Raw genomic sequence first — 137,957 nt, 5'->3', positions numbered from 1 at the left:
GGGAAACCCGGCACCGCTGACCCCGCTGTGCAGGGAGCGGGAAAGCCACGCCTGGGGGCCTCCCGGCTCCTGCAGGAGCCTCTGGACGGCGGTGGGCCCCTCGCCCCCTGCTGGCAGGGCCCTGCGGTGCCGGCTGACGTGCAGCAGACACTACAGTGAGAGCACATCACCCTCAAAAGTTAGAAGACTGGGTTTTTTAAAATACATTTTATTGATTTTTTACAGAGAGAAAGGGAGAGAGAGAGAGAGAGCTAGAAACATCAATGAGAGAGAAACACCGCCTCTTGCACACCCCCTACTGGGAATGTGCCCGCAACCACTGTACATGCCCCTGATTGGAATCGAACCTGGGACCCTTCAGCCCGCAGACCGACGCTCTATCCACTGAGCCACACCGGTTTCGGCAGAAGACTGAATTTTCATTGTAAAGGTTCCAAATTAGTACCTAATCCATTATTTTTTAAAAACATTTTATTGACTTTTTACAGAGAGGAAGAAAGAGGGATAGAGAGCTAGAAGCATCGATGAGAGAGAAACATCGATCAGCTCCCTCCTGCACACCCCCCACCGGGAATGTGTCTGCAACCAAGGTACATGCCCTTGCCCGGAATTGAACCGGGGACCTTTCAGTCCGCAGGCCGATGCTCTACCCACTGAGCCGGACCCGTTTCGGCAACGGGTAACATTTTTTAAAAAAATATATATTTTATTGATTTTTTACAGAGAGGAGGAAGGGAGAGAGACAGAGAGCCAGAAACGTCGATGAGAGAGAAACATCAACCACCCGCCTCCTACACACCCCACCGGGGATGTGCCCGCAACCAATGTACATGCCTTGACCGAAATCGAACCTGGGACCTTTCAGTCCACAGACCGACGCTCTACCACTGAGCCAAACCGGTTTCGGCTGGCAACGGGTAACATTTTAAAGAGCCACGGGTTACGGCCCTGCCTCTGCTTGCACAGAGGACTCTGGGGCCAGCCCCGAGGAGGAGGAGGAGGTCGGGGGGAGGACTGTGGGCCTTAGCAGATGGGTGTCTTCCTGCCCCCAGGGCCGGTGCGCTCCTGGCAAAAACCGGCCCTGCCTGGGGACTTTCCGCTTTGGCTTGGCTTCCCAGGGACACGAGGGGCCCTAAGCCCTGGGCAGAAGTAAGGAGGATTCTGGCAGAGGCGCGGGTCTGCGGGAGGGCAGTCGCTGCGCGGGCCGTGGTGCCGGCTCTGAGTGCTGGGCCGGTGCCCGTGCGGCAGCGGGTGCGAGCGTCAGCAAAGGCTGCAGGGGGCCCACAGTGCCCGGAGCAAGGATGTCTGTTCTGGGGCTGAGTTTGGAGAAGCCTGTGAGTCTGGAGCCGCCGCCTCCCGCCTGCACGGTCTCCCAGCCTGGGCCGCTCCGCCCCCCGGGTCCCAGGCCACCTGTCTCGTGTCTCACGGCGGCGGTTTTGCTGTCGAAGGCATGTTTGCCGCCTCCGAGGTGGTACATCTTCGGCTGCATTTTACAGTTTTATCGTTTTAGGTTTTACATTCGGGTCTTGGCCCATCTTGAGTTAATTCTGCATCTGGTGCAAAGTTCAGGCTGAGAGTGGCTTTGTATGACGGTGGCGGGTACGGCGCCGGTGAACTGTTTGTGCCGTGTTGCTCCGATATATTTCCCGTCGTCCTTTCCAAGGGGGACACAAGGGCCGTCACCCCCCGGGGCTGTTCAGTTACAACCCTGCAGACGCGCTGAGTCCCGTGTGAAAGTAACCCTGCGTTTTGTTCCAGGCCTCGAGGTTCTGCCCTCCCAGGAAATCGGGCCACGACTGGATCGGGCCCCCAGACAAGCTCTCAAACCTCCGGCCCGTTCACTTCCACGTCCCCGAGGATGAGTCCCCGGCGGAGCAGAAGCTCCGAGAACTCCGGCAGGAGACGCAGGACTGGAACCAGCGGTTCTGGGCCAGCCAGAACCTGGCTTTCCGCAAGGTCAGTCCGCAGCCGCCACTGGGGGCGCCGTGTCCTCACTGTCCGCTCTGCCTCCCGGGACAGCGGCTCTCGGCCCTCAGAGCGCCGTTGGGTCAGGGTGCCCCCCCCCCCCCCCCAGCAGATGCCCAGGGAACCCGCTCTGGTTTATAGCACTTAACCCTGTGGCGGAATTGGGCCTGTTATGTGTGTGCGCCATTTCCAGGAACCTGTGGACCGTGTGGATTTGTGGGTTTTTTGTTTTTGTTTTTGTCAATCTTCACCCGGAGGATCTTTGTCCGTTGGTTTTAGGGAGAGTGGGAGAGAGGGAAGACAGAAATACCGATGTGAGGAAACACGTCCAGCGGGTACCTCCTATAGGAGCCCCGACAGGGCCAGGACCGGGGAGGAGCCTGCAGCCGAGGTACATGCCCTTGACCAGAGTCAGCGCTCACAGCCGATGGTCACAGGCTGACGCTCTATCCACTGGGCCAAACGGCCAGGGCCCATGGGTATTTGGTAGTGTCCCAGCTCCTCCCTCCCTCTCGCTCAGGTACTAGCACACGTATATGCGTGTATATGTGCATATAAATATTTATTGTTATTGCTTTAAAATATATTATTGACTTCAGAGAGGAAGGGAGAGAGAGAGAAACATCAATGATGAGAGAGAATCATTGATTGGCTGCTTCCTGCATGCTCCCTACTGGGGGTCAAGCCTTCAACCCGGGCATGTGCCCTTGACTGGAATCGAACCCGGGACCCTTCAGCCTGTAGGCCAACGCTCTGTCCACTGAGCTAAACCAGCTATATGCATATACTTTTTTTCCTTATTGATTAAGGTATTACATGTGTCCTTATCCCCCCATTGCCCCCCCTACCCCTCCACTCATGCCCTCACCCCCCTGTTGTCTGACCATGGGTTAGGCTCATATGCATGCACACAAGTCCTTTGGTTGATCACTCCCCCCTTACTCCACCCTCCCCTACCTTCCCTCTGAGGTTTGACAGTCTGATCGATGCTTCTCTGTTTCTGGATCTGTTTTTGTTCATCAGTTTATGTTCATTATATTTCACAAATGAGTGACATCATGTGATATTTATCTGTCTCCGGCTGGCTTATTTTGTTAGCATAATGCTCTCCAGGCCCATCCATGCTGTTGCAAATGTAAAAGTTCCTTCTCTTTTACAGCAGCGTAGTATTCCATTGTGTAGATGGACCATAGTTTTCTGATCCACTCATCTGCTGATGGGTACCTAGGCTGTTTCCAAATCTCAGCTATGGTGAATTGTGCTGCTGTGAACATAGGGGTGCAAACATCCTTTCTGATTGGTGTTTCTAGTTTCTTGGGATATATTCCTAGAAGTGCAATCACTGGGTCAGATGGGAGTTCCAGTTTTAGTTTTTGAGGAACTCCGTACTGTTCTCCACAGTGGCTGCACCAGTTTGATTCCCAGTCAAGAGCATGCACCTGAGTTGCAGGTTCGATCCCTGGCCCCAGTTGGGGCCCATGTGGGAGGCAACCAGTTGATGTGTCTCTCTCACATCGATGTTTCTCTCTGTCTTCTCCCCCTCCCTTCCACTCTCTCTCTAAAAAAAAAAAAGAAAGAAAAAGTATCCTCCAGTGAGGATTAAAGGCATAAATAAGTAAATAAACAAGCACAACACTAACGGAATTGTGGTGGTTGAAAGCTGGCTTTGTGAGGCTGATTCTCAGGACCACACCCAGGCTCCTCCTCGCGCTGGGCTGTGTCCTGCCGGGGACACACACACACACACACACACACACACACACCGAGGGAGGGCAGGGGTCTGATAGGTGTCGGGCTGCGTCCGGCCCGGGAGACATGGGAGGCAGAGGGGTCTGATGTTTGTCTTTTTTTAGGAAAAAGAAGAATTTATTCACTCAAGACTGAAAGCGAAGGGCCTGGGCCTGAGAACTGAATCGGGTGAGTTCGTTTGTTCTTTTTCTTGCTTAAGTAGCAGCAGGAGGAGCTCGGAAGGAGAGCGAGTTCAGGGGGCGAGTGGGCGCCCCAGGGCCTCAGCGGACAGCCAGCGTCTGCCTCCCTGCCCCCCCCCCCCCCGCAAAGGTCCCCTCTGCTCCCTCTGCTGATCCGGGTCATTTCCAGCTGGGGGCCCCTCCGCCCTCGGCACCGGCTCCTGCTCCGGGCGTGGTCCCGGCTCCCGTGAGCGGAGGCGGAGGCCCCGGTGTCCCGCCTTGGCCTCCGCGCCTGGCGACCTCAGCGGGTGCCGCTTCCAGCTCGCGCAGTGCCGCCTGCGTGTTCTCTGCCCGCGGCGGTGCCGGCCTCGTTGGTTGTGGCCGGGCCTGTCAGTGGGTGGGCAGCTTTTCTGTAAGGGCTGCAGGGTAAGGAGGGAGTCCTGGGGCCCGGGTCAGCCCCCCCCAGCTGTGCTGTGAGCGGGGCCGTGTGTCCAGCAGGCACTGCTGACGTCCGGCCGCAGTCTGCCACGCCCCCCGAGACCCTCTGGCAGCTCAGCCAGGCTGTCCCACCCACAGCCAGCCCGACAGTGCGCCCAGCGGCAGCTAGACGCCCCCTGGCTGCAGGGGGACAGCCCGCCTCCCTGCCCGTTCCCCATGCCCGGTGCTCCGACCCTGGCAGCAAAAGGGACCCAGGACACCGGGTCCTCCCGTCTCAGGTCCGCTGGCCCACCCGCACTCCTCTGCTCTCTCCGCCTGCTTGTGGCTCCCAGAGTGAGGCGGCAGCAGCCTAGGCCGCCAGGGGGTCAGGCCGTGGGCGGGCCCTGGACGCAGAGGGCCAGGCTGGGCTGTTGAAGGAGCGTGGCTGCTGCCATGGAGACGGGCCGGGCGCAGTGCACGGACGGCGGCTGACAAACCGGCTGCGTCCAGGAGACCAGGTCAGCGAGAGCAGCAGCCTGGGCGCCGGCTCCAGTCAGCGTGGGATCGGTTCGTGGTCTGCCCGTCTTTTCTTTTTTAATTTATCGATTGATTTGAGAGAGAGAGAGACATCAGTTAGTCATTCCCCTCCTGTGAGCCCTGGCCAGGGACTGAGCCCAGCCTTGGTGCACCAGGCGGAGCTCTAACCCACCCAGCTTCCTGGCCAGGGCTCTTTTATTCATTTTTATTTATTTTTTAAATATATTTTATTGTTTTTTTACAGAGAGGAAGGGAGAGAGATAGAGAGCTAGAAACGTCGATGAGAGAGAAACATCGGCCAGCTGCCTCTTGCACACCCCCCACCGGGGATGTGCCCGCAACCAACGTACATGCCCCTGACCGGAATCGAACCCGGGACCCTTCAGTCCACAGACCAATGCTCTACCACTGAGCCAAACCGGTTTCGGCTATTTTTATTTTTTTAAGAGAATTTTTATGGGCTAATTTGAGCCAAACTGACCACATTGGCAGGAATTAAGTTCTCAGATGCTCTTCTGCCTCTTACATTTATCCTCCGTCTTTTATTCTTTCTGATGCTGTTGTAAATGGCATTGTTTTCCTAGCTCCATTTTCAGATTGTTTATTGCTGTCACAGAAATCAGCTGACATTTATTTATTTATTTATTATTTTTTTAAAATATATTTTATTGATTTTTTTCCAGAGAGGAGGAGAGAGGGATAGAGAGTTAGAAACATCGATGAGAGAGAATCATTGACCAGCTGCCTCTTGCACACCCCCTACTGGGGATGTGCCCGCAACTAAGGTACATGCCCTTGACCGGAATCGAACCTGGGACCTTTCATTCCACAGGCCGACACTCTATCTACTGAGCCAAACCGGCCTCGGCTGACATTTATATTTTGATCTTGTGTCATGCAACCTTGCTGGACTGGTTTTTTAGGTCAGTAGTTGTTTGTGGTGCCTTTCCCTGAAGTATTGGTGTGTAAGTTGACATTTATTTCCAGGTCAAAAGGCAACACTGAATGCAGAAGAAATGGCTGACTTTTATAAGGAATTTCTAAGTAAAAATTTTCAGAAGCACATGCATTATAACAGGTAGGTGTTCCTTTTTTCTTATTGCTCACCTGAGGACATTTTTCTATTGATTTTTAGAGAGAGCAAGGGAGGGGAGAGACAGAAAGAGAGAAACATTGATGTGAGAGAGAGAAAGACATCGATCAGTTGCCTCCCACACATGCCCCGACTGGAACCAGAGATTGAGCCTGCAACCAAGGTGCATGCCCTTGACCAGAATTGAACCCGTGACCCCTTCAGTCCATGGGCTGGTGCTCTATCCACTGAGCAACACCAACTAGGGCTATTAGGTCCTATTGATAAGTCATTCCTTCTATCAGATGCAGTGACGGTATTGTGGAGATGTGCTTTTAGAGAAGGCTTAACGGTGCATAATGGTGTGTGTTTCCAGGTGAAATGATAGGATGTGATGCTTGAGATTTGCTTTATTATTATTTATTTGTTTATTTATTTCAATATACATACTAGAGGCCTGAGGGGTCCCTCAGCCTGGCCTGCGCCCTCTTGCAGTTCAGGACGTGGGGAACGGGCTCCTGCCACCACCGCTGCAGTCACCAGCCGTGAGCCGGCTTCTGGCTGAGCCGCACTCCCCTTGTGGGAGTGCACTGACCACCAGGGGTCGGCTCCTGTGTTGAGCGTCTGCCCCCTGGTGGTCAGTGCATGTCATGGTCACCCGTTGTTTTGTCAATTTGTATGTTAGCCTTTTATGATATAGGATTTTTTATTTCAGAGAGGAAGGGAAAGAGAGAGAGAGAGAGAAACATCAATGATAAGTCCTGGCTGGTTTGCATCAGTGGATAGAGCATCAACTTGCGGACTGAAGGGTCCCAGGTTCCATTCTGGTCAAGGGCATGTGCCCAATAGAAGGTGTGCAGGAGGCGGCTGATGGGTGTTTCCCTCTCATTGATGTTTCTAATTCTCTATCCCTCTCCTTTCTTCTCTATAAAAAATTAATAAAATATATATTTTTTTAAAAAAAAAGAAAGAAACATCAAGGATGAGAGAGAATCATGGATCGGCTGCCGCCTGCACCCAGGCCTGTGCCCTGACTGGGAATCGAACCAGTGACCTCCTGGTTCCTGGGTTGGGCAGAGATTTGGAGGGAGGGAAGGCGTTCAGGGACAGTTTGGCTTCCTGAGGGTGGAGAAGAGGGGGTGGTGGGGGAGGGGGGTCAGTCCTCAGTGCCCGGCCGGGGTCAGTGACCGCTGTCCTGTTCCTCTGCAGGGACTGGTACAGGCGGAACTTTGCCATCACCTACCTCATGGGCAGAGTGGCCCTGGAGCGGGCGTGGGACAGGCTGCGGCCGAAGCCGAAGACCCGCAGCTAGGCCCCGGCCGCCCTCCTGCCCGCCCGCACCAGGCTTCGTGGGAGCGTGTTCTGGGACCTTCCGCCTGTCCGTGCCGGCCTCACCTTCTCCCCGGGCCCGGCTGTGTCAGCTGGGCGGCAGGGAGGGGGGCTGGGAGCCCTGGGGCCGCATGGCTCTGACCCCCGGGCTGCCCTGGCTCTGGTCACAGAGTGACGTTAATAAAACTCGCGCTGTGTGCCTGTGTTGCATTTCGAATCACACCGACTTGGAATGGAGAACACGAAAGGAGCGGAGGCTCCGCCTGCGCCCTCGGACGGACGGCTGGCAGCGGCTCTGCCCGGCCCTCAGGGACGGACTGCGGGGCAGACTCGGAAGCAGGGGCGCTGCTCCGGCAGGGGCCCTGGGAGAGCTCCCGGTGTGCCCCCGGAGGTGCCGGCTCCTGGTAAAACCCCTGAAAGCCGCGATGTCTGAGCTCGCCTGAGGGCAGTCACACCTGCAGGCCGGACACCGCCTCAGCTGCCAGGCCCATCAGTAAGCGAGCCACTTGGCAAACAGATGGCTTCTGTTGTTTTTAATGTTTTTACTGATGTCAGAGAGAGGAAGGGAGAGGGAGAGGGAAACATCGATCGGCTGCCTCCTGCACGCCCCCTAGTGGTGATGGAGCCCGAAACCCGGGCATGTGCCCTGACAGGGACTCTAACTGGTGACCTCTTGGCGAATGGGAAGGCGCCCAACCACTGAGCCACACTGCCCTGGGCTGTGCTCCTTTCTTGGAGTCCAAACATTTAAGGTGAAATGACTGGAAAATGTCACTTTAAGTCACAAATAAAAGGAGAACACTAACTAACTAGCGTTCTTTTAACCCTGAAATGTGTGTGCTCAGTCCCGCAAGGCCAGGCGTGTGGGTGGTTCCTGCCCAGCCATGGGGTGAGGTATTTCTGGGGGCTGCCTGGGGGGGGGGGGCGGTTACCGCCTTTCCCAGGAACCCCTGATACAGTTAACGTTCTGTGGCTGTTAGAGAAGTCCCCGGACACCGAAATGACACTCAGTGGGTGAAGTCTGTATGTGGATCACAGCTCAACAAAGCTGCTTAGCAAACGAGTGTGTTTGTGTGTGCATAAAAACTCATCTTTTTAACCTTAAGAAATAAAATAGGCTTAATTTCTTATGTGCAAGAGAAAAGCTAACGCTTCTGTTTCTGAATAAAAAGTTCAAGTTGAGTCTCTTTGCTCTGTGTGTTGGGCGAGTGTGGGCCCGGGGTTTCAGCTGTCCTCATTCGCCTGCAGGGGGCACTGGGGGCAGGAGGGCAGTGGGACCGGGGCCACCCACACGGCCCTCACACTGCTCTTCCCCTGTGGTGGTTTTTTAAAATACATTTTAATTGATTTGGGAGGGCAGGGGGAGAGGAAGGGAGAGAAACATCAGTGATGAGAGAGAATCATGAATCGGCTGCCTCCTGCACGCCCGCACTGAGGATGGAGCCCGCAACCTGGCCTGACCAGGAGCTGCAGGAGCGGCCAGGCTGCAGGCCAGCACTCACCTTCCCTGGGCGGGCTCAGCCCGGGTGCCCGCAGGCCCCGCCCGCTGGGAAGGAGGCCTCGCTGGGAGGCACCTCTCAGGAGCCTGCCCCTGTGCAGGGCAGCCCCTCACCAGGAGTGAGGTCAGCTCAGCAGACACGCCAAGGCCCAGGGCCCAAATGGACAGAAGACGTGTGTGTGTGTGTGTGTGTGTGTGTGTGTGTGAGAGAGAGAGAGAGAGAGAGAGAGAGAATACATGTGAAGTCTACCGTTCCTGCATTCACACTTCAGCCGTCACCACCACAGCGCTTGTCTTCCCTGAGCCCTTACACATGGGCCCCTCCCCTCCCCGGCCCGGCCGCCATCTCTTCCTCTGTCTCTGAGTCTCCCTGCTCCAGAGACCTCGGAGCAGCGGAGCCACCGTGTCTGGCTTTCGTGCCTGGCGCCTCTCCCTGAGCTCGGTGCCCTCGGCCCTCCATGCCCGGGCCGGGTCACGTCAGCCGGGGACCTACGCCCTCCACGGCCTCCTACCAGGTGAGCCTCGCCCTGCTGCCAGCACTGCTGCTGGGGCTGCTGCCTCGCTCCCGAGCAATGCTCACCCCCCCCCGCCCCCGTTCTAGGCCCCCCCGCTGCCCGTGCCCCCGCCTCTGGGCCCCCCCGCTGCTCGTGTCCCCGCCTCTGGGCCCCCCCGCTGCCCGTGCCCCCGCCTCTGGGCCCCCCCGCTGCCCGTGCCCCCGCCTCTGGGCCCCCCCGCTGCCCGTGCCCCCTCCTCTGGGCCCCCCCGCTGCCCGTGCCCCCGCCTCTGGGCCACCCTGCTGTCTTGTCCCCCCCCCCGTAGGGCAGCCTTGCTGGGCAGAGTCCCAGCCCAGAGGCTCTGCTCACCCGTCTTCCAGGAAAGCCTCTCTTTCCCGCCACAGATCATGACCCACCATGTTCCGAACGCCCCACTGCTCCCGCCGCCCCATAAATGCCGGCAGGGACCTGCACTGCGTCCTCGGCGACTCCCCTCTGGGCGCGCCCGGCCGGTGGAGGGCGAGGCCGGCCGTCCAGGGTGGTTTCTGTCCAGGTATTTGGGGTTATAACCTTCCCCCAGCACACCCCCAAAGACCAGTTCCCAGCACAGCACCCAGTTTGGCGCAGGCGGCAGGTGGCGGGACTCACAGGCAGAGCCCAGGCAGGGAGCCTCGGGCTGCTGGGCTGCTCCTTTATCACTGCCTCTCCCGCCCCCAGCGCCCACCAGCCACGCCGGGCAGACGGGCCAACAGCTGGCGCTGGCTGTGAAAGGGAGGTCCATCTGCCAGGAATCCAGTCCCAGGAGCAGTCGCCCTGCCCGTCCTGGGTGCTGGCGGGACCGGCAGGACGCCTGGCAGGACGCCTGGCAGGGCCGCACAGTCCAGCTCCTCGCCAGCACAGGTCCTGCCCCTCTGGGTGCAAATTAGATAAGATCTGCCCTGGGGCCGAAGCCGGTTTGGCTCAGTGGAAGAGCGTCGGCCTGGGGACTGAGGGGACCCGGGTTCGATTCCGGTCAGGGGCATGTACATTGGTTGCGGGCGCATCCCCAGTGGGGGGTGTGCAGGAGGCAACTGGTCGATGTTTCTCTCTCATCGATGTTTCTAACTCTCTATCCCTCTCAATTCCTCTCTGTGTAAAATCAATAAAATATATTTAAAAAAAAAAAAAAAAGATCTGCCCTGGCCAGTGTGGCTCAGTGGATAGTGGCGGCCTTCAGACTAAAGGGTCCCGGGTCCCATTCTGGTTAAGGGCATGTGCCCGGGTTGTGGGCTCCATCCCTAGTGGTGGGTGTGCGGGAGCAGTCGATCAACGGTTCTCTCTCATCACCGATGTTTCTGTCTCTCCCCCCCTCCCTTCCGCTCTGAAATCATACAAAAAAGCGTATTTTTAAAAAGATGGGCTCGACCAGCTGGTGGTGGGGACGCAGGGCTCAGGCCACCGGGCCAGAGCTGCCCAGCCCAGAGGACTGAGTGGGCAGAGCCGAGTCTGTCTGCACCCCCACCCTCTCCCTGCCTGGCGCCTCTCGCTGCCTGGCCCCGGGAGTGGGGGGCGGGCTTGCAGGACTAAGCGTGTGAGTGAGCATGGCTGTGGCTCCCGGACCGGGACCAGGTAACAGGAGCCCAGCACGGGGCGAGGGGCTGCCCCAGTGCCCTCACGGGGGTGGGCCATCTCCATCCCGGCACCAGCTGCTGTTGGCAGTGCTGGCCTGCAGGTGCGGTAGGTGGTCTGCTTCCGTGGTCCGGGCGGGTCCCCCCGAATGTGAGCGTGGGCCGGGGGGTCCCCCGGGTGTGTGAGCGCGGGCCGGGGGGTCCCCCCGAACGTGTGTGAGCGTGGGCCGGGCGGGTGGGTGTGGGGCCCAGGACAGGGCAGGCAGTTAGCAGGGGATTTGCGAGGCTGTGCCTAAAAGGCAATGTAAACTCTTAGACTTTTTAAAAATACATTTTTATTGATTCCAGAGAGGAAGGGAGAAGGAGGGAGAGAGAAAATCAATGACAGGGAACCAGTGATTGGCTGACTCCCGAGTGACGCTCTCTCCCTCTCCCTTCCTCTCTGAAATCAATAAAAATGAATTTTAAAAAGACTCCGGCTCTGCAGAGGCCGTCCTCAGGGCATCAGGAGAGCAGCCTGGATTCAGGGTGGATCCAGAGACCCTGGAGGGAGGCCCCGGGGAGGGGGACCGAGACTGGAGTCAGTCACATCTCCAAGCCCAGGCCTACCTGGTGGAGCCCTGGAGGCAGGAGGGCGGGGCCCAGGCTCTCGGAGCCCCGAGGGGACTGCCGCCCGGGCCTCGGTCTCGGACTCCAGCCTCAGGCTGTAGGAGGGTCCCTTCTGTGACGGAGCCCGGGTTACAGCCAGGAGCCCCTCGGAGCGTGAGAAAGCAGGTGGAGGGGAGGGCACCTGGGGACTGACTCGGTCAGTTGATGAGTGCTCCAGGAAATGAACAAGATTTATGTCTGATGGGTCAGCAGCTTCTCGAATGCATCGATCGAAGGAAATTTCCAGAGGCCCCGCTAAAAGCCTCTTCCCGAGCCTGCTCCCCGGCCGAGAGCAGGGCAAAGCCTTAGTCTCCTTCCTGTGGCACAGTGGGCACTGGGGTGGGGCCCAGTGGCCACATCAGAGCCGAGGCCTAGCGGTCCGTTTCCCCTCTCGCTGCCTCAGTTTCTCCATCTGTAAAATGGGCGGGGCGGGGGAAATGGGTGTGAGGTGCTTTGTGTCAGCGCCAGGGACCAGGGCGGCTCCTGGCCACCGAGTTGAGCTTCGGGCGCTGACAGCGGGGAAAGGCCGAGGGCGCGCGAGGCTCGGCTGGACCTGCCCAGCCGAGCGGGCGTGGGGGGCTGACCCGGGCACCCCGAGGCTGGGCTTCTCCCGTCCCAGCCCCCTGCGGTGGCACCGGCCTCTGTGCGTTTCCCTGGCCGGGCTGCCGCCGATTGAGAAGTTCTCTGTGAAGAACTGAGCGAGGGGCGGGTCTGTGGGGGAGGCCGGGGGAGAGAGACCGCAGGAACGAGGGTGGGTCTGTGCCCAAGACTCACTGTGACGAGGGGAGGTCTCTCTGGAGAGGGCGGGAGGCTGTGCTCTGTGGCGGGAGCCGGGCCGTGTGGTCCCCGTTCCCAGAGCGGGCACAGCCGTGGCCAGGAGCGGCCGGTGCTGACTCCGCAGGCCTGCACCTGCGTGGCTATTTTCGCCTAAAAGCTGGAAAAAGCTATCCATCTGCTGGTCTGCAGCGGCCCAGGCCTGTGCCCTTGAACAAGTCCACGCCCTTCCTAATGGCAGCCGTCCTGGGTGAAAACGGGGGGGTGAGGGGGGCACAGTGCCCTGGCCCTGGGCCGCCAGCTCCTTGGGGTGTCGGTCACGCAGGCGGGAGCATTTTTGGAGCCCATTAGTGGGAGCCAGACGATGTGTGGGTTTCGTGGTGTGTGAATTTTCCCTAAAAACAAAGACCTAACTCTGGTGATGAGATGCTTGCTAAGGTGTTTGGGGTGAAGAGTACTGACATTTGCAACTTGCTCTGAAATGCATTAAAAAACAAAACAAACAAACACAACAACAGCCCTGACTGATTTGGCTCAGTGGATAGAGCATCGGCCTGCAGATTGAAGGGTCCCAGGTTCGATTCCGGTCAAGGGCGTGTGCCTTGGTTGCGGGCACATCCCCAGTAGGGGGTGTGCAGGAGGCAGCTGATCAATGTCTCTCTCTGTCGCCATTAGAGTGTGTATCAACCAGCGACAGCATCTCTTTTTAAAAAATATATATTTTTATTGATCTCAGAGAGGGAGAGGGAGAGAGAGAGAAACATCCACGAGGAGAGAGGATTACTGATCAGCCGCTCCCCACATGCCCCTTACTGGGGACCGAGGCCATCACCTGGGCCTGTGCTCTGACCAGGAATCGAACCGTGACCTCCTGGTCCGTAGGTCAATGCTCAGCCGCTGAGCCGCGCCGGCCGGGCCCGAGGTATCATTGCAGTAAGTTTCCCCCACTCGGACCCCCTCCCAGCTCCTGGCCGGCCAGGTAGGTGACCAGAGAAACCCCGAGGGGTCTCTGTGCCGCCGGTGGGAAGTCCAGCACGTGTCCTAAGACATCCCCTGAGCCCCTGAGAGGATGTGACCCTCTTTCCTCCCTGCCCCAGCGTGGGCCTCGTCTTCATCGGGGCATCCCGGCCGCTGATGGCGCTGGGATAGCATCCCGCACAGTGCGGTGCTCCCAGGGGGCGCTGGACGGCGGCTCCGGGGCCAGGATGGCTGGGCCTCCCCAGCAGGGAGCTGTACTTCCTACGTGACAGCTCAGGGTCCCCAAAGCACAGACGTGAAAGCTTCTGGGACTGGACTGTGCACCCCACGCCAGCGGACGGCAGGAGTCAGGCTGGCCCGGCGGGCCCTGTCAGTGATGCTGGGACCCTTTGCCGAGCAGGACCCAGCCTCTCTCTGCACCTGGACAACGGGAAACAGGGCGTGGGCCGGCTTCCCTGGGACTCCCACTTCCTCACTCACCTCTGCACCCCAAGGGCTGCTGCTGCCCCCCGCCCGAGGGGGCGGTCAGTGGGCGAACTCAGGCAGCCGGAGCTCCTTAAAGGAAAAACAGCCTGGCCCTGGCCGCCAGCAATCTGGAGGCAAGCGTGCCCGGCTGGTGGCTCAGTTGTCTGAACCATCGTCCAGTACACCAGAAGGTTGTGGGTTTGATTCCCAGCCACGGCACCTGCCTAGGTTGTGGGCTGGGGTGCGTGTGGAAGGCAACCAATAGGTGTTTCTCTCTCTTTTTTATTTATTTATTTATTTATTTATTTATTTATTTATCTTTTTATTTTTAAAATAAACCTTTATTGTTCATATTATTACCAAAGTTCCTCATTTTCCCCCCCTCCATCAGGTTCCCACACCACCCTCTGCCTTTTCCCGCACCCCCCACACCTCTTTTCCCTGAGAATCATCAGTTCACTCCCCTTCCATACCTCTGATTCTATTATATTCAACAGTTAATATTGTTCATCAGGTTTTTTAATTCCCTTGGTTTTTAGCTTCACTTGTTGATAGTTACATATTTGTTGTTCATAATGTTTCTCTCTCTTTCTCTCTAAAAAGGCAATAAAGCCCTAGGAGTGGCTCAGTGGGTAGAGCGTCGGCCTGCAGACTGAAGAGTCCCGGGTTTGATTCTGGTCAAGGGCACAGGCCTGGGTAGCTCGATGGGGGGTGTGCAGGAAGCAGCTGATCCATGATTCTTTCTCATCATGATGTTTCACTCTCTCCCTCTCCCTTCCTCTGTGAAATCAATAAATATATTTAAAAAAATAAATAAAAATCAATAAAAAATGAAACAAAAAACACCTTGGACACCTGATAGACACAGTTTTCAGAGCTGAAGCCAGAGACCCACGGGGTGTGACCCATGGCAAGGAGCAGAGCGGAGGCACCAGATTGGCCCTGACCCTGGTCCTGATTCCATGAACGCTCCAGGGCCCTCTGCTCCTGCTCAGCGGCAGAGGCTTCTGCGCAGGCCTCACGCGGCCTGTGGTGCCTGTGCCAGGGCGGGGCCGGCCGGAGGGGCACTGCACTGCCAGCCACAGCCCTGGCTTCTCTCCTCTGCCTCCCTCCACTCCCTCCCTCCCAGCGCTTTCCTGGGGGCAGGGCGGGGAGGGGGGGGTGCCCACTGGCCTGCAGGCCCTCAGCACGCAGGGGAGTCCCGGCCCCTCTCACAGAGCTGCCCCGGGCACAGCCGTGGACATCGTGGTGAGCCGGTGACTCCACTCTCCAGGGGGACAGGACAGTGTGGGGTGCTCCGCGCTGGGCACTGTACTTCCTGCCCTGGGGCCCCTGCCCTGGGGCCTCCATGTGTGGGCTTCCCTGCCCGCTGTGAATGCCCTGGGGACACAGAGCCCCCACAACCCAACCGACCGTGCCTCGCTCTCCCGCTGCCCAGCCTGGCGCGCCCTCGGAGAGCTCCAAAATGCTGGGTGAATCACTGGGAGCCTGTGTGCCCGCTCATCCGAATGCCGGGGGCCCGGCAGGCTGCAGGAGGCCGGAGAGCGGGGTTCCACCGCCCGGAGCAGGGCCTCAGCCTGGGCTTGGCTCCTGGGCTGGGGCTGCCTCACCTCTCCTCCTGCCGCCGAGCTCTCCCAGCTCGGAACTGGGGTTGGAATACCGCCCCCGAGTGGCCCTGCTGAGGCCTCCCCACCGCCCAGGCTTCAGCCTCAGCTCTGCTCCCTCTGCGTGAGGGCCGGCGCCATCCCCTCCTCCAGCCCCGCCGGCTCTGCCAGGAAGCAAATGGCAGGGCCCCAAGGCAGCACCTGCCACTGCAGCCACTGGAGGGTCCGAGGGCTGGTGGGGAGGGAGGAGGGCGCTCAGAGCAGCTCAGCCGCAGGGCGCTGGCTGGCTGAGCCTCTGGGGGAGGGTCTCAGCCGCCGCCCTGAGTGAGGGCCTGCAGCTGTGCCAGCTCCAGAGGCCGGGCCGGGGGTGAGTGCTCCCGGCTCCTCCCTGCCCGAGGACGTCTGCCTGCAGGCCTCACCCTCAGCGTTGCTCCTGCCTTGTCTTTTTATGTAAAATATATATTGATCTCAGAGAGGAAGGGAGAGCGAGAGAGAGCTAGAAACATCAGTGATGACAGAGTCATTATATGCTGCCTCCTGCACACTCCTTACAGGGGATGGAGCCCGCAACCCAGGCACGTGTCCGTGACTGGAACTGAACTGGGGACCCCGTAGTCCGCGGGCCGACACTCTATCCACTGGGCCAAACCAACGAGGGCTCCTTCCTAGTCTGAGTCTCCTCTGACTTGCCCGCCTCACTGTGCACCTGTGCCCCTGGCCGCTGCCTGTGGGCCAGCTCAGCTCCGCTCTGCGTGGCACTGCGTGAGCAGGGGTCTGGCTGTCCTGCTCGCCACCGCCTGCAGGCTCAGTGAGGGGACCACGCCAGCGCATGGCAGCTGCTGAGAGAATGGAAGGGCCGGGCACTGAGGTCTAAGGGAGTGGTGGTGGGGGTGGGGACGGGATGGGCTGATGTGAAGGGGTAAGACTCCTGACCACCCCGGGAAGGGGCATCTTAGGTTCTTGCGTGGGGACCGTTCCTGAGCCCAGTCACAGCAGAGGAGGGCGGCCAGGCAGCTGCCACCTCCCCTCTCCGGCGCCCTGCGGTCGCAGCTGCCATGCCCAGCCCCTGGGTGGCTGTGAGGGGCAGTGGCTGAGTCACGGCTGGGCGCGGAGGGGCTGTCTGACGGAGCCACTGCCTCGCCCTGGGCCAGGAGTGCTGTGTCACTGCAGATCCTCTCCAGCGGCCTCTGCATGTTTACAGGGAAGCAGTCACCGGGCCTCCCTGGGCATGCAGGAGCACTGGCTTCCTGGAGGCTGCGAGCCGGAGGGGTGGACACGCCGCGGGGGATGGGCAGCCTGGTCCGAGCCAGCAGGGACCCCCCTGGCGGATCGTGCCCCCGGCCCTGCACTGGGAATTTGCGGCCGCTGGGCGGGGGGTGTCCACGCTGGTGGCGGACAAAGCAGGCTGCGCCCTGCCCACTGAGTCAGCGCCGCCGCCGGGCTGCTGAGTCAGGCCTGCGGGGCGGGGGCAGCGGGGAGGCCCCGGGGCTCGGTGATCCGGCCGCCCTTCTCCGGCCGGAGGTCGCGGCCCTGCACCCAGGGGCGTGCAGCGGCGAGGGCTGCAGTGGGTGCAGCTCCCGTGGGGATGGGGGTGGGGTGAGGGTCGGGGGGCGGCATCTCCGCTCCGCCCGGCACCGGCGGCTGAGCATCCATCCCTCCGGCTCCCGGCAGGAGGCGCCCTGGCGCTGAGCGGGGCCGCCGGCCTCGGAGCGGGGGAGGCCGGTGAGCCAGGCCCGCGGGGCCCTCCTCGGGGGCGGGCAGGCTTCCCCGCGGGTCCCGGAGGGCTGGAGGGGGCACGCGGCCCCGGAGACGGACCGGCCCGCGGGGCCCTCGCTCCCGGCCCCGCGCGCGCGGACCACGCCCCCCGCCCGCGGTGACGTCACGCGGCGCGCGGCATTGTGGGGCGGGGCCAGCCGGGGGAGGGGCGCGGACGCCATTTTCGGCAGCGGCGGCGGCAGAGCCTGCGGGGCGCGGGCGGCGGCTGCGAGGGAGCCGGGCAGCGCGTTCGGCCGGGGATGCTGCGCGGAGCCCGCGCCGGCGCCCCTCGCCCGTGACCGCGGCGTCGCTCCCGAGCGGCCGAGGCGGCGGCCGCGTCCCGCGCGCCGGGCCCGGGGCTGACAGCGCGAGCGCGCCCGCGAGCAGCACGGTGAGTGCGGCGCCGCCGGCCTCCCCTCCGCCCCGCGCCCGCGGCCTCCGTGCGGGCTCCGGCCTCGCTTCCCCGCGTCGCGGCCCCCTCCCCGCAGCCCCGCCCGGCCCTGCAGCCGCACGTTCCCACTCCGCTCGCAGCCCGTCCCGCTCCTCCCTCATCCCATCTGTCACCGCCCGCGCTCCTGCGCCGCCCTGCATCCTGTCCCGGCCTTCTCCCCGCATCCACCCCGCATCCCTCATCCCCGGCCCCGCATCGCCTCATCTCATCCCCGGCCTCACATTTTCGCCAGCCCCGCATCCCCACATCCATCCCCGCATCCCCACATCCATCCCTCATCCCCGCATCCCCTCATCCCCGCCGGCTCCGCCCCGCATCCCCACATCCATCCCCGCATCCCCGCATCCCCGCATCCCCTCATCCCCGCCGGCTCCGCCCCGCATCCCCACATCCATCCCCGCATCCCCTCATCCCCGGCCCCACATTCTCGCCGCCCCGCATCCCCACTGCGCGCGGGGGCGGCGCCCGGGAACAGCTGCGCCGGGAGGGAGCCGGGAGGGAGGCGCGCGGGGAGGGGCGCGCGGGGCGGGGGACGCGGGGAGGGCGCGGGCCGCGGTGCTTTGTCCGAATCCTCCTCTTCCTTCCGGCCGCGCCCTCCCGCCGCCCCGCCCTGCCCGGCGCCGGTCACGCTCCGGGGCGACGCGGCCCGGCCGGTGGGGAGCGCGGGGCCCTCCGAGCGGCCGGCCGGTCCCCCGCGGCCACCCCCGGCTGTCAGACTGAAAACCGTAAAATAAAGCGTTAGACAGTGAGATTGTGCGCGGCGACCGGACAAGCAGTTCGGGGCCCGGTTGCTGCTTTGTTATTTAAGCCTCTCCGTGAGCCGGCGCAGTACCTGTCACAGGGGATGCTGTAAAGTGGTGTTTTTATACAAAAGGTGCGGGAGCAGCGACCCCAGGCCCCATCTGAAGCCCGCGAGGGGCAGTCTTGCTTCCCCGGCGGTAGGTGCCAGGCTTTGAGGGCAGCTGGCCACGCCATTGCGCGGTCCCTGCCCCAACACATGGCCCGGAGCAGGCCAGGGCAGACCGTTAGGGCTGACGGCCGCCTTCCAGTTCTGGGTTTCCCCTGCGGGGCTGGCACAGGCCTGCGCGGCACTGGGTCCCGTGCCGTCTCCTGCTGTCCGTGGTTGAGCAGCGGCACCAGATATTAAAGATTCTTCTGCTGGTGTGTTGTGGGGAGCGCTGTGAGCCCATTTCTCCCTGGCCTCGGAGAGTGCAGCATCATGGTGCAGCGAGCCTGGCGCCCTGGTGTCCCCGAGGGGCGTGGAGGCCGTGACCTCACTGGCCTGGCTCCTGGCAGTGTCTTGCAGGAGCACCGGACACTCCGTGGTGAAGGTGGGGAGATTGCACCGGACACTCCGTGGTGAAGGTGGACTGAACGGCATAGGAAGCTGCCTCTGTGCCGGGAAGGCGTGCGGCCCTCCCGGGAGCTGCCTCGGCACAGTGTGCAACAGGGAAACTGGAAAGAGAAGGCACATAAAGTGTAGGGTTTGTATCGTCTGAAAACAAGTGGAATCTGATAAGAAACCAGAACTTGAACAAAGTGATGAGTAATATCCTAAGTAGAACAGGGACATTTTAAGGGTCAGATTTTGGGACACAAAATAGAAATGATGGGCATATCAAGATGGTGAACCGTGGTCTTGCTGTCTGTTGAGAACCACCGGATGGCAGGTGGGTGCTAATAGGCAGTGGGTGATGGCCAGTGGTTGTCCTGGGAGCTGCAGCCTGCAGGTGACAGGAGGACTGCCCTGAGGAGGGGATTCCACAGCGAGCTTGGAGTACAAATTGGCCACTGAGGCGGGGCTGGAGGAAGTGGTGCTGCATAGGGAAAGCTGGGGTGGGAGCTGGCTGGGAGCTGGGGTGGGAGCTGGGGTGGGAGCTGGGTGAGTGAGGTCGGCACCAGCTTGGACAGCATGCCAGGGGGTGCTCTCTTCCTGCGTGTGGGAAGGAGGCTGGAGGATCCCAGGAGTGAGGTGACATTCAGAAGGAGCTTAGGCAGCGTCAGGTGCTTAGAACTGAGATGAGACTAGTTAGTGAGGGCTCCGCAGAGTGAGGCAGTGCCGGTGGGAGCAGAGGAGCAGGTGGGTTGCAGTAGCCTTGGTTTGCGGCTGGGTAGGCGGGGGTGGGGGGAGGAGAAGGGGGTAAGGGTGGGGCTGCAGGCAGACAGGAGGGGTGGGCAGCATGGGCAGCCAGAGCAAACCACTGAAACAGTGGGTCCCCTCACTGCTGAATGTTCCCAACATCCTGTGAGCCCCCCCTGCCCTGCTGCCCCTGCCTCCCTGAGGCGCCTCTCTGGGTGTGGTCCTCACCCCCTCCTGAGCCTGCACCCCTACTGCGCTGTCCTCACCCCTCCTGAGCCCGCACCCCTACTGCGCTGTCCTCACCCCTCCTGAGCCCGCACCCCTACTGCGCTGCCCCTGTCCTTCATTATTTTCTTCCGGGGCTTCTTGCCGGCCCCTCCCCCACCTCACGCTCCCACCAGGTGGGGTTTGTACCTGTCGGATGCTTTGTCAGTGCCGGGCAGGGACCGGCTTACTAAACACGTATCGAAGGACAGCATCTAGTCAGAGGGACTTGTGGTCTCTGCGGTGACCGGGCTGGTGAGGCGGAGGGCCTTCGCACTTGGCTCTGGTCAGATCTGAAGTGTTTGGGCGGCCGGGGTGCTGGTGGCAGCTGGGGGCGTAGGGCTGGAGCTCAGGACAGATTGAAGCTGGAGACAAAGGTGTGAGAGGCGCATCATATTGGCTAAAGCCAGTGCGGGTCCTTCGCCACCTCTTCTGGAGGCCCCTCACCCTCACCGGGGGCGTGGGTGCGCCCTGGGGAACAGGAGGGCGGGGCGTGGTCACTCACATTGGTTCAGAGGTCACGTTGGACAGAAAAGCCTCTAGGACGTTATTAATGACCGTCTAATTAGTTCCGGGAATATTCTTTCCTGCGGAAGGAGGCTAATTCAGACAGTGACAGGCCCACAGAGGACCGGCCTTCCTCCCGCGGCACCTGCGCCCGTCTGCCTGCAGCCCCTGGCCGATCGCTCTCAGATGAGAGAGGAACATGGTTTATTTTGTTTTAGCTTTGGAGGCAGATGGAAGCAGCGTGGATCTCTGCCCCTGAAGTTCACTGTGCTGCTGCTAATGCAGTAAAACTGGTAACGGCGAGGCCAGCACCGCACCAGGTAAACTGGTGCTGTAACCACCTCCTTTTTTTTAAGTTAAAAATTGGTTTTAAAGAGAGAAGGGGGAGAGAGAGAAACACTGATCTGTTGTCCTTCCCGTCCATGCCATCATCGGTTGCTTCATGTGTGGGCCCTGAGGGCATCACCAGAAACCTGGTGTATCAGGGAGACTCCGGCAGAAACGCTGGGTAAGAGAGGGCAAGCTACTTAACCAGCAGGACCCGGCTGTGGGCCCGGCTTCAGACCCAAGTCTTTCACTTGCAACAGCCTTGCTATCACTAATCAGGATAATAAGGCTAAGCTTGTCCTGGCCAGGTGTCTCCGATGGCTGGCGAGTCATCCTGTATTCCAAAAAAGATTGTGGATGTTTATCTCCTCCGCCTCCTCCTCCCCCTCCCCCTCCTCTCTCTCCTCCTCCATCATCATCATCATCATGCAATTCGCACCCAGTGTCTGTGGGGGAGCGTCTGGCATGGCTTATCTGGACCCTCCTGAGCTCAGGGCTCGGGGCTGCTGGGGTGGGGGGTGTGGATCTTGAGCGGCCTTTCTCCTCTGGAGCTCAGAGCGGCCGGCCGAACTCAGAGCTTCTGGTGGAGGGGCTGGTGTCCCCGTTTCCTTGCTGGCTGGCTCTCAGCCGGGGCGCGGGGTGTGTGTGTGTGTGTGTGTGTGTGTGTCTCAGGTCCTAGCCGGGGCCCCTCCCTCTTCACAGCCACTTGTGGGGACCCTCCTGCAGCCCGGCTTCCTCTCACAGAGTGTGACTTCCAGGCCCGGATGGACAGGGCTCATGTGATTGGGTCAGGGCCGCGGCTGACCTCCCTGTCTAAGGCCAGCTGACCTGGGACTTAATTACATCTGCAGGATCCCTGCACTGCAGTCTGAGATTAGTGCTTGATTGAATGACTGGGAGAAGGTGAGGGTACACCAGGGCTAAGAATCTTGGGGGGAGGCATCTTAATCTGCCTATCCATCTCATCTTCATTGTGTTCTCAGAACCAAACCATTCACGGCCATCTTTCAGCCAACATCACAGCATTAATACACAGGAAATTCTGCTTTAAAAACTGAAATATAATTTCTATGCGGTGAAATACTAAGATTTTGAATATACTTTTCATTCAGTTTTGATTAATACATACCAAAATAGCCCAGCCCTAACTGGTTTGGATCGGTGGATAGAGTGTCGGCCTGTGAACTGAAGGGTCCCAGGTTCGATTCTAGTCAGGGGCACAGGCCTGGGTTGTGGGCTTGATCCGCAGTAGGGGGCGTGCAGGCGGCAGCCGTCAATGATGATTTCTGTATCTCTCCCTCTTCCTTTCTCTCTTAAATTAATAAAAATATATTTAAAAAAAAGGTTGTGCCAAGACCGGTTTGGCTCAATGGATAGAGCGTCGGCTTGGGGACTGAAGGGTCCTGGGTTTGATTCCGGTCAAGGGCATGTACCTTGGTTGCGGGCATATCCCCAGTAGGGGGTGTGCAAGAGGCAGCTGATCGATGACTCTCATTGATGTTTCTAACTCTCTATCTCTCTTCCTTCCTCTCTGTACAAAATCAATAAAATACATTAAAAAAAAAAAGGTTGTGAAGTGGTAGTTTTGTGTGTTTTTTTAATTAGCAATAATCGTGTCTCGGATAAACCTCATTGGCTGCGATACTGCCACTAGCAAAGCTGAGGTGTTAGTTTTTACTGCAGTGACAACACACGTGAGTTCACTTTATAAACAAGTTTACGCATGTAGGCGAAAACCAGTCAGTATGTCTCTCTCACATCGCTGTTTCTCTGTCTCTCTCCTTCCTTTCCACTCTAAAAAATAATGGAAAAAATATATCCTCAGGGGAGGATTAACAACAACAAAAAACAGGCCAGAAAGTTCCCTAAGCCCCTTGCCAGCCAGCATCATCCCCGAAAGCAACACCGTCCTGATGTCTGAGCAGTCAGTCTGTCCGCTCTCGTTTCAGACAGAGGATGAGAGGCAGTGCTTTGTGTTTTGTATTGCTTTGCATCCAGCTTCTGTCGCTCGACATAACATTGAACATCATCCCTGCTGTCGCATGAGCCTCTGCAGTCCGCTCCCTCATTCCGAGTGGGGCTGCCCGTGGACCTGCCGCAGGGGCCCGTCTTCTCTGGATGCCCCCCTGGGGCGCGTTCTGTATCGGCTGGACGCGTCCTGGGGGGGGGGGGCGGGGGGCTCGGCTCGCTGCATGGCTGACCTTTCACCAACTGCCGGTTTTGCAAAGCGGCAGTGCCTTTGGCTCCACTAGCCATGCGTTCCTGTGGCTCCGCCCTCCCCTCCCCTCCTGTTAACATCGCTGCGGCTCCGCAGGCCGCTGGCTGAGCAGTGCCTCCTCACGAGTCAGTGAGAGTCAGTGAGCGAGTCCTTGGATCAGGTGCTGGGCGCTTCCGCTCTGCCTGCTGGCCTTTGGGCACCTGCTTTTGTGCAGTGTCTGTCCTAAGGGTTTTGCCCATTTAAAAAATTGGGTTCTTTGTCTTTTTATTGTTGAATGTTGGATTTTTAAAAATCCTCACCTGCAGGTATTTTTTCCAATTGATTTCTAGTGTGGAAAGCAGGCAGGGAGAGAGAAATATGTCAGTGTGCGGGAGACATTCATTGGTTGCCTCCCACACATGCCCCTACCGGGGTGGGGGAACTTACAACCAAGGAACGTGCCCTTGACTGGGCATCGAACCACAGACCCTTCGGCCCACTGGCCAGGGCGAGTGTAGGGCTTTTTTATATTTGGGTAAAGTCTGTGTCAGATACAGATGTTGCAAATATCTTTCCCAATCTGTGGCTTAACTAATTTTTTTGACTGCCTTTTACATTTTAAGGAAAGTAGAGGCTTTATTCATTTAGTCAAAGCTTGTCCCATTTTTTTTTTATTTTACATTTTTCTGCTTTCTCTCACCCAGTGCTGTTAAAATATGGTGAAGTCCAGTGTATCAGTTTTTTCTCTTACGGTTCCTGTTATGGTCTCTGTTCATGTTTTAAATAATGAGGAAATGTATGCTGCCTTGGGATGTGAATGTGTGAGGAGAGCTGCCCCCCGGGAGGCTGGGCTCACAGCCGGTCTGACGGCCTCTCCGGAAGGAGGAAAGCACTCCACGCCGACGGGCCGCTGGGTGCCCCTTGCGACCAGCTTCGCTTCGGTGGGAAGCCGGCTGCTGGCATTTCTTTGGGAATAAACAGTCTGCCCACATCGGAGCTTGCCTCTCCACCCGCACACCTGTGTTCTGCAGGCCCACGGCCCGCGGGGCTGTTTCCTCCGCTGGTCGGCCTCGCTCGGCCCACTCACCCTGGTTTTAGGAAAAAGGGTGCTCCCGGTTTCAGGGAGCACCTGCCGTAGCGTCTCCTGCTTCCAGTTTGCACCTGCGAAGAGGGCCCGTGTCTTCGGCAAATAAACGGCCGCAGTGGCCTGCTTTTTTAAATCCTCACCGGAGGGCACCGTCCCAATAGAATTTTCTTGTTTTGAGGCAAACCATTCAGAGATCCCATTGTCCACGTCTTCGTACGTGTTGAAGAACATGTGGTCATCTGAAGGAGCGAGGGCTGGTGAACACAGCGGGAGGGTTCATACTTCCCAGGCAAGATCTTTAACTGTTTTTAACTGTTTTATTTTTTTTTTATTTTTTTTTTTTTAATATACTTCATTGACTTTTTAATTAAGAGAGGAAGAGAGAGGGATAGTTAGAAACATCAATGAGAGAGAAACATTGATCAGCTGCCTCCTGCACACCCCTCACTGGGGATGTGGCCTCAACCAAGGTACATGCCCTTGCCTGGAATCAAACCTGGGACCTTTCAGTCCACAGGCCGACGCTCTATCCACTGAGCCAAACCGGTTTCAGCTTTAACTGGTTTTGAAGGGTGTGAGGGTGCGTCATCATGAAGCAGAATTACTTTGCTGTGCCTTCTGGCCCATTCTGGTCGTTTTCAGGATCAAAGCTGGTTCACATTGGTTATTTGTTGTCGGTAGCGATCAGCATTAACAGTTTCACCTGGTTTTAGAAGCTCCCACCTTCCCAAACCCACCAAACGCAGAGCACTGCCTTCTTTCCGGAGCAGTTTGGCCTGGCAGTCAGTGTTGATGGTTGACCTGGATCAACCCATGATTCTATGCTTTTGGGATTCTCAAAATAAATCCACTTTTCATTGCCAGTCACAGTTCGATGCAAAAAAAAAAAAAAAAGACTTTCTTTTGTGCTGTTGAAGCAACATTTTACTGATGACTTTCTGGAAGGTTTCCGGGTTCGATTCTAGTTCAGGGCACATACGCAGGTTGTGGGCTGGGCCCCTAGAGGGGGGCCTATAGGAGGTAGGCAACCGATGGTTCTCTTTCATGATTGATGTTCCTGTGTCTTCCTCTCTCTTCCTCTCCAATATCAATTAAAAAAAAAAATATATATATATATATATATATAAAGACCACTAATCCCATTCCTGAGGGCTCCTCTCGAGACCACCCAAAGGCCCACCTACCCCCCCCCCCCCCATCACCTTTGGCGTCAGGTGCCATTCAGACGGTGGACTGGGTGCTGGCTCCCCGGAATAAACGGGTTGTTTTCTGCAGACACGTGAGGGCCTGTGCTTTCCCATGCCCCCTCCGGGCCGTGGCGTGTGCTCCCAGGGCCGTGGCGTGTGCTCCCAGGGCCGTGGCGTGTGCAGAGGCGGCCGGCCCGCTGGCTGCAGGCCTCCCACTGTGCAGGCAGCTGATCAGTATCTCTCTCTCACATCGATGAGAGAGCATCTCCGACGCCATGGCCCATCCTGCTTTCTCCCCGCTCCCCTCGGCTGTGTCTGCAAGAAGTACACTTCCCTCAAGAGCGGTCAGCAGAGCCGGTTCCTCCTCGTCTGTGCCCCCTGTGCAGCCATGCTCCTTTCTGAAAAGTCGATACATAAGGCCCGGCCAAGCTGCCCAGTGGTTAGAGCGTCGTCCCGATGCGCCAAGAATGCAGGTTTGACTCTGACCAGGCACACCCAAGCAGCCAGTGAAGGCACACACAAGCAGAGCTTCCCATCGATGCCCTCCCCCCTCCCCTTCTCTCTCTTTAAAAATCAGTAAAATGAAAACATGGATACGTAAGCCACACAGCATGGTAAAGTGGCTCGGGAGGCTCTCTCCTTCCTGGCCTTGCTCTCTGTTAACGTTTGAGAGAGGAGGACGGTTGTGTAAGTAAAATTGGCCCGGCGGTTGAAGATTGTGGCGCCTGCTCATGGGTAGTGTTTGAGTGTGTGAGGGGCGGTTACGAGGGACCGGGTGGAGGAGATGGGACTGAGGTCCTCCCTGCGGTGACCCGGTCACTGACAGAAATGCAGCCTCTGTGACCCAGGGCATCGCCAAGGCGGGCGGGAGGCCTGACATTGTGCTTTAAGCGTTCCCTGTCTGCTCAGCGGGTCAGCGTTTCTGTCCCCGCCCGGTGTTCGGTTGGTCGGTCTGCATGTGGCAGAGGCGTCACCTCATCCTGTGTGTGAGGTGGAGGGTTCCTTTGCCTGCCCTCCAGACAGCCGGCCAGTCAGGTTTCTCTGTTCTCGTGGTGAGTGTGAGAGGCACAGGCGTGTGTGCCCCGTGCACACGCGCACTCGTGTGGCCAGACGCACCAGCAGGACGGCAGAGCGCAGATTCTGTTCCTCTTCTGCCCCAGGGGCCCCCCCCGGAGGTCTGTGGCTGTGCCTTTGGCTCTCGGAGTGCGTGGTATCAGGCCGCCCCGCGCCTGCGTGTCCCTGAGCCAGCCTGGTCGGGCCTCCCCGAGGAGGCAGCCCGCTCTGCGAGCGGGGAGGGCTGAGGCTGCGCCGCTGGGAACTGCTGCGAAGGCGCTGCCGGCGGCGGGAGGCGCCTGGCTTCACTTCCTCCCCCGGGGACTTGGCAGTGGCCGCGTGACCGGCGAGAGGGTCGTGCAGGACAGGACACACGGGCCCTCCCCCTGCGGCTGGCAGTGCCCTCGAGAGCCGTGAGCTCTAAAGGGCTTCCCCGACAGCCCTGCCTTTTAAAGACTTACTGATTCTAGAGAGAGACAGGGAGCGGGGGCAGAGAGAGGAGGAGGAGGAAAGGAGAGAAGCATGGACTCATTCCCCCGGTCCGCGCAGTCACTGGTGACTTGTGTGTGCCCTGGTGTGCGCCGGCGGCCTGGGCCTGCCAGGGTGACTAGCCAGCGGCGCCGGCGGCCGGCAGCGCCTTCAGGAGCGCTGTGTCTCGGAGGTGAGGCTGGGCAGGAGCCTGCGGTTCAGGAAGCCACGCCACAGGCCTCCCGCCTCAGCTCATCCCCTCCTCCTCGCAGCTGCCTGCCACTGCGGCTGGCAGTTCCCTTCCGTGCAGCAGGGCGGGGAGAGCATGCTCAGGCTCAGCAGGCATTGCTGCCACTGGGTCAGTGCCTCCCCTCCTTTCTTCTCTCACTGCGGGGTTTCACACCTGCCCGGGCTGCCCTACCCCGGCTGCCCCCACTCCTGAGGGTTTTTTTAAAATTGATTTTTAGGGAGAGAGAGGAAGGAAGAGAGAGAGAAATACCAATGTGAGAGAGAAACATTGATTGTCTCCCCTGCACGCACCCTGATCGGGGACTGAACCCGCAACTTGGGCGGGTGCCCTGACCGGGAGTTGCACCAGCGAGCTTCCGGTGCATGGGCTGACACCCAGCAGAGTGAGCCACGCGCAGGGCCTCCTGGGTCAGCAGCACAGCTCACCTCATGTCCTCCACCCGCCTGGGCTCCGCTGCTCGGTCCTTCCCCTCCTCCTGCTCCGTGCTCCTCTGCTGGCGCCTTCCTCCACCTGACCGCCTCCGGGCACCTGGTCAGCACGCCAGGGAACTCCCCTCCTGCCCTTCCGTCAGGAAAACAAGACTTACGGGCACTCCGAGAACATTGTGTTCACGGAGCTGTGTGTCTGGGAAATGCCATTTGGATGTTTCGTTGCTTGTAATCTTTGGCATTAGTTTCTGTTGCTGCCATTCTTTCCATTAAAGAATTCAGTCATAAGCCAGAAAAGTCATTAAACTGGTCTGCCAACGAAAAGCAGAACCAGTACAGAATATTAAATCAAATACACGGACTTGGTATTTGCCTACAGAAATATTAATCTACAGCCTTTGCACAGTATCTTCTTAGAGGTGCGATGCACGTTGGACCTCGGCGAGGGGCCTGACTTTTGTCTCTCCGTTCCAGAATGTACGACAACATGTCCACGATGGTGTACGGGAAGGAGGACAGGCTGGAGAAGCTCACGCAGGACGAGATCATTTCCAAGACCAAGCAGGTGATCCAGGGGCTGGAGGCGCTGAAGAACGAGCACAACTCCATCCTGCAGAGCCTGCTCGAGACGCTGCAGTGCCTGAAGAAGGATGACGAGAGCAACCTGGTGGAGGAGAAGTCCAACATGATCCGCAAGTCCCTGGAGATGCTGGAGCTGGGGCTGAGCGAGGCGCAGGTAGACGCTGGGCCGCGGCGGGCGGGCGGGGCGGGCTCACGGCGCGCGCTACCAGAATGAGGCTCCTTCTAGCGCCACAGAGGGCTATGCGTGTTACATTCATGACGGCTGGTTTGGGCATGTCTGAATTTAAAAAAGCAGGGCCATCGTGTGCTTTGGGACTGGATTTGGCTGCACACACCAGAAAACAGAAATAGTGGCTTACGTGGCATAGACTGCAAAGCCAGCCCCAGGTACTATCCCAGCCAGGTCTGCGGCTGCCGGTCACCAGGGACCCCAGGCTCTGCCTGTCTCCCGACCAGTACAGCTCCACGGCAGCCCAGGGCCCACTCTAGCACCCCCTGGAGGGCAGGAAGGCGCGCAGGGCGCTCCGCTCCACTCGCTGCAGGACGCTCCGTGGCCACGCGACTGGGGGAGCCTGGGAGTGCCAGGATGCCCCTTACAGGGCCTGCTCTAGCAGGAGGGAGGGGGCCTGGCTGTCGGCCGCAGCTGCTGGCCTCTGCGGCCCCAGGCAGGGCTGTGTAGATCTGACCGGCCTTGGTTCTGTCGTACCTGCACAGTCACGCGACGGGAGTGTGCGGTGGCCCTCGCCCCAACTGGGCTTGGCCAACACACTTTAGGTACAACTAGGCACTGCCTGGCTTCCTTCCTGCTGGTGGGCCTGGAGCAGCTGCTGCCAGCTGCCAGCTCCATACCGTGCCGCCCTCGCCCTCGCCCTCGCCCTCGCCCTCGCGGGTCTTCCTCCTGAGCCTGCTCAGCGCCAGGGACAGAACGGGAGCTTGTTCAGTGGCCAAGAAGCTATTGTGCTGCCAGTCTGTGTGGAAAGTGATGTGAACCTGAGCTGCTTCTCTAGTCTGGCAGATGTGGGTTAGGAAGGAAGGAAACTCGCCTCTGGAGTCTCAGCTCTCACAACGAGGAGGGTCAGGAAGCGGGCAGGCAGGTGGCAAGTCTGAAGAGCACAGCCCGAGGCCAGCGTCCCCGCTTCCTCTGGGGCTCCATCCCTGATGCTGCTCAGGGCCCGCAGGCACTGTCCTGGGCAGCCCCTCGCTGGGGCTGACTGTGCTCATGGAGCACCAGCGCCCTGAGCCGTGATGCCAGCGGCAGAGATGCCTTCCCCGCCCGCAGCACCTGGAGGATCTGCTGCCTCCCTCCCCCGCCACCCAGCCCCTCCCAGAGGGACCACTCTGCACACTGCTGCAGGCAGGCACACACAGTGTCACGTGGGGCATGGTCACGAGAAATTGAGTTGGAGCTGTCTGGATGGAAAGTAAAAATGCATTTTTATCAGAAGAGTAGCTTTTCTCTTTTTTCTCAAAGAGTGTGTCCATTGCTAGTCCACTTGAGATGCTCTCAAACAAAGCACACGTCTATTTTCTGTACATGTCTGCCACTTGCTACTCCTGCGTGTCCCGTGTGTGGCCGTGACCGAGGTGGACACGGAGTCCTGACACGGTGCATGTGGTGCTTGGGAAACGGCCGGGTGGGGAGGCGGGCGGGGACCGCTGCCGCAGCCTGCGCCGTCTGCAGGTCATGATGGCGCTGTCCAACCACCTGAACGCCGTGGAGTCGGAGAAGCAGAAGCTGCGTGCGCAGGTGCGCCGCCTGTGCCAGGAGAACCAGTGGCTGCGGGACGAGCTGGCCAACACGCAGCAGAAGCTGCAGAAGAGCGAGCAGTCCGTGGCCCAGCTGGAGGAGGAGAAGAAGCATCTAGAATTCATGAATCAGCTAAAAAAATACGACGACGACATCTCTCCGTCGGTGAGTGGTTCTGGAGGGCGCGGTGCTGGTTGTCCCTGGGATGTGGGAGGGGCTTCAGCACAGGGCCAGGGGCTCCCCTCAGGGAAGCACTGAGCAAGATCGTGGGTTGCGGTCCTGGGACTGAGTCCCTGGGCAAGTCATAGACATTCTCTTTTTAAAAGTTTTAATTTTGTTTTTGAACTTCATTTTAGTTTTTTTTTTTTTTTTTTTTTTTTCTCTTGAGAGAGGAAGGGAGAGGGAGAGAGAGAGAAACATTGACGTGAGAGCAAAACATTGATCTGCCACCTCCCACACGTCCCTCACCAGGGATCCAGCCTGCAACCTGGGCATGCACCCTGACCAGGAATTGAACCAGCAACCCTTGGGTACACAGGACGACACCTAGCCAACAGCCACACTGGCCAGGGCCTTTTTCTGTTAATTCTCACCCAAGGATATGTTTTCATTGATTCTGGGGCAGGGGGAGAAGGGAGGGTGAGAAAGAGAAACATTGATCTTTTGCCTTACATGTGCACCCTGGCGGGATTGAACCCACACCCTGGGTATGTGCCTTAACCAGGGATCAAGCCCACAACCCTGATCCTTCGGTGCGAGGGATGAGGCTCCAGCCACTGGACCACCCAGCCAGGGCCAGAGAAGTTCTCTTTGCCGTATTCTTCCCACGTGTGCTTTTAGAGGAAGGGTCAGAAAATGTAAAAATATTGTAACTGTCAGGCCCACGGCAGAGAGGCAGCCTTGCCTGTGACGGGTCTGCCCGCTGCAGTCTGGCGCCCTGACCCACTGCGGTCTGGCGTCCGTGCCCCTCAGAGTCAGGCTGACTGGCGGATGGTGCTGTGGGCCTGACTCTCTGCGGAGCCGGCCTGCCCGGACACCGGGCTCTCCTGCTGCCTTCTGCTCCCTGAGGCCTGCCCGCTCACCTCGCGGTGTCAGAATGTGCGGTTTTCCAAGAGCTCAGCTTCCTCCTTTTTCTGACTGTGGGTGTTGATCCAGTCTTGATTATTTTTCATCCAGTATTGTTTCTGATTCGGGTAACTTAAGACACACACACCTTTTAAGTGTTAGATCACAGAGGAGTTGATAAGATGGAAAGAGAATCCCACCTGCCCTTTACCCAGTGTCCCTCGCGTCACGCCTCACACGCCTGTGGTACGTGTCGCAGTGAGCACAGCTGCCGTTTCAGCAAAGAAGCAGGCACTTGTCCTGTGGGTGTGAGGCCGCTCTGAGCCTCGGCCGCAGTCGGGGTAAGCTGAGACAGGCTGCTGCAGTTCTTGTTCCCCGTCCCAGCCCGTCCTTCCTGCCCAGGCCCGTCCTGAGTCTGCCCTGCATTTGAGCGCCTGCTTTTATTTTATTTCATTATTGTTTTTTGAGCTCCCATTTTTCTTTTCTTTTCTTTTTTTTTATAATAATATATTTTATTGATTTTTTTGCAGAGAGGAAGAGAGAGGGATAGAGAGAGAGAAACATCGATGAGAGAGAATCATTGATCAGCTGCCTCCTGCACACCCCCCACTGGGGATGTGCCCAAAACCAATGTACATGCCCTTGACTGGAATCGAACCCAGGACCCTTCAGTCCACAGGCCAACGCTCTATCCACTGAGCCAAACCGGTTTCAGCTGAGCTCCCATTTTTCTTGTCTTTCTTTCTTTCTTTTTTTTTTTTTTTTTTAATATATTTTTATTGATTTTTTACAGAGAGGAAGGGAGAGAGAGATAGAGAGCTAGAAATGTCGATGAGAGAGAAACATTGACCAGCTGCCTCTTGCACACCCCCTACCGGGGATGTGCCCGCAACCAATGTACATGCCCTTGACCGGAATCGAACCCAGGACCTTTCAGTCCACAGACCGACGCTCTATCCACTGAGCCAAACCGGTTTCGGCTGAGCTCCCATTTTTCATTGCCCACTGGTACTGGGCCTGTTCACTACATAATCTGTGACCAATGCGTCCCACACGTGTGTCTTCAGTCTGAACCCTCATCCTAAGCAAACAGACAGTACCCTGTGTCAGCTCGGGCTGCCACACAAAATACCGCCAGCGGGGTGGCTCAGACCACAGACACTTCTCCTGTCCTGGAGGTTGGAGCCCGAAACGGCACCCGCAGGACTAATGTCTGGTGAGGACTCTCTTCCTGGCTTGCAGACGGCGACCTCGCTGGGTCCTCACGGGGTGGGTGGAGGCGAGAGAGAACACACTCTGGTGTTCCTCACACCGAGTCACACTCCGCAGCTGGAGGCGGCCCAGCGCTCCCGGCCTGTGGGGACATCCCGCAGGTCTGCGGCTGCAGCCACGTGGGCTTCACGTGTTCACGCGTGTGGTTTTCAAGGAGGACTTATTTCAAGGGAGAGTTTCCCTGCTCTGTTTGATCTTCCTCCGAACCCAGACTGTGGATAATCCTGTTCTTGGTCTTAAGAATGAACCATCTTTTCATAGCTTTTTAAAAACATATTTTTATTGATTTAAGAGAAGAACGGAGAAGGAGAGATAGACATCAATGACGAGAATCGTGGATCGGCTGCCTCCTGCATGCCCCACACTAGGGGATCGGCTGCACCCCGGTTCTGTGCCCTGACCAGGAATCCACTGAGTCCTGGTGGCCGGGCTCAGGTTTTTATTAATTTTTTAAATATCTTTTATTGTTTTTTTATAGAGAGGAAGGGAGAGAGATAGAGAGTTAGAAACATCGATGAGAGAGAATCATCGATCAGCTGCCTCTTGCACACCCTCTACTGGGGATATGCCCGCAACCAAGGTACATGCCCTTGACCGGAATCGAACCTGGGACCCTTCAGTCCCCAAGCCGACGCTCTATCCACTGAGCCAAACTGGTTTCAGTGGGGCTCAGGTTTTTAATAAAAAGGCTGTAGCACAGGTCTTAGCCCTTTAAGTGAGGTCGTTCTGGGTTGGCTTCCAGGAGGACAAAGACACCGATTCCACCAAAGAGCCTCTGGACGACCTCTTCCCCAACGACGACGACGACCCCGGCCAAGGAAGTACGTGGGCGGGTGCTGTGCGCGGAGGGGGGTGCCGCACGCAGGGGGGGGCTCCGCGCGCGGAGGGGGGCGTCTGCGTGGCTGTGACTGCACTGCCCCTCGCAGGGGCACGTGCACGCTGGGATCGCCGGTTTCCCCAGAGCCTCAGAGCGTGCTTGTTGGGATGTAGTGAGGGTAGACCAGCCCCTCGGCATGGGCCAGGCACAGTGCTCAGCGGGGTCCCGGTTATTGGAGGGAAAGCCAGGGAGGGCAGCCTGCCTGGGCCGAGGGCATCTTGTTGCGGGGTGTGTGTGTGTGTGTTGGGGGTTGTGGCACCCGTGAGGGTGCTGCTGTTACAGCTTGCCTAGGGAGTGCCGGACAGGTTTCGGGGTGGGGGGGTGGAGGGGGCGGGGCGAGGGGGCATGTGCCGACCGGGCCAAGGCTGAGGGGAGTGTAACCAGGAGCCGGGGACCCCGTGCGCCGCTGACGCGGCCCCTCTCTGCAGTCCAGCAGCAGCACAGCAGCGCGGCGGCGGCCGCGCAGCAGGGCGGCTATGAGATCCCGGCGCGCCTGCGCACCCTGCACAACCTGGTCATCCAGTACGCCTCGCAGGGGCGCTACGAGGTGGCCGTGCCCCTGTGCAAGCAGGCGCTGGAGGACCTGGAGAAGACCTCGGGCCACGACCACCCCGACGTGGCCACCATGCTCAACATCCTGGCGCTGGTGTACAGGCGAGTCCGCCCTCCCGCGTGGTTGGCCTCCCTGTTACCGATGTCAGAGGGATAGAAACATCCACGATGAGAGAACTACTGATTGGCTGTCTCTTGCATGCCCCCTACTGGGAATCGAGCCCGAAAACTGGGCATGTGCCCCTGACCTGGAACCGAACCAGAGACCTCTTGGTTCCTGGGTCGAAGCTCAACCACTGAGCCACACAGGCCGGGCTCAACACACAGTTTTGAGACCCACGTGTACGTAAGACTTGGGGTGGTTTCTGTGTGGCCCTCGGGATGACACGGAGCTCCTGTTCTCAGGGGGAGCTCAGCTTCTCTCTGCTCAATGGCCCTGGACAGAGGCTGCTGTCCAGAGCCTGGCTGCTCTGCGCCTCCGCTGCTCTTCTGGCAAACGGAGCCGTGAAGGCCCCGCGCGCAGTGCCAAGGGGAGGGCTGGGGGTGAGGCCGGGTCTGCCTGGCAGACAACACCCCCGTGCCTCGTTGCAGAGACCAGAACAAGTACAAGGATGCCGCCAACCTGCTGAACGACGCCCTGGCCATCCGCGAGAAGACGCTGGGCAAAGACCACCCCGCGGTGAGTGGCTCCTCCCGCTCCTCTGGGCTCTGGTTTCCCTGGTGTCTCCGCCGACTCACGTCCCCTTGAACCCACAGGCGGTGAGCTGCCTTTCCACTAGATGGCACAGGTAGGCCTCCGCCTCCGCCCGGCGCCGCGGGACTGGCACGGCAGGCCAGGCACGCACACTCCCTCCAATGGAGCACGCGCTGTAGCTCTTGATCCGGAATCGCATGCACTTGTGTAAATTCTCCCGAGGAATCGGCGTCCTTCGCTAAAGTCCCCCATTGGCACACAGGCTGTGGCGCTGTGTTCCCGGGAGATTCGTCACAAATCAGACCCGCCGATGCTGATTGGTGCTGAGGCACCGGGTGTGCCTGTGATCTCTGTCCGGGGAATCGCGCTCTTGCTTTTGATCGACCTCGCTGTCTGTGCCTCACCTATGCATCCTCACCTCACTCACCCTCTCACCACCCCCCCGTTGCAGGTGGCAGCAACTCTGAACAACCTCGCGGTGCTTTACGGCAAAAGAGGCAAGTACAAGGAGGCGGAGCCGCTGTGCAAAAGAGCCCTGGAGATCCGGGAGAAGGTGGGGCTCGCGTTGCGTGTCATTCCGTATTTACCCGCTTTTACTTACTGTGAGCTCACTGTGCTGGGGGCCGTGGCTAGGAGGGGCACGCAGGTTTCAGCTGTGAGTTTGGGGCTTTTAGGGGACTTCCATTTCACCATTTGACAGAGGACCACTGACGGGGGCAATGAGAGGAACTCGTTCCACAAGAGGGTCACCCTCAGGGAAGCAGCCGCCCTGCAGTTCGGTGTGCAGGGGCGGGGCGGGGCGGGGTCCCTCGCCGCTGCGGGGCCAGGAGTGGCTGCTGAGGGCGGGCTTCTCGGGACTGGACGTTCATTTGACAGCAGGCATGTGCCTGCCCGGAAGAGAATAGCCACCAAACAGGCTTCTGCAGCTTTAAAAAGGGAACATTCTTTCCAGACCAGAGGAGGGACTCAGCTGTCCAGGAGGCCAGTGGCCGTCTCCCGCGGCGGCGGCTGCGGTGCCGATGGTGCTGAAGGGTGGCGTGTGCTTTCAGCGGCTCCGCGGGCGCGCTCCGGGTTAGAGACGCAGCGCCCGCCGAGCAGGGATGGCTGGACGCTTCGCGGTGTTTCCGGGGAGGGGAGACCAGCTGCCCGTCCTCAGGCCCTGCTTTTCGGACGGTTGGGCGGGAGGCACAGGACGGGATGCGGCGTTGCAGGCTTGGTCGGCGCCTCGCCCGCTCCCGCACACGAGCTTGACCTCTCAGTCACGCACGGAAATGCTGGTGGAGGGCCGGCCGCTGCTGGGTGGGAGTGGGTGACCTAACAGACCAGGAACACAGCCCCTTCCCCAGAGCACAGGCCGCGAGACAGAACCTGGGAACGTAGGGTCCTGTTGGCTGGCTTCTGGTTAGAGCCAGAGCGAGAGGGGGCTCCTCCAGGGCCTGGGCATTGTGGACGCTGCCCCCAGCTGGAGGTGTGCGTGGAGCCGGCAGGAGCTGCGTGCAGAGGCCCGGCAGGGAGAGGAAGGGGTGTGGGCAGGGAAGGGGAGGCGCGTGCCTCCTGGGACGCATAGGTGAGGCACAGACGGAGAGAAGGGATCGAATGGAATCGCTTGCTCGGGTGAGTCCTCCAGCAGGGCGGCATTGGGAGGAACTGGTGGCTGGGAGTTGTGATGAAAGATGAGCTGATTCATAAGGGAGCTTAGGTAGTGATACTTGCAAAGAAAGAAAACGGGGTGGTGTGCTTCTGAGCTAACTGGTGGGCCGGGCTGAGATCTCCTTAAATTGGAGGGAGGGAGTCCCACCCGCGGGTCTGGGATAGGGGAAGGGGCGGAGGGGGGCTGCTGATGGCGCTGGAGACGTGAGGGAAGTGTTGGGGTGATTGCAGGGGACCTGGGTCTGCACGGAGGGCGGGCTGGAGGGCTGGCTGGGCGGGAGCCCGGCAGTTCCTGGGAGGTTGGTTGCACAGGAAGGCGTCAGACAGGAGTGGCTGTTTGGGCTGTTCCAGGACTTGGCAGTCATAGTAGCAGTGGCTTTAGAAAAACCATTTCCTCCTCAAGATGCATGACGTTCCCACCACGCAGGGTCTGTGTTATGAGGATGAAGGAAGCTGAAGCACGTAAAGGAACCAGCCTCTCCCGCCCCCAGAGAGCCCCCACGTTCGGGCTGCGTCACTGTTATCACGGCCCGGGAGCTGCTCGGCAGCGCAGCCTGGAAAGGAGGCCTCGTGTGGCCACGAGGGGAGCGTCTGGCTGGTGAGCCGGGCGGGGTGTGACGCCACGTTCTGTCCTCAGGTGCTGGGGAAGGACCACCCGGACGTGGCCAAGCAGCTCAATAACCTGGCCTTGCTGTGCCAGAACCAGGGCAAGTACGAGGAGGTGGAGTACTACTACCAGCGGGCCCTCGAGATCTACCAGACCAAGCTGGGCCCCGACGACCCCAACGTGGCCAAGACCAAGAACAACCTGGTAGGTGGGCGGCCGCGCGGGGACGCCTCCGGGCCGGGACGCTTCCCGCCGAGCTTCCCGAGGGCCGCGTGCCGTCCGCGGGGAGGCTGCTGAGCTCGCCCTCTCTCCAGGCCTCCTGCTACCTGAAGCAAGGGAAGTTCAAGCAGGCAGAGACCCTGTACAAGGAGATCCTCACGCGTGCGCACGAGCGGGAGTTCGGCTCTGTGGACGGTAAGGACGCCCCCGTTTCTGAGCGGGAGCCGCTGCCTGCTGCCTGGCAGTCCTGATGCCAGCCTGCAGCTGGTGCACCCACGGCGGCACAGCAGCTTCAAGATGCGGCTGACCTGAGCGTTAGAGATGCCTCTCCAGACGGCGCTCGGAGGAGGGGCGCCGCTGTGCTCGCGGCACGCTGGTTCGTCTCCCCGTGACTGCGGACACGCCGCTCACCGGCATCTCAGCTCCGGGGCGAGGGCCACCTGCCCAGCTTTGCACGCTGTCCTCCCAGAGTCCACGCCTGTGTCCGGCACAGCCTAGGTGCACCAACTCTAGAAAACCTCCCTGGAGTCATTCATGCTTTCTAGAATGTTCTCACGGGGCTGGCGTTCTCAAAGCGCACATTCTCCACCGGCCAGGCCTGCCGGCTCCACCACACCCTCAGCATCTGGGCGCCTGGGCTGTGCTGGAGCGAGTGCCGTCAGGGTCCCAGGGGCTCCGGAAACCACGGGGATGTGAGGCACTTGCCTCCCTTCGCCGGGCGCGCAGGGGCGTCCGGAGAGGGCGATGCTGTGGTTGTTAGGCTTGTTTGCTGCGAGGTCGCTCAGATTTTAAAGCTCCCGAATGCTCATGACGGCCCTCGCTGGTGTGGCTCAGTGGATAGAGCAGACTGAAGGGTCCGGGGTTCAACCCCTGTCACTGGGGTGTGGGCTCGATCCCCAGTGTGGGGCGTGCAGGAGGCTGCTGATCAATGATTGTCTCTTCACTGATGTTTCTCCCTCGCTCCCTCCCCCTTCCTCTCTGAAGCCAATAAAAACATTAAAAAAAAGAAAGTTTCCTGGTGGGAACCCTCACGATGTCCGGTTTGCTGACGCCTCCCAGGCCTGGTGCATTTCCCCCCACACCTTCTGTCCCCGCGCCGCCGACCGGCCACCTCCGCGCTCGTGGTGTCCTGTCCCCCAGTGTCCCCCGTGGGCATGGCACCCGTGCGCGCGGGAGAAGTCTCCCCTGAGGAGGTCACGGAGCGACCGGAGCCTTGCAGCCCTGGAGCGTGACGGCTTCTCGCGGGCTGCCCGCTCCAGCTGACAGTGTTGTCTCTCCTCAGACGAGAACAAGCCCATCTGGATGCACGCAGAGGAGCGGGAGGAGTGCAAAGTGAGTTCCGTCCCGGGGGGCTCCGTCCCGGGGCTCCCCAGGTTCGGGGCTCCGCGGGCTCGGGGCTCCCCAGGTTCGGGGCTCCGCGGGCTCGGGGCTCCCCAGGTTCGGGGCTCCGCGGGCTCGGGGCTCCCCAGGTTCGGGGCTCCGCGGGCTCGGGGCTCCCCAGGTTCGGGGCTCCGCGGGCTCAGGGCTCCGCGGGCTCGGGGCTCCGCGGGCTCGGGGCTCCGCGGGCTCGGGGCTCCGCGGGCTCGGGGCTCCGCGGGCTCGGGGCTCCCCGGGTTCGGGGCTGCCGGCTCGCTCACACCTCCTCTCCTCTAGGGGAAGCAGAAGGACGGGCCGTCGTTCGGGGAGTATGGCGGCTGGTACAAGGCCTGCAAGGTGGACAGGTGTGTGTTTCCCTGCACACAAGCTGGCCGGGGCCGGGGTGGGCAGCGCCCTCCGGTGTGGCTCCTCCTCTCCAGGGGCCCACCGTAGATGGGGTGGAGGTGATGGGCATGTACAGAGCTTGCCTTCTGGGTAGAACACGCTGCTGTGCATTCACATGGCGGCGTCCAAGGCTGAGGTCCACATGTCAGAGGGAGCGGGCCGCGTGGGGACACAGGAAGCGGCCGTAGAGCCCAGGCCTGCAGCCCTGCGGGAGCCAGCACATCACCAGCACCTGAGGGATGCCTCAGAGACCCGGAGCCGTAGCCCCCTCCTCGCTGCCCTTGGCCTCCATGTCTGCTGAGGACAGTGAGCACCCAGCGGTGCCCGTGCCTCCCTCACCAGGCTGCCGGTCTGCTTCCTCCCAATGGAACCCGCCCGCTTCCTGTCTGTCCGCTAACTCCTCCTCTAAGCGCCGTTCCCAGGCACCAGTTCAGGAGTCTGGCCCCTGGCCTGGGTCCCCGCGGCGCTTGCAGGGTGCTAGAGGGGCCTCCGACTCGGTGCAGCTGCTGTGTTCCGTGCCCCCGAGCCTGTCCTCAGGAAGGGCGTCTGATGGGTGACAGGCTGTCTGCACCAAATGACGGCCCCTGGCAGGCTGCTGGCACAGTGCTGAGCACAGGTCCCTGCGGCTCTGTCCTCCATCGCATGCTAGTGGTCACCTGTGTGTGTGTGTGTGTGTGTGTGTGTGTGTGTGTGTGTGAGGGGGGGGTGTGTGGCTCCCTCTGTCTCCCTCCGCGCCCTCTCTGCCTGACACGGGCTCGCTGCAGGAAGCGTGGTGGTCCCCAGACAGCCCGCGCAGCCTTGGTGGCAGTGGCTGAGGTCCGAGCGGCCGGGCATCTCTGGAAGGGGAGCTGGGGTGGGGGAGCTGCTGTCCCCTTACTGGGAAAAGGGCCGTGGAGCCTGAGAGCTGTTCTCACCAAGCACGAGTCCTCGGGTCCCGCGCTGCTGGCCGCGGCCCTCTGAGGCATTAACAGTCTGCCGTGTCTGCTCTCTCCTAGCCCGACCGTCACCACGACGCTGAAGAACCTCGGGGCGCTCTACCGGCGTCAGGGCAAGTTCGAGGCTGCGGAGACCCTGGAGGAAGCCGCCATGCGGTCACGCAAGCAGGTCGGTCAGACCCTTCTCTTTCTAACACGGCTCCCTGAACCTTGAACTCAGAGGTAGGCAGTCCTCCTTCAGCGTGTACAGAGGCGGTGGTGCTGTGTAAGTGCTGTCCGTCTGGCCAAGGACACAGCAGCAGCAGAGCCTCGGTCTGTGCAGTCTCCAGGGTTAGGGACGGGCGCCCAGAGCGGGGACAGCGTGTGCACACGTGTTGGGGGGCTAGTGTCCAGGCGTGTGAAGACAGAAGGCCCTCGGGCACGGGGTGCGGAGCCCCTGCTGGGCGCCTCAAGGGCGGGGCAGGGCCCGTGCAGTGAAAGGTGCACAGCTGTAGGCGGTTGGGAACGCGGTTTAAAGCCACACGCACACCTTCACACCGCGGCTGGCTGCGGTAAGAACAGGACGGGAAGACAGTAACTGGCACCGTGCGTGCTGCGGGCCGTGACCGGGCCGCCACACAGAAAGCACCCTGTGAGCCAGAGCCAGCTGTGGGTCCGCTCTGGAGAGGCGCTGTGGGCGCGGAACAGCAGGGCCTCCGGGGAGGACGCGCTGGCAGCCGCTGACCCACCGTAGCCGTGTCCCAGGTGCTCTGTCCACGGACACCTGCTGGGTGGGTGCTGATGCGTTAGCACCCGTTCAGGGCCGCAGCAGCAGCTCAGGCCGAGGGAGGTCCCTGCACAGGCGTTGCTCCATCCGTGAGGCACCTCCAGCCTCGTGCGCCGCAGCACGGGCTGGGCTGGAGCGAGCGCTCCAACAAGCGGACAGAACGTGGAGAGCGTGGACTCAGAGCAGGCGGAGCAGGACACTGTTCCCGGCGCGGGCCGTGCACACTGGGTGCGGGGACTGCGAGGCCTGGCGTGTGGGTTTGGGATGAGTGGGTGACGCACAGCACGGCCTCTGGCGCCACTGGACTGACTGTCCCCGTGGTCCAGGCCTGGAAACCCCACGGCAGCAGGTGTCTGCACGAGGGTTCTTGGCAGTAAGAGGAGGAGCGACAGGCGTGTCCTTCCCCGCTGAGAGCAGTGGTGCCTGACAGTTGAGAGGTGGATAGAGCAGATAGCCAGACCTTCCTGTCTCGGGACCGTTTCCTGGCTGAGGAGCACGTGGTCGGGCCGGGCTCCCGAGGGGAGGGCCATCGCCCTGCGAGCACAGGAAGCGCTGCTGCATGTCAGCGGTCACAGCTAGTGCAAGCACGTGTGCAGGGCCTCAAGGAGCAGGGTGCCTGGTGCTCAGCGCTTCTTACGGAGCGTCCGCTCTGGACGGGCCCTTGTCTTTCCCGCTGGTCTTCGGTGTCGCGCTGGGAGCGCAGTGACCCACGTGTCTCCAGCCTGGGCGGCGTGAGCGTTAGACACGGCATTCCCATCTCCCACGAAACCTCCACATAGGAGCACCGGGGGCTCACAGCCGGGACCTGCCGGCCTGTTGCCGGCACCACCTGGTCCCGGGCGTGTGTCCCGCCGCCATCGGGTCTTTGTGGCGCCTTCCCAGTGAGCACGCCCAGGCCCTTCCTGCTGGGCACCCCGCGCGCCGCTCCCAGCTCGGCTGTGAATGAGGGAGGTGCACGGGCTCCGGGAGGCAGCCCTCAGGCACGTCCCCGGACACGGGTCACTCCTGTGGGGAGCTGTGTTCTGGTGACGGTTGTTTGGAAACCCCATCAGCTGTGTGCTAACAGGCGAACCCTCCCGCTGACTCGCAGGGTCTTGACAATGTTCACAAACAGAGAGTGGCCGAGGTGCTGGGCGACCCCGAGGGCTCGGAGAAGCGCCGGAGCCGGGAGAGCCTGACCGTGGACACGGTCAAGTACGAGAGTGGCCCTGACGGAGGGGAGGAAGTGAGTATGGGCGTAGAGTGGAGCGGGGTAAGTACCGCGCGGCCTGGCGCCCACAGTCCTCTCCCTAGACTGCTTCCCTCCGCTCCGCTGCAGCTCCGCTCTGAGTCCGTCTGCGCTAACCCGAGCCGCCTCCGAGGGGTCCTCTCCCCCCGACTCCGCTCCTGTGCTGACTGAGTGTCCTGGTTGCCTAAGGCACAGCCTCCTCTGGTTTACTTCAGTCACAGGAAGCGTGCAGGGACTAACCCGCTTGTTAACTCCCTCTTCCCTCGCTAACCCCAGCACCCGTCCCACGGCCCGGCCGCCCTCGGCCTGCTTGGGACTCCTCTACCGGCCGGAGGCTGATGCTTCCGGCAGCACCGTCTAGGGAGGGAGCGGGCAGGGCAGGCAGGCTCGGTGGCCGCGCTTTGTATCCACCGTGGTCCTGAGCGCCACGGGTTTTCGGGTCCAGAAGCCGGGCCTGTGGCTCTGCTGCGGCCTCCCTCGTGGCGGCCGTGGGGGCTGGTGCAGGGGGCGGCAGGGAGCAGTGCAGAGCTGGCAGCTGCGGGCTGTCTGGGGCGGGTGGCTGCAGGGAGGCTTTGCCGCCCAGGTGCGCTTTGGTTTTTGCACCCTCCGCTGTCAGGCGGTGTTTGCCCAGTAGCTGGGCTCTCCCGTCTGAGTTTAACCCCGTGTCAGCCTCTGGGTAGCAGTGAGCCTTTGAGATGTTCGTACAGGTTGTTATTGGCTGCAGCAGCAGGGGAACCCCTGGGCCTCGGTCCGCCTTGTTTCCAGTGCCAGGACAGCCAATCAGCATCGCTGTGATCACTCCCGCCCTGGGGCGCAGCCCCGCTCGCCCTCAGGCCTGCTGTGCCGCCTGGTGCTCTCTGCTGTCCTCCGCATGGCCTGCGGGCGGCCCTCAGCTGGCCGGCGCCGCACTGTGCAGGCGCCTCCTGAGACAGTATTTCTAGGTCCGCTGTGTGAAGTCGTGGTGACAGCTATTGCTGACTCCTCAAGGCCGAGCCTTGGGGAGGCTGCCTGCCCCGTGCATGCCCCTGCTCCACGTCCCCTCCTCCGCATGCACTGGCCCTCAGCGCTCACACGGGGCTCGCACACCTTCACGGCGGACTCTGCGGCCCTGGCGCTCTGCGTCTGACAGCCCGTCCCGGGCGCGTGCAGAGAGGCCGGCCGGACCGAGGAGCCTGGGTCTCAGCGCCCGGGCAGTGGTGCCCGCACGCGCTGCAGCGGCAGGAGCCTTTCCCCGTCACCGAGGGCTCACCGCTGGCCACCGAGGCCATCCCTTAGACTCGGCCTGTCGCCTCTGGGACGGCCTCGGTCCCAGGCTGGCTTCCTCGGAGCTCTACGGTTCCAAGGAGGGAATGCTGAGCTCTCCCAAAATCTGACAAGTTTCTTTCTTTATTTTTTAAAATACATTTTATTGATTTTTTTTTTTTTTTTACAGAGAGGAAGGGAGAGGGATAGTGAGTTAAAAACATCAATCAGCTGCCTCCTGCACACCCCCTATTGGGGATGGAGCTTGACACCAAGGTACATGCCCTTGACCGGAATCGAACCTGGGACCCTTCAATCCTCAGCCCGAGGCTCTATCCACTGAGCCACACCAGTTAGCAAGCATGCGGCCTGCTGGCCACGAGCTTGACACCCAGAGTGAGGGCAACATGCTACTTTTAAAGCATCTTCTATTTGAGAGGAGGCGGTGAGGCGGCAGGCACACGGGAGGTGGAGATCAGCTGTGTGGAGCCTCCGAGGTCATGTGGGATGCGATGGTGACCTGCAGCCACGCGCCATCCTCCTGCAGGGAGGACGGCGGCTCAGGTGTCCTCCTTGATGGTCCCGCTAGGGCTGCAGAGGAGCCTTTCGGGGTGAAACTGGACTCCCTTTGCCTGTCTCCCCTTCTCCCCACACGGCTCCCCGCGCGGAGTACCGAGAGCCTCACACACTGCCCTTACCCAGGCTCCTGGGGAATTGGACACACTGTCAGCCAGGAGTAGATTAGTCCTGGGGATAGCTCAGTTGGTTAGAACATTGTCTCCATATGCCCAGATTGTAGGTTCGATTCCCAGCCAGGGCACATACAAAAAGTAACCAAGGAATGCATAAACAAGTGGAACAACAGATTGATGTTTTTTTTCTCTCTCTCTCTGTCTTATTCCTCTCTCTAAAATCAACCAATCAATATATTTTGAAAAGAGATTAATATTTATTTTAAAACTAGAGGCCTGGTGTGTGAAATTCGTGCGGGGGGGGGTGGTTCCCTCAGCTCGGTCTGTGCCCTCTCCCAGTCTGGGGGCCCTCAGGGGATGTCCAACTGATGGCTTAGGCCTGCTCCTGCTACTGGCCGAGTGGGCTCCCCCTGTGGGAGCGCACTGACCACCAGGGGGCAGCTCCTGCATTGAGCAACCGGTTGTCCCGCCATTCAGTTGATTTGCATGTTAGCCTTTTATTATATAGGATTTGTGTTAGGAAACAAGTAGAATGTTCTTAAAAGTTGGAAAGCACTAAGCCACCTGAGACCCTGACAGTCGTCCCTGCTGAGCCGGCCAGTGCGGTGGAGCTCCCCATTAGCGCTCCCACTGCGGGTGCTGGGCCTGCACGGGGCAGGGACCCGCCAGCCCAGCCCTTTTTTAGAACGTGTCTTCATTGTTGGAAGTATTACAGATGCCCCTCTCTCCCCCTATTGGCCCTCCCCCGCCCCCCTCCTCTCCCTTCCCTTCCCGCCCCATTGTCTGCCCATGAGCCGTGTGCGCATATATGTTCATGGGCTCATCTCTTCACACACGTCCGTCTGCATGCTCCTGAAGCCCATTTTGAGTAGGAACTGTCCCCTCGCTGGTTCTCGGGGTCTGGCGGGGAGCGCATTTGTGGGCAGACCACGGCCCCAGCCCCAGGCACCATGCTGCCCCGGCCCAGTGCCAGCCTGCGGCCAGGACGGCGGCGCGGGGAGGGGCAGGGAGGGGAGGGCAGAGAGTCCCAGGAAGTCTCCCCTCCTCTGGTGTCTAGCGCGGAGCTTTGATGTGAACGGGATGTGCTCTTTGTGGATTTTGTTACATTTTAACACCCTTTTCTGAAGAGAAGCAAGAACTCATGTTTTCTTGTCCTCCCGACACTCAGGGGAGTTGGTAACAAGTGTTATTTTTCCGTTTAAAGATGAGAAAAATGAAGCTCGGGCTGGTTAAATGACTTGCTCAGCGTCCCATGGTGAGTCAGAACGGCTGGGGCTTCGGTGCCAGGCGGCCGGGTCTCTCCGCAGGCCGGGATGGCTGTCGCCATGGGAACCGATTCTAGAATGTGCTTTCCTGGGGCTGTCAGTGCATGTTCGGAAGGTGCCGCAGACCTCGTCTCTGGAGGTCCGGTTCTTAGTGAAGGGCCCCCCCCCCCCCCCCCCCATCGGAGAGAGCTCAGCTCAGGGCAGGGTCTCAGGGCATCAGGGCGGGCAGCCTTCCCTGGCCTCTCGGCGTTGCCCCCGCGGAGTCTCCTTCCTGACCGTTCGGCGGCGCCTTTTATTTTTATAGCAAGTGCCAGGGAGGCCCCGGCCAGGCTGCACCAGGCCCACCCGGCTCACCCGGCCCGGCCGGCTGCAGGGAGTCCGAGCCCCAGTGCAGCCCGCGACCTAGAAATACTGTGGCGGCGGCCGCGCTCCTCGGGCTCACCTCTCTCTCTTCTGTCTGACAGGCCTAGCTGCCTCCTCTGTCTCCTGCATGACGGGCGGCCTCCAGCTCCGCTGCCGCTGTTAGCGACCTAGGATTCTTGTCCGAGCTCCACCCGCGACGGGCGTTCCTCTCGGTGCTGCTGTCCTCTGGGTCCTCTCTCATACGCGTAGCTTTGCCGGATATGTACTTAGTAATACAAACTGTACCAATAAAACTCGTTCTGTGTAACACATGAGCTTAAACGTAGAGCTAGCACTGTCCCTGGAAGGTAGTTAGAGGCGTCCGCGGCGACTGCCGTGGCCTCGGCTGTGGTAGGCATGTCTCCAGGTCCTTGCCGGCCCCGCCCGGCGCCCCGGCTCCCGCTCCAGTAGCATCGCTGTGTAGTCTGTGTGGGAATTGGGCAGTTCTGCTTCTCTCTACTAATCTGTGTTGGTGACTGTGTACCTGTCTTTCTAACTTCTAATAAACTCACTCCAACTGACTGTCTCCGTGTGTCTGCTCCGTGTGCCCCTCTCCCGGGACCGGCCTCGCGTTGCTCTCGGTGCGGCTGCTGCCCTCCCGCTGCGGGTCCCCCGGGAATACAGCTGTGCCTCGCCCTCCGGCCCTGCGTGCCCCGCGCTCCGCGGGCCTGGCAGTGTCTGTGTGGACGGAACGCGGGCCTTCCTGCTCCCGCGCGTGTCCCAGGCCCAGCCGTCCTGTGGAATGAGCATTCTGTTGACTTTCCAACACGCTCACACTCAGCGCTGATAAAGCTGTTAAACTGCCAGGCGCAGTGCTGCTGAGCGTCACATGTGACGGCGCTGGGCGGGGGCTGCCTCGGCTGGCGTCCGCCTGCGTGCTCACGGGGGTCGGAGTTGGTGGGGGTCACCGGGACTGGTCACCTTCGGTTTCTGAGCGGCCACACGCTGCACCCTGTGGGAAGGTCTTTCTGTTGGAGCTTCTTTACGCTCAGAAGTCCTCACGGCCATTAGATTCTCTTTGGTCACATTTGGAACGGGAGCTTCTGTGTGAAGTCCACTTACACGCATGGCGCGTGGTGACTTCTGTGGGGTGGGGACGCCCTCCCGTGACAGGCCATGGCCTCTGGCTCTTGTCAGGTGGCTATCCCCAGGCGGGTCGGGGTCGGGGACGGGGTCGGGGTCGGGGACGACGGGGACGGGGACGGGGACGGGGTCAATGACGGGGACGGGGTCGGGGTCGGGGACGGGGACCGGCCTCACCTGTGCTCCCGTCTCTTTCAGGATGGCACCGGCTCCCTGAGGCGCAGCGGCTCCTTCAGCAAGCTGCGCGCCTCCATTAGACGCAGCAGCGAGAAGCTGGTGAGGAAGCTGAAGGGAGGAAGTGCCCGGGACAGTGAGCCGAGGAACCCCGGGTAACTATCTCCCGCCGCCAGGCCTGGTCAGCGCCGCTGTGCCCGCGCCGGCCACGCCGGGCCTTGCCTGGACGGAGGTGCAGGAGCCCGGCCCTCCCAGCGAGGCGCCTCCTGCCCAGAGGCTGAGGCCGTGGCTGTGGCTCCCCGGAGCGTGGCCTTCCGTGTTTGTGGTCAGCCTCCCGGCCACCAGGAGCCTGGCTGACGCGTGCACTGGCTTGTCTGCGTAGATGGCCGCTTTCTAAAGAGCGGCGGGGCAGTCCGCACAGCGTCTCCGTCTGAGAAGTCCTAGCAGAGCCACCGCGGGAGGAGGGTGCTTTCGGCAGACGGACCGCCGCTGCAGGCTTTGGAACGTGAGGCTCGTGTGATTAAGAGGCGGCCACGGTCCTGGAACCTTTGAGCAGTGACTTCCGTGGCCGCAGGCATTGGTGCGAAGGAGCCTGTCTGAGCTGGTTCAGTTGTAGGCGGTTTGGGTGTTCCATTAAGGAGTGTAAGGTGTTGAGGGGAGAAAACTATTTGTGTGAATTGCTTCCTTTAAACATAAAGTCATGAAATGTGTTATACATTTTGGTTTATGAGCAGAGAAATAGCATTAGACGTATTTTGCTAACGAAAAAATAGTCTTTAATGTAAAAACACCACGTACAGAGAGTTCTTCACTTGCTCTCACCAGTGAGCTTTGAGCGTGTCTCTTGAACATGGTCACTGTGGTTCCTTCCTGATGTGGTTCAGTCTGAGGGGCCTGGGGACCCACGGGAGCTGGCCGCTGCCCATGAGCGCCTCCGCTCAGCATGAGCACGTGTTTTTTTAAAAAAATATATTTTATTGATTTTTTACAGAGAGGAAGAGAGAGGGATAGAGAGAGTTAGAAACATCGATGAGATAGTCGTCGATCAGCTGCCTCTTGCACACCCCTACTGGGGATATGCCCGCAACCAAGGTACATGCCCTTGACCGGAATCGAACCCGGGACCTTTCAGTCCGCAGACCCACACTCTACCACTGAGCCAAACCGGTTTTGGCACGTTTTAAATGTGTAACTACAGCGACACAGGGTGATGTGTGGCACTGTTGTCGTGTAACTAGTGATACCGGAGTTGACGTGTGGTATTGTAAGAACTGTGTTTGCTGAAAAGACAGAGAAACCCGTTCTCAGCACTGAGTACAGTGAGCCGGGACGTTTGTGGGAAGACGGGGCGGCACCCCTGTCCCCCTGAAGCCCAGGCCGTGGAGGGTGGCTTGCCGTGTCTTGCTCCTGGCTGACCCGTGTGTGACGTTTGTCCTGGTTGCAGCATGAAGCGTGCCCGCTCCCTGAATGTCCTAAACGTGGGTGACCAGGCAGCCGAATACCATTTCCCAGTAAGGAGCCCGCCCCCTGCCCGACGCCGACCAGGGGCAGGCGGCCACAGGCCTCACGAGCGCTCGCTCTGGTCGGACAGACGGACGGACAGGTGCCACCTGATGTCGCCCGAGCATCGCCTGGGCCGACTTATGGGAACGTCACTCGTCAGCATTCTCGGCACGTTAATCAGTGGCCGGAGACGTGGTCTGATGGGCCTGATTAAAATGAAATATCTGATAGTCATGCCAGCACTTGGCCTGCCCTCACTCTAGGCGGACTGCTAACTGGCAGGAGCTTAACCTGTGGACCTCGTGGTCCCATTGGCTGCTCCTGGTGTGAGGATCCGACACGCTGCCCCGGCATTGACCCTGGGCTCTCGTCAGCTGTCCAGTCTCCAGGAGTGTCACCCTCACATTGAACCCTTTCACACTCGGTCCTCAGTGGGCTGTAAGCGGAGTGTCTGGAACCAAAGTCCGTCCTTGGAGAATAAGCATCTAATGACCTGCGAGGTCTGGAGCGCTGGATGTGGTGGGGACCAGGGGAGAAGTCCCTTGGGTGCCGGGTCCCAGCTCCTGGGCAGGGGCCCTGTACCCCCCTCCCACCCACCCACCCTGCAGAGTCCTGGCTGCACACCAGGCACCCATGTTTCCTGTTAGAAAAGCTTTTTGGTTCCATAACAGGGTGGGGTGTGGCAGGGACACCTTCCGATCAGCCGGAGGCAGTTCCCCAAGGGGCTGAGCCAGCAGTAGGGAGAGAGGGCCAGGCAGGTGGGGCTCCAGGTGACAACACCGGGCACAAAGGCACGCCCACGCCGGCCTGGAGCACGGGCGGCCGCCAGCCCGAGGACCACGGGGTGCCCAGCGGGCCCGGCTCCGATACTCCCTCTGGCCTTTCCCGCACGGACAGGGCTGGGCCGGCTCCGAGCTGCCTGGCCCGGTGTCAGCCCAAGCGTGGACTTGGCTGGAGGCAGCTGCACCGGGACTGTCACGGCGGCTGACGCTACCTGCCTCAGTCCCCGGTAGCCAGAGGCTGTGTTGGTGACTGTGCCCTGTCCCCTGGCGGGCTGTCCTCGTTCCCGGTGTCCCAGCAGCCACCTCCCGCGGCCACGCTGCCTGTGGCTCCATTGCGGTCTGCAGGTCCCTTTCCAAATGCACACGCCACGGGCTGAGGACCCTGGAGAGGGCTCCGCCCGGCTCTGCGAGGGTACCGTCCCCCCTTCTCTGCTCCACGTGGTTGGCTTCTCCCCGCGAGCGGTCTGGCACCCGGGACCCAGCGCCCTGGCTCAGACCCCTCAGCGTGGCTCCCAGGAGAATGGACCGGGACTCCGCTGCCGGGCCGTCCGCCAGGGGACAGTGCACCGGTGCCCTCGCAGGTTGGGAGGGTTAGGGGTGACGACTCCATGCCCAGGGCCCAGGCCCTGCCCGTCTCCCCTTCTCAGAGCAAGCGGTGTGCCCTGGGCCATGCGTTCCTGGGGGCCACCCTGAGGGCACACAGGCCCCACCCCTCAAGCGCCTGAACCAGAGCCCGAGGGCAGGGGGCGGGAGCAGGCTGCTGACCCAGTGGCCTTGTGGGGAGGGGTGCAGGCAGCTCGGTCCTGGGGTTCAAAAGCTGGGGGGTGTCATGTGACGGGACTCAGCGCTCACGGAGAATTGCGGACACGAAGGACCTGCACGTAGGGCAGGACCGGTCTCGCCATGTAGCGTGTTCTTGGAGTGGACGGTGCAGGCTTCGTGGGACGCGCTCATGTGCACACTTGGCAGCTGGTCACAGGCAGACCAGCCGGTCCCAAAGGAGCCGCCCCAGGGGGAATGTGGTCCCCAGCGGGGCTGACCCAGGGGGCGGGGTGGGTGCAGGTCTGACATGGGGGTGCTGAGGCCCGGGGGGCAGGCTGGTGCTCCTTAGGGACTGGGCTCCTGGCCTGTGTGCTGCGTGGGCAGCCCTGGGTGGGGAGGGGGAGCAGAGGACTGGGTCGTTAGAAACGTTGGTTCTGGGGCTGTAGTTGTTTCCATTGTGACTTGACTAGAAAATCGTTTGCAATTGTTCGTATTTTGTTACAAAAATAAAGCTTCACTTCCCACTGCCTGTGAGGCCCCCACCTCTCCTGCCGCTGCCAGCCCTGCAGGCGCCTCCTCCTCCACACCGGCCCCACCTCACAGGCCGGCAGGGGATGTGATGGCATTTAAATGGGCCACCTTGCCACAGGAAGGTGTCCAAACAGCGGTCCCATCCCAGGGGTGGCTGTCCCCTCGTGGTGAGGGTGGCAGGCCCTTGGCTGTTTGGTGCCGTTTCAGGCGCCGCCTCTGGGGACGGGAGCAGGAGCGAGGGTCACTCAGAACCTGCCTGGTCAGGAGGGTCGCAGGGACAGGCCCTGGGGCACAGCAGAGGGGTGGAGACAGACTCGGCTCTGCCCACATGGAGGCCATGTCCTCTGGCTGGGCAGCCGCAGCCCCTGGGCCCTGTGTCCACCAGCAGCTGGTCAGAGTCGCCTGGGGGCACCCAGAGGGGCAGGACCTGTGCTAGGGGGCCTGTTCTCCCGGGAAGCAACCCCCCCCTCACCATGGAGAGGAGCTGGGCTGTGCGGCCCTGCCAGGCGTCCAGCCGGGTCCCGCCAGCACCTAGGACGGGCAGGGCCCGCCACTAAGGGAGTCCTGTGCTCGGGATGGGTTTTCCTAGCAGATGGGCCGGCTTCTCACAAGACACCTGGAGGCCGACCCAGCAGGGGGGTGGCAGAGACCACACAAAGTGGAACCACCCGGACCCGCTTCGGAACGGGCAGCTGTGGGGCCGCGCTGACGGGAGAGCTGGCCGGAGGCACACCTGGGAGGCCGGGCGGGCGGCTGACCCGGTCAGCAGTGGGCCGGCTCCCGGGCCGAGCTGACGGGAGAGCTGGCCGGAGGCGCACCTGGGGGGCGGGCGGCTGACCCGGTCAGCAGGACTGGGTCCCGGGCGTCCCTCGCACGCCCTCGGCGCGGACGGTGTAGGAACAGGAGGAGGGGGGCAGGTGGGGGGCGAAGGCCACCCTCAGCGTGCGGCTGGGGCGGCCCCCCGGGGCTTCCTCGGGGCGCTGCCGGTCGGCCACCAGCCTCATGAGCAGCTGGTTGGACCAGGCGATACCGAGGGCTGGAGCCAGGCGCTCCCCTGGGGCCCTGAGGCAGAGACGGCGGGGGTCACTCACAGAGCCAGGGGGCCCGCCCCAGCCCCGCCCCCCTGCCCACGGCCACTCACCCGGGCGCCGAGTCCTGTTCCTCCACGGCCTCCGTCACCTGGGAGGTGGGGGCGGGTCAGTGGCAGAGCACCCCTGGGGCGGGGGGCAGGGGGGCGGGGGGGGGCCCACCTGGTTGACACAGAGCACTGGGCTCCGGAAGGTGCAGCTCAGCCGGCGCAGCGCGGCCCCCAGCGCCTGCAGAGCCCGGGCCCTGCGCGCCGCGGCCGGCCCCGCGAACTCGCAGCGGAACGGGGCCGCCACCGAGTCGATGACCACCAGGCGCACCAGCCCCCGCGCCAGCAGCAGCGGCACCTTCCTCCGCACGCACTCCAGCAGCGCGTCCTGGAACGGGAGGGGCTGTCACCGCCTGCCCCCCCCACCTCCCCGTCCTCCTTCCCAGGTCCTCGTGGGCGTGACCCGCCCTCAGCGGCCGGGCGCCTGGTGCTGGCCCCGGGCCCGTCCCCCGGCAGCTGGCACCATGCCCGGTGCCTCAGGCCGGGCGCCCTGAGCCTGGCGGAGGTGGAGGGGGCAGCAGGCCGGGTTGGGTCTCCTCACTCAGCCCTGCCTGGGATGAGGGGACCCCGGGCCACGCCCAGGCTGCACACTGGGGCCGTGCATGGCCAGGGTGGGGCTGCCAGTGATGTGAGCCAGCCCAGCCACCCGCAGACTGTGCTCCCAGCAGCCGGCCCGGTGGGTGCGGGCCAAGCCCGCTGGGCTCCTCAGGCTGCCCCCTGGGTCGCTTGGCCTGCCGGCGGGACTCGCCCAGCTCTGGGCAGCCAAGCCCTGCCCCTCAGACTCTTCGGAGCGCCCGGGGTCCTCGCCCTGACTTCGGCCTGGCTGTCTGCTTGTTTGCAGGGTCCCCCCGGAAAATGACAGCGGCGGCAGCGGGGTCGAGGACGCCAGTGTGAACGTGAGTCAGGGGGCGGGCGGGGCCCGGGCACCCGGAGGCCTCCAGGCAGACACCGGGCAGAGGGTGGGCCGGGCCCTGACCGCAGCTTCCCTCGCAGTGACCCACCGCGGAGGGCCAGGCACGCCGCTGGCCAGGCACCGCCCTGTGACAGCGGCACCTCCGCGGCCGGAGGGCCCCGGAGCGGGAGCTGCAGCGTGGACCTCCTGGCCGCACCCTGCCCGGCCATCACTAACCACCTGCTCGACGGCGCGGGGCCGCGGCCACACTGGGCCGCGGGACGGCAGCCACCCACCCCCCCTCACTGTGTGATACTGTACTTTATTGTAAATTTTCTAAGATTAAAAAGTTTATATGTCTGCCGTGGATGTGAAGTTCTTTGTGTGACAGCTCTCACAGCAGGAAGCCAGGCGAGGGAGAGCCCCCACCCCCCGTCCTGCCCCTGTCCTCCGCCCACCGCCGCCTCCGCCAAACCGTGGCCGGCCGCTGGCCCTGGGGCGGTCCAGGCCGGCGCCTCCCTCAGCCGGGCTGGCGCTGGCAGACACTCACCACGTCCGCCACGTGCTCGATGAAGATGTGGTCGCCGAAGCGGATCTCCTCCAGCGGGTGGCCCGGAGCGTCTGTCCGCAGACGCCGCTGCTGCTGCGCCATGAGCTGCTGCAGGCGCCGGTCGGGGAACGCGTCCTCCGTGCACACGTACACGGCCCCTGTGGAGCCCGGCGCCGTGAGCCACGGGCTGGTGTGCGGCCCGCCAGGGCCAGGCGCCGCAGCCCAGGGACCCCCGTGGGGCAGGGCTGGCCACTCTTCCTGGAGGCATCGCACAGCCACGGGGAGAGAAAGACAGACCGCAGGAGCCAGCCCTGTCCCAGCCACGACGGGCAGTGGCCACACACACACACACACACACACCCGCTCTGGGGCGGCACTCACCGGCCTCCAGGCCTCCCAGCCGCCGCGGGAGCTGCACGGCCAGGCAGAGCTGCAGCGCCAGCTGGGTCTTCCCCACCGAGCTGCGGCCGGCCAGCTCGGTGATGCCGCCCAGGGGTAGGCCGCCGCGGAGCAGCCCGTCCAGCACCGGGCAGCCCAGGCTCAGGCGCTGGTGCTGCTCGGGGAAGCACCCCTTCTGCTGCTGCAGGTCCAGTGCTGGGGGGAACGCGGCGTCAGGAGGGGCGGGGGCCGGAGGGCCGGGTGTGGCAGCCAGGAGGCCCTCCCGGCAGCGGGGCTCTGCCGAGGGCCAGCGTGTCCCGCTCCGGCACCCTCGGCCTCGCCCCTCCCGTCTGGCCCCAGCACTGCCCCTGCCTGCGGTCTCTTCTCACCGAGTCCCTGCCCGTGGCCCAGCCTGGAGCTGGGCGCAGACGGGAGGAGCCCGGGGCCTGGCAGAGCACGCCTGCCGCCCACCTGTGCAGAGGCTGCCTCCCCGCAGGTGCGAGCAGACCGTCCCGAGCAGGTGCTGCACGTCGGGGCCCGAGAGGCCCGTCAGCCGCTGCAGGTCTGGTCCAGAGAAGTGCAACACCTCCTTCACGGATGTCAGTTTGGCTGGAATTAAACAAAATAAGCCACAGGTCAAGGTCAGACAATACCAAGACAGCAGGGACTCGGGGAGCACTGTTTCAACTCGGGGGGCTCCGCGGGCAAGGGCCAGACCATCTGCTCCCAGAGGTGGCAGCCCTGGGCAGAGTGAGGACACAGGACAAGGAGGGAGGGGTCTGGAGCAACCCTCTCAGCGGCAGCAGCGAAGCCAGGTGGGTGGGGGTGCAGGGCCTCTCCCACGTCCTTCCTGCCAGCCAGCAGGGGCTGGGGCTGGGCACCCAGGAAGCAGGTGGGCAGCTGGGCGCCCTATGGGCACCTGGAAAGGAACTGCAGGCGCCTGGCGGACTGGGAGAAGGTGGGAGACTCGGAGGAATGCAGGGAATGGGAAAGGAGGCAACAACCAACCACTAACATGGGGGAATGAGACGGTCACCCCACCCCAGTCCCTCACACCCCCGAGCGGGCGTGGCCAGTGTGGTCCATCTGGGGGCCGTGGGCGCCACGGGCACAGGCACAGCAGTGCGCCCAGCGTTCAGAACCCGGGGTACGGACAGAGCTCTGTGGCGAGTGGCTAGTCACTGCTGACCACCTGTACGTGCTACGTGGGTGAAAATGAACTTAAAAGGGTGCTTTCAGCCACATGCCCAACTGAAAGGCCTGCCGCATGCACCCCAGCATCCTCGCAGGACCCAGAGCAGCCGCGGGGCGGGGCCGTGGGAGGAGGGGGTGCGGGAAGGCCTTTACAGAATGTACACAGTGTCTGCGTGTGCGTATGCTGCGCACCAACGCCAGGAAGTCTACCTCTCTTCACTGCGGCGATGATTCTGGGGTTCAGGTCCAGCTGATCCCAGTCCATTTCTTCAGGGCGGGGACCGCAGAGACAAAGTTTCCGGGGACACAGGTTCTGGGCGCCAGCGTCAGCCCGATGGCCCAGCGGCCCCTGAGCAGGGCAGGGCTAAGGCAACACCTGTCGGAGCCGCCATCTGGTAACAGAAACCTTGGCACGGAAGAAACCCCCAATTCCTGTCACAGCACCCCGCTGTCCTGTCCCCGGCTCCCTTCAGCCGGCCCCGCCCTCCCTCCCCGGGGGAGGACAACCTGCAGACCCTGGGCTCATGCACAGAAAGAGTCTTTTGTATCCTCTGTTTTAATTTCCCTCGAATGCGTTTCCCTGGGGAATCTGGAAAGAGCGGGAAAGCGTTAGGGATCTTGCAGGGTGCTGGGGAAGGTGGGTGTTGGAGCGTGACCACCGGTCTGTCGCTCCGGGCTCGTTCTCAGCCCTTGCTGGGAAGGTATGCACTCACACGGTGCTGCTGCCCTCTCCGTGCGCCCACGGGAAACGGACCCACAGTGGTCCCGCGACACCTAGGGCCACACAGCCAGCCCGGGACTCAGCTCCAGGCGGCATGCCTTCAGCCCTTGACCGGTATTAGCCTCCTGTTCCTCCGGCGGGCACTGCTCCCTCCGCCCACTCTGAACCCTAGGCACTCAGAGGCCCACCTGCTCAGGGCCAGCCCACCCTCTGGACTGGGCATCTTTCCTACCCGCCAGCGAGGACCTGCGGGGTCCGCGGTGGCCACCCCTCCTCCCACGCTTGGACCCTGGGTCTCCTCCCCTGGGAACCCCCTCTCTTTTCAGCCCCAAAGCCGCGAGCACTCCCCACCCCCAGGGACCCCCTGACCCGGGCGTCCGCGTGGCCCTCCCGATGGCCCCACCTCCCCACCACGCACCTGTTCTCCCCACCGCACACCCCTGCTCCGTGGTGTCCACCCACCACCCTGGACCCCACTCTGTCTCTACCTCGAAAACACCCCAACTTCACGCGGTCCGGGCTCACCTCTCCCCCCACGAGCCCCGGGCTGCTGCCATCACCCTAACCGGGGCTGGGCTGCGCCGCCTCCTCCAGACCTGCGTGTGGCAGCCCCAGCATCAGCCTTCTCCCCGCGCACCGGCCCCAGGCCGCCTCCCACCGCCGGGACTGTGCCCCGACTGCCCCTCCGCCGCCGCCAGGCCCGCACCCCCAGCGCCCGGCCCGCAGGACAGCAGCTCCCACCTCGCGCGCGCGCTCCACCATTAGCGTCGTCCCGCCCCTCGCGGCCTCCTCTTCCAATGAACGCCAGGCGCCCCGCGCGGGATACGCCAATCAGAGAGGAAGCAGCGTTACGTCACAGGATAACTGACCAATCCAAAGTCTCAATCTCCCCGAGAGGGGCGGAGCGTACCTGGGCTGGCCCTCACTGCCGATTGGTGACTGACCGCAGGGTGGCAGGGGCGGTGCCCTCGCGCAGATTGGAGAGCGCAGCGATGAGGCGGTGCCCGAGCTCCGATTGGCCCGAGTCCCGGGCCGAGCGTGACGATTGGGCGTGGGCGCTGTCAGCGGCACGGACGGGGCGGGGCTTTGGTCGGGGCGAACGAGGGCCGTGTGAGGGCGGTGGGCTCGCGCGGCGGCGTCATGTCCTCCGAGGTGGCCGCCCGCTGCGACGCCAAGAAGTTGGTGCGCTCGCCCAGCGGCCTGCGCATGGTGCCCGAGCACCGCGCCTTCGGCAGCCCGTTCGACCTGGAGGAGCCGCAGTGGGTCCCCGACAAGGAGGTAGGTCTCGGCCGCCCGCCCGCCCGCCTCCCGTCGGCGCCCCGGACCCGCGTCCGGCTCCAGGATCCCCCTCCGAACCCCGAAAACCCGCGTCTTCTCCAGGGCCCCCTCCGAACCCCGAAAACCCGCGTCCTCTCCAGGGCCCCCTCCGAACCCCGAAAACCCGCGTCCTCTCCAGGGCCCCCTCCGAACCCCGAAAACCCGCGTCCGCCTCCAGGGCCCCCTCCGAACCCTGAAAACCCGCGTCCTCTCCAGGGCCCCCTCCGAACCCCGAAAACCCGCGTCCGCCTCCAGGGCCCCCTCCGAACCCCGAAAACCCGCGTCCTCTCCAGGGCCCCCTCCGAACCCCGAAAACCCGCGTCCGCCTCCAGGGCCCCCTCCGAACCCCGAAAACCCGCGTCCGCCTCCAGGATCCCCCTCCGAACCCCGAAAACCCGCGTCCGCCTCCAGGGCCCCCTCCGAACCCCGAAAACCCGCGTCCTCTCCAGGGCCCCCTCCGAACCCCCAGAGCCCGGTCCGCGCCTGGACCCCGGTCTGCGCCCAGGATCCCCGTCCCCACCCCCCAGGCGCGCCCGGACCCGCCCCGCCCCGAGGCCCTCCCCAGCCGGGCGGGCTCTTGGCGCCCCGCGCCCCGCGCCCCTCCGGACCCCGCACGGCCGCCCCGCACCTGCTCTGGCCCCTGGGTGGTCCCAGGCTCCCGGACCCCTGGGTGCTGCCAGTTCCCGCTCTCGGGGCGCCCGGAGTCCCCATCCCACCCACCCGAGTCTGTGTGTCCCTTGCACGGGGCTCCCCTCCAGCCCAGTCCCTCCTCCGTGGAGCCCCCTCTCCCCCTGGCGGGCTCCGGGCGTCTGAGTGCCCGCCTGTGGGTGACACCCCCGCCCCTCCCTCCCGGAGGAGTGAAGTCGGGGTTTCAAAGCAGCCGGGTGAGGGGGGCAGCTGGGGGCAGGGCCACTGGAGGAGGGCACCCTCTGTGGGCCCGAGCCCTGGTGTAGGTGCTGAGGGCACCCCTCTGAGAGCTGAGGCCTGCACGGGGACGGGAGTGCTGGGGCGGTGGAGGGAGATGGTGGGGGTCATGGTGGGGCGGTGGTGGGGGTCATGGTGGGAGATGGTGGGGGTCATGGTGGGGCGGTGGTGGGGAGGCGGCCTCTGAGCGCCGGCTGCCCTGTCTCCTCGCCCTGTTGCGCCCTTTCTTGTCGGCGTTCTGCCGGCGGCGGGTGCCCTGAGCGGCGGGTGCCCTGAGCGGGGTGCCCTGAGCGGCGGGTGCCCTGAGCGGGGTGCCCTGAGCGGAGGGTGCCCTGAGCGGCGGGTGCTCTGAGCGGCGGGTGCCCCCTCCAGCCCCGCAGGGAAAGGCCGTCAGAGGCCGCCCAGGACGTCAGGAGCAGGGAGGCACAGTGCCGGGAGGAGGCCAGCGCGTCCCCTCCGAGGCGGGGAGCGGAGCCACACCCTTAGGAACTGCCGGCGTCACTGCCGTGCCCTGTGCCATCGCCTGTGCCGTCCCCTGTGCCATGCCCCGGGCGTCTCCCTGCTCTGCCTCCAGACACCCTTCCTCTCACTGCCCCGTGGAGCCCGTGCTGCTGGGCAGAGGGGCCGCGGCCGGGCGCCCCTGGTTTCCCCGGAGGCAGTTCCCCAGCCCATGGCGGGTCCCAGCGCCCCAGCTCCCCGCTCCAACGGCTCGCCCGGCTCCCAGCCCCGCTCCCAGCCCGTGGCCCCGCTCTGGCCGCCCCGCCCTGCAGGCCTGCAGGAGAATTCAGCCAGGGGGGTGGGGGGGTGCCTGGAGGCCTGCCCGGGGCGGCCAGGGAGCCTGCTCAGCCCGCAGGCTCTTGCGAAATTCCGAGCGAGCTGGGTGAAGACTCCGCTCTGTGGGCGCCCCTCCCCCCGGCTTCCTCCCCAGCTGGCGGGAGGGCGGGCCTCCGAAAGGAGGTGTGGCGCCATGTGTGTCCTCCCTGGCCCGGGCAGTGCCAGCTGTCACGCTGGGTGCACTCCGCCGCAGGGTTCGGGGCTTGCCCCTCCTGGAGGCCGCGGAGGGAGAGGTTCCTTGGGGTGGTGTGCCGGGTGTTAGGTAGCCGGAGGCCGGAGGGGCGGGCGACCCAGGCCCGTGGGGGCCTTTCTGGGCTTTTCCTGCCTGTGGCCCGCTTCCTGCGTGGGCCTGGGCCTCACGGGGAGGGCGGGGGGGGGCGGGGAGCTGTGTGTGGCGCCCAGGGGACCCCAGGCCTCAGCCCTTTGGTGGTGAGCCCGGGACGGCTGTGGGCCCGCAGCCTGGTGCCCGGCAGGAGCTGAGCAGCTGGATCTGACATTGCAGTGCAGGGCGGGGGGTCGCAGTGGGCCCTAAGCTTGAGCACACTCTGTCCCCCCAGGTAGCAGCTCTGGGCGCCGCCTTCCATGCTGCTGTCAGACACGGGCTCACTCCCTTCCTCTCGGATCTCCACCTGCTGCTTCATTTCCTTCTCTCGTTCTCTTTTCGGATTAAATGGCCCTGTTGGTAATTTCACGTTTCTCTCTCACACGGTCACCGGGAAATCACCTGGCCTAAGGTCTGTCGGTTTTCTGAATAACCTCATTGGTTATTTAGCGGGATAAAATACTTCTGTATCACTTCGGTGTTTTGCTCTTTTGTTAATCCTCACCGCCCGGCATTTTTTTCCATCGATCCTTTTCAGAGAGAGTGGAAGGGAGGGGGGCGAGAAACAGCAAAGTGAGAGAAGCACATTGATTGGCTGCCTCCCCACCGCCCTGCCCAGGGCCAGGGGTGGAGCCTGCAGTGAAGCTGCATGCCTTTGACCAGACTCAACTCGGGACCCTTCAGTCCACGGGCCAACGTTCTAACCACTGAGCCAAACCAGCTAGGGATTCGCTTTGGTTTTTAAGGGAGCAGCTTGTAAGTTCAGAGGTTGGTCTTTGGACTTGCCCAGACACGTGTGCCCTGCAGTGACCGGCGGGGAGGACACAGGCTCGCCCGGAGCGGGCACACCGGTGGGACCCGCTCCCGCCTGCGCCCCTCCCGTCCGCCAGCCTCCTGGTTACAGCCCGTGGGCTCTCCCCGTGGGGCCCGTGCTGGGGGCGTCGTCCCGGAGGGAGAGGCCCTGTGCAGTGGCCGGGGCACGGGAGCCGCCAGCCCACGCGGAGGCTGTGGGGACGCTGTGTGGGAGCCGGGAGGGCCAGGCCGTGTCCACGCCCAGGAAGTAGCCCAGAGGAAGGAGGGCCACAGGGTGACTCAGTGGCTGCAGCATCGTCCTGGACACCAGACAGGTTGCGGGGTCAGTCCCTGGTCAAGGCGCATACACGAGGCAACCGACCGACGTTCCACTCTTTCTCCCTTCCTCTCCCAAACCAACAGGACAGGGCCTCGGGTGGGGCTTTTAAAAGCAGCGGAAACAGGATGGTCACGGGGTCTCGCCCTCCGCTGCCGGGCTGTGGGCTGCGGGGCACAACTGGCCTCCGCCGCCCCCTCCAGGAGGCCTGCCTCTCTGCCTCCCGGACGCTGACAGCCGGCAGGCCCTCGGAGTGGCTGACAGCTGCCCTCTCTCCTAGTGCCCGCGGTGCATGCAGTGTGACGCCAAGTTTGACTTTCTCACCAGAAAGGTGAGCTGAGGCCCGGGCGGGAGGGGCGTCCGGACATCCGCTCTCCCCGGGGCGCCCTGCTCTGAGCAGTGGGGCGCAGCGCAGCGGTGGGTGTCCCGCCGTGGCAGCAGGGCCGTGGGCCCGGGTGGGGCTCTGTGGTCCCGCTGACCGCCCGCCCCCCCAACCCCCCCAGCACCACTGCCGCCGCTGCGGGAAGTGCTTCTGCGACAAGTGCTGCGGCCAGAAGGTGGCGCTGCCGCGCATGTGCTTCGTGGACCCCGTGCGCCAGTGTGCGGCCTGCGCGCTCGTGTCCCGCAAGGAGGCCGAGTTCTTCGACAAGCAGCTCCGCGTGCTGCTCAGCGGTAGGTGGCCGCGCCTGGTGGTCCTGGTGGTGCCAGCAGAGGGCGGTGCCAACGGAGGGGGCGGTGCCTGCGGAGGGGCAGTGCCTGCGGAGGGGCGGTGCCTGAGGAGGGGCGGTGCCTGAGGGGCGGTGCCTGAGGGGCGGTGCCTGAGGGGCGGTGCCTGGGGTGAGGGGGCGGTGCCTGAGGGGCGGTACCTGCGGAGGGGGCAGTGCCTGAGGGGGGTGTGCCTGAGGGGGTGGTGCCTGAGGAGGGGCGGTGCCTGCGGAGGGGCGGTGCCTGAGGGGGCGGTGCCTGAGGGGGGTGTGCCTGAGGGGGTGGTGCCTGAGGAGGGGCGGTGCTGCGGAGGGGCGGTGCCTGAGGGGGCGGTGCCTGAGGGGCGGTGCCTGAGGAGGGGGCGTGCCTGAGGAGGGGCGGTGCCTGGGGTGAGGGGGCGGTGCCCGAGGAGGGGCGGTGCCTGAGGGGGCGGTGCCTGCGGAGGGCGGTGCCTGCGGAGGGCGGTGCCGGAGGGGGCGGTGCCTGTAGCTGTCCCCTAGGGTAGGAGCCAGCTCTCCCGTAGATGTGCAGGCCTGAACCACTGTCTCCCTGTGTGGGGTTCGGGCCTCTAGCTGGTATGCTCTGCGGTGGGGCCCAGGCCCGAGCAGCTCAGTTCTTACTCGAGTGCCAGGACCGGGTCCCCAGACCACAGGGCCAGCAGCATGCGGGACCTTGGCCTGGCCATTTTGGGAGATGGTGAGGCAGGAGGACTGAGGGTCTGCCGCCCGCACCCCACCCCTCCACCTCCGCCCGCCTGGTCCTCGCCCTGGCCAGCTCTCCTGCAGGCCTGTGCGGGCCCTGCGGCCTGGCCTGGTGGCTCCTGCGGGGGTGGAGGTCTGGGCGGGGGCCGGGCCTGCCTGTGAAGGGCGTGGTGATTGGTGCTTCCACGGCCAGCGGAGCTAACGCAGTGCCAGTGCCGTCCTGCCCAGCGAGGGCTCTGGCAGCGCCCGCGGTCTGGCTCCTCTCCTCCCTCTGTGGCGCACTGTGCCCTCCAGGGGCTCCTGCGGCTCCAGCTCTCCTGCCCCAAAGGGCGGGGTCGTCTCCGTGGAGCCTGAGGCAGGGTGGAGGGCGGGCTGGCAGGGTGACACTGCCTGGTTCTTATGCTTGTTTTTGTGCCTCAAGGAGCCACCTTCCTCGTAAGTTTTGGAAACTCCGAGAACTCAGAAACGATGGTTTGTCGTCTCTCCGGCAACCAGAGGTAAGAGGCAGAGCCCGTGGGCACCGACAGCTGCCCAGAGCCTTGGTGACGGGACGCCCTCCGTTTGACAGATACCTGCTGCTGGACGGGGCCAGCCACCACGAGATCCAAGTCACACACATCGCCGCGGTGCAGGTCTTCACGGAGGGCTTCCCCGCTGGAGGTAATGCGCCTGCCCCTCACGGAACAGAGGCCGGGCCTGCTCGGGCGGCGGGGACACAGCCGGGGCTCCCTGTGGGCAGGTCGGGGTCCCTGTGGTCGGGGCTCCCTGTGGTCAGAGCTCCCTGTGGTCGGGCTCCCTGGGGGCAGGTCGGGGCTCCCTGTGGTCGGGGTCCCTGTGGTCGGGGTCCCTGTGGGCAGGTCAGAGCTCTCCTGTGGTCGGGGTCCCTGTGGTCGGGGTCCCTGTGGGCAGGTCAGAGCTCTCCTGTGGTCGGGGCTCCCTGTGGTCGGGGTCCCTGTGGGCAGGTCGGGGCTCCCTGTGGTCGGGGCTCCCTGTGGTCGGGGCTCCCTGTGGTCAGAGCTCCCTGTGGTCGGGCTCCCTGGGGGCAGTCGGGGCTCCCTGTGGTCGGGGTCCCTGTGGGCAGGTCAGAGCTCTCCTGTGGTCGGGGTCCCTGTGGTCGGGGTCCCTGTGGGCAGGTCAGAGCTCTCCTGTGGTCGGGGCTCCCTGTGGGGAGGTCGGGGCTCCCTGTGGTCGGGGCTCCCTGTGGGGAGGTCGGGGCTCCCTGTGGTCGGGGTCCCTGTGGGGAGGTTGGAGCTCCCTGTGGTCGGGGCTCCCTGTGGTCGGGGCTCCCTGTGGTCGGGGTCCCTGGGGGCAGGTCGGGGCTCCCTGTGGTCGGGGTCCCTGTGGGGAGGTCGGGGCTCCCTGTGGTCGGGGTCCCTGTGGGGAGGTCGGGGCTCCCTGTGGTCGGGGTCCCTGTGGGGAGGTCGGAGCTCTCCTGTGGTCGGGGCTCCCTGTGGTCGGGGCTCCCTGTGGTCGGGGTCCCTGTGGGCAGGTCAGAGCTCTCCTGTGGTCGGGGTCCCTGTGGGGAGGTTGGAGCTCCCTGTGGTCGGGGCTCCCTGTGGTCGGGGCTCCCTGTGGTCGGGGTCCCTGGGGGCAGGTCGGGGCTCCCTGTGGTCGGGGTCCCTGTGGTCGGGGTCCCTGGGGGCAGGTCGGGGCTCCCTGTGGTCGGGGTCCCTGGGGGCAGGTCGGGGCTCCCTGTGGTCGGGGCTCCCTGTGGTCGGGGTCCCTGTGGGGAGGTCGGGGCTCCCTGTGGTCGGGGTCCCTGTGGGGAGGTCGGAGCTCTCCTGTGGTCGGGGCTCCCTGTGGTCGGGGCTCCCTGTGGTCGGGGTCCCTGTGGGCAGGTCAGAGCTCTCCTGTGGTCGGGGTCCCTGTGGGGAGGTTGGAGCTCCCTGTGGTCGGGGCTCCCTGTGGTCGGGGCTCCCTGTGGTCGGGGTCCCTGGGGGCAGGTCGGGGCTCCCTGTGGTCGGGGTCCCTGTGGTCGGGGTCCCTGGGGGCAGGTCGGGGCTCCCTGTGGTCGGGGTCCCTGGGGGCAGGTCGGGGCTCCCTGTGGTCGGGGCTCCCTGTGGTCGGGGTCCCTGGGGGCAGGTCGGGGCTCCCTGTGGCTCTAGGAACTCTGCAGGCGAAGGGGGACGGGGCGCAGCGAGTGCAGGAGGAAGGGGCGCCTGTGCGGGTTGCCCAGAAGCCCCCTGTAGCGCCCCGGCCACGGGTGCAGGCACGTGCGGCCGGCCGCCCCGGATCCCAGGGGCTGGAGCGTGTCGGCGAGGGCCAGGCCTCCGCTTCCCTCCGCGAGCTCCCCAGGTCCAGCCTGCTCAGCCCGGCGGACCTTCCCACTGAGTCCTGGGCCCGGGCTGCCTCTCTGCGGAGCCGCCCACTTACTCCGTCTTGCTTTCTGTTTCTATGGCTCTGGCTGCTCTCCTCTCCCGCCTGCCTACCTTCCTGCCTAGACAAAGACACGCACACTTACACCAGCCTCCTGGGGAGCCTGCCCGCCTCCGAAGGTCAGCCTCGCGCTCCCAGCATGCCGTGGGCCCGGCCCGCCTCTGCTTCTGCCGGGGTGGGGGTCACAAGAGGGCCTCTGAGGAACGCTCATTCACTCTCCCGGTCACTTTGAAAGAGGGTTGGGTCAGAGATGTGGGCATCTAAGCACCAATGAGACTGCCTGGGAAAGACGTGGCTTTGCTGTTTTCCTAACCCAAGGGGGTGTGTCACCCCTCTTTCCAACCTCCTGGGAACTGCTGTCCCTGAGCAGCTGGGGTGCAGGGTGTCGGAGTGGGGCAGGGGTGGTGCTGCCGGCACCTTTCTGCCCGTCACAGCAGTGCACTGTGCTCCTCCAAGGGCCCCCTGAGGCCTCTGGGCCTGCCTGTCCTGACGAGGCAGCCGGGCAGTGTCACCACCTAGTCCCTGGCTGGCTTGGCAGTGGGCGGTCCGATCTGCTCCGGGGCCAAGGGCAGGATCTGGAGAAGCCGGGTCAGGTCAGCCCAGGGGCCCTCTCCCCGCCTCCTTGGAGCCTGAGGCCAGGGAGGTCAAGGCCGCCCCTAGTAGTAACTATTCAGGTTTGCCAGCTGGAGGAGACGGGCCCACGGCCATGGCTGTGCCAGTGAAACTCCTTAGAGGCAGGAGGTGGGCGGAGCCCAGACTGACCGGAGCACAGGAGTGACCTCGGGACAGGTCATAGGAGGTCTTCGGGCCTCTCAACCGGGGCTCCTCCCGCCGGCCTGGTGCAGAGAGGGCTGGAGGGGGCGGCCTCCTGCAGCCGCCAGGGAGTGTAGGTGACTCCTGGGGACCTGCTGTCCACGTGGCCATCCTCACTGTTGGGTACGGAAGGGCCCCTGATCCCGAGTGGCCGGTTCGGAGGTTTTGACAGGAGTGGTCCAGGGAGCAGCTGGCCCCACAGAAATGGCACCATCTCAGCGCCCATCCCCCACGTGGCATCATGGCGGGAGCTCAGTATCTGGGTAGAGGCGTCCCTGGGCTGCTGACCGGGTGCTGGTGCCTCCTGGTGCTAAGCCCTGCGCAGCCCCCTTTGCTGTGACCCTGGTCCTCAGGGAGGGCAGCACCGACTGCCTGGCCTCTGCCCTGGTGCAGGAGGTGTGACTGAGCAAGGCCCAGCCACCTCCTAGACCTGCACCAGGGCAGGAGGCACCCTGGCCACACCTGGTCTCAGTCTGCCACCTCCCTCCCCCAGGGGGCGCCGCTCGGGCCACAGGCATGTCCCTGCAGTTCTCGGCACCAGGGGCGGAGAGCGTGGCCCAGCTGAAGCTGACTGCAGGGGAGGATGCACATGGCAGCAGGAAGCAGGCGATGGCATGGCTGGCAGCCATGCACAAGGTACAGGGCTGTGGTGGTTGGCACAGGGGCAGGCGGGAGACTGGCTCCTGTGAGAAGGCCCAGCTTCCCCAGGGCAGGACTGCCCCCGCCCATCTCCAGCCGGCCCGGCCCCGTCACATTGCCGTTTCTGGTTGCCATGCAGGCCGCCAAACTCCTCTACGAATCTCGGGACCAGTAACTGCACAGGCCAGCGGTCTGCGTGGACATGGAGCCCGCTCGCTGCCTCGCCCTGACCCCACGCGTGGTGGGAAGGCAACGCGAGACTGGAGGACAGACGAGTCCCCTACCCAGTGGGATTCGCCCGCCGTTTATTAACATGCCAGCTTCCGGCTTCCGGCCTGTTTTCCTGTTGAAGCCTCAGTGGGTGGAGGCCCAGCTACACTACCGCTAACTGTCTGTAGCATAATCTTTGCCACGTGTTTATGAGTCCAGGTTTACTAGGAGGTTCTGGACCCTCCTCTTCGTGACTTCTCTCCCGGCGCCCCGGGCCCTGCAGCGGCCTGAGCGCCTGCGGGGGTCACTGACACTAACGCGGCTCTCAAGCCTGACACTTCACTGCGGGAAGGAGCGGCTGTGCCGTACTTTTCACTCCCCGTCTCACTTTATTAGAACAATGTACAACCGTTTGTATGTAAAGCTTGATTAAACCTATTTTAACAATACGGCCTGGCCTGGCTCACCGTGGGGCCCGCCGGGCGTCCCTGCGGCGGCTCCGCTCACTCAGACAGACGTGCAGCCGCGGGGAGCAGTTTATTGTGCACGTCACGCGGCATCAGGGGCCGGTGCCCGGCAGAGGCTGCCGGGTCTTCACCCCACCAGTGCCGTGCACGCTCAGTGCTTACAGGGGACCATACAGCATGGGTCTATACACATGTCTATACATAGTTATACATGGACTCGTACGTGGAAATAAAGCCTGGGGCCTGGGACCGAAGGAGACACAGCGCACTCCAGTGCCATCTGCAGTGAACACTCTAGTCAAACACTTTTGGTGTAAAGGTCCGTGCGCAGCTCCCTCCAGTGATGGGTCTCCTCTGCGTGACGTCTGGACCTGCCAAGGTCACGGCACCACGCCTGGCCCAACGGGGAGGCCCACCCTCATGCCCACAGCTGCCCCTCCCGACAACCGTGCCACCCAGTGACCGACCTCAGGTCTCAGCCTGCACTACACTCGGGGTCCCACCCAGCCCCAACCAGGCAGAGCCGACCGCATTTCTGTTTCCGGTTCCCGTGAATGAGAATGAATGGAAAGCCGAGGGCTGAGGGGGTAAGAACCGCACCTGGGCAGCAAGAGGCAGTGGGCAGAGGAGGGGGGGGGCTCCTGGCCACTCCCTTGGTCTGAGGTCCCTGCCTGGGGCCTGAAGCCCCGCCCCATGGGCGGGGACAGGAAGTGGAGCCCCGCAGGCTCCTCTGTCATGAAGGAAGAACCTCGTGCTGAGGGGCCCAGCGGAGACGGCAGGGCTCGGGGAGCACGCACAGCAGCGGGCATGTCACTGCTGGTGAGGGACATGGAGCATGAGGGCGGCCTTGGGGCCACTGTCCGGGGTTCACTCTAGGGCTTCCACTGGCCACAGGCGTAGGAAGCTGGGCATTTATTGGGGTGACAGTCACTGGAAAGCTCAGTCCTCTGGAGGCGGCGGCCTCCGGAGCCTGCAGTTCACATTGTGGGTTCTGCTGCGTGAGCACCGTAGACTTCAGCCTCCGCGGCAGGGACGGCAGGGGCCTCAGCGCTCCTCGGCGGCTCAGGCCAGCGTTCGCTGCCGGGGCTTGATCCGAGGACACAGCTGGAAAGACAAGCATCTGGGTCAGCTTCCATCAGCCACCGGGAGGCCCTGCCCGACACCCTGAGCGCCAGCACCCAGCCCCGCTCCACCCGGCCCGAGACCCCTCTCCCTGAGGCTGCAGGCTGCTCCCCTCCTCCCACCTCCCAGTAAGCTAGTTTCTGGGCTGCAGAGCTCTGATTGGGGTGAGACGGGGTGCCGCACCGAGTGGCTGGGCTGGGGCTGGGCCTCCCACAGGGCGGAGGGCTGAGCGCGGGGAGGGCAGTGCCTGCCCGATCCCCAGCTGCCTCCGGCACGAGCTCGGCGCGGTTGCGCACTCACCCCCAGCAGGTTTCTGGGCACGTAGCCCTCCCGGTCCCCCAGGCGGGCCCACCACCACTCGGTCTCGTGCTCGTCCTTGCGCCTCAGGATGGTGATGGCGTCGCCTTCGCGGAAGGACAGCTCGTCGCTGTTCTGGGCCTCGTAGCCCCACAGCGCGTACACCACGCCCTTGTTCATCACGCCCAGCTTCTCCTGCACCCCTGCAGCAAGACGGCACCCGGTCAGCGAGAGCCCCACTGCGGGACCAGACCGACCACTGCTGCTCTCGGGCGGCCCAGCGAGGCCGAGGTGCGACTGCGGCCCGAAGCCAGGCCCAGTTGCTGCCCGCGGCTGTGCCCCAGCAGGTAGGCACTGCCCTGGAGGTTCTGAGTCAGAGGCATTTCTTAGGGCGAAACGTACACCTCACATCCAGCACACATTCTAAAGTCAGGGACCACAGAGGTGGGGTGACTGCTCGGAGAGTAGCCAGCACTCACATGTGGCAAAGAGGGGCCGGTCCATGCCCAGGAGAGCCTAGCAGGCTAGTGACCCGAGTGCCTCCCTCCTCCTGCCCACGTCACTGTCCACCACGGCCTCCCAGGCTGTGCTTGGCCCCCTGCACAGCACCACATGGACTTCCGGCACGTCTCAGGAGGGAGCGGAGGGATGGGGCTTTGTCTGCTGAGCTAAGCGGCCAGCCCTGGAGTCAGGGCCCGGTCTGCCGGCCCAGCGCAGCCCCCTGCAGCTCGGGAGGACCCGCGTACCATACAGAAACTGGGAGCACTGGATGTAGCCCTCCTCCATCTCCTCGCACTTGTCTGCCGCAGTTTCAATGTCGCTGATGGTCGAGGCAAAAATGGCGGCGCCACTCTCCACCAGCTGTTTGCAGAGGTGCACGCTGTTGCAGGAGGCAGCGCAGTGCAGCGGCGTCCTGCAGGGCGGGAGGGGAAGGCGTGTGTGACCCCTGGAGTGGCAGGGCCCAGGGCTGCGGAGCCTCAGTGCCCGCACGTTCCTACTAACCACCTGTCCCCGCTTCACTCTTCTGAGGGGGGTGGGCTGAGGAACGCCTGAGACCGCGGCAGACAGCTGCCTGAAGCTGACAGACACCCAGGAGGCCGGGCCTCCACAGCAGCACGGGGCCCTGCAGCCACGACCCAGACACTAAACACAGAGTCCTGACTGCTGAACGCGTGGCTGGGCTCCCGTGTCAATGATCAGGTGGACAGACTGCACCACAGCCCGGCCCGTGTGGCTCGGCTGATTGGGCTTCATCCTGTGCAGAGAGGTTGTGGGTTCGATTTCCAGTAAGGGGCATGCAGGAGGCAGTTGATCAATGTTTCTCTCACTGATGTTTCTCTCTCTCCTCCCTCTCTCTAACAAAATCAGTGAACCCATGTAAGAAAAGGGAAGCACCACTGTGCCTTTTACAGCACCCTCCAGAAAGCAAAGCTGGGGTGTGCTGAGCAGCCCAGGACAAAGGTGGGCCCCCGTCCCCTCACCCACACTCCCTGTGCTTCAGGCCCTCGCCGCCCTGCCCCCGGGGCTCACCAGCCATCGCTGTCGGCGGCATTCACGTTGACGCCAAAGTCCAGCAGGAAGCGCACGATGTGGTGGTGGCCGGCGCAGACGGCGTTGTGCAGCGGGGTGATCCCTTCGTCGTTGGGCTTGCTGGGGTCTTCCACCTGGGACACAGGGGGGGTGAGCCCGGCCTGCGCGCGCGTGGGGGACACCCGGGCAGGGGCTCTGCTCACTCACCTCGTAGATGATCCTCTGCACCAGGTCGAACTCTCCCTCCAGCGACGCGTCCAGGAGCAGCGCCAGGGGGTTGAAGCGGACACGCAGCCCGCGGCCCGTGCGCTCGGAGTTGGGCTTCTTCAGGTTGGTCCGTTTGCTCTGTGGAGAGGAAGCAGGCTTGGATTTAAAGGGGACCCCCCACGAGCCAGGGGGTGACACCCAGCTTCACTGCTCCTTCCTCCCAGTGGTGAGGGCCTCCCAGCCGCTCTGCTCCCTCAGCACCATCTTCTCGGGCCTCCCAGCTGAGCCTCCAGTACCCCTGGGCCGACTCCCTATGGGAGGGACCCCTCTGCCATGCCCCCGCACCCAGCACAGTGCTGGGCCCTCCCCAGCACGGGGCCCTGCGGAGGCCGGCACCCACCGTAGAGGCTGCGAGCAGGGGTGCGACGGGGGTGTGTGACGGGGACACTTGCTCGTCCCCGGGAGAGGGGGCCTCGGCCCCGGGGCTCGGGACCTGCTCCGGGGACAGGGCCGTGGCCACGTTGTTGTTGTCGTCCTCGGCGGGCGCCCCGGCCAGGGGGGTCTGGAGACGGAGGAGCCCCTCGGGCTCAGGGGAAGGGAGCTCGTTGTCGTTGGCGTCGGAGGCGGGGGCAGGCTCGGCGGGCAGCGGCGCCGTGGGCTGCGGGCTGGCCTCCCCCAGGTTCCCGTTGGCGTTGGTGTTCCCATTGTCCACGTCGGCCAGGGTGCCCGTGAGGTCCTGCGAGGGGCCGGGCTGGTAGAAGGGGGCGCCCTCCATGCCGCCGGCCAGGGTGTTGAAGCGCTGGTAGAGCAGCTTCTGGATGTTGGGCCCGCCGGGGCCCTCGGGCTCCGTGATGGAGCTGCGCTTCTTGAGTGGCCGCGGCGCGTTGGCCAGCTTCCTGCGCAGCGCCTCCAGGTCCGCGTCGCTCTGGTAGCGCAGCGGCGAGTGCACGATGGGCGTGAGCTTGGTGGGGCTGAGCGGCCGCGGCAGGCTCTCCATGGCGCCCGTGGCCTCCCCGGGCGGGGCCGGGCTGTCCTGCTCGGCCTCCTTCTCGGTGCTTTCTGCGGGGGGCGCGGGCTGCGAGGTGCTGGCGGCCGGCGGCCCGTGAAGGAACGGCAGCGGTGACGGGGACGTGGAGCCCGACGGCAGGACGGGCTTGCCGTACACTGCGGAGACAGGACAGGGACCCTCAGCCCCTCTGGTCACACCGAGTCAGGCCGGCTGTTGAACCCTCATTTTTAAATACATTTGTTATTTTTTTGATCCTCACCAGAAAACATGTTTCTTATTGATTTTAGAGAGAAAGGAAAGGAGATGGAGAGAAAATGGTCGATGTAAGAGAAACACTGACTGACTGTGTCCTACATGCCCCCTGACCGGGGTCTGAACCTACAACCCGGGTACACACCCCGACCCGGAATCAAACCCACACCCTCAGTGCCTGAGCCGCACCGGCCACGGCGGTGAGCCGCAATCTAAACCCCGTGTGTGCCGACACTTTGGCCACGTGGAGAATCTAACTTCCGTGTTTGCCTCTGGGGCTCCGGGATGGGGCTTTCCCAAACGAACATTTAAATGGCCGCGGACCGGGCTCCCCACCACGGAGCTGCGCCTCGGACTGGGAGCGGCAGGAAGGACCCTGGGCCTGACGGGAAGGTCGCCTGGAGCTCTAGGAAGGGTCTCGGCCGCTCCAAGCCCCTGGTCAGTGCAGTCTCTCCTCAGAGGTCGCTGGGCACGGGGAAAGGCACCCAGGAAGCTTGCGCTCACGCCCAAGAATGCCTAAGGAAGCCCAGCCCAGACTCGATGGCAGGACCCTGCCATGCAGGTCAGACAGAACCCACTGACCATGGGAGGTGAGGCGCCAAGCCCCATTCTCCAACCTGTTCCCCCCAACACCTCGCCCCAGGGCCACGTCCCCTCGCCCAATCTGCTGTTCTCCCCTGCGGCTCTGGGGGGACACACCCCAAGCAACAGACACCCCTCACCCCTGCTGATGCCCCAGGGCCGGGCTTGGCAACGGCAGGAGGTGGAGATGAGCTGGGCAGAGCCCACACCGGCTCCCGGGAGAGCTGCTCAGGGTACGGGACACAGGAGAGGGAGGACACTGCGCAATCGCTCCCAGGAGTGGGTGCTCGACAGGAAGTCAGCTGTGACCACCCACCTCACGCGAACCAAAGGTGTGTGAGAGGTAAGGCTGGTTTACCCCGAAGTAGCCAGCACGTGAGGCTACGGGTTGGCGTGTTCCTAGGGGAAAGCCCCGCCCCCTGGCCCAGGAGGACACACCCACATACCTGCTTTGACGGACTTATTGGAGGCGCCATGCGCTGCGGGCTGGTAGTTCTTGGGGGGCGTGGCTTGCTGGAGGTACACGGAGTATATGGAACTTGAATTCACCGTCTGGGGTCCTTTCCTGGGGGACTGTGGCCTGGACCCTTTATCTGCCAGGAAGGGCCTGATGGCCACAGTCAGTGGGAGCTCGGGCTTGCCGTCTCCAGCGGGAAATGCGGGCGGCCCTGCGGGTGGGTACGTGGGGCTCGGCGGCACAGAAATCCGCTGCTGGATCTGCTGGGAGGAGCCTGGCGGGTGGGTGCTGCCCACGGAGGGCAGAGGGCCGGGCTTCTGCCGAGTGGCCAGGCCTGTGCTGGGCCTGGGCAAACTGCCCTCCTTCCTCCTCTCCAGGGAGTCTGTGGGCCCTGGGCCCGCGGGCGCAGGACTCGGGTGTGCGCCGCAGCTCGGCGGCAGCTGCTTGCCGCCACCAGGGATGGGGGGTGGCATTTTACCCCTCTCGATGCCCTAAATTTAAACGTGAAGAAAACACAGTCACCTCTGGGAGGTTAAGCAGATTCCCACCCACAGTCACAGGAGAAGACCAGGGGGGACTTGCAATCCCTCACGTCGGCTGTGGCTGGCACAGGGCCCGGGGATTGGGCACGGCGGGTGGTCACCTGCCTGTGACAGGACCGCCCTGACTAAAGCCTGATGTGGCCCCCTGCCCGGTGCGTAGGGCCGCAGACTCCTTCAGGCGGGGTGTCGTCTGGACACAGTGAGAATAATTTGCCTCATGACACCCTGTACCCTCGCAGATGAGGGCCGAACGTGACAGGGTCCGGAGCTCATTGTGTCCCAGGGATGCTGACAAGAGGCCTACCAGCTTCTCCGGGGCTCCCAGCGCGGACAAGGGCGCGGGCTGGCTGGAGACGGGGCCCTGCCTGAGCGGCCCCTCCACGCTCGGGTCCTTCCAGTCCGCACTGGCCATCTGTGCTGCCTTCACCGCGGAGCTCATGTTTTGTTTCAGCGTTGGCCAGTTTCCGTCATTGGCTTGAAGAGAACACAGAGTTTAAGTCAGGCTTGTCTTTGGATGGATGAGTCAGCACAGAGCAGCCCCATCAGAGGAGAACATCGTTCTGATGGAGGGCCCCGCCAGGGCTGACCCTCCCCGTACACCAGCTCACAAGGGCACGGCAGGACTAGGGCAGCCTCTGCAGACTGGGTCCTGCCAGCGCTGCGTGGCTCAGCGTGCAGGCTCCAGCCATGACCCCGTCAGGGGACAGAGGTCTGCAGACATTCTCAGCCCTCATTTAAGCACAGCTCACACCCGTACATCAACACTAACGAACAAAGTGAGCACGATCCTTACTGTTCAAACACTCCTTACAGACCATCCACACCCAACAACCACCAAGAACTCTCCTTTGACTCCATAACAGGTTTGATCTGCACTGCTCAGTGTTAAAAGAAAAACTCAACTCCGACCTGCTAGAAATCTCTGCCATCTAAAACAGGGCGGGGGCCTTTCCTCTGCCGAAGGCACCTGGGTATTTATAACATCCTTCGTGCCCACATAACACTATCAGCTTAAAAAGGAGCTGCTCCGGCCGAAACCGGTTTGGCTCAGTGGTAGAGCGTTGGTCTGCGGACTGAAAGGTCCCAGGTTCGATTCCGGTCAGGGGCATGTACATTGGTTGCGGGCACATCCCCGGTAGGGGGTGTGCAAGAGGCAGCTGGTCAGTGGTTTCTCTCATCGACATTTCTAGCTCTCTATCTCTCTCCCTTCCTCTCTGTAAAAAATCAATAAAAATATATTAAAAAAAAAACAAAAACAAAAACAAAAAAAAACGAGCTGCTCCGTTTGGTTCACATTGAATTAACTCACCCTGATGCCGGGGCAGGGCCAGGCCAAACCGTTTGTGGGCGGTGCACAGCCCGCGGGCCGGACGTTCCCCACCCTGCTCTACCGTGAGGCCTGACACGGAGCCGGTGCGGGCCACCGACTGGAGAGCCAGGCTGCGCCCCACAGCAGCGGTGAGGCCAGTCAGCCCGCATTTTCAGAAAAGCACCGAGAAGCCGCGTTCTCAGTGTCTTCCAGTCAGGAAGGGCACCGCTCCCTCCCTCGGTGGGCCAGGCTCTAGCCCACCAGCTCGTGTCTCCCAGCAGGTACGGCTGACACGCCGGCACCCAGCCTCAGCCACAGGGATGGGAGGAGATCCCGGGATGGTCTGGGTCCTCGTCCCTCCAGCCGGCGCAGCGGGCGGACACGAGGAGGAGTGGAGGGAACTCACTCTTCTGGATGGCTGGCTAGCACGTGCTCTGGGCATGAGCAGAGGCCCTGGTGCGTGCAGGACGGGCAGAGCCTCTGAGCCGGGCTGGGCCCTGACCCGGCAGCACATGGTTTGCTCCAGAGCAAGCCGAGCCAGCCCTGCACCCACGGCGTCAGAGCTGTTACCGCCCTGCTAACATCACCCAGCTCCAGGCAGCAGGTTCCACTCGGCTCAGTCTAGCTGCAGGGCCCTGCTGAGCAGTCCAAGGCCAAAGGTCACCTCGCTCCGTGTGGCCGTTGGCCTGTTCCAGGCCGGGGTGCTTTTCCTTCTTCCCAGGGGAGGCCAGGCGCACCCCTGGGGAGGCCCCCGGTGAAAGCCGGGCCGACAGGAAAGAGTCCAGAGCAGACTCTCGGGCCGAGTTCCATGTCCTGCACCCTCCCTCACGGTCACCAGGAATGTGGCCAACCAACAGCGGCTTCTGCAGGCCCACGGCAACCAGAGGCTCCATGGAAACCGGGCACCGAAAAGTGAGGGAGGGATGAAGAAAGAAATTTCCTTTCTTGAGGATGAGGCAGGAGGTACAGGAGGAAGATCACTTGTTCTTATTATCAAGGGAAATCATCTCCCAGTGTGAAGGGGGACCTCGTACTGAAGATAAAGCTAACGCCTCACCTGACCTCAGGAACTCATCTGCATTTGGTAAAAGAACACAGAAACACCGCGTGTGTGGCCTCACTCAGCCCTCCCCGAGCAGGTCCCCGTGCGGGGCGCCCCCTGGCCCTGGCTGGAGGGAGGGGCAGACTATGTCCACATGTGCATCTCTCTCCAATCTCGATGGGACGCCAGCCTTTCTCAGTTTGGAAAACAGCATGAGGGACAGAGCGCCCCCGGCCTGCCCGCCGTCATACGGTTTGTCAGGGGTCTGCAGCTGGTCGTGCGGAGCCGCAGTCAGGCCCGACGTCCAGGTCGGACACTGTCCACGAGCGGGTCACTCTGGCTCTACCATGGCCGTCCCAGGGCCACGGAACCAGAGCAGCCACAGCACGGTTAGCGTCCCCACCAAGAGGTTTCTTCCCCAGATCCCAGCTGGGCAGGTTCTCCCCGTGAGGGTGACGCAGGGGGCCCGGGCGGCCACCGCACAGCACAGCAGTGAGGAACACGCGGGCCCTCTGAGGACGCTGCTCCAAGGCTCCTCCTCCCCCCGGGCCCCCAGAAGGGGGCCGCCCACTCACCAGGTTTGGGCCTTCCGTGGGCAGCTCCTGCAGCGACAGTGAGAGACTGGGGCTTCACAGGGTCCCCCGGGGCTGAGCAGCTGCCAGCGCTGGGGACCTGGATGTACGGCCCCACGGCAGCCACCCTGCCAGGCGTGCTCAGGGGTGACTGTGGCGATGACGCGCCATTCACTCGGCTCAGCTGCACCGGGAAGAAAGGAGAGTCAGCCCCTCCCGGGGAGGCTCACTCACCAGCCTGCACTGAGGCAGCCCCACTGCCTGAGGGAGAGCGTCCAGGAAGGAGGTGGCAGGGAGGGCCTTGACCCCCGAGCCTGGGAGTGGCCCTCCCCGGTGACCTCAGAGCTGGGCGCTGTGACGCACCAGGACTGCTCCCAGGCACCTCCCCCCGGATGCGCCCCCTCCCCAGGAGCAGTGGTCAGAGCCTGGGCTCCGAGCCGAGCTGGCTTCCCATCCTGCTCTGCCACATACTTCCTGTGCTGCCTTGGGCAAGTGACGCAACCTCTCTGAATCTCTGTGCCCATCTGTAAAGTCAGGGTGGGGTTGTTGTAAGGTCTGAGTGACAGGCCCGGAACCAGGCGAGGCTCTGACCGGTTCCCTGAGGACACCAAGCCACAGCCAATAACACTGGTCACACTATGCTGCCCAACAACAGTCTGTAACTGGAGGGATGTAACTACAGAACTCCTGCCTTCTTAGGGGTCCCCAGATCCCCAAGAGAGGTGTAACCTCCCTCAGCTGTGTGCAGCTCTGCATGCGTGAGCATGCCACTTGGGGAGCGGGTCCATGGCTCTGCTGCTGAGAGGTGCGTGGGACCTGTGGGAGGGGCACATCTCCGGAAGTACTGGGCAGAAAGCACCAAGTAACACGCACGGAGCTATCTGTGCAGCTAATTCTGTGTCCCCGTGGCTAGATGTTTGGACAAGCACATCCGGATAGAGGCTGCCCTGCGGGTCTTTCTAGATGAGATTAGCATGGAAATGACAGACTGTGAGCACAGCAGAGGCCCTTGGAGTGGGGGTGGGCCACATCCTATCCGGTGCTGGCCTCTGACAGAAAGCTTCATCCTCCGGGGGAGAGGGAATCTGCCTTCGGACTCAAGCTGCAACATCAATAATTCATTTTCTGGGTCTTCAGGCTGTAGCCTCCACAACTGTGTGATCCAACTCCCTAAAACCAATCAATTCCCTAAAATCAACCTACCCATCTCTCCCTATACTGCTCCCCCTGCCCCCCCTCTACAGGTTCGGTTTCTCTGGGGAGCCCGACCAGCATTCGGACTGGAGGTGCTATGGAAGCGGCCTGGAGAGCGTGCGCCTCTCACGACCTGTGCCGCTCACCGGCATCAAGAGAAGACCATTCCCCGTGCTCAGTTAGACGCAGCGCTGACACTAGCTCTGGTTAAAGGAGTGCAGGCTGTAAACCAGAGTCGTCCCCGAGAGCACGGGCTACGGCAGCCACAGAACCACCAGATCCGTCTTCCTCTAGCATCTCCCTAACCCATCCACCGGGCAAAGCCTCAGAAGCCCCCGCCTCCCTGCCTGAGAGCCACCTCAGAGGGTGAAAGCACTGATTGCTGAGCGTGAACCGGGGACTCTGGGAGCCTCGTCCAGCTGGCTGGCTGCCTGTCCAGTCTCCACTCCTGAGGGCAGAGCGCCAGTCAGCTCTGGCCCAGGCATCGCGTCCCTCAAACCTGAGCACCACGAGCGGAGGAGGGGGAAGGGCCACATCCACACAGCGGTCCGCCGAACCTCGCACGCGCTCACAGCCAGGCACGTGCGCACGGACGCACCGAGAGCAAGAACAAGGCTTGGGACCCCTGCCGACAATAGGGCCAAGCCAAGCGGCTACCGGCCTGCGACGTGGAGTGCTGCACAGAAGTTACGGAAGGCGTGAGGGGACGCCCCGGGAAGATACCCAGGCTGCAGGTTTAAAACAGGCCGGGCTCAGAGCAGTGTGAGTGACAGTGTTCCTACAATTCCACTTCCGTTAGAAATCCAATACTTTCTGTCTGCATTAAGCAAAAGACTGGAACATTAACAACTATCATCCCTTGAGAATGAGAACAGAGTGGAAGGGACTTCCACATTTTCCTTTTCCTATTTTTGTACTGTTTTAGCTTTCATTTATCACCTTTGAAATTAAAAAAATACCAAATCAGCCGAAACCGGTTTGGCTCAGCGATAGAGCGTCGGTCTGCGGACTGAAAGGTCCCAGGTTCGATTCCAGTCAAGGGCATGTACGTTGGTTGTGGGCACATCCCCAGTAGGGGGTGTGCAAGAGGCAGCTGGTCGATGTTTCTCTCTCATCGATGTTTCTAGCTCTCTATCTCTCTCCCTTCCTCTCTGTAAAAAATCAATAAAAAACACATTAAAAAAACCCCACCAAATCAATATTTTGAAAGCGCTAACCACTCATACAGAACTCTGCCCAGGAGCTTACAAAGTCCTTCCTCTGAGCCTCCTTTCATGCCGACTCCTGGGGCAGCTGGGACAAATCAGTTTCCTGCAAGGACACAGGCCACACAAGGTCACAGAACTTGCCCCTGTGGCACAGCTGAATGGTGGCTGGGACCCAGCCCCCCGCTGTGACTCGAGCCCGAGCTCCCCAGTGGAGGAGGGACAGCCCACAGCGGGCGGGGGGTGGGCACAGCCTGTGGCTCTGACGGGGGCTGACTCCAGGCACGGGAAGCAGGTGCCTCCTGGGAAAGAGGACTTCCTTCTAGATTTCACGGTTTGTGGCCAATCTATGCTGCATCATCTGGGCAGATGGAGACAAGGCCCCGAGAGGGAAGCTGTGCCCCTCTGGCGGAACCCCGTGTCTGACACACTTGCTTTCCCACGTGCCTGGATTTTCTTCCCGTACAGACGCTCACGCAGCTCGCCGATGCGCTTGTCCATCATGGCCACCTCCATGTTGCGCTTATTCAAGAGGTCCTTCTGCTGCTGCAGCTTTGAATTCTGTTCCTGGTTAAGCTGGTTACGAATCTGCAACACAGAAAAGACAACGTGTGTGACTGTATCAGGCACTCGGTCACACTGCCCTCGCAGGGAGACGGAGAGGGTGAGGCGGCGGCGGCGGAGTCCTGATGGCACTCACACGTGCTCCCGCTGCTGCGCACCGAGTGCTCCCGGGCGCGGCCGCTGAAGCCAGCGGACTCCTGTGAACCAGAGGAGGGCAGCCAAACGGAATGCCTGGCACCGTGACGACTGTGGGGCCGGACCTCCGTCCTTGGGGATGGCATTCAGTGACGAGTGCCCTGACCACTCCGCTAGGGAACGAAGCAGAGGTGTCCTCTCCACCCCCATGAGCCCCGTAATGAGGCACCTCTCTGCAGAGGCAGCGGGAATTCACAGAGCGTGGCCCCCACTGCCCGGCGAGGTTCTCATTTCAGTGGGCTGTAACCAGCACTGCAGAGAACTGACAGAGACCAGAAAACAGCTGTGCACACAGAATGTAAGTCCTGTCGTGCTCAGCTCCAGATGCACACGTGTACTAGCACACACTGTATGCATGTACTGGACAGAGAGCATGCTATTTTTAAAAAAATTTAAATTCTTTATTGTTCCAAGTATTATATATGTCTCCTTTTCCCCCATTGGCCTCTCCTGGCCTCTAGCACATGCCCTTGCCTGCTGCCTCTGCAGAGAGGTGCCTCGTTAAGTGGCTTGTGGGGGGTGGAGAGGACACCTCTGCTTAGTTCCCCCTAGCAAATGCCCTTGCCCGCTGCCCCGTCTGTGTCCATTGTTATGGGAACATGCTTCTTAACATAGATTGCTATAAAATTGTAAACAGCCCTGCCGGTGTTCTCAGTGGTCAGAGCACCGGCCTGCAGACTGAAAGGCTGTGGATTCTAACCCCGTTAAGGGCGTATACCTGGGTTGCAGGCTCAATCCCCGGCCCTGGTTGAGGCATGTGCAGGAGGCAACCAATCAATGTGTCTCTCTCACATAGATGTTTCTCTCCCTCGCCCTCTCTCTTTCTTTCTCTCTCTACCCTCCCTTCCTCCATTTCCTTCTTTCTGAAAAGCAATGGAAAAAACATCCTCTGGTAAGGATTAATAACAAAATGTTGAAAGTGATAACATTTTGTATTTTATTTGTATGCATTTATGTTAGAGAACTTAACAGCAACAAATGTGATATTTAACTTACTCTAATTAAATATCCTCAGTTCATAAAATGATATAATACTTTTTCTACCGGGTGCTAATAGAATTGCAAAACTTGCTTCTGGCTTGAACAGCACCTGCTGATGACAACGTCTGAGAAATGGAAAGCTTGTGGTTCCTGTGGACCCAGTGTCTGTGTTCTCCCGGGATTCCCATCCGGAAGCCCTCAGCCTCAGGGGTCTTCGGAGGTGGGGCCTTTGGGCGGGGTCTGGCTTAGCAGCGGTGGTGAGAATGGGGCTTGTAAGTGTCCTTATAAGAGGAGGACAAGTCGGGAGCCGCGAGGACAGCGGAAGGTGGCCGCCTACAAGCAGACCCTCCACCAACTTGTCTGCCAGCACCTGATCTTGGAGTTCTGCCTCTGGAACTGTGAGTGAGACTCAGGGTCTAGGAAACCTCCTCGTCCACAGTATTTGTTACAGCAGCTCATGCTGACTGAGTCAAGGACTGAACAGCAGGTATCTAAGTATCTCATCAAAACAGTTTACACAGACACCGTAAGGATCACCTAAAGCTGAATTCTTTACTAGTTCACTGCACTGCCAGTTCAATTCTGCACTGGAGCTCCGCACTGAAAACGTGTACCGGTAAACCACACGTGACACTGCAACCTGTACATGTGAAGTGTCCAGAGTAGGTGGAGCTACAGGCAGGGAGAGGAGGTTCCTGACTGCTTAGGGCTGGGGGGTGACCTCCAGAGGGATGGCTAAGGGGGTGGGGCTTCTGAGGGATGGCTGATGAGGTGGGGCTTCTGAGGGATGGCTGAGGGGGTGGCCTTCTGATGAAGATGTTCTATACTTGACTGTGGTGGTAGCTGCAGAACTCTGTGAAGATACTACAAACCACTAAATTGTACTGTTTGTGGATAAAAGCCCCTTTGTACTGAATACGTTTCATGCCTCTGTCAAGCTAGCATCCGTCCTCGTGTCCCCAGCAGCTGAGGTCTCTGCCCACAGGAGAAAGGCTGGAGACTGGACGCGTCACTACGCCCATCCCGGACCGTTACCTGCAGCTCTTGGTACAGCCTCTTTAGCTCCACGGCGGCCGGGCCGGGCAGCTTGCCGGTGTACGGCTGCAGCCCGTTCAGCTTGCCCTTCTTGAGGTCTTCCAGCTGCTGGCTGAGCTGGTCGACGCGCAGAATGGCCGTCTGCACCTCCTGCTTCTTCTCCTGGAACATGGCGCTGAACCTCTCTATCTCGGCGGCTGTGATTCCCGCCAAGAAAGAAAAGGTCACTCAGCTGGGACTTCCTCTCCTGGGGGGTGTCATTTTGTTTGGTGCGTCTCCTTCCTGACTATACGCTTAACTCAACTCCAGCATCACTGAGGCCAGACCCTGGAGAGAAGACTGTGACACCCACAACCCACGACACACTCCAGGGACACGTGTGACTGCTCGCACGGCAAACAATATTTGCACTCATTAGTGAATATTCTGATCAGGGCAGTCAGCCCCACCACGAGCTTGGTCAAGCCGCCTGGGAATCTCAGCACCAGCAGAGCCAGCTCTATGAGGCAGGCCCTCCCATCTGCTCTGTCATCATGGCACACAGAGCAGGCCCTCACTGGATTAATAGGATCAGGACACATTCGACAAAACCAGGAAGTGCGCATTGGAATGGTCTATGGTAATACACAGTGAGACTTCAGCTGCTTAACTGTGACAGGTCCCGGAGGAGTTGGGTCAGTGCTGCACGGCTGGGCAGGGAGACCCCAGACCACTCAGCACCGCCCACCCACTCTCTCCCTGCCCACCCGCTCTCTCCCCTGGCTAAGCAAGGCCCTCTCCACCCCGGCTCCACCCGGCTCTGACTCTGTGTGACTGAGAGGGCCTGCTGAGCGCGGGCGGGCGCAGGAGACGACATACACAGATTGCCGTTCATAATCTTGCTGTAGTCGACCTGCCCCCTCATGGCCCGGATCTTCTTCAGCTTGTTTTCCTGCGCTTCTACTCGTTCTTTCAGTTTCTGAAGCTTTTCGTTTTCAGAAATAGACTGCTGCTGATGGCGCTCCTGCTGCTTCAGGAAATGTAACCGCTGCTCCTAACAAGAGAAAAACAGCTCACTCTGAGACGGGTGCACGCTTCCTTTTATACAGAGAAAACTGGAGTGGATTGCACAGTATCACCTATCCCAACACGAAGACATGTTCCAGGCCCGGCCTGTGTGCTCAGTGGTTGGAGCGTTGGCCGTGTGACGAAGGGTCTGATTCCAGTTGGGAGCTGTATTTGGGTTTTGGGTTTGATCCCGGGCCTCAGCGGGAGGAGGTCAGTGGATCTCTCCCTCCCTCTCTCCCACACCTCCTTTCCACTCTCTCTAAAAGGTCAAATATCCTCGGGTGAGGATTAACAACAACAAAAAAACCTCACATGAACACGCCCAAGAAGCCACACGCACATAAGACGGCACAACACTGGTTACTGCGCGGCGGGAGGGGGAGTCGGGATTCACCAGTGGGCTTCGCTTGGCACCATGTGACCACCCAGCGTGCACGTGCTCCCACAGGAAAGTGCTCCCCCAGGAAGCCTCGAGCAGGGAAGGCAGCCGGGGCTGCTCAGGCCCCACCCGGCTGCCTCACCATCCTGTCTGGGAGCCCACAGCTTCCTGCGGTCAGACAGGCCTCACTGCAATGGGCTCCAAGGCCCGTCTCACCTACAGGAAGCGGGGCGGCCAGCAGGGGGCTGTCTGCTGAAAAGGGTGAGGGATCAACAATCAGTGAGGAGCTAAACCTCTGATTTGCTGACGGACATCCCACAGCTCAGGAAGTGTCGTTTTCTTTAGGATTCGCTTCTTCAAAACTCATGGAACATTTTATAGTTAAAACAGAAACAGGGCCATCCTAAAGTAAAAACATACGCAGTTCAGTAGTTTCCCCCATCAATGTGGACACACCTTAGGGATAAGTCAGCATTAATCTTCAAGCCCCATATGACGTACAGACTTCCCTGTGTGGTTATGCAGGCATCACACATGACACATGTGAAGTCAGCGTGAACTTGTGGTTCACACCCTGAAAATACCTAAGTATTTCCTCAACAATAATATTCTTGGATCAACATTTGGAAAAAAAAAATAAAAAGTAGAATTAGAAAATATTATAATTATATAATACTATGTACACTTCATCTTAGAAATCTTAAGATGTAATACTTCCTGATTTATTTAACTTCTCATTGTTTTTTGTTCTTATAAGTCCATAAACTTCGTAAGACAACTTTTAAGAACAAGTACACCTTAACCTATTATTTACATAAGTACAAGGTCATTCAATAAATGAAACAAGTTGGATTGGACATATGGTTATTAAGCAAATCTACAGGTGAACAACACAAACTGACGAACAGGGACAGATCCAGAGACAGAGAAGCATCGATCAGACCGTCAAACCTCAGAGGGAAGGCAGGAGAGAGTGGGGGTAAGGGGAAGAGATTGACCAAAGGACTTGTATGCATGCATATAAGCCTAACCAATGGACACAGACAACAGGGGGTGAGGGCATGAATGGGGGGGGGGTGAGGGGGCTAATGGGGAGATGAGGACATGCATGTAATAACTTAATCAATAAAGAAATAAAGAAAATCTACAGGTTCAGTTATATGTGGACTCTAAGAAACAACAAATGAACAAACAATACATGAACAAAAACAGACTCACAGACACAGAGATCAGACTGCCGATGCCACGACCTAAGAGGGGCTGGGGCTGAGGGAAAGTGAAGGGACTGAGACGTGAACTGTTTTAAAGAACGGCCACAGGGTAAGAAAGCCCAGGGAACACCATTCTAATAACTGCGGTGCCAAGGGGGTCTTCAACCTCTCGGGGACACTTCAGAGGTTTTATAAAAGTCCAACCACTACGCTGTACACATGAAACTCATGTAATATTTCACATCCTCTGTAATTTGAAAATAATAAAAATAAAGAAATAAAAAGGGCCTCTCTGGCAGAGAGCAGGAGGAGCAGGCAGCGAGGGCTATGGCTCTCATCAGCTCAGGCACCTAGCCCATCGCAGGGCGAGCCGTTCCCAGAGGGCACGGCTGACAGGTCTGGTTTTTCACCTTTTTTTTTTTTAAAAAAATAAATATAATAAATCTTTATTGTTCAGATTATTACAGGTGTTCCTCTTTTTCCCCCCCGTAGCTTCCCTCCACCTGATTCCCCATGGTTTTTCACTTTTAAGATCCATCACTAAACCATCATTTGGAAAAACTTGAAGTCCTACTGTTCCAGAGTCCCAACCGCAAACGTAGAGCCCGTCATGCCGCCACCATAGGAGACCGAACGGTGCCTGAGCGTGGCCTCCCCCAGGGAGACCCTGGTGACAAGGGTCCTTGTCTCAGGCCGGGACCAGCCGGCGGTCAGGGCCGCAGGCTTCCTCAGCAACACCCAGGCCGACTGCACCGGCTGAGGGCACACCCAGCGGGAAAAGGGGATGACAATGGAAAACACCCTCTCTTCCCGAATATTATCCCACAGGGCAAGGTCGGTCATTTCCAGTGTGTCTGTGTGTGCAGGTCAAGGGCCAAGTGCTCCTGTCCTGGCCCCTGCCCCCTTGTGGCAGCCACGGCATGTGTTTATTGCAGGGAGGAGATGGCAGAGAGAAACACGGTGCTGAGACTTCCGTGGCCTGGTCCTCCCAACGAAAGTTACCTGTCAGCGTACGAACCCCAACCTACAGGACCAGTTTGGAGAACAAGCTTTTGCACGTTTCCCCACCTCGGCTTCTATAAGCTCACCTTGGCGACCAACATCTGCTGCTGGTTTTCGATTTGCTGCTGCTGCCTGGCTGCCATGTCTTGGAGCTCTGAGAGGGTCAGCTCCACGCGTGGGTGCCCCACCTGCAGAGGAGAGAGCATGGGCTGGAGCGTGTCTGCAAGCCCCACTTCCCGGGTATCGGGAGCACAGGGGTGCAGACAGGCTTCCTAGGGTCAGGAGAGCACAAATGACCTGTTTTCTCATAGAACGCTCCTAATGTTGAGTGCTTCATAAATAGAGCACTGGCCTCGAGAAACAAAGATCTAAGCGGGCTACGGTAAGGACCAACCCATTAGAGACAGAATAACCTCTGGGAAATGAACACCAGAAGGGAATACGGAGAGGAGGTAGCTGACGGAGTCTGAAAGCATACGCCCATTCTCCGCTGAAGATAATGATAGACCACGCATGTTTACAGCGCTTGCCTTGTGCTCCGCACTGAGCCACGTGCGGGTCATCTACAACTGCTTAAGCCTCACCATCACTACCAGGTAGGGCCTAGCACATCTCCATCCCACGGGTGAGAGAGCAGGCAACCAGGCCAGGCGAAGCCCACACCTCTGTTCTCTGTCCGGCCCTCCACCCAGCACCTCCCCACTCAGACACTGCGTGCGTGCGAGCCTGCTGCGCTCCATCTGTGGTGAGAAGGGAAAGGGATATGCCCAGGGCCTGGAGCTGACCATCGGTGCGGACTCTAGCCAGGCCTGCGTCCCCCCAGCCCAGGCGTGTGCACTGTCCCGCCTCAGACCTCCACTTTCTACTTCTGAGCCCACTGTGCTCTTACCTGCCGCCCTTTTGTATTTTTAAAAATTTATCTTTATTGTTGAAAGTATTACAGATGCCCCCCTCCCCCCCTTCCCCCTTCCCCCTGTCCCCCGCAATCCCCACTCCCCAGGCCTTCACCGCTCTATTGTCTGTGTCCATGGGTTATGCATATATGCATGTAAGTTCTCTGGTTAATCTCTGCCCCTGAAATACATCAGTCTGTTGCATGATTCCTTGGCTCTGGTTTTACTTTGTTCATTAGATTCCACATATGAGTGAGATCATGTGATCCTTGTCTTTCCCTCCTGTATCCTTTTAAAAAATATATATATATATTTTATTGATTTCAGAGAAGAAGGAAGAGGGAGAGAGAGATAGAAACATCAACAATAAGAGAAAATCATCTATTGGCTGCCTCCCGCCCCACTGGGGACCGAGCCCACAACCCAGGCATGTGCCCTTGGCCAGAATTGAACCTGGGACCCTTTAGTCCACAAGCAATGCTCTATTCATTGAGCCAAACTAGTCAGGGCCTATATTCTTTTTTAAAAAAAATATTTTTATTGATTTCAGAGAGGAAGGGAGGAGAAAGAGATAGAAACATCAATGATGAGAGAGAATCACTGATTGGCTGCCTCCTGTATGCCCACATTCTCTACTGGGGATCGAGCCCGAAACCCAGGCAGTGCCCTGAGCGGAACCTCCGGGTTCATGGGTCAATGCTCAACCACTGAGCCGCACCGGTGGGGCCCCTTGTACTTTTAACAGAGGCCCCGCCTGCTCCTCTGACTCCAGTCTCCCCCAAGCCTTAGTGTTCAAGCACGTTCCTGCCTCCTGGAGAGTGGAATGAGGATTTGTTCCACAGTCATAACTGGGGCCCCTGTCCTGTTCAGCTAAGATCCTGGGCAAGCAATAGGGGCCAAAACCAGATACTGCAAACAGCCATGAATCATCAAAATCTGTCTTGATACTAATAAATGGTTGCTAATTTCCACCTACTGAGATGTTCCAATTACAACGAAAGGTAATTTTTTAAAACCTTCGGAACTTTTACTCCTTAAAAACTATGTCCACTCAACAAGTCACCAACCATCTCTTTGGTCTCCTTTCCCCACCAGTGGCTTAGCATAACAATGCCAGGAGCCGGGAGAGAATGAGCTGCTCAGGATTCTGCTGCTCACGGCTGTGAACACGCCAGAGCTCTGCATGTGCTGCGTCGTTTGCATGTTTCTAACCACAAAACTGAAAGGTTCTATGTTGTCATAAAGTAGTGCAGGTATTACATGTTATGTATGTAATACAATTTTATTGGAAGTGGATCTGACATACAGGAAACTGTATAAATCACAGTGCACAGCTCAACGGGTCATTTTAAAATGACACATCTGTGTAATTTGTGTTGTAAGCAGGTTATAAAAACACAAGCCACCATAAACGAGTAAGTCAACAAACCGGCAACATTTTACATCTTAATACACATTCCCTTAGCTGTTCATTGTGAACATTTAGCAAAAAGCAGCACCCTTGCAGAGTCTAAGGAAACAAAATCCTTAATGCAAATCCGATCCTTCTGTGAGGGCCTATCACCATGCATTCTCCTCATGAAAACTAACCCTCTATGGGCAACTTTATTTTTATTTATTTATTTATTTTTAATATATTTTATTGATTCTTCACAGAGTGGAAGGGAGAGAGATAGAGAGCTAGAAACGTCGATGAGAGAGAAACATCGACCAGCTGCCTCTTGCACAACCCCTACTGGGGATGTGCCCGCAACCAATGTACATGCCCCCGACCGGAATCGAACCTGGGACCCTTCAGTCCGCAGACCGACGCTCCACCACTGAGCCAAACCGGCTTCGGCTCTATGGGCAACTTTAAATTCCCAACACAAACCAAGTTTATGCCAACAAACCTACGACCTAATCCGTGCTTATTTCTTCTCATTGCGTCTAGTAGGAAGAAGTCCGATCCTGTTCCCGGTACACAATGGGAGTTACCTGGTGAGTGTGGGTCCGGTCACAGAGCAGACAAGCCACTCCCAGGACCAGCAAACTAGCAGAAAAATTCTCCGAGCGACAGCGCAGGTTTCCACGCACACTGGCCCTCTGCCAGCCCCGATGTCCTTCTCACAGGCGCAGGGTCCCCCTCAACCCAACCCCTGGTCCGTGGGGTTGTTGCTTTCAGGACGGCCCAGCCCGTCGGCTCTGGAATTCCACTGAAGGGGCCCTTCGATGTACTCTTGGTGTCTGACTTCTGAGAGATGCGCCCACATTGCCCCACATTCCAGCCAGCCTCCTGCCTGCAGCCGGGCGGGCGATCGCACCAGGAAGAGGAGCAGGCAGCTGTGCGGGAGGGCACAGACTCAGCCAGACTGTTAGCCAAGGTGAAGGTCATTTCACTCCCACGAGCACCATGACAGTCCTCGCTTCTCCACATCCTGCCAACACTTGTTCAAAGTTTAATTTCCTCTTTTTAAATAAATTCCACATAAATGGTATTTTGGTAAGTAATGAAAAAAAGCATAAAATGTCCACAATCAAGCTATCAACCCCAAATGTACTGTGACTCGATTTTCAATAAAAAAGCTAAGCCAAAAAGCTCTGCCAAAAGTTCGATATGATCAGGAGGCTTGTTTTCCAGGTTCATGTCTCATTTGTACTAATTATGTATATGAGTCATAAAGCTAACAAAATAGTGTTTAAAAAACAGGTGATAAGAACTAGATTTTAAAAGATATTAAGAAACAACTCACTTGATAATTATAGTTGAAAACTTTAGATCACAAGCCAGTTGATGACATGGCTTTAATAAAATGTATTTTTGTCTCCCCAGGTAATGTTTTAAATATAATTTGAAACTGGTGTTACAGCATCCAGTTATTAGAAACATGTAATAAAGTCCCTCAAAACAATCCACTGTGGACAATTATGCAATACGCACGCGCCTCCCGGCCTGAGCACTAGGGATGTGTGCTTGCAGATGGCTAGTCTCTCCCAGCACCAGCGAGAGGCCAGTTCTACATCCACCTACTGTGCTCCTGGAACCCCAGCCAACACGCATCAAGTGTGTTTTCTTACTGGGAAACACACTCCTCACCTTGCCCAGGCTCTGGGTCGGTTAAAGACCCTCCACTACCACGGCTCTTCCAGACAACGGCTTTGTGGTTGTTTAAGGACTCATCCAAAAACGCACTGTCTAAGGCTCTGTAAGAAGTGATTATCCTGACATTACAGTCTCAGGTCAGAACACAGTCACCAATTCAGGCAGCCTACTGCTCCTCGTCAGACGTGCTCCGGCACCGCCCGATGTGCACGCCATGCCTGGACGAGTGCGGTGGTGTGTGAGCACCCGGCCTGGGGACGGGGAGGAGGGCATCTTCTGCTTCTTACCAGCTCTCTTCCCTGTTTATCTGAGAGGTTTTCTATTTGTGAAAGCGATCTGTGAATCAGCAGCCCACCGAGCCGCGCTGAGCAGGCCAGGCCCGCGCATGAGTGCTCTATGGCAGAGTAACAGGTCGCGCCTAACCCCAGCTGCTTAAACGTGCGTCTGGCTCTCCGTTTCTGTGGGAGAGATTCAGGAGCGGCTCGGTTGGACAGTGTCGGCTTGAGGTTTCTCGTGGGGTTGGTGAGCCCAGCGTCGGCGGGCTGTGGTCATCTGAAGCAGTGTGGGAGGAGAACCTCACTCCCGGGTGGCTCACCCACAGGGCGCCTCTCCGCAGGGCGCGGGGACTGGTTTCCCCAGAGCCAGCAATCCCAGAGCGCACCAGGGAGCTCCCTCCCCTGTGAACTGGCCTCAGAGCTGCAGGGGTCACTCTCTCCCCTCTATCTGGTGGGAGGCCAGTCACTAGGTCTGGGCGGAGGGGACGGGCTCCATTTTCTGCAGAGGCATGTCAAAGAACGGCAGACGTCCTTAGAAACCAGTGTCTATCCCCTGTGACGTCTCATACAGACTCTGCCTCCACCATTTACCTTTCTATCATTCACGCCTTACAGGCATTCGGTTGTTATTCCCAACAGCACGGTCATAATCCGAAGAAGAGATGCTTATGAATGTCTATCTATGGGCTTATGCGTAAGAGAGCTAGATTACAGTGCAACCCAAAGAGGTTTCAGCTACAAATGCAACTGCCCCCTCAATGCCTCGCGTACGTTCCTTGGTAGCCAGTTAACGGAAGAGGCTAGTGGGTTCTGTCGGCAATGAAACACCAACTGGGTAATGGGTCACTTCAGATGTCAGCTCTTTTCCTGATACACTGTAGAGTTTAATACTCAACCAAACAAGTCGTCTTTGGTTATAATAGACAAATGGTTACTGTCCTATTATTCGGGGGAATGCGTTACCTACGTTGTCAGTGCCGATGAGGTGATGTGCTGTAGGTCAGCAGCTTGCTTGTCCCACTCGTTTCCTTTGTGCTTGGCTTCCAGGAAGAGCACACCTGACCGGCGGAGCCGAGCCAGCCTGGTCTCTAAGGGGGGAGGGGGAGATATGTCTGGCCTGCAGGCCAAATAAGGCCCACGAAATCCTTTGGTCAGGTCCTGCCAAGGCACCAGGTGAGTTAATTAAGTTAGTATCTGACCACAAACAGCAGCTAAGTTCTAAGTAGGTCATTCTGCACGCCCGGAGTGACGTTATATACATCCAGTGGCCCTGGGCAGGAAAAGGTTGCCCACCCTGCAAGGACTCTAGATCCAGTTCTTGGGGCCAAGTTCACATTCTGTGTGGACGCTCTGCCTGCGTGCAGGGCTTCAGCCTCCGCATGTGCAAAGCCAGACTCCTCCCTTTCCTTCCAACCTGGCCTCCTCCCTAAATTTCCTACTTCTGCTCCTGGAGGGCGCCAGCGTCACCTCTGACTGGAGCCTGCCTTGCCCCAGTACAACCAGCACAGCTCGGGCCCAGGGCTCGCCTCTCCATTCCAGCGCCAGCACTTCCTTTGCTTCCCTCAGTCTACAGTGCCCTTCCCCCTCTCTGAACTCTACCAATCCTGTCCATCCGGTCACAATGCCACCTGCTTCCTGCTGGCTTTCCTGATCTTTTAAGGAATCTCTCTCCAATTGTTCTAACACTCAGGATCTGACATCACTTCCAGAGGTGGGAGAGAACTGAGAAATTTTAACCAATTCTGGATTCTAGAGATTCAACATGTCATGTGCACTTGCCACAGTATGTCAGACACCTGCACATACCTGAGTTTACAGTTACCGCAGCTGATCTGACGCTTACGAAACCCTGTGAGGAACACCCCTTGCTTCATAGATGAGAAAGCTGAGCCTCGCAGCTCAGGGTGGGTAGTAGTAGAGTCAGGATCGTAACCCGCAGCAAGTGGACACACAGGAGGTGCCCTCCGGACTTCTTACAGGGCCCAGCAGAGGCACATGCTATTGATCTTAACCAACAGCCACTTATTTAAAAAATAGTTTTATTGTTTTCAGAGAGAAAGGAAGAGGGAGAGAGCGACAGAAACATCAGTGATGAGAGAAATCATTGATCAGCTGCCTCCTGCATGCCCCCTACTGGGGATCGAGCCCACAACCCGGGCATGAACTACGAGACAAATAAGCACAGAGAGGGCCAGAACGCACTCACTGGAGGTGGGAAATTATCAGAATGCAGTGCAGAGACAGAGGAAGTAAAAACATGAAGAATAAATGAAGAGATGAGGATAATAAAATGAAAGACATACATGCTTCACCAGGGTTCTGGGAGAAGAAAACACAAGAATGTGGAAGAACATCTGTAGAGACGACAGGGAGTCTTCCAGAATTATTGACAGAGGCCAGGCCTCAGAATCAGTAAATCCAACAATTCCCCATGGGAGAGATGAAAAGAAAGCCACACCTAATTCTGCTCAAAATGGAGGATTAGTTAATCCTAATTTTATTAAATAACAAAACTCCACTAAATGACAGAAAAGGAAATTTTAACATCAAATAATATAAAACCACAATACAGGAACAGCAGGAGTGGAGACAACTTGGAAGAGGATGGATGAGAAGTAACTGACCTAGTAGATCTGAGACAATCCTCAAGCCAGAAACAGGAAGTTGGACAAATGGCCCAGTTACATCACAGAATCTTCAAAGGACTGGGACTGACAGCACTGTGTGCCGGGAAAGGGAAGGGAAGTGGGGGCGCCTAGAACAGGCTGAGAGAGGGACGGCCTGAACACAGTGGAGCTCCTGGACGGCCTCCCCAGCTCCCCGCTCCGGCCACAGCCCGGCGGAAGTCTAGAAGCTACTCTCTGGACACCTGAAACGTTACTGGCCTGGGAGGCGATCGGCACCATTGAGTCCTGGGCGCCGTATGGAAAACAGGGGACTGAGTGACCATGTCAATAACAAATGCTTCCAGAAAGAACTCTGACATTCCTGCCAACTGCTTGAACAAAGGTGCCAAGATAACTCAAAGAGGAAAGAACAGTCTTTTCATTGAACGGGGCTAGGATAACTGGATGTTTGCATGTGAAAGAATGGATTTGGACTCTACTTCGCACCATATACAAAAAATAACTCAAAATGGAGCACAGACCTAATGTCAGAGCCAAAACTATGAAGCTCTTAGATGAAAACAGGAGGCAGGACCACCTGACCTTGGCCACTAACTGGACGTATAGGATTCGAGCAGAAAGTGGCTCAGGTTTGGCCTGGTGCCTGAGGACAGGAAAGGGGCTTCCCGAACACCCAGGGGAAGCAGTGCTGCTCGGGAGAGTTCGCACCGGCGGCCCCGAGATGGCTAGTCTGAGAGAGCCCTGCCTGCAAGGCTGGCGCCTGGTTGACTCCTGGGCACTTAAAATTTGAGAGGGTTCCCACCATTCCCAGAACTATTAAGAATGGAAAAAAAAAGAAGAGGAAGAGGAAGAAGAGGAAGAGGAAAAGGAAGAGGAGGGAGAAGGAGAATGGCTCACTGCACCTAAACCGTTTGTGTAAATATGATTTTTATTAAATGCCTGCTTTCCTTCTGGGAGCCTGGAGTTTTTGTACTTTCAGGATCAGGGGTGGGGAACCTTTTTTCTACCAAGGACCATTTGGATATTTATTACATCATTAGAGGCCAGATTCGTGCACCAGTGGGGTCCCTCGGCCTGACCTGCCACCCTCTCGCAATCCAGGGCCCCTTGGGGGATGTTGGACTGCCAGTTTTGGCTCGATCCCTGCAGGCCAGGCCAAGGGACCCCACCAATGCACAAATCTGTGCACCAGGCCTCTAGTATGCATATAAGATTTTTGGTTAATCTCTTTCCACCGTCCCTCTGAGATTCATCAGTCTGTTCCATGTTTCCATTACTGTGAGTTGAGCGTCTGCCCCATGTGGTCAGTGCACATCATAGCTACTGGTTGAACAGTTGCTTAGGCTTTTGGATAGATAGATAGATAGATAGATAGATTGATTCTCAGGTCATACAAAGGTGTCAAATTAAAAATTAGCCTGCTATATTTGGCCAGAATTTAATTAACTAACCCCTAATGCCTTGGCAGGGCCAGAGGGTCCTCACTCGTGTTCTAGATAGAGACTGCCTACGTGAGCAGCTCCCAGTAAAATCCCTGGGCCCTCGCCCCTCCAATGAGTGTCCTGGTGACATCATTGCAAATGTTGTCACTGCTGGCGGAATTAAGCACATCCTGTGTGGCTCCACTGGGAGAGGACTCGGGAAGCCTGACCTCATTTCCTCCAGGCTTCGCCCACGTGCCTTTCCCTGCGCTGTGCCCTCCCAATGCGGAAAGTGACTAACCCGAGCCCTGTGAGTCCCAGTAAAGCAGTGGCATGGGTGGTCTTGGAAGCCCGCAACAGGCCTAGACAACGAGAGCAAGCCAACTTGCCTTCATAGCACAAAGTCAAATGGGAGCTTCAAAGTTCCATGGGACAACTGGAGCTCTGGGTGCTGGTGACAATGTGCGCACAGGCCCGGGGTTCCCACACCCAGCAGGACACCGTCGCACAGTTTTCCGGGCCCACCAGATTTCTGCCAGGCGGCTGGGCCTTTATTTCTCAGAAAGCCTGACTTGTGGACCAGCCATGTTCACAGCAGAACTTCCCCAGCCTCCTGGCTGAGCAGCTGGTCAGGGGCGTGAATCCCCGCAAAGCAGCACCCTGTCCTCTTCCCACCACACGCCTGCCTCTCTCAGCTGTCGACTGATCCATTCCCAGTTGCTGTCCACCCACAGGGCTACACGGTTCCATGTGCCATGCCTCTACAGCCAGGGTACATACAAAAACATCTTGGAGGAAGACGTTTTGAATACCACACTAACTTTAAAAGTGCACAAAAAAGTGCTTTGTAGACAATAAAGTGCTTTCCAGAGGTAGTGTATTATTAGGCTTAACAGGCAGGTGTGTAGGCCATAAAATACAGTAATACCTTTGATGTAATGCTTCCAGCACTAAGTTATACCTCCAGACTCACCCTCTCCATTCCTCTAATTACAAGACACATAAAGCCTGCAAACACATTTAATTTTGGCTTCAGGTTTCAGTTTTGTTGATCTTGAAAAGTAAACATGACCTCCATGTTAACAAGAAACAACTTCATCCACAAGAAAAGCCCACAGGCCCATCCATCCCAGCAACCTCAGAATTCCCTGCCTCACACCCGGACCTCTCCTCTGGGCCCTCTCCTTCTTCACACACATGCACACTCGCCTCCACATGAAGCCCATTTTTTATAAAAATATATATTTTTATTGATTTCAGAGAGTAAGGGAGAGGGAGAGACAGAAACATCAACAATGAGAGAAAACCATCAATCGGTAGCATGTGCCCTGATCGGGAATCGAAGAATCATGACCTCCTGGTTCATAGATTGATGCTCAACCTCTGAGCCATGCCAGCTGGGCAACACATGGCCGGGCTGTGGAGGGGTGAGACCACTCAGTGACGGCCTCTTCACACTTCATACAAAGTTGTGAAATATCAACAGAACTGATTTCTACTAAAAAAAATTATTTAAAAATAAAATGTACCTGAAACGAATTAGTACTTGTGAAAAGCATCTTAAAAATGTCAGTATCATTCCCTGCTGCTTACCCCGTTCTCAGCACGCTTCTCTCCAGGCACATTCCTCTGGGTTCTCTGCTCTTGGGTCTGACGGCCACCTAAAGAAACAAGAGGACCAAACTTACTACACCTGTACCAAGGACAATTAAAAATATTCTTATTGATTTCAGAGAGGGAGGGAGAGGGAGAGGGAGAGGGAGAGATAGAGATAGAAACACCAATGATGAGAGAGTCATTGACTGCCTGCCTCCTGCACGCCCCCCCCCCCCCCGCCACCGGGGATGGAGCCCGCAACCCAGGCATGTGCCCTGACTGGGAATCAAACTACGACCTTCTGGTTTATAAGCTGATGCTCAACCACTGAGCCATGCCAGCCGGGCCCCCGTCTGCTCTTTACCCACCAGAAGCCATGTGTCCTGTAGAGGAGGAAACAGAGGCACAGGGAGGTACAGCCACTTGCCCCAAGCCCACACCCTGTCAGCAGCACAGCGGCAGAGCCCAGGTGGCCTCGACCCTAGCACCATCACGCCATTCCCCAGGCACTAGCTGTGCCCTGCACATGACCTTCGTCAGGTCACTTACACACCAGGCTTTGGTTTCCCGAGTGTGAGAGGTGACTCAAGTACATGTCCTCTGTGCTGTCCTCTTGCTGCCACATAGAGGACTTGCACCTGCTAGGGCGGGTATCTCTACTTACACTCAAATACGACGCCCTTTAAATAATATCATCGGGGAGAACTGCCTGTCCCTCAGCTCTGGGGGAAGCACCGAGGAAACATGAGTCTTGGACCCTCAGTGCTGGCTGCTCAGACCATAAGCTGGAAAAGTCCAGTGAACAGGACAAAATGGGGAGCAGATGCCCTGGGAGCTGTTCTAACTGCCGCTTCTCTCGAGCTGACAGACAGACACACAGCACAAGCATGAGCACAGGCAGGAGCAGGCAGAGGGCAGAGCATCACAGCTGGGGGATGGTCTTCTGAGTCAGGGCACGGGAGAGAATGACTATGTAAGGAAGGATTGGCAGAGGAGGGGGAGCGGGGACAATGATCACCTCGCATCTGTCAGAATGGCCATCATCAATAACGCAACAAACCTGAGTGTTGGTGGGGATGTGGAGCAAAGGGACCCTCGGGCACTGCTGGTGGGATGGCACTGGGCAGCCACCGTGGAGAACAGTATGGTGGTGCCTCAGAAAATTAAGCCAGAGCTACCTTGCAACCCAGAAATTCCACCTCTGGGTATTCATCCAAACAACTCTCAAACACTAATTCAAAAAATATGGGCACCTCTTTGTTCGTTGCAGCTTTATTTACAATACCCATGCTATAGAAGCAACCCAAGGGTCTATCAATAGACAAGTGAATAAAGAAGATGTGGTACATATATACAGTGGAATATTACTAAGCCATAAAAAAGAATAAAATCTTATCATTTGCGACAACACGAATGGACGTTGAGGATATTATTCTAAGTGAAGTAAGTCAGACAGAGAGAAACAAATACCATATGATTTAAAAAAATATACATTTCTAAATTTATTTCAGAGAGGAAAGGAGAGATAGATGAGACAGAATCACTGATCGGCTCCTCCTGCATGCCCCCAAATGATGATCACATCAATGATGACACAGAATCACTGATCGGCTGCCCCCTGCACGCCCCCAAATGGTGATTGAGCCTGTGACCCGGGCATGAACCCCTGACCGGAGTTGAACCCGGACCCTTTCAGTCTGCAGGCCAATGCTCTCGCCTCTGAGCCAAACCTGCTGGGCAATACCATATGAGTTCACTCATATGTGAAACCTAAAGAACAAAACAAACAAACAAGGCAGAAATGGACTCAGACAAACTGCCAGTTACGAAACAGTCCCGGCCCAGGGAGTGCCGTCAGTAATGCTGTAATAACTAGTGTGCTAGCAGAGGGCACTAGGATTACCGAGGATCACTTTGTAAACTGTATACTGTCCTCAGGACTCCAGAAGCTCTCTTAGGTATCCCTAACGCTTCTAAGCGTCATGGTGAGAAATGAGACCTTCCCCTCGCCTCACCAGCACAGGACATGAGGGATCACACACACATATTACAGTGACACGAGTAAAAAGCACAGCTCCTTGGGCACAGCTAAGGGAGGGAGGGCATTCGGATGTGGAGGACTCGGTAAAGGGTTCGAGAGCACTGCTGTGGGCTGCACGGAGCTAGCAGATGCCTCCAGGAGCAGCTCTGGCCTGACGCAGGAGGGGATGAAGAGCCAGGCCTGCAGCCGTGGTCTCCTGACCCCGATGCCCAGCAGCCAGTGGAGGAAACCCAGAAGAGATGGCGTCCGCCAACCATCGGTGAAAGGGTTCCTGGAGAGAGGGCACACTGTCCTGTCATGTAAAAGACAGACGAAGAGGAAGAACTTGCATAAGGAAGTCTTTTCAGAATGGTATCCTTTTGCTGCTGATTTTCTAAAACAGCAGAAGGAATCCACAATCACTCTCAAACAGCAAGCTGAGGATCTCGTCACTGCACAGTTATATGCTCTCAGAAAAAAAGATCCCCTTTTTGGTTAAATTTTAATTCTCAAAGAGGTAGTATATTCCCATGATTCAAAATGCAAAAGGAACAAACAGGTAAGCAATCCCCAGCTTCTTTTTTTGTAATCCTCAGCCACGGGTATGCTTTCATTGATTTTTAGTTTGAGAGAGAGGAAGGGAAAGGGAGGCAGAGAAACATCCATGTGAGAGAAACATTGATCGGTTGCCTCCCATATATGCCCCGACTGGGGATCAAATCCACAGCCTAAGTTTGCGACCTGACCAGGAATCAAACCCGCAAACTACTGTGTATGGGATGACACGCCAACTAACGGAGCCACCTGGCCAGGGCGTTCCCTCCCAAAGACACTTCAGACATGCACAGCCAATATGGACATAGGCCTGTCTGTCGCAGAGGTAACACGTGTGCATACTATTTCCCATGGTGCTTAGTCTCGCGGGGTGTCCGGGACCTGGGTCGGGCACATGGCTTGCAGTCACAGCTGCAAGAGGCCACTGTTGGAGGCAGCACGATTTTCCACCCAGTGGCCCGTAGGCATGCAGGCTGCTCCTACTGGCAGTGCCTCCTGAGTGACCATGTACCCACCATCCTGTCCGTGTGCAGCACAGCTTTAGGGCGAGTTCTGGGAAGTGAGGTCGCTGGGTGAAAGGGCTCGTGCTGTTGTAAGCGGAACAGACATGACCAGCTGCCCTCGGCAGAAGCTGTCCACTGGCGCTCCGCGAACCCAGGGGAGCGCGCTGTTCCCGGCCCCCAGCACCGCCACTCCTTTTTTTACTGGGTTTTATTTTATCTCATTTTTTGTATCAATTTTTAGGAACTCTTTTTATGTAAAATAAATCAGCCCTTTGCTAATGAGCTACATAAATGCTATTTCCAATCTATAATTTGTCTTTTGAAATTGCTTAAGGTGGTTATTGCCAAACAGACAGTTTTTGCTTTTTTTTTTTTAGTAATTCAGTTTCTTTTCTTTTGTGGATTATTGTTACACTTAGAAAGGTTCTGTCCACTTTAAAAAAACATAGTTCATTTTTCTAATCCTTTCAATGTTTTATTTACTCTAAAACCCTAGATATTTGATCCATCTGGTATCTATCAAAAGCAATTCTTTGAACAGCACGTCTGAGTGCATTCCTGGGCTGTGGTACTGAGAGGAAGGCAGGGCGAGGCGCCTGGACTGTGAAATAACTGAAGTGCAGTAACAGAGGCCGAAGGAATGTGGACACCAGCCCTCCCTCTCACCCTGTGAGCGAAGGGGCAACAAACACAATTCATTTGAATACTTAGTCCTATTTTTAAATTAAAACTTACGGCAAAAATTAACCAAGGGAGGGAAAGCACTCATCTACCTTGTTCACTGCTCTCGGCTGGGGAGTCCTCATGTCGAAGAAAAAATTTCACTTCTTCCCTCCGCGGCCCCCACTTCTGAAGGTGCTCATACATCATATGCTCAAAGGGTATGGGGCGCTCTGGAAAAAACACACCTCGTTTATCTCAGACACAAGCAGAGTAATTCCTACCCAAAGCAAAACGTAAAGACAGTCAGATAAATACACACAGGAATTAGAATTCAAGAATACTGCAAGCACTAATTTTTAACTTTAATGAAATAAAGCGGAATAAGAATAGGCAACAATGCAGGTAACCAGTAAACACAGAAAGTAAACATAAAACAGCTTCCCCCCATTACACAGGCGGCCCCGGGGGAAACGCCATCAGTGCTGTCATGAAGCAGTGTGCCTCCCCTCACCGGCACACATCCAACACTGGCGCACCTGCTCTTCGTTGGCATGCTGCATGGTGATCGGATGCAGAGGGGCAGCAGCACCTGCCTCGCCGTCCAGGGAGCCCGCACGAGCACCGCACACAGCCGCTCACGCAGCACTATCCACAGGAGCCCAGAGTGAAAGCAGCCCCAATGCCCATAACTGACGGATGGATGGATAAGACATGGTGTCTCAGACAATGGCGACCATCCGGCCACACCAGGAACTAAGTACTAATACAGGCTTCCCACACGGATGCACCTTGAGAACATTATTCTAAGCGTAAGCAGCTAGACAAAAGAGGCCACATACTGTGTGATTCCACTTATCCGAGGTCCTGGTGTGGCAAATCCACAGAGCCGGAGAGTGACACAGTGGCTGCCTGGCTCAGGAGGAGGAAGGGGAGGGGAGGTGCAGAGTTTGGTGATGGCTGCACAACACTGTGAACGTCCTAAAAGCCACTCAACCATATACTTTGAAATGGTGATTTTTATATTGTGTGAATTTTACCTCAATTTAAAGGGGAGAGGGGAGTGAAATCTTGAAATATTCCCATTATTGCTTTACTTGAAAGTTTGAGGAAGGATACTAGCAAGCCCTAAGGCTTGTAGAAACGGTCTGGGGAGAGACAGAACAAAATGGAACAGTATTCTCCCTTCCTTCTGCTCTGCCTGAGGACTTGACTTTCAGCCAAGAGAAAGGACGTGGTGAGCGTACCCTATCACACATGCAGGGGTGACGAAGGGGCCCTCAGTAAGCTCTCGTTCCCCTCGGAGGAAGCCCTGCTCCTCTCAGGGGAGTCTGGCGGGACACACGGTGGTCTCCCTCGTGGTTGAGGAGGGTCGTCCTGAGTATAGGGCTAGCTCTTAAAGGCGCGAGAGGACAATTTTAAAAAAGAGAGCAGAGAAAACCCTGTCACTCCCAGAGTGAAGTGGCCTTGGCCTCCTGCATGTGCAGGCAAGCTTCGCCTCCCTCGCAGACTTAAGGGCAAGGACAGAAATGGTCCCATCTCTGTTGAAAATGAAATCTGTGAGTTTAGCTCAAGTTCAACTCAGACTAGGTATTACAGCAAAAAATGAGCACAAATTGAACAATAAAGAAGTAAAAATTATTCCATAGTTTTAGTTTTATAAGTAACACTCAGGTATATAGGCCTATAAAAATCTATTGTTTTCTTTTGTGAATTAACAAAGTTTATAGAAAAGATTAATTTCAAGAAAAGAACAGTAAGCTTCCCTCCCTTTATTTACATAAGAAGGTTCAGTGGTTGTGTTTCAAAGTGGAAGCCAACTGCCTGACACGCGTCCTGGACACACTCCGCACCTCCTCAGCTGAGTCTCGGAGTCCTTGGAGAAGGCAGAGCAAACCAACTAGGAAACCCACAGAAGCAGCACGAAGGTCTACCTTCCCTCCCGGGGTGCACGGTGGACACCAGTGGGGAAGGAACCACAACACGAGCAGGCTAATAGCCCGGCCCAGTTAACGGACTGCCTCGGGCTGAGCTGAGCTTGTATGTTGAAGCCCTAACCTCTGAGCCTCGGAACATGACCTCGTTTGGAGATAAGACCTTTAAGGAGGTAATAAGTCAGTGAAGCCATTAGGTGGCCCTACTCCAACGTGACTGGTGTCCTTAGAGGAGATCAGGACAGAGACACGGAGAAGGTGGCCATTGACAAGCCAGGAGAGAGGCCGCAGAGAAACCAAGACCTCTGGCCTCCAGAATTCAGAAAACAAGTTCCCGTTGGGTAAGCCACCAGGCTGTGGTGCCGTGTTATGGCAAACGAACACACAGGTCCGCAGAGAACTATGTTCTTCTCAAAGGCATTGGCAATCACTCTGGGTGACATTTGTGATGTAATGATGGCACTGGCATGCCATGGGCCACAGATGCAATGATTTTACACAGGTGTTCTCTGAAGCCCAAAACTTACTTTAAAGATTCCTCTAGGGCAGTGATCGGCAAACTAGGGCTCGTGAGCCACATGCGGCAATTTGGCCCCTTGAATGTGGCTCTTCCACAAAATACCACGGCCTGGGCGAGTCTATTTTGAAGAAGTGGCATTAGAAGAAGTTTATGTGGCTCTCAAAAGAAATTTCAATGGTTGTCCTGTTGACATTTGGCTTTGTTGACTAATGAGTTTGCCGACCACGGCTCTAGGGTAAAGAGACTGAGAAAGGCTGTTGGTTCTAGAGCTTCCCCCCTTCCTTTGCATCTCATCTACTTGGACATAGCTCCTCAAGACCCCTCTTTGCTGTTCCACTCACTCAGGGACCCCAGTGTGTGTGAAGGGCCAGTTACAAGTACCAGGCAGCGCCCTGGGGATACATGGTGAAGAGACAACTTCCCACCTCCTGGAGCTTTAGCCTAGTGGGAGCTGTGAAAGCCACTTAGTCATGTTTTAGTAAATCCTATGGCAGCCCTGGAGCCCAGGGGAGGGACATTTACCACCTCCAAGATTCAAGAAGGGATGAGAGGACAAGTAGAGCTTAGCCAAGCAAAGTAGGGTGAGTGCCAGGGATTCTTCCAGACAACGGGAGGAGATGTAGAACAGCCATGGCAAATATAGCGCGCTGTGACCCTCTGCACTCCGAGGTGACCGTCCTCATTCGTGATGAGATAAAGTCACGGGTTATGATTTCAAATGGACTTTAGGGACCAGGCCAATATCCCTGATGAACTCACATGCAAAAATCTTCAACAAAATATTCGCAATCCAAATTCAACAATTCATTAAAAGGTCACACACCATGGCCAACTGGGATTTACTCCAGGGATGCAAGATTGGTTCCCATATAAATAAAATAAAATAAAGGACAAAAATCATATGATCATATCAATAAATGGGGGGGGAAAGCATTTGACAAAATTTAACATCCATTTATAGTAAAATCTCTAAGCAAAACGGGAGGGAACACACTTCAACATAATAAAGGGCACACATGACATACCCACATGAAACATACTTAATGCTGAAAGTCTGAAAGCATTTTCTCTAAGATCAGGAACAAGTCAAGGATGCCCAATCTCACCACTTTTATTCAATATAGCAATACTCTGAGTTCTAGCCCAGCAATCAGATAAGAAATAAAAGGCATCCAAAGTGGAAAGGAAGGAGTAAAACTATCATTGTTTGCAGATGACATGATAAATATATATAACCCTAAAGATTCCACCAAAAAGCTATTAGAAATAATAAACTAATTTAGCAAAGTTGCAGGATACAAAATTAATATTCAGAAATTGGTTAGATTTTTATACATTAATAATGAACAATCAGAAAGAATTAAAAAAAAAAAATCCCATTTACAATTGCACCAAAACAATAAAATACCGAGGAATAAATCTAACCCAGGAGGTAAAGGAGCTATACTCTGGAAACTACAGTATATTAACGAAAGAAACCGAAGAAGACACAAATAAATGGAAGGATGTATCATTCTCATGGACTGGAAAAATTAATATCATTAATATGTCCATATGAGCCAACACAATCTACAGAGTCAATGTAATCCTTGCCAAAATACCAATGACATTTTTCACATAACTATTATAGAACATATAATCCTAACATTTATATGGAGCCTCAAAAAGACCCCAAATAGCCAAAGAATGCTGAGAAAGAACAAAGTTGGAGGTATCAAGCTACCTGTTATCAATCCACACTACAAGGTTATAATAATCAAAACAGCATGAGACTGCACAAAAACAGGCAAACAGATCAACAGAACAGAATAGAGCTCAGAAATAGACCCATGCTTATATGGTCAATTACGCTATGGTAAAGGAAGCACTGGAGTAAAGTAAAGACAGTCTCATCATTAAATGGTGCTGGGAAAATTAGATGGATAAATGCAAAAAAAAAAAAAAAAAACCACACAAAATAAAACTACTTTTCTTTCTTACAACATATACAAACAAACCCCAAATGGATTAAAGACTCAACTGTAAGAGCTGAAAGCATAAAACTCCTAAAAGAAGCCACAGGCAATAAACTCTTCCCAATATCTTTTTGGATATGTCTCCTAGGGCAAAAACAACAAAAACAAAGATAAACAAAGAGGACTACAAACTAAAAAAGCTTTTGCGTAAAGAAACCATCAACAAAACAAAAAGGCAGCCTACTAAATGGGAGAAGATATTTACAAAGGATACATCTGATAAAGGGTTAACATCCAAAAGAGATAAAGAAGTCCTACAACTCCAAAGAGCAAACAGTATGATTAAAAAAATGGGCACAAGACTGGATAGTCTCCAAATGGGACACACAGACAGCCAGACACATTAAAGATGCTCAATGTCACTCAGTAATCATCAGGGAAGTGCAAATCAAACCTATGATGAGCTATTACCTCACCCGTCAGAAAGGCTACCATCAAAAAGACAACAAACAACAGGGTGACGTGGAGAAAAGAGAACCCTTGTGCACTGTTGGTAGGAATACAAACTTTTGCAGTCACTTTGGAAAACAGTATGGAGGCTCCTCAAAAAACTTGAAAAAGAACTACCATATGCCCCAGAATTCCACTTCTGGGTATTTACCTGAAGAAATCAAAAACACTGATTTGAAAGGATTCATGCACCCTTATGTTCACTGCAGCATATTTACAACAGCCAAGATATGGAAGCAACCTAGGTGTGCATCGACAGACAAATGGATAAAGATGATGTGGTATGTGTATACAATAGTATATTACTCAGCAATAAAAAAGAAATAAGTCCAACCATTTGCGACAATATGGAACCTAGAGAATATTATGCTAAGTAAGTAAGTCAGACAGAGAAAGACAAATACCACATGATTTCACTTACATGTAGAATCGAAAAAACAAAATAAATGAGAAAACAGAACAGAACAAGCTCATAGATACAGAGGATACACTGATGGTTGCCAAATTGGGGTGGGGCTGAGGGGCCAGGTGAAAAGGTGCAGGGCACTAAGAGGAACAAACTGCCAGTTATAATTAGTCACAGGGATGTAGGGTACATACAGCACAGGGAGTAGAGTCAACAACACTGTGCTCACTACGGATGGTGCCAGGTGGGTACTGGCTTACGCTGGTCACTTTATAAAGTGTCTTATCACTGTGTGATACACTTAAAACTAATGTAATATTGTATGTCAACTACAACAAAAATAAAAAGTGCTAAATTCAGCCGAAACCGATGTGGCTCGGTGGATAGAGCGTCAGTCTGTGGACTGAAGAGTCCCAGGTTCGATTCCGGTCAAGGGCATGTACCTTGGTTGCGGGCACATCCCCAGATCAATAAAATATATATATAAAAAGTGCTAACTTCAGCAGCACGTAAGCTGAAAGTGGAACAGTACAGAGAAAACCAGCATGGTCCTTGTGCAAAGATAACGTGCTGACTCATGAAGCTGTCCATATTTTTTATTGCATATTTGAAAGTTGCTAAGAGAGTAGATCTTAAAAGTTCTCATCTCCTCAAAAATATTCCATAACTGTGTATGCTGATAGATGTTAAGTATATATATGGTGGTAACCATTTTGCAATATATGCAAATATTATATCATGTTGTACATCTGAAACTAATAATGTTGTCAATTATGCCTGAATTTAAAAAATGACTGTAGCAAAGGGTCAAGTCACAGAACACCTTTGTATGAACAGCATCTGTGAGACCCCCTCCCCGTGTAATACAATACTACTTTTGTTTTAATCACCCAATTCCTCATTGCCACAGAAAGCTGAAAAGCAGAAACAACACTCTGCAGCTGATGAACATCGAGCCTGAGGTCCTTAGCACCTCAGAGCCTCACACGTACCATTTCCCCTCCACACTTCGGCCAAGTGGCAACTGCCTTCTCCGGGTTCCTTGCAAAACTCCACAACATCTCGACATGTTGTTTCTGGTGTTATAGGAACTTCTGTCAAAATCTGCTCATTGTTGCTCAAAAACACGGTTAATATCATCTGTAAGAGAAAAGATTAAGTCAAAGCTATAACTTAGTCATTACCATGAAGAGATTAATCTTGAATTGAATTGAAAACAACTCCCCACCTCCCCACAGCCACTCCACCCATCTCTACCCCCAACTCCCACTCCCACCAAAGTGCCTACAGGATCAGTTTTTGGAAATACATAAATGGATTCTAAAGTTCATGTAGAAAAATTAAAATGTACAAACAGCAGCAAAGTTCCAAAAGGGAAGACTATTAGAAGGCACTAGCACTGCCAGACATCATAAAATGAACACCACGGCACTAGCAGATGGCGAGTCCAGACACAGGAGATGGTGGATGACGAAGGCGTGTCTCGGTAGAGGAGGGACAAGACTACACAATGAATGGCGTACGAGCTACTGAACACCTGCCCGGTCTCACCCTGCACATCACAAACCAGCACCAGTTCCTGACTGACCAAACATGTAAACGTAAATCATAAAGATATGGAAAGTTCTAGAATAAATGGGGCAATATCCTTTTTTATAACCTTGGAGTACATAAGCGCTTTCCAACCATGACTCAAAAAACTGACACCATTTAGAAAACGATATATTCAAGTAATTAAATATAAGAACCTTTCACAAAGCAAAAAGACAAACTGGGGGAAAATATTTGCAACTCATATTACAAACAGAAAGCTAATCTCTTTGATATATAAAGGGCTCCTAAATTATAATAAAAAGACCAAAAATCCAACTTATTTTTTAAAATTGGTTGAGATATTAATGTATCACAGTAAAAGAAATGCAAGTGTCCTTAAATATAAAAATACATTATAGCCGAAACTGGTTTGGCTCAGTGGATATAGCGTCGGTCTGTAGACTGAAAGGTCCCAGGTTTGATTCTGGTCAAGGGCATGTACATTGGTTTGAGGCACATCCCCGGGGAGGGGTGTGCAGGAGACAGCTGGTCGATGTTTCTCTCTCATCGATGTTTCTGGTTCTCTATCCCTCTCTCTTACTCTCTGTAAAAAAAATCAATAAAATAAAAAATAAAAATACATTACAATGTTTTTGAAAAAATTAAAACTTTCTAGCATTTTTTATCTTTAAAAAGTCCTACCATTTTGCCCTAGCCCTGTGGTCGGCAAACTCATTAGTTAACAGAGACAAATATCAACAGTACAATGATTAAATTTCTTTTGAGAGCCAAATTTTTTAAACTTAAACTTCTTCTAATGCCACTTCTTCAAAACAGACTTGCCCAGGCCGTATTTGTGGAAGAGCCACACTCAAGGGGCCAAGAGCCTCAAGTGGCTCAAGAGCTGTAGTTTACTGACCATGGCCCTAGCCGGTTTGGCTCCGTGGATAGTGTCAGCCTGTGGACTGAAGGGTTCACAGGTTCGATTCTTGTCAAGGGCATGTCCTTGGTTGCTGGCTCCTTCCAGCCTGGGCCACGTGCAGGAGGTAACCAATCGATGTGTTCCTCTCACATGGATGTTTCTCTCTGTCTCTCTCTCTCTTCCACTCTCTCTAAAAATCAATGGGAAAATATCCTCAGCTGAGGATTAAAAACAAATCCTACCACTTTGATCTAAGATCTGAAGAGATCGTGTAGGAAGAGAATTTAAAATAAAAAAAGAACATTACTCTTAAAGTATAATTTAAATCAAAGATTTTCTTTTATCAGACAGCATTATAAACAATTATTTAATCTTTGGTCAAAATCAACAATAAAATCAGCATTTGTCCCCAAATTCTCATCTTAAATTCTTTTTTCTTAGAAGATCCCTAATTTTCTAAGTTTTGCGATTAAACATCTTTCTCTCAAGGGTCAAATGTTATGTAACCAAAATGGATCTAGCTATGAACTGGTCTCCTCACCAGCATCCTGCCCTTCAGCTCCTGCTCTAACGCAGGCGCAATGCTTCCTGGCAGAGCACTCAGGAGCCGAACAGCAGCCCCTGGCCAGCCTGGCTTCTGGAACATCACCAGGAACCAGGTGTCTCTTCCGGGATTAGATTCTAAGGCTGCGCTGTTCAAAGTCTCTTCCCCCGAGACTCTCAGTGGGCTTGGACTCCACAGAAGACTGGCTTGGACGGCCTAGCCTACAGGGTATCTGCAAAGTCCCTTCCTCTCAGCCCTTCAGTCCCAGTGCCTTCCCACAGTGAACCTTGACCTTGCTCCCTCAACACCAATCACATTCTCTCAGGCTGCTGGCCCTCTGCCCACGCACCTGTCCTAGTTGCCTGTACACTCCTAGTCAACCTTCAACACTCAGCTCATATGCTACCACCTTTGCACAACCTCCTTTCGCCACCTACTCTCACCAGGGAGGACTCGCGGTCCCTCCTTTGTGATCCGGGAACTCTTCACAGGTATCTTTGTTACATCACAGCTAACCCCCTCCGCCCACCCACCTGGGGATCTTCCATTTACCACTGCCTCATCAGCATCTAACACGGAGGAGGCACAGTAACGTCTGGTCGTCTCCACGAAAGAGCACAAACATAACACCTCCGCCATGCCATGGGACTGAGGAAATACTGCAGAAATCTAAGGTACAGCCAGTCTGTGTAACAAACAAGCAGTTGTCTTTCTGTTCTCGGATATTATGAACACATTTCTCTTTTATATGGAATATAAGTTGTTTCTGCTCATTAACCCATATATATATATTTAAAAGCGCACACACACACAAAAACAACGGGGGTCCAGGCCAGTGTGTTCAGTGGTGAGAGCATCAGCCCATGCACCAAAGAATCACAGATTTGATTCCCGGTCAAGGGCATGTGCCTGGGTTGCAGATTCAACTCTGGCCCTGGTGAGTGCACATGAGGGGGCAACCAATTGATGTGTCTCTCTCACATCAATGTTTCTCTCCCCCCCCCCATACTCTTTCTAGAAATCAATGGAAAAAATATCCTCAGGTGAGGGTTAACAACAACAACAGCCAAGGGCTCTTGAATATTGAAATAAATGAGCTGGAATCTATAGGATTGGGGATAAAATAGGTAATTCCTGAATCCAGTGCAAACAGGTCCAGACTGAAAGGGCCTAATGCTCTATTTCACCAGGACATCTGGAGCGTATGCTTAGCCTCGTCACACGCATTTCCTTTTCACTTCTAATGGTAAAGATCTTCCATGTGATTTCAGAGCCCAGCTCTCCAAGATCTAATAATGTCTTTTCCCAAACCATGCTTTATATATCAAAATTTCAAGTTAGGCCCAAGCCGGTTTGGCTCAGTGGACAGAGCATCAACCTGTGGACTGAAGGTCCGGGGTTCAATTCCAGTCAAGGGAACATGCCCAGGTTGCAGGCTCAATCCCCAGAGGCAGTATGCAGGAGGCAGCCGATCAATGATTCTCTCTCATCATTGATGTTTCTATCTCCCTGCCTATCCCTTCCTCTCTGAAATCAATAAAAATCAATTTTAAAATATTTCAAGTTAGTAAGATATTCCTACCACTTCCCCGAGTGCTATTCCTACCACCCCCTACTCGCCAGCAGAGCTCTGCTCTCCTCAGCCTGTCCATGGGCCTGTCTCCGCATAGAAGCCAGTGAGCGTTACACAGCCATTGCTTCTGGAAGACGGGGCTCTGGCCAGATCCAGGCCTCACATGCTCCCTCCCACCACAGCACACAGCAGGCCCTTGAACACTCAAAGGCGCGGCCTGTGCTTACTCTGAAGGCAGAGTTCTTTATGAACTTGCTGTCAGAATGCAGGACACTATTCTGGGGCACTTTTCAGCTCATGAAGAAGTTCAACATGATGGGGGAGGGGAGAAGAGGGGGAGTGGCAGAGTTGGGAGGCTGAACACGGATTTTTTAAAGTTAATACCACCCAGGAAACTTATACAAATATCACCAAAACTACTTTTTAATTCTACTTTATAGTCTTTAGAAAACCCTGTATTTCCTAATCTTAGCAAAATACATTTCCCCCAATCTTTATTATTCAACTAAAGCAAGCTAATTTCATTATAATCATGATAGATTAAAAAGCTTTCAAGATAATGAAGTTGGCATTGACCTGGATGGCACATTATTTCCCAAAAGCAGCACCTAAAATTAAAGCTGAAAAGGCATGTGACTGCTACTGTTATTCTAACAAGATCGCCTTAGCTTAAAAATACCCGAAGAACCTCCAACACAAATATCAGAGTACTGATTCTAGGAGCACTGTGTTTTGTTTACACTGTAACATCTTAGAAATCACAACATATCTTACAATTGACAGCATGTCACAATTTAACGAGTCCTGTTTTTCCTTTTTTAAGAGTACATATAAACAGAGATGGAACCCAATAGGGTTAAGGATTAAGTGAACAAAAGAAAACAACTACAGAAAAAAAAGTGAATGTTTAACCTTCCTAAAAGATTAATGTGTTGAAAATAAAAGATTTGGTTAAATGCAGCTAGAAAAACAGATTTATAAAATGTGCTGTAACAAGTATTTGATGACAAGATGTATGTCTTTCCTCAACTGTTTCCTCTGTCCTGCCCCTGCTCCTCCTCCTCCACCACCCCCAATGTCTACCTTTCAGACATGCTTCCTGCCCTCGCCTGCCCATCCTGCCCCAGTCCATCCATCCCGACCCAGTCCATCCATCCTGCCCCAGTCCATCCATCCTGACCCAGGCAACACATCCTGACCCAGTCCATCCATCCTGACCCAGTCTACCCATCCTGACCTAGTCTGAGACAGAGTCTCCTTCTGCTCTCCTGTAACAGACAGTGGCTATTTTTAGCACAACATTCTTACACTAAATTATCAGTGGTTCTCATGATTATATCCTCTACTGGAACAGTGTCTGTGACTCACGGGAGTAAGTTGTGACCTCGTCTTGGAATCAACAAAGCATGTCCCAATATGCACATATTTTTGTTTATAAAAAAAAAAAAAAAAAAAAAAAGGCCTGCCCTAGCTGATTTGGCTCAATGGATAGAGTGTTGGCCTGTGGACTGAAGGGATTCTGGTCAAGGGCACATGCCCAAGTTGCGGGCTCAATCCCCAGTAGGGGGCGTGCAGGAGGCAGCCAATCAATGACTGTCATCCTTGATGTTTCTTTCTCTCTCTCTCCTTCCTTCCTCTCTGAAATCAATAAAAATATATTTTTTAAAAAAGGGCCTGATAAACCCAGAATGACTGTAATGTCATGAGGGCAGGACACGTGTTCTCTCTAACTCAGCGCTTGAGGAAGATGCTGCACATATATGTGATGCTCAGAAAATGAGGGAGGGAGGCAGGCTAGCAGGCAGGCAACTGCAGAACTACATCAAGTAACTTAGGAGGTCACCTAATCCTTACTTTCAAGAATGTATGACTATGAAAGAAAATCATTTGGAATCAATAACTCATTTAAATAATCTACATAGAATCTTTAAAATGTTTACAAATTTGGCACTGCCTCATGGCTCAGTGGTTGAGCATTGATCTATAAACCAGGAGGTCACAGTTCGATTCTGGGTCAGGGCACATGCCCAGATTGTGGGCTCGATCCCCAGTAGGGGGTTTGCAGGAGGCAGCTGATCCATGATTCTCTCTCATCACTGATGTTTCTATCTTTCTCCTTCTCCCTTTTTCTCTAAGATCAATACAAAAAAGGATGTAGAAACCATTAAAAAATAGGAACTATCTGCAATACAGACATGCGACAAGTCATCCAATGTTTCAAAATGCTGTATGTTAATTATACAATGACACAATGTTACATGTCACATACATATCAATAATGCTCAGGGAACCACCCAGAACAAAGAAAAGAAAGGACCATCATATAAATAAAAAAGACAGACAACAAGTGTTGATAAGGATGTGGAGAAACAAATTCTTTGTTTCATTGGTGGTGGAAATATAAAATGCTATTGCCATTTTGAAAAACCATTCAGCAGTTTTAAAACGTTAAAGATAGATTTACTATTTAACCCAGCAATTTCACTCCTAGTTACCTACCCAAGGGACTAAAACTATCCATTCATACAAAGTCTGTGTAAATGTTCCTGGCAGCAATATTCATAGTAGCCAAAAGGTGGGAACATCCCAAATGTCCATCAACCGGTGAATGAATGAAATGTGGTAAGCATACGAGGGGATGTAATAAAAAAGGACAAAGTACTAACACAGGCTGCATGGTGGACATTGGGAACAGGATGCTAGGTGAAAGACACCAGACAAAAAAGGCCACGGATTATAATGATTCTATTTACATGAAATGTCCGTGTTAGGCAAGTCCATAGACAGAAGCTAGGGAGTGACTGCAAAGAGGCCCCAAATTTCTCTTTTGGGGTGACAGAAATGTTCTAAAATTAGATTGTGGGGAGGGTTGTACAACTCTGTAAATTTACTAAAGATCACCGAATTATTCACTTAAAATGGCTAGATTTTAGGTCTATAAATTATACTCCAATAAAGCTGTTTTTAAAAAGTAAACTTCCAGAAGAGGAAATAAAAGAAACTACTGGCATGGCACAAAAAAGCCTGAAATAAGAAACTCAATGAACACACAATACGCAATGTATTACAGAATTGTGCACATGAAACCTATATAGTCTTATTAACTAATGTTACCACAATAAATTCAATAAAAATTAAAACAAATAAAAAAGAGCCCTGGCAAGTTTTTCTCAGTGGTTTTGGGTTCAATTCCCGGTCAAGGGCACATATCTCAGTTACAGGTCCTTCTGCCCCAGTAGGGGCCCAGGCAGGAGGCAACCAATCGATGTGTCTCTCTCATGTTCATGTTTTTCTCTCACTCGCTCTTCTCTCCCTCTTTCCCCTTCTCCCTCCCTTAGACTCTCTCTAGAAACCAATGGAAGAAATATCTTCGGGTGAAGATTAAAAAAGAGAGAAGAAACTCGAGTTCTATCCTTGGCGCTGCTGCTGACTTAGCTGCCGGGGAGCTGCTTCCTTGTCCATCTGTGCTTTCCTTCTCACCAGGAGCTCAGCACATACGAGGTCGGGACGACCTTTAGGACAGCCCCTCACTCAGGGCCAGCAAAGACCCCTCCGCTCAGCAATCCCACCTACTTCCACTTTCTAACGGAAAAGGAATGCAGGGGCGACAAAAGGAATCGAGAAGATAATAAAAACTAATTTCAGTAACTTGTAAAACTTACTTGGTAGCTTATGAGGAAAGAGCACATACAACCACAGAAAGAATCAGGTGGGGTGGGAACAGGGGGGCATCAAAAGCCCCTTGCAGCTTTCTAGCAGGCCGCCCACCCCTCAGAGAGCCAGCCCTAAGCTCCCTTCCCGCCTGAGCACGCTGCAGCACTGCACCCCAGTTAGACTCAGCAGTGCTAGGCTGCGAGGAAAACCACCCTGAGACATGGCCTTGAATGCTCTTCCCACTCCCGACCGCCTCTCAGGGTGAACAGCACATTCCCGGAGCCAGGAGCACATGCCAGACCCTCGGGCGGTCCTTCTACCCACAATCCACAGCAGTACTAGCACCCTCAGGTGCAGGCTCACAGGACCGGGCAGCTGGTCCCCACTGCTCCTCCCCGACCCCCGCCACCTCACCTCCCACTGGGCGGCGGCTAGAGCAACCTGCGTCTCCACTCCTGCCCTTCGGATGCCCTCACTCCACAGCCTCCCGCGGTGCCCGCTCTCTAGGATAAACGCCAAGGTCTCAGGTCCCTTCTACAAGGTCCCACGCGAGCTGCACCGCAGATGCACACCTCTGACCGCACCTCCTCACCCCTACCCCGCATGGGGCATGTTCACCGCTCCCAACAGGGCAAGCACCTCCGGCCCCAGGGCTTGTGCACTTGCGGCTCTTTGCTTAGACCACCCTTCCCTCCGCCACTGAAGGGCCTATGTGACTCTACTTCCAGCCTCTGTGCCAACGGCACCTCGTTGGGGAAGCATTCCCTAACCCAGTGGTCAGCAAACTGTGGATCGTGAGCCACATGTGGCTCTTTGGCCCCTTGAGTGTGGCTCTTCCACAAAACACCACGTGCGGGCGTGCACGTACAGTGCGAGTGAAACTTCATGGCCCATGCGCAGAAGTCGGTTTTCGGCTCTCAAAAGAAATTTCAATCGTTGTAGTGTTGATATTTGGCTCTGTTGACTAATGAGTTTGCCGACCACTGCCCTAACCAATCTGTCCAACAGCACCATTCCACCCTTCCCAGTCCTCTCCCTCTCCTCTGTCTTTTCCTTCTCAGCACTTCCCATCACCTAACCTGTGGCATGTGCCTACGGGCTCATCCCCCGCCTCCTCCCACCGGAACATGTGAGTTCACGGCTGCATCCCTGGAGCCTGGAGCGGTGCTGGCACACAGCAGGCACACTGTCAGCTCCCCAGTGAGAGGGCCAGCTTTTTTACAACAGGCTGAGACATGAAGGGTAGGTGGCTGTCTTCTCATCTTCAAGGTCTCAAGAGCAAAAGACGCCTCACATGTTACCCTCCTGTCCACACCAGAGAGAAGGAACACCTGAACATGTGAGCGCAAGCACAGCATCGTTAGCCTGTTTCCTCCGGGCTGACAGGGAAGACCCCGCTCCGCAGAGGGTGCTGCTGGTGCCCCCGTGGCACCCGGGAAGCCACACGTCAGGGCGGCTCCCTTAGCCGTGGCCTGTGATTCCACCGAAGAGTCGGTACAGCCTCTTTTTGCCGAATTCTTTGAAGACCAAGCTGAGGTGGAGAGGGGAGATGGAAAGCAATTCCTAACATATCTAAGAAGACGTGGGAGTGGAATCTGCCTCTGATGTCGAAGAGACAGGTAACCGGGGAGCGGCGTACAAGCTCTGGAGGCCGCTCTGGAATTGAAGACGTTAACCACGCTCCTGCCAGACCTAAGACAGCCCCTGCCAACAAAGAATATGGTTCCCAGTGCTCCTTGGGGCGGTTTGGGAGGAAAGCACGGACCACCCGTGGATCCAGAGGACCCCATCAGCGACGAGAAAATCAGTCCCGGGAGGAGGAGGACCCTGGAAAAAGCCTGCTGAAGCGCGAGGTGAACGGACCTACAAAGCAAGCCCTCCCGCTGTGGCAGGGCCCAAAATCAGCTGCTTAGAATCGTGATCTTCTCCTTTGACCCTTTCCTTCATTGGAGTGCAGACAAATAACCCTATTTTTGCACCATTAAAAAAATGTTCGCGTAAACATCAGGTGCCGGCATGCACCTCTGTGATATTTGGCAGGATTCCCTTGCACCCAGATGTCACGGACATGCCTGCTAAAGCCTTCCTTCTTTCCACAAGGCGGCACTGCGGGGAATTGCTTGAGCCCTCCCCACCAACCCCCTAAATTTCTGGGGAAAAGAATGACCTCTGAAGAAAAGAGGTGCAGGTAAGATCATGGTAAGCTCAGTTCCCATAATGGAACCTGCGTTATTTTGGCAAAGAAGCAGACTGGCCCTTGGAAAACAGTGGTCTTTACATATATGAGCACTGTCTCGTCTGTGAGGACAGAGACAGTTAAATATTTGAGTAGCATCTACTCAAAGTTAAATGCCCATTAAATTAGATCCTCAATATCCATATCAATTCTGTTTATTTCAAGTCGCTGCTTTTATTTTTTTAATAATCTAACATCTTAAAATGGGGGGCGGGCACGTGAGCATCTGTAATAGTGTCAACAATAAATAAAAAGTTCTCCATGCAAAAATCCCCTGTCACCAACCTGAATCAATAAAATCTGGCTATACGCTATTCCTGGGAACACACACACACACACACACACACACACACACACACACACACACCCTGGCTGCCCTTTGCCTTACTTACTAACTCCCTTCAGCACCTAACAGCGTATGCATTTCAAAGAAACCTGTCTAACCTTGTAGAAATGCAAAATTCATGAAGCTTTCCTTATCGCCTAGATGTGTCCTTACTACTGGGTGTGGAGGTGATACAGTTGATCAGGTTTTACTCTATTCACTGAAACTTAAAGAACCTTCTAGAACAACAACAAAAAAGAGCATTATCGACTCTGACAGCCCTGCTCATCAATGTTGGGGATCACCACCTGGAATGATGGCTGCTTTGCCAACATTGTCCACCTGGACATTATGGAAGCAGAGCAAACACCGAGTTTCAAACCGTAGGTTGTGACCTGCCGGTGGGCCATAAAACCAAGTACCTTGGTACTAGTTTTGCTTTTTAATGGAACAGAAGAGGATAATATAAAACAAGTTATAAAGTAAAAAAGCAAGCTTCAGACAGGGAGGAAACATAAAACATAAAGGACTTATATCCTTAATATATACTTAGAACTCTTAAACTCAACATTGAGAAAACAACAATCCCAATTTAAAAAAGGACAGAAGACCCAAAGAAGCAACTCGTCAAAGAAGATACACAGATGGCAAACAAGCACACGAGAAGATGCTCAGCATCATGTCATTAGGAAACTGAAAATTGAACAGTGAGCAGCATCTATGGAACGGCCTCCCTGGCCAGGGGTGCTCGGTGGTCAGGGGTCGTCCCACGCACTGAGAGGCTGCTCTTTGATTCGGTCAAGCACATGCCGGGGTTGCAGGCTCGATCCCCCTGTAGGGGGAGTGCAGGAGGCAGAGTGCAGGAAGCAGCCAACTAATGTTATGCTCTCACATCTATGTCTCTCTCTCCCCCCTCCCCCCCACTCACTTCCTTCCACACTCTCTCTAAAAATCAATTTTAAAAATTAGTATTTTAAAAGAATGGCCAAAATCTACCACATTCACAACACCAAACGTTGGTGAGGATGAGGAGCAATAGGAACTTGCTGATAGGAATGCAAATGGTGCAGCCACTGAAGACGGTCAGGCAGTTTCTTACAAAACTAAACACATTCTAACCATAGGAGCCAGCAACTGTGCTTCTTGGTATTTACCCAAATGAATTGAAAACTTATGTTCACACAAAAACCTACACACACATGTCTATAGCAGATTTACTGGTAACTGCTAAAATTTGGAAGCCACCAAAATGTCCTTCAATAGATGAATGGATAAACAAAGTGGCATATCCGGACAATAGGACATTATCTATAACTAGCATTATAACATTATCTATGCCTGCACAAATCCATGGGCATGGAAAAAACTTAAGCACATATTGCTAAGTGCAAGAAACCATTCTGAAAGGCTACATGCTGTATGATTCCAACCAAATGGCATTCTGTGAAAGGCAAACAATGGAGACAAAAAGATCAGTGGTTGCCAGAGGCTGGAGTAGGGGTAAGTGGAGCACAGGGGACTTTCAGGCAGTGAAACTACTCTGTATGAGGTTAGAATGGTGGATAAATGACATCACACTATGTCATAACCCACAGAACTACTCAACACAAAGAATGAACCCCCTTGTAAACTATGGACTTTAGTTATTAATAATTAGAGGCTCAGTGCACGAAATTCGTGCACAGGTAGGGTCCCTAGGCTTGGCTGGCAATCATGGCCAACTGGGGCCTCCCGGCTGTCGTTTGGGGCCTCCCTTCCCTGGCTGCCAGCTGCTGGTGGTCAGCACACGTCATTCCTGGTGGTCACAGCATATGCCATAGCAAGCAATCAAACTCCTGTTCTCCCAGTCAAACTCCCAAGGGGACACTTTGCATATTAGCCTTTTATATATATACACAGACTAGAGGCCTGGTGTGTGGATTTGTGCACAGGTGGGAGGCATGGCCTGTGGGATTGCCTGCTATGGGAGTGCAGCCACGCTGGCTGGCTGAGCAGCACTCCTATTATGAGAGCACACTGACTACCAGAAGGCAGCTCCTGCGTGAGCGTCTGCCCCCTGGGAATTCAGTGCACGTCATAGCAACTGGTCGACCAATCATTCTGGCCATTCCACCATTCAGTTGCTGGGCTTTTATATAGACATATCAACATTATATATAGACATATCAACATTAGTTTATCAACTGCAACAACTGTACCACACTATTTCATGATGTTAACAATAGGGTCAAGATTCAATTTTTGTATTAACCTAAAACTGCTCTAAAAATAGTCTACTAATTTAAAGTAAAAATAAAACAGTCCATTACACATGGCAAAGTTCTCTCCTGAAAGTTTGACTCTATACAGGGGTGCATGAAAAAACACCTTAATGCAGCAATTTTCAACCTTTTTCATCTCATGGTACACATAAACTAATTACTAAAATCCCGTGGCACACCAAAAAATATATTTTTGTATTCTGACCCCCAAACGGGTATAATTTTGATTCATTCACAATGGACAACTATTGTGTTGGCTGATGTTATTTTTTGTTTGTCAATCTAAGGGAAAAGAGGTCAGGTATTGCATGGGTTTTTCTGTTTTGTTTTTTTTTTGAAGAGAACATTTATTTGGAAAATCACAGAGGAGGAAAAGTAATTTGTAGAAGAAATGGGCTTAGGAAACAAGTTAGGAAGGGCCTCAGGAGCTTGGGAGTGAGAAAGGTCAAGGTGACTGGCCTGGGGGCGGAGCGGGAAGGGACGGGGAAGGGAAAGGCTTGGATGTGCTCCAGGGAGGGAGAGCCAGGTATTGCATGTTTTAAAATTTCTACAGTCACCAGTTGAAAAGTCACTGCCTTCATGTAATCATGTCTATAGATCCACTTCAGTAAATACTATTTGTCTGATCCAGAATCAGAATGCAGCCCTGGCCAGGTAGCTCAGCTGGTTAGAGCAGTGGTTGCCACCAATCGTCTGCGAAGCACTGGTGGTCCGTGAGATTCGGAAGGTTGGTGACCGCTGGGTAGAGTGTCATCCAAGGACATAGGTTCCATTCCCAGTCAAGGCACATGTAAGAATCAACCAATTCACAGCCAAGTGGAACAACAAAATCCATCTCTCTCTCTCTCTCTCTCTCTCTCTCTCTCTCTCTCTCTCTCTCTCTCTCAAAAAAAAAAAAATAAATAAATAAAAAAAAATTTAAAAAAATGTTTTTTTAAATGAGAATGCAATTTATAAAGGAAAAGTCCAATAGAGCCCCTATCTTTTTACAAATGACTCTGTCCTTTTTTTTTCTCTTTCAGATTTGAATCAGCTCTAGAAAACCAGACGCTACTTTGAATTTGCTTATAATGCTCTGAGTTACCATTTCCAAAATGTCTCTCATCTTTAGAAAACTAAGTAAAACTGAAGTGCAGAAAACAAAAAGTCTGAGAGTGCCTGGAGATTACCTGTGCCATTTACAAAGGAAAAATACTTAAATAGATGTCCCTTAGGCCCTGTGGAATCTCAATTCAGGCCCTAATGACATGAGCCATGATAAGACATACTAGCAAAACAAGACAGACCACCACTGTTACAGCAGAGACACAGATCGGATCACGTTCCACCTAATGGGGCGAGTCCGGAGGAAGAAAAAGTTCAGTGTTAGCATTGTTCAATGGCAACTGTACGTGGGATCCAAAAGTCATTATGAAAAAGAAAACTAAACACTAATTTACTCATCTCCCTACAGAACCTATTATAAAAAAGACTTACCTAAGCTCTGTTAGCAACTTTGAAAAGTAAAACCTCAAAGCTTTTAAATAAGTTTTCACAATAAGTGGCTTGCTCATTATTTTATGCTTAAGAAAATTGGTTGTTGGGGGCAAGGAAGGTACTTACAAACCTACACATTTTCTTTTTTTCGTATTCTACTAGTATAGACATATTTTAAATGTCTAAAATTGGGATGAAGTTTGTAACAAACCAGGCCTGTTGCACGAAATTTGTGCAAGGTTTGGCCTTCCTTTCTCTGGCTTCACAGCCCCAGCTTTGCGACCCCACCTCCTGCCCACACCCGCTTTGGCCTGGCGCTGCCCGCATCCGCCACCACACCAGAGCCCCCCAATTAATTGCCCCACCGGCTCATGGCCTGGGCCTCCCTCTGAAGGGCAATCGTGGGGCGATGGCGGCCCCCTACCCTCCCACCCAATGGCATCGCACCCACCTTGGCTGCCTAGTGCCAGTGTATGCCATAGAATGGTCGTCAGGACTGTCATTCTGCTGTTAGGCCATTCGGTTGATTTGCATACTACGCCTCTATTATTATAGATACTTAGCATCCAAGGCCTTTACAATTCATTAATTATAAAAACAGCTATTACTTCAGTGCTCACTGTGTGGTGGACAGGCCCTTTGTTTACCCACACTGTATCATGAACTCTCCCAACGGGCCTGCGGAGCGAGGTGCTCGGATGATCCTGAGGACAGACTGAAGGACTGCCCAAGGTCACATGACTAAGAAGTGCCAGAGTGTCTGACCCAAAGGTGTCTGGCTCCAAAGCTTAAATTTCTACTCCAATAGCTCAGGAACAAAACAGTGCTTAAATTCATGATCACTTAAAACAAAAGCAAACAAATAATGACACAATTATTCAAGTTCTTCAACCTTCTATGTGAAACTATAAGCAACCATTTGTGTCCAAAAGTTTCAGATAAAAACATAGTCAAATAACTTTTTACAATGGAAGAACCCACTTTATACATCTAAGGTACATGCACCTTTGAAAAGTAAAACATTGTAAGTATGACTATAAAAGAGTAAAGTAGAAAAGATTCATTATAAAATTCAAAGGTGAATGCACTTAACAGCCAAGGCTGACTCAGAGAGAGGGGAAAAAAAAATCCCACTAAAGAAAAGCTAAAATGAAAACTTATGCCTCCCAACTCTTCTGAACTTGACTGTTTTTTTTCCCCCCAACCTGGCCTGGGTTCTGAGGTTTGTGTCTGCTCAGAGGCCAGAGAGCCTTTTTATAAAAGCTTGTGTACAATTTGCAAAGCTTCAACACCATTCCTTCTGAAGAGAGAACTATACATCCCATTGCTTATTAAAACATTAGCTATCATTATATGACCGTGCTTTCTTACACTATGGAAAATGACTGCATGGGGCTCTGAAAGGAAGAATGAGCATTTTCTTCGCACCCACTAGACAACCATACCCCAGCTGACTGATCTTCACAGCAATCCCAGGGACCCTGACTGGGGGGCTTCCAGACTCTCCCTTCCTCTCGGGACTCCACTCGGGCAAGTACCCAGGGTCATGCTTCCTTCACATGCTCATCCCTCCTGACACTGCCCAGGGAGGTACCTGACAAAAAAAATGTTCATTCCGCAAGTGTCTGCTGAGCGCCTGCTCTGTGCCAGGCACCGGAGAGGCAGCCCTGACGAGGCAGCAGGGCTCTCGCCCTCGTGGGGTTTTGCTTTGATTACAGTCTGGGGAGAGAGACAAAGTAAGACGGGGGAACATACAGTCTGGTGGGTGGTGATGGAGAGAAACAAAAGCAGCAAAGGACATGGGGAGAGAACATTTTAACTTTAAATAAGGGGTTAGAAAAGGCCTGGCTGAAGGCGGTGGCGGAGCCGGCAGGCAGCTTGGGGCAGGAACACCAAGGCAGAAGAGATGCCTGGTAAGATGCAGAACCCACAGGCGTCAGCTGGGGGGACAACAGGAGTCCAGAGGTAAACTTCCAATTGGGCTTTTGCTCAGAGGGAGCCGGGAAGGCCTTGGGGCTCTAAGCGAGGAGGTGGTGATACTTTAGCACAAGGACTCCGGGGCTCCCTCTGGCTGCTTTGTGGCGAGCAGGCTGAGGGGAAGCCAGAAGCAGGGAGGCCCTAGGAGGCTAGAGCAGGAGGAGCACCCAGGAGGCAGGGAGACTCCTGGAGGTCGTGCAGAAAGGAAGCGGAACAGCTGGTGGAGGTTCTGAGAAGACCGGCTGATGGAGGGCGTGGGGCTGAGAGAGACAGAGGCTGTGAGGAGAGGAGGGCTGCCATGCTGCTGCCAGGCTCCCCAGAGCTGCCCCGGGCCTGCTCCACCGGAAGATTCAGGTGTTCAGCTTTCCCTCCCGTGTCCTTCCGACAGATCCTCTCTCTTCTCAGACGTTATAAGAGTTGGTTCCTGCCACTTGTAACCAAAATGAATCTAAGTGCTAAAATCATTAGCGTTTACAAGTGAGAAACCTGAGGCATAGAAATGGAGGCACCACAGTTCCTGGGTAGCTGAGTTCCCATGTGAACACGCCCAGCACACCACACTGCCTCCCAGGCCTTGACCAGGCCTCCACCTGCACAAAATGAAAACCAAACCACAGGGGCGGGTGGGGGTAAAGGCCAGCAGAACACCTGCTCAGCCCCAGGTCCACAGGAGCATGAGAAGCGGGCTGCCCGGCAGTGGAGCCCCTTCCCTCCATTCCACTGGGCCTGGCCGGGAGCCTCGCAAGCACAAGGCAGCCCGTGGGTGCCAGCTGAAAGCCCTGGCTGTTTCCACCCAGAGGAGAGAAAATGGCACTGGGACGGGCAGATCATCTTTCCTTGGGCTTTCTGTCTTACTGCTGTGCCCAAAGGTTTCCTTTCCCGCTGGTCTCAAAAACACTGAGCATGTTATTGTTGGCTCAGCACTCAGGAAGTTCTCACAATGACCTGTATTTTAACACAGAAATAAAGTATTGTGTTCCCTAGTCCTATTAAAATCATCAAACTTGAGAACACATCATATAGGTGCATCGATTTCCCCCCAATAGTCATTGAAGATGTTTGGGGGGTGGGGGAAGAAAAGATAAAAAAAAATTTGGGGTAACTTGAGTTATTTTAGAGCAAATGTAAGCTTCTTAAGTCTTAAGAGTAGATTAAGCTTTTTAATCCTTTGTAAATATTCAATTCAATGATAAGAGATATGTTGAGAGTTAGTTGTCAAATCTCAGCACCAGAAGGAACCTCATCAAACCACCACTCTTTTCCCCATTCTACAGACGAGGAAGCAGAAGCCCAGAGAAGGAAATCATCTGTCAAGGTTAACAAATCTTATTAGTGACAAAGCAAAGACTGAACTCAGGTCTTCTGATTCTCAGCGGGGCAGGCCACCTCCCTCCCAGCAGCTTATTTCGTTACACTGTTTACTTAATAGTAAATGAGAAGGTCTGTAAAATGTCTAGCAAGAAATCTGACAAGCAACATGCTCTCAAATCTAATTTCCTTTCTCTCTTATTTATTTAAATACCAGGCAACAATTTGGGGCACTGAGACGGTTAGGGGGAAGCCCCAGGACTTTCATTATTATAGAAACGAACTAAAATGAAGTAGCAGAGAACCTTGAGACAAAACTGACACAGGGACACGCAATCAAGTGCAAATGATAAACGGCAGCGGATCATAAAGCAGACCAGTCACACGCACTGAACATATGATAAGAGGGCTCCGTGCATATGGCGGGACCCTGGAAAATGTAAGCTAAGCCACACATCTTGTTAATGGCATATCAGCCCAAGGCCTGCCGGCGGGAGACAGCAGTTGTTGTGACCATATAGTTAAGAACAAACATGGCCTCTCTGACCAACTCCCAGGGCCACAGGCGAGATCGGTCCCTGCACACGTGCATCAACGGCACCCTGTAAAGCATGACCCTGGGAAACCACATGGTTTCACCACAAGAAAACACTCTCCAGAGAGAGTACCGCAAAGCAACAAGTGGTTTAAAAATCAGATCTAAAGAGGAAACAAACCCCCAGAAATAGTTTCCTCTTTTTCTTCATGAAGATTCATTCCATCTACCTCACAGGCAGATGAAAGGCAAGCCTTATAGGATGACCCATTGATACAACTGCAAAACAATCCTTCTCCAATCCTTTCCCCAAGGAACAGGAGCCGAACAGGTCTGACACGTGAGGGAGAGGGAGGGGCACATCCTCCTCTTACCGGTGAAGAAACTGGGCCGAGAGGCTCGTCCTCGCTCAGGTCCAAACCTAAGCCCGGAATGACAAAGCCTACGACGCCCAGGACAGTCCCGGCGTCACAACTGGGCAGGCGCTCTCCCTCCCTCCAGGGGAGGTAGCCAATGTTTTATTCTCAAGAGAGAGAATGAAGAGAGGGATGGAGGGAGTGCGTGTGCGCTTGGCACACCTGACCGTGTGTACGTCTTGTCTCTCTCCCCCGAGGCCAGGGAAGGTCCAAGGGGCATAAGGACTCAACCCCCAGATCCGGGCCCCACCAGACAACCGGGATCCTACACACGAGGAATCAACTGACCTTGGGAAGTCAAACTGCACAGCTCACCCATGCAGGTCTTCCTTCCTACCAGCCGCCATGTCCAGCGACAAGGGTAGCAGTCTCCCTTCGCTGACCATGGGCTGGCCCCCTGCTGGGTACTCTCTGTGCGCCGTATTGTCCAATCCTGGGTGGAGTGCTTTGTGCTTTTGAAAACTATTATCTTTATCATGTTGGAGGTGGAAAATTAATAAGCGTATGTTATTTTTTCAAAAGAATCTAAGCCCCTGCCAGATAGCTCAGTTGGTTAGAATGTCGTCCTGATATGCCAAGATTGCAAGTTCAGTCTCCAGTCAGAGCACATACAAGAAGCAATCAATGAGTGTATAAGTGGAACAACAAAACCAATGTTTCTCTCTCAAATCAATCAATAAAATTTTTTAAAAAGATTCTAATAATAGAGAAAATTAAAAAGTCCCCCTAATGACCCACACTTCAAACGCCTGGTATCTATCCTCTCAAATCTGTTTCTGCACCACTAACTCTTCTTATAGCGAGACCATATGAAGTAGAGTGTTTAAAAAAAAAAAAAAAAAAAAAATATATATATATATATATATATATATATATATATGTATTATTGATTTTTTACAGAGAGGAAGGGAGGGAGAGGGAAAGAGTTAGAAACATAGAGAGAGAAACATAGATCAGCTGCCTCCTACACACTCCCCATTTGATATGTGCCAGCAACCAAGGTACATGCTGTTGCCCAGAATCGAACCTGGGGCCCTTGAGTCTGCAGGCCGACGCTCTATCCACAGCCAAACCGGTCAGGGCTGGAGTGTTTTTTTCAGCCAACACTATCTTTTGGGCATTTTCCACGAGGACACACAGTCTGCTTCATTCTTCCTTCAGGCTACAGATCACTTCCCTCTGTGGCCCGCCATAGTTCGCTCAGAGGCAGGCACTGTCACTTTCCCTCACAGAAAGATAAGCTCCCACAGGTCCGGTGTCTTGTCTAAGGCCACCCAGCTGGGAAGCCCAGGGCCGGGGTTGGAACAGGGCCAACCTGAGCCTGGGCGCTCGCACACTCCTGTCCCACACTGGACCTATTTTGCATGTTTCCATCAACTGGACTACAAACCCCTTGAAGACAGGGGATTCGGGTCTTTAAGTCTCCAGTGGCTAGCACTGTGTTGGCCCATTATAAAAGTTAACAAATATTGTTGTGTAAATACCTGCTGACTGCCACCTTTTCTGTCCTGCATTTATCTTCTCTACTATGCCATTCACATCTCCAAGAAGCATACAGAGGGGGCACAAACACACCTGTGGTAAATACAGCTCCAACACCCTGCACAGAACTGCTCCCACGCTAGGCCTGGGTCACTTGGCTTCTCTCATTTCAGAATTCACATGTAACTCGAGCCTGGAGCCCCCGGCACCCCCAGGAGCTCCCCTAAAGCAGCGCTTAGGCGTGGAGGCCCTTTACCAGCTCCTGCGCACAGCTAGGAAGTTAGCACTAGGAAGGCTCCTCAGCATTTGTGGGCCCCTCCTCGCTTTGTAGGAATAGAGAGTGTAAGGAATGGTTCTGACCAACAAATAAGGCTTCACTACACAAGAAATTGAAAATTTCAAAACAAAAGTGTAAGCCAATTAAACATAGATTGTTAGGTGGTATATGGGGAGAAGAGGAATATGAAGGCAGTGAGATTTTGCCAAGATCTAAATGTCTATTTGAGCCTCTAAAAAACTGAACCCTGAGTCTACAGTCTTTCCTGCCTGGTTCCATGCTGGTACAGAATGTTCCCCTCAATACTCTCTAGCCCCAGGCTTTTCTGAATATTAGCTAACCCTGCCAGAAACAGGTTCTTTTGTATCATTAGCCATAAAGCATCCCATGAAGAAATTTTAATAGTTTCCATAACAAAAACAGCTGACAGCCAGGCCAGTGTGGTTGAGCATCAACTTATGAACCAGGAGGTCACGATTTAATTCATGGTCAAGGCACATGTGTCACGAGCTCAATCTCTAGTGTGGGGCGTGCAGAAGGCAGCTGATCAACGGTTCTCTCTCATCATTGATGTTTCTCTCTCTCCCTTCCTCTCTGAAATAAAAATATATTAAAAAACAGCTGGCACACACACACAAAAGTTCATTTTTCCATTAAATTTAGTCATGGAACTTAGTTATTTTGACTTTACTACCAAAAGTATGAGCAGCTACTATTACTACTGTAAAAATATCCCATTTTCCCTCTCAGTTACCCCATATAAGCCTTCGTATCTATTGTAATAACTAGCAATCTTTCAAAAGGACTCCTATCAGAAACCAATTGGACCATACACTTTCTCTGTTAACAATATTTGAGGATTTGTTCAATTCTAGAGACAAATAACCACATACGATTATAAACTGGGGTCTTGGGTTTGTCTTATGGCAAGACACTGCAGTATAACAGGCACAGGAGGCCAAAACCCACAGTGTAAGGCAAAGCTTCAGCTTGTGCATTATGTAAGTTGGACACATTTACAAATCACTCCACTTGTTTAGGAAAGGGTTCCTGAGCCCATCCCGGCCCTGGGCAGGCTTGGCACACACACAGCCAACAGGAAGGCCCCTCCCTGAACCAGGAGCTGAGGCAGACACACCAGGGAACTGCAGTGGGAAGCTGCAGAGAGCCGGGCGAGCCCACGGAAGGCTGCGGAAGGCTGCCGGCCCCAGAGGCCAGTCCGGAGAGACTTCTCAGAGGAAGCTGCCGGCCGTAGGCTGAGACGAAAGGAGTTCTCCATGGAGGGAAAAGAGTTCTCCATGGAGGGCGGGAAGTTGTGAATGGGAGCCAGAGCCGGCAGATTGTGTTCTAAGTAGAAAATCCACTTTGTTGTGTGCACACTGGGCCGCAGGGTGGGGCTGCCACCAATGGCAGATGAACAGCCCTGACCAGATGCTCCTGCCCCAGTTAGGCACTGCTTACTTCCGTGCCATTTAGCGCCATACCACAACGTGCTGGCTTCCAGCCACACCTCACTCCAGAGCAGCGGTCACTAACTGGTGGTCTGTGGACCGCTGAGTCCACAAGGTCCAAAAGGTGGTGACTGCTGCTCTGGATGATGATAAAGGACCTCCTTTTAAATGTCTTCCACTTGCGAGACAATGATCTTCTTATGTTTTGGTTTTATTTTTTATGCTTTTCTACTCTAAATACAAATAATATTAGAAGGTAAAACTGAAAGTGTGTGAGAATATACCGATGGAAAAAAGACTAGGTAGTCGCCACACATGCAGGACTGGTAAAATATTTCAGAAAGAGGGTCATTTAATTATAGCACTAGTAATTAAATGTTGGTAAAATCATTATTTCAAATTTTTCCCAATTTTAATTATAATCCTAAATCCTTTCATTATTAATTACACTATATCTGTGATGGTTAAGCAGCCTCAATGTTGCAGCAAACAAGAAATTGATTACCCAAAGACATCGATTAGATAGTATTCTCACAAAGTTACAACTTAACATCTTTCTTTGCCTGTGAAAACTTGTTCAATGCCCATCAGAAATTATGCAGTTTCCAAAGCAAGAATGACTTTAAAATGGAGCACTGACACACCACCATCTAACATTTTGGAAGAATGACTATTTGGGGGACAATAGCATCCACCTATAGTGCTTACTAAATGCCAGGGACTATTCTTGTTAATTCTCACACGAGGGTATTTTTCCATTGATTTTTAGAGTGGAAGGGAGGGACACGGACACACACACACACACACACTTGAGGTAGTGGTGTGCGAGGTGAAATTGATGTGAGAGAGACACATCCATTAGATTAGTTGCCTCACACATGTACCCCAACTAGGGCTGGGGATTGAACCTGAAACCCAGGCACTTGGCCAGGGCTTACAGTTCTTTATAGTACACAGATGTGGCCACTAGCCACACAGGGCTATAAAGAACTTGAAATGTAGGTAGTTCAAAATGAGATGTACTACATATGCGTAAAATATGATCTGGAATTTTGAAAGACTTAAAGTGAAAAATGTTAAAATAAAATGTTTATGATTGAAATCTATTTTTATTGATTTCAGAGAGGAAGGGAGAGGGAGAGATAGAAACATCAATGTTGAGAATGAATCATTGATCAGCTAGCTGCCTCCTGCACGTCCTCCACTGGGGACCGAGCCCACAAGCCAGGCATGTGCCCTGCCCGGGAATCGAATAGTGATCTCCTGATTCATATGTTGACACTCAACCACTAAACTACACTGGCCAGGCAAGAATAATGTTTAAATTATATTTTGGATATAGTAAGTAAAATAAAATATATCACTAAAATTAATGTAACTTGTTTCCCCCACTTCTTATGTGGCTACTAGAAATTTTAAATTGCATGTCTAGCTCACTCTATGTTTCAATTGGACTGAGCTCGTCTAGAACGTACCCAGTTGCTGTCTGCATTATTGATATTTACCTTTTCTGGTGGCTCGGTCATCACAAGGAACTTCAGCTACCACCGTGTGTGTAATCTGTAACTGTGACATCTTTGGTGTTGACCCAGGTCAGGCTGCCCACCCTCAGGCCTCAGACCACAACCCCAGGTTGTACTTAAAGCTGTGTCTTCCTACGGTTTCCGTCAGTCTGTCTGCCCACAGCGACACCCCTCTAGCAACCTCAAATGCAGCGCCTGAGGATGTGGAATGAGACTGTGCAACCTGGGAGGACAGAGGTTAAGTGAGGGCTGACGGGGTTCTCCGAACAAACTGGCTTCAAGGCCAGGCTCTCTGGTGACAGTCTGATGGCTCAGAGACCCTTTTCTGCTCAGAGATCCTAGCAGATCCGTCTCGTCGACTCCAGACACCTCACATCAACTGTAACTTCGACTGGAGCACTTCATAGCCCTGCTCAGCTTAAACTCCTTCAACAGAAGTGTCAGCCTGAGAAGATGAAAGATTTCTGGAGATGGTGGTGGTGATGGTTGCTGAGCAGAGTACTTGATGCCACAGAACTGTACACTTAAAAATGGTTAACATGGTGAATTGTAAAAACCACCTTCAGCCCGGCCAGCGTGGCTCAGTGGTTAAGCATTGATTCGATTCCCGGTGAGGGCATGTGCCCAGGTTGCAGCTTCGATACCCAGTCGGGGGCATGCAGAAGGCAGCCGATCAATGATCCTTTCTCATCATCGATGTTTCTCTCTCTCTCTCCCTCTCCCTTTCTCTCAAACCTTCAACAGTTTCATATCTTTCTCAGGATCAAGTCCAAACTCTTAGGCAGGTCACACAGCCTCAGAATCTGACCTCTCCTGCCTTCGGAGCCTCCCCGTGCTGCATCTGGCCTGACGTTCCCGGCACTGTCCCTGCATACACCGCGGGAAACTAGATCCCAGTGCCCTGCACATATTATTATACCTACAGGCCCTTCCCTATCACCTGCACCCCTTTTCCTCATCCTTCTAAACTGCATCCCTGTCACCTCCCTGGTGAAAGTCCCCAACACCCCAAGATGACTCCTATCACACCGTGTCCCAACTACCCCTGTGCTCTGTCCCCTGCGAGCCTTATCTTTCGGAATGGCACTGTTCTGTGTGTGTGACCGTGCCCCATGGGAACTCGCTAAGACAGGACTGTGCCCAACCCCAGCACAGAGGCAGCATCCAGTGGTGTCCCTTAAACACCACGGAGGCCACTCAGTAAACAAGCCCTTACTGGGAGCTACCAGAGGTGGCAATGCCCTCAGCATGGGAGCCTCGGGTGGGAAACGAGGCCCTGCTTCCACAGAGCACACGTCAAAGAGAGGAGGCCCAGGAAGGGGCGTTTGTACCAGGGAGCCTGGAAGGTGTCCTCTCGGTAGGGCAGAAAGCAGCTGAGTGATTCTGTAGGTCATAAACCACTAGCTGCGGTCTCCATACAGAAGGCACTGGGAAGAGAAGGGAAGCCTTCATTTTTAAGAAAAGCAAACCCTTCCCTCTCTACCCTATCAACGTGACGGGTGTGCAAAAGCCACCGGGCCCTCAGCGTGGACAGAGCGTGGCCCCACTGGGGGCAGGCCCTGACAATCTTCCCAACTGTATCCCGCTCGCCAGGCAGCCTCACGGTTGCTGGACAGGACTCAGGAAGAGCAAGCATCCAGAGCTCATTCTGTATCTAACACAGTGCTCTAGGTACCTGACACCTCACAACCGCCTGAAGAAATTCCCTTATTAAGCCCATTTTAAAGAGGAAAACAAGGCAGAGGTTAAATAACTCACCCAAGGTCACAGAGCTAGGAAGTGGCAAAGCCAGAATTTGAAACGAGGCAGTTTGGCTCCGGAGTCTGAGCTGATACTATGTCACACCCTTTCACATTTTGTGTTTCTTTCCACAAAATACTTTGTTCCTATTGGAGAGTGTACTTTTTCCTGTTAATCCCCAAAGTGTCTTTCCTCACACTGTGACCAAACTTCACTTCTCATTTCTAGTTCTATCACAAAAATCTTCCTATACTTTGATCTCATGTGAGGTTAACTATTATTTACTGATAGTACTCTCAAGACAGCCATTAGAGAGAAATATAAACATTCAATAGAGTAAAAGCAGGACACAAACCACCAATGCAGACAGAATACACGGCTGTAAAAGTGTATATGGATAAACTACAGAGGTGCTGAAAGCACACGGATGGGGCCCAGGCCAGTCACTTCCAGGGAAGCTTGATCTAGTGGGGGTCAGGGTGGGGCTGGTAAGCAACCAACAGGCACAACAGTCGACGTGTGTGGTGTGCCACAGGACCCAGGCAGCAATTGAATATGCCAAACCCCATCAAAAACCACCAGCACATGGCAAAACACTTTCTTTTTTTACTATTATTTATTATTATTATTATTATTATTATTATTATTTATTTTTAATATATTTTATTGATTTTTTTTGCTCCCCTCCCTCCCATACATACCCTCCCTCCTAGAGTTTTATGTCCATTGGTTGTATTTATATGCACGTATACAAGTCCTTCGGTTGATCTATTATCTCCCCCCGATTTTTTTTTTAATACATTTTATTGGCAAAACACTTTCTTGCTTGCTATATTTAAGAAAAGATTTAGGATTAAAGAGTAAGGCCTTTTTGCATCTAGCAGGCATCTCAAACAACACAGCCAGCATAAACCTCATTCTCCCCCACAGAGCCCTCTAAATCCTTTCCTTCTCAAGAGTTCTCTATCGGAAAGGAAAACAAGCCTGGCTGCTGAAGCAATAAACTTGTTATCCTCAACTCCAGCCACTGCCCTTCCTTCCTCTCTCTCTCAGTCACAAGCACAGTTACATGTGGGCACACACTCACACTATGCACACTTGAAAGCAATCACACTTACTTGCACACACATTCACTCTCACACGCACTCCATCAACTCTACTTTGCCTGTGTCCAACACTTCTTTCCGTATCACACCTTCTTTCATTCAACAAACCATCACTGAGCGCGGACTATGTGGCCAGCCATTGGGATAAGCACTGGTGGTAAATAGCAAATAAAAGGTGACAGCTCCTGCCTTCTTAACAATAACAGGACAAGAAACAGACATCCACCAAGCAGTCACACAAACAGACTGTAACTATGCCAAGTACTGCAAAGACACACCAGGCAAAATATTCAGAAAGCAGATAGTGGCGATGGTGTGCAATCTTGTAAATACCCTAAAAACTGCTTGAATTATACACATTACAAGGTGCACTTTATGGTATCTGATTTACATTTAAGAAAAAAAGGGGGGACACACCAGGTTGAATGCCTGTATTGGTGGATTTGGTCAAGGGAAAGATGGTGAAAGCATTCCAGAGAAAATTAAACTTATTATAAACTAGAGTCCCAGGTGCACAAATTCGTGCATGGGTGGGGTCCGGCCAGCCTAGCCCCAATTGGGGAGGATCATGGAGGGGCCTGTCGGGAGGAGATGGCGGAGGTTGGCCGGCTGGCCAGCATGCCTCGATTGGGGCCTGATCGGTGCTGGACTGGCCAGGGGGAGGGATTGTGGCTGATTGGTGGTGGGTCCCGCCCCCAAATGGGGTGGAGGAGGCATCTGGGGTCAATAGCCGGGGAAGGGACCATGGCAGGTTGGCTGGCGGGCCCCATTCCTGATCTGGCCGGTTCACTGGCTTTTTTATATATATAGATAACTAACACTTACTGAGTATTTACTACACAACAGGCACGTTTTCCTTTTTATCATCCTAACAACCCTACACAGTTACCATTATTTTTTAAAATATATATTTAATATAATAATATTTTTTATTCATGTCAGAGAGGAAAAGATAGAAGAAACATCAATGAGAGAAAATCATTGATAGGCTGCCTCCTACATGACCCCTACTGGGGATTGAGCTGGAAACGCAAGCATGTGGTCTCAGCAGACATCAAACCATATCTCCTGGTTCATATACAGGTCCAACACAACCACTGAACTACACCAGCCGGGTCATGGTCACCATTATTATCCTCTGCTTAGAGACAAGGACCTGAGGGTTCACATAATCTTTCCCTGAGAGTCAATAAATAGTGATACCAGAATTCACATTTAAGCCAACTAACTCTTACTTGCTATAGTGAAGTCATCTAGGCAATGCCTGCTACTCAGACTTACTTGTAATACAACTAGAGGCCCAGTGCACCAAACTCATGCACGGGTGCAGTCCCTAGGCCTGGCTGGCGATGGAGGTGTGAGCGTCTGGTATGGAAGGGCAGGTCCCAGCTGACCTTTGGGCCCTGGCAGCACCTGGGCCCCCTGGCCCCACTCCGCCTGAGTCATTGGGCCCCTGCCCGGCTCCCTCAGTGCCTGGGCGACGGGCAGCAGCCCTGCCCTCTGCTGCTTGTTGCTGTCTGGGGGCTGATCAGGCCCTGCTTGCACCCATCTTATCCTGGTGCCGCTGGCACTTTCTGTACTGAACAGCACACTTAATATTTTGAATGTCACTTATTAATTTTAATAAAAACTACCGCATTTTTCCAGTCTTCTACTCTTCTGCATGATGTCACATACAAGGATTTTTATTTTACAAAATCCAGTGACAGCAGATTTAAGATTAATGTCTTTTTGCATCTAGCAAGCATCTCAAAGAACAGCCGCATAAAACTCACTCTTCCCCGCAGGGCCCTCTAAATCTCTTTTAATCAGTATGAACAACAGTCATACAGCTACCTCTGCAGCGAAATAAAACAAGCAAGCAAGGAAATGTCCCAATAGAACTCGATCACCACCATGCCTCCATTCAGCCTTGAGCCATAGGCTGTGAAGTAACCATGGCAACAGCACTTCAAGGCAGCAACCCACCAAACTTTTACTGAAAAACTATTGCCCATCTGTACAAACATATAAAAAAAAATGCATGCTTACATAACGTCAATATAATAACCTGGTGATATTTTTAGCTTCTATGCTGCTAAAAATCCTAAGTATCTCTTAAGCATCTATACTGACATGGTCTGTTCAAAGTAGAATGCTGAGAAAAGGAAGATACATTGAACTCATTTACATTTAAAATGGCATTGTCCCTCAAGAGGGTGGAAACTATCACTTTTTATGAAAACGATTCACCTCGGGATTCTTTCCAATCGTAAGTTCCATGTGAACGGAGCACGGGGGGAGTCAGCCAACCTCAGATTACTAGCGCGGCTAGCACTTGCCTTGACTTCAGCAAACTCCCCGAGGGACTGGCCCAGAGGCCAGGAGTTTAGGCTTTGGAGACAGTTTGTTTTCAAACCTTGCTGGACCACTGACTAGCTGGGGGACCTTAGCCAAGTTTCCTCAGCTCTTGAGCCTCAGTTTACCATAGACATGCAGACCGCACCACAGAACCTATGACACGGTGCTCTGGCACAGTGCCCAGCACCATTCTCTGAGCTCACTATTACCACACTGCATTGTAGGAAGGTAAAGAGCTGCAAAACTTTATGGCTGTGCTCAGTACTGTAGCCTTTAGAAGAGCTATCCATGCAGACTATTCTTAAGTTCAATAAAACTAATAATAAAAGCTTTTATATACACAGCTTTGTAGGATCAAGGCTTTGCTTTTCCTTTTGTAAAAAATTTTGGCAGTCCAAAGGCTAGAAATAGTTTTATTATTTTAAATGGTAATATTACGTTTGTAATTTGTGTTTAAAAATAACTTCTCCATAGGTCATTTCAGAGAGAGCTAATGAGACCAAAACCAGGAGCTCTTCACACTGTGACCTAAGATTTAAGTCCTCCATAGGATGTAATTGACAACAGTGCTATGTTCTCCTGAGGAGATAGAAGATTTAGCTGCTCATACCAGTGAATAGTGATGTGGGAAAGTAAATAAAAGTTTTCCAAGTTTCAAAAAAATTATCTAGTCTTTGTTTACTGAATTAAGGCTATAAATTCAAGCCTATCAGTGACTTAATTATTAATTTACAATAATAGTGAACACCTACTGAACTCTTCCTAGCCACTCTATCACACACAGATACTTGGGCAGCTTACTAAAAGGCTGCCAACACAAAGTGGGCCAGGATGCCTCAACCTTTGATGTAGCCAATACGAATAGTACTGTCCTTCATGCAAGTGTCTGCTATACATCAAGTTTGGGACCAAAATAACCACCTGGTAATCACCAGGACCAACTCATTTTACAGAAAAGAAATGGAAGCCCAAAGAGTTTAAGTTCAGAGGTCACACAGTTACTAGCTAGAGAGGACTGGCAGCTAATCTCCCTACTTCAATTTGTTGTTTTATCAATTACGTGACCGCGGATGGCTCAAAAAGAGGAAGACCTATGCTAATACCTCTAAGTGTTTCAATATAGTTGGGAAGACACTGAAATAAGTGACTATTTGCTTAATGGGCGTTAAATATTAAACACAAAATAATGTAACTCATAGACCATAGTTCCACGTGGTGAAAGGGCGCCTGGGTCAGAGATGAGGGGAGCCAGCTAGTCACACTGCGTGGGTGCACTGGAGGTAAGAAGTCCTACCGCTAACATAACCAAAACACTACCACCAGCCTGCTCTTCTTACGAATAAGACACATTTCAGAGCCATAGCTTCCTTTACTCAAGTTAGTATTCCTTTGGCAGAGGAAAAAGTATCCTTAACACCATTAGCCATATATAATGCACAAAAAGACGTAGCAACTGCAAATGTTTGCTCTTTTTAAAAAAAGAATGATGCTGACTAATGATCAAGACAGTTTTCATGCTTTAGGCTCTGAATCAGGCAATTCTTATTAAAATTCTTATTTCTATCAGAGTTCTTTACGCATAGCCTAAATGCTTTCAGGTCCAGATTTTAGGGACAAGTCAACAAATAATCTTTAAAATATAGCCCATTTTATTTCTTGGGAAAACATCCTTAAAATGTCTTCCACTGACCAATAAATAAATAAATAAATAAATAAATAAATAAATAAAACAGGTGAGTAACTACAGATAATAGCATGCAAAACTATTTTGATAAGGGGAAATTCCAAAATGTAACTTAGTTTAAAAGTAGACAGTCATGGGCCGAAACTGGTTTGGCTCAGTGGATAGAGCGTCGGTCTGCGGACTGAAAGGTCCCGGGTTCGATTCTGGTCAAGGGCATGTACGTTGGTTGCGGGCACATCCCCGGTGGAGGATGTGCAGGAGGTGGCTGGTGGATGTTTCTGGCTCTCTCTCTCTCCCTTCCTCTCTGTAAAAAATCAATAAAATATATTAAAAAAAAAAAAAGTAGACAGTCATGGGACTCTATGTAGTGGGCAAACTGAAGACTTCTACAAAGACTTGAATGTGTCAGGTGAGAACCCAGTTGGATGTTTTCCCATTTATTCCCAACAGCTGGGAGGATGGGCGCTGCAGGAAACCACCGGGTCAATTCCAAGTCGCCACAGACACCGCACACTGACCGCCAATTTTCAGATAAACTAAAACACACTCTACACTGGTGGCCACTGAATACACGTGGCTGCTGAGCAGCTGGGATGTGCTGGTCTGAACTGAGATGTGTTCTCTAGCGTGAAGCTTCCCTAATCCATACTGAACTCCACCAGATTTCAATGACTTAGTACAAAAAAAAAAAAAAAAAAAAAGCTAAAACATCAAATTATAATAATAGATGTTTCATACAATTACGTGCTGAGATGATTGTATTTCTGATATAAATGAGTTAATAATAGCCATTATTTTATAAATACCACCCTTTTGCTCAGCCAGTGTGGCTCAGTGGTTGAGTGTCAACAAATGAACCAGATCACCATTCAATTCCTAGTCGGGGCACATGCCCGGATTGCTGGCTCAATTGCCAGTGTAGGGTGTGCAGGAGGCAGCCGATCAAAGATTCTCTCTCATCACTGATGTTTCTTTCTCTCTCCTCCCTCTCCCTTCCTCTCTGACATCAATAAAAATATTTTAAAAAATAAAATAAAAACACCACTAGAAAATTTAAAATTGTGTCTGTGGGGCCCGCATTATACTCCTATTGGAAGTGCTATTCTCTACAAACTGCAAAAAAAAAAAAAAAAAAAAAAGACCCAATCTTGCGTCAGTGATTCATCGTGATGATGAACACCAAATACACAATAAAGAAAGAAAATCTTATTCATGTCTTGGGTATGTATTTTGAGATACTATCAAGAATCACATGTCATTACATTTACAACCAACCCCAACTGTGTTGAGAAAGACTCGATCCTACAAGTAGCATTTTTAGGGATCAAGAAGGAAATACAAAGTTAAAGGGCACCAAGAGGGGCTAAGGGAAATACATTCTGTCTCTAGAAGGCACTTTAAGACAAAAGCAGGGTGTTCTAGTTAATAGCCCTGCCTGTTTTTTAAAAGCAGTGTTTGATTGTTTTGAGGATCATGAAGAAATTTCCCAAATGCTAGCTAAGCAAACGTCTTTAAAAAGGAAAGTTGGCAGGACAGACTAGAAACCAACCATGCAGAGGTAAAATGTATGAATGTATCATGTGAAGACTATAAACCAAGTGTGGTGTTTTTTTAAACACGGTACTTAGAATGAAACATTATGCAATGATAAAATCAGTCAAAATTTTGTAGTTAACCTTCAATATTACTGTAGCATAGTAATACATCAGCCCACTCTCACAGGTTTAACTAAAACTGCCTTCAAAATTCCAAAACACCCTAATGTTCCAAACCCAGCCAGTGAGAATCAGGGAGGGAACCGTTTCCAAATACCTTATCTCGCAGGGGGTAAAATTAGAAGCCGACACTTCAGAGCACATTAACCAGAGTAAACATCTGCGTGGCATCTGGCTGACAGGCACTTGGGACACATCATTCTGTCCGGCTGCAGGAACGGCCCACGGGCACGTCCCCCTCAATTCCGGGTGTGGAGGCCTTGACTTGTTCAAGGTCACAACGCTAAAAAGTAGCAGAACCAGTACTGGACTCTGAACCTTCTGATGCTCATCCAATTCTCCTTCCCTTAAAGACAAGTCCTCCATTGAAAACCAAATGTTTAGAAACACCACATGCCCGGATGCCAAAGAAGGATCTAAGGATCAACCCGGTCAAACCTTAAGACACTGCAAACAGGATGGACTGGAATCCGCTCAAAAATCGGGAAAGATTATCCAAAGAGGAAATGACTTGGGAGCTCGGGGGGTCTGATCTGAATGTCCTTGGGCCCAGCCCTGCAGAAGGCCGGTGTTCCAGTGGAAAACGCTGGTGGCTTTCAGCGTAGAGGCTGCAGAGTAAGAGAACGATTTTGCTGCTTTCCTGTGAGCGTGCTTGAGAATTTCACTAAATAAACAGGCTCTGGGAAAACCAACCCATCCCTCTGGGTACCCCCGCCCGCATTCTCTTCCTGTGTCATGACCTTTGCTTCACACGAAGCTGGATTAGAGAACTACAATTCAGCACCCATGGCCGTTTAGAGGGCGGGAAGGGAAGGCGAGGGGGGTGGGGCAGGGGCCGGTGCCTCCCGCCCGGCAGGATGCGTCCCGGACGGACGGCGGGGCACGGGCGGCGCCACCAGCGACGGGCCTGGCCGCCTCCGCAGCGCGGCGACACCGGGGACGCAGAGGCTCCGACCCAGGCGGGGGCTCCGGGCGGTCTTCGAGCCCCCCCCCCCCGGAGCTCCTGCCTCAGCAGCTTCCGGAACCAAGGTCCAAACAGCAGCTTCCAGAACCAGGGTCCAAACAGCAGCTTCCAGAACCAGGGTCCAAACAGCAGCTCCCAGAACCAGGGTCCAAACAGCAGCTCCCAGAACCAGGGTCCAAACCCGCCCCCAGGTGCGCTCCGGCCCGCCGCCGCAGCTTCCGGAACCAGGACGCGGGCTCCAGCGCGGGGCGCCGCACAGGGACCCGGAGCAGAGCCCGCACGGTGCAGGCGGGCAGAGGCGCAGCGGCCCCGCACCTGGGCGGGCGCCACGCCACCCCGGCCTCGCGTCCGCCCGGCCTGAAACGCCGGCCCGACCCCACCTCCCGCCTCCCCGCCCGGCGGGAGGGCCGCGGCCCCGGGGGACCCGCCCTCGGACCCCCGCCCGGCCGCGCTGACAGCCCGGCGCCCACACCTGCCGCCCGGGGTCGCGGGGCCGGGCCACTTCCTTCCCCGCCCGCCCGCCCGGCTTCGCGCGGGGCCCCGGGCGGGGAACCGGGGAGGAAGGAGGCTTGGCCGGCGGCCCGTGGAGGAAGCCGCCGTCGCCCGCACCCACCGGCATCATCGCGACGCGAGTCCGCGACGCCCTCCGCCGCCTGACAGGACGCTCGGCGCCGCGCCCGCCGCTCCGGCCGCTCCCAGGCCGCGCGCCGCCGCCGCGCTCTCGGGCCCTCGGTGGCGAGGCGGCGGGTGCGGCGCCTGGCCGGCCTGTCGCGGCCGCGGGCGCGCTGCGTCGCTCGCTGTCCCGGGACCCGCCGCCACCGCCTCAGCCGCCGCCACCGCAGCCGCCTCCGCCTGAGCGCCCCGCGCCGCCCGCCGCAGCTCTCCTCAGCCGCAGGCCACGCCCCCGCGCGTCGCCCCCACAGGCCAGCCGCCAGCTCCGATTGGTCCTGGAGAGACGGGGGCGGAGCCTGGGCGGGGCCCCGCCCTCCCAACTCCCCCCGCGGCGCCAGGTGCGTGCGCGTCCGCGCTCCCGCGGTGGGAGGGGCGCGCTGCGGACGCCGGGCCACCGGCCCCCCCGTGGCGGCCTGGGCACTCCGGGCCGCGCGGGACCGAGACCCCGGACTCCCCGAGACCTCAGGCGTGGGAAAGCGGAGGCCCACAGAGGGAGGGACCCCGGCGGGACCCCCGCAGCGAGTCACACCGAGGCCAGGACTCGAACCAGGCCAGGACTCGAACCGCGGCTCCGGGAGACCGTCGGGGGCGGGGCGTGCCCGCGTCTGACCGCGGCCTGACCCCTGCTCCCACGCCCGGGGGGCTGCAGGCGAGGGGCCTAGTCCGAGGGGCGTGGGTGCGCCCAGAACCACCCACGTGACCGGCTCCGCATTGCACAGGGTGAACCCAGGAACGTGCCTGCGCTGCGCCCCCATCCTGGCTTCTTGCGGCTTCCGGTGCCCAGCGCCCTAGGCCAGGGGGCCCTCCAGGACGCGGCTCTGCCCTCCAAACTTGGCATTGCACGCAGGCGGCACCCCTGCCCCGGCCCAGGACGCCCGTGCCCACCTGTGCCAGCTCCTGGGCTCCAACGTCCCAGGGCAGGGCCAGTCCTCGGGCTCCAGGCCTCTCCTTACAGCCTTGTCTCCCAGATACCCTTCCCTCCTGCCTGAGTGACTGACCTGGATGGACCACCCGTGTGCCCAGGGCCCCGCAGGGCATGGAGCAGACCCGGGAAAGGCTGGCCAGTGTGCCCGCCCCGCAACCCTGTGCCGCAGGCACCCCTGGAAGAACCACAGCACCCAGAGCGGGAAGGCCTCTTTATGGCCCCGGCACCAAAGGCCGCAGACACCATTGGAAGGGCCCAGCTCCCGGGAGGAGGCTCGGAGTCTGTAACCTGTCTGCTCCTCACAGAGGCCGCGGCTGGGTGGGGCTGGGAACAAAGAGGGAGGAGGCCGGGAGAAGGCACTGTCCTCTCTGTGGGGAGCCACCCAGATCTTCTGAGGCCACTGTGTGTGTGTGTAGCTGAGAGGGGAGACTTTTCAGTTATGCAGACATTGGGTCGGCCACACCCTCACTGTATGACCTTAGACAAGCTGCATCTCCCTGATGTCAGTTTGCCCATCTCTATAATGGGTGGTTTCGGATGGAATAGTGCCTGCCTCACGGGATCTGGGGAGCCTCAGACCCGCTGTGTGGAAAGGAGCCTGGTTGCTGCTCCTCCATCAATGGCAGATCTCCAGAGTGAGGGTGCCACGAGCAAGCAGCCTCCCAGCACACGTCCCCCGATCTTGAATGTGTGCACTTGGGCATCAGGGGCGGGAGGCAGCCCTCTGGGAGCAGGTTTGGATGGAAGAGGAAGCTCTAGGTGACGGAGATCCCAGGCAGGAACTCAGAGACCCAGGCTCTTGTGCCAACTCTGCTTCTTTTTAAAAAACATTTTGGTTCTTTATTGATCTCAGGGAGAAAGGGAGAGGGAGAGAGAGATAGAAACATCAATGATGAGAGAGAATCATGGATCAGCTGCCTCCTGCATGCCCCACACTGGGGATCGAGCCCACAACCCGGGCATGTGCCCTGACCTGGAATCGAACCGTGACCTCCTGTTCACAGGTTAATGCTCAACCACTGAGCCACGCCGGCCCGGTTCCAGCTCTGCTTCTGACTCCCCCTGTGGCCCAAGGGCTTGCACCCCTTCTCTGGGGCTGGTTTACCCACGTGTAACTAGAAAGGGTCATTCCATGACCCCCCAGGCCTTCCAGCTCTGACGTGCTCCTGTGCATGAACTGGAAGGGGCCTGGTCCTTCGCTGGTGCATTGCAGGCAAGTGTCCCCCGGGGTGAGGTAATCAAAGTGAGCCCCTCTCCTGAGAAGGAGAGCCTAGCCACTGGGGTCTCTCTTGCCTGCAGGACCTATGGACACAGAGTGGCAGGCGCCCCACCCTCACATCAGGGTCCCCCTGTCCCCCAGGTAGGCAGGCAGGCAGGCAGTGGCTCCCCGCAGAGGCTCTCCAGCTGCCCCCCTCCCGCTCCCCACGCAGCTGCAAACACCTGGCATCAAGCCTATCTCCTGGCATCTAGACCAAGGGCGTTCGCAGTTGGCCTCCCGCTCTGACTCCTCCACACCTAAACCATCCCACACGCGCATAATTAGGTCACCGTGCTCACGCCTGCCCCGCCAAGCTTTTCTG

At 56.0% G+C, this 137,957-nt stretch overlaps 5 protein-coding genes across 25 annotated transcripts in view; 3 read left to right on the top strand and 2 right to left on the bottom strand.

Moving 5' to 3' along the window:
- COA8 (cytochrome c oxidase assembly factor 8) overlaps nt 1-8,409 on the top strand; it is a 12,185-nt gene extending 3,776 nt beyond the window's left edge. The window contains exons 2-5 of the mRNA XM_084871689.1: nt 1,759-1,956; nt 3,819-3,882; nt 5,814-5,904; nt 7,108-8,409. Of these exons, the coding sequence (XP_084727815.1) occupies nt 1,759-1,956; nt 3,819-3,882; nt 5,814-5,904; nt 7,108-7,210 (456 nt within the window). The 3' untranslated portion in view covers nt 7,211-8,409. The remainder of the gene's footprint in view (nt 1-1,758; nt 1,957-3,818; nt 3,883-5,813; nt 5,905-7,107) is intronic.
- Nucleotides 8,410-17,207: 8,798 nt separating this feature from the next.
- Nucleotides 17,208-52,128, top strand: KLC1 (kinesin light chain 1). 14 transcript variants are annotated; one of them, XR_014796052.1, is made up of 17 exons: nt 17,209-17,441; nt 27,824-28,085; nt 29,613-29,843; nt 32,758-32,836; nt 33,321-33,546; nt 34,036-34,123; nt 34,590-34,691; nt 36,426-36,599; nt 36,710-36,809; nt 37,897-37,946; nt 38,268-38,335; nt 39,371-39,479; nt 41,191-41,301; nt 44,443-44,493; nt 46,187-46,317; nt 51,717-51,771; nt 51,869-52,128. XR_014796052.1 is itself a non-coding variant. In XM_084896154.1 (16 exons), the coding sequence occupies exons 2-16, from the start codon at nt 27,825-27,827 to the stop codon at nt 51,869-51,871; spliced, it is 1,812 nt and encodes a 603-aa protein (XP_084752280.1). In that variant the 5' UTR covers nt 17,208-17,441; nt 27,824; the 3' UTR covers nt 51,872-52,128. The 14 variants fall into 14 exon arrangements, 10 of the variants coding, with proteins under 10 accessions (XP_084752280.1, XP_084752281.1, XP_084752279.1 ...); XR_014796053.1 differs by having other exon boundaries at nt 41,191-41,328; XR_014796054.1 differs by having other exon boundaries at nt 41,167-41,301.
- Nucleotides 47,129-55,330, bottom strand: XRCC3 (X-ray repair cross complementing 3). Of its 4 annotated transcripts, none has more exons than XM_084896275.1 (10): nt 55,136-55,330; nt 54,405-54,478; nt 54,100-54,295; nt 53,085-53,304; nt 52,699-52,911; nt 52,318-52,475; nt 50,991-51,203; nt 50,882-50,919; nt 50,559-50,802; nt 47,129-49,956 (listed from the first exon to the last, which is right to left on the bottom strand). In XM_084896275.1, the coding sequence occupies exons 3-10, from the start codon at nt 54,152-54,154 to the stop codon at nt 49,724-49,726; spliced, it is 1,374 nt and encodes a 457-aa protein (XP_084752401.1). In that variant the 5' UTR covers nt 54,155-54,295; nt 54,405-54,478; nt 55,136-55,330; the 3' UTR covers nt 47,129-49,723. The 4 variants fall into 4 exon arrangements, with proteins under 4 accessions (XP_084752401.1, XP_084752403.1, XP_084752404.1 ...); XM_084896277.1 differs by having other exon boundaries at nt 49,914-49,956; nt 53,167-53,304; XM_084896278.1 differs by lacking the exon at nt 47,129-49,956 and adding an exon at nt 50,349-50,473 and having other exon boundaries at nt 53,167-53,304.
- Nucleotides 55,331-55,674: 344 nt separating this feature from the next.
- Nucleotides 55,675-65,029, top strand: ZFYVE21 (zinc finger FYVE-type containing 21). Of its 4 annotated transcripts, XM_084896394.1 has the most exons (8): nt 55,676-55,888; nt 59,417-59,467; nt 59,640-59,808; nt 60,964-61,039; nt 61,111-61,202; nt 62,984-63,037; nt 64,225-64,367; nt 64,510-65,029. In XM_084896394.1, the coding sequence occupies exons 1-8, from the start codon at nt 55,751-55,753 to the stop codon at nt 64,543-64,545; spliced, it is 759 nt and encodes a 252-aa protein (XP_084752520.1). In that variant the 5' UTR covers nt 55,676-55,750; the 3' UTR covers nt 64,546-65,029. The 4 variants fall into 4 exon arrangements, with proteins under 4 accessions (XP_084752521.1, XP_084752520.1, XP_084752523.1 ...); XM_084896395.1 differs by lacking the exon at nt 59,417-59,467 and having other exon boundaries at nt 55,675-55,888; XM_084896396.1 differs by lacking the exon at nt 62,984-63,037 and having other exon boundaries at nt 55,677-55,888.
- An 885-nt stretch (nt 65,030-65,914) lies between these two features.
- PPP1R13B (protein phosphatase 1 regulatory subunit 13B) lies at nt 65,915-135,619 on the bottom strand. Of its 2 annotated transcripts, XM_084896040.1 has the most exons (17): nt 135,394-135,619; nt 102,731-102,878; nt 96,527-96,646; nt 92,673-92,740; nt 82,868-82,969; nt 80,001-80,175; nt 79,143-79,339; nt 76,815-76,955; nt 73,972-74,152; nt 71,350-71,519; nt 70,493-70,994; nt 68,604-69,367; nt 68,204-68,341; nt 67,997-68,130; nt 67,213-67,379; nt 66,470-66,669; nt 65,915-66,151 (listed from the first exon to the last, which is right to left on the bottom strand). In XM_084896040.1, exons 1-17 carry the CDS (start codon nt 135,400-135,402, stop codon nt 66,110-66,112), a joined length of 3,258 nt encoding a protein of 1,085 aa, XP_084752166.1. In that variant the 5' UTR covers nt 135,403-135,619; the 3' UTR covers nt 65,915-66,109. The 2 variants fall into 2 exon arrangements, with proteins under 2 accessions (XP_084752166.1, XP_084752167.1); XM_084896041.1 differs by lacking the exon at nt 96,527-96,646.
- Between the last annotated feature and the right edge of the window lie 2,338 nt (nt 135,620-137,957).

This window comes from Pipistrellus hanaki, assembly GCF_964339955.1.
Source record: "Pipistrellus hanaki genome assembly, chromosome: 1".
NCBI classification, from domain to species: Eukaryota; Metazoa; Chordata; class Mammalia; order Chiroptera; family Vespertilionidae; genus Pipistrellus; species Pipistrellus hanaki.
This window is presented reverse-complemented; position numbering and strand designations above follow the sequence as displayed.

Bases quoted from the DNA above. Each gene is read 5' to 3' on its own strand.
- KLC1 (XM_084896148.1), top strand. From the start codon at position 27,825: ATGTACGACAACATGTCCACGATGGTGTACGGGAAGGAGGACAGGCTG. The intron at 38,336-39,370 runs GTGTGTGTTTCC...GCTCTCTCCTAG, and splicing joins AAGGCCTGCAAGGTGGACAG to CCCGACCGTCACCACGACGC. The intron at 41,329-46,186 runs GTAAGTACCGCG...CGTCTCTTTCAG, and splicing joins TGGGCGTAGAGTGGAGCGGG to GATGGCACCGGCTCCCTGAG.
- XRCC3 (XM_084896275.1), bottom strand. From the start codon at position 54,154: ATGGACTGGGATCAGCTGGACCTGAACCCCAGAATCATCGCCGCAGTG. The intron at 53,305-54,099 runs GTAGACTTCCTG...GTTTAATTCCAG, and splicing joins CATCGCCGCAGTGAAGAGAG to CCAAACTGACATCCGTGAAG. The intron at 50,920-50,990 runs GTGGGCCCCCCC...CCCACCTCCCAG, and splicing joins CAGTGCTCTGTGTCAACCAG to GTGACGGAGGCCGTGGAGGA.
- ZFYVE21 (XM_084896394.1), top strand. From the start codon at position 55,751: ATGTCCTCCGAGGTGGCCGCCCGCTGCGACGCCAAGAAGTTGGTGCGC. The intron at 61,203-62,983 runs GTAATGCGCCTG...CTTCCTGCCTAG, and splicing joins GGAGGGCTTCCCCGCTGGAG to ACAAAGACACGCACACTTAC. The intron at 63,038-64,224 runs GTCAGCCTCGCG...TCCCTCCCCCAG, and splicing joins GAGCCTGCCCGCCTCCGAAG to GGGGCGCCGCTCGGGCCACA.
- PPP1R13B (XM_084896040.1), bottom strand. The intron at 68,131-68,203 runs GTGAGTGAGCAG...CCTGTGTCCCAG, and splicing joins TGCAGAGGATCATCTACGAG to GTGGAAGACCCCAGCAAGCC. The intron at 67,380-67,996 runs GTGAGCCCCGGG...CCCGCCCTGCAG, and splicing joins GCCGCCGACAGCGATGGCTG to GACGCCGCTGCACTGCGCTG.